General features: G+C 41.4%; 1 protein-coding gene across 1 annotated transcript; it reads right to left on the reverse strand.

Annotated features, from left to right (window-relative positions):
- Window positions 1-116,432: 116,432 nt before the first annotated feature.
- LOC142196607 (uncharacterized) lies at window positions 116,433-116,868 on the reverse strand. The gene has a single exon (XM_075266579.1). It carries the CDS (start codon window positions 116,793-116,795, stop codon window positions 116,451-116,453), a length of 345 nt encoding a protein of 114 aa, XP_075122680.1. The 5' UTR covers window positions 116,796-116,868; the 3' UTR covers window positions 116,433-116,450.
- Between the last annotated feature and the right edge of the window lie 27,311 nt (window positions 116,869-144,179).

The following is a 144,179-nucleotide window of genomic DNA, read 5'->3' on the forward strand; positions in this document are numbered from 1 at the left end:
TAATGCATATTGCACATTTTCTGTTAGTACAATAAACCTCATTTCAATCCTGAAATATTACTGTGTCCATCAGTTATCAGATATATCAAACTGAAATGGCTGTTGCAAATACCAAAATATTTAGAACTAAAAATGATTAAGATTAATAGGGGTGCCCAAACTTTTTCATAGGACTGTAATTGTGCAAATGCATGTGCATGACATTGCATTCTGTATAGACTTTTTTCAGTTATTTTTCAGTTGCAGTATTATTCTTCAGGTACGGTATTATTTTTCAATTTCAGTATAATTTTTCAATTGCATTATTATTTTTCATTTACGGTATTATTTTTCAGTTCGAGTATTATTTTTCAGTTACGGTATTACTTTTTCAGTTTCAGTATTATTTTTCAGTTATGGTATTAATTTTCAATTGCAGTATTATTTTTCGGTTACGGTATTATTTTTCAGTTGCATTATTATTTTTCATTTACGGTATTATTTTTCAGTTTCAGTATTTTTCAGCTGTGGTATTATTTTGTCAGTCGCAGTATTAGTTTTCATTTACGGTATTATTTTTCAGTTGCAGTATTTTTCAGCTATGGTATTATTTTTTCAATTGCAGTATTATTTTTCGGTTACGGTATTATTTTTCAGTTGCAGTATTATTATTCAGTTGCAGTATTATTTTTCAGTTATGGTATTATTTTTCAGGTGCAGTATTATTTTTCAGTTGCAATATTATTTTTCATTTACGGTATTATTTTTCAGTTGCAGTATTTTTTAGCTATGGTGTTATTTTACAGTTGCAGTATTATTTTTCAGTTATGGTATTATTTTTCAGCTGCAGTATTATTTTTCAGTTGCAATATTATTTTTCATTTACGGTATTATTTTTCAGTTGCAGTATTTTTTAGCTATGGTGTTATTTTACAGTTGCAGTATTATTTTTCAGGTGCAGTATTATTTTTTAGTTGCAGTATTATTTTGTTTATTTGCTTGTCAGTTTAGCTCATGAACAAGTTGCTACAACTCCAATATGTTATTACTTCATTGCAGTGTATCTTATCTTTCCAAGGTATGAGCACCTCTATAGCAGCACTTCTTATCTTTTTAATCTACTTCTTCTATAATACAATACATATACAGAGCTATGCCTATGTAATGGTAGACTCTATAATTACTCCCACTTATGCTAGATCATTTTGAAGACATTATAGCATTATATTCTTTATAAATCTATCCAGATTAGTAGGACTATTTTTTTCCTATATTAAATATCCTATTTGCATAGATTGACGCCGTCCATGTATGGGGGAAATTGTATCATTTCAACAGAAGCGTTATCTCCTTGCATTGATAAATTACTCCTACTGTGCTGGCTTGGGGCAATGTTGGTAAGTGAAGAAAACTCAATTTAAAAGAATGTGTGCACATTGACTGTCTATTAGATACAATGTAGTATTATAGGACCCTAAGAAAGCATATTAAAGATGACTTCTTCAATTACAAGGAAGGAAGCAGAAACATGATTCTTCAAGTGGGTGTTTTCCATGATACCATTTGCCGTTCTATTAGCTCTGGTTACATTTGATGCTGCAAAGCAGTTTTAGGAATTCCGCTGTTCTTGCATTTCTGAAGAATTTCCAAAAAGGGTTAATATAATTCTATAATTAGATTATATTTCTTTGCAGTGTATATGAAGAGCAACTATTTTCTTCTGTGATTGTCAACTTGAGCTCATTTGTCTTGCTTTTCCCTTATTGTTTTACCATCTCGATACATCTGTTTAACATGAGATGCAGAAAATGACAGGACTCAGACAGCTACTGCATCCAATGACAAAGATTACTGTCATCCGGCTTCATCACTTAATTCATCATTGCCAATGGTGCATTCCATTTTGTGGTATCTTAGCAACATCCAATAAAAGCAAAACATGGTTTCCATGTGACAGGATAGAATGCCACTTTCTCGAATACCTTTACATAAATATATAATAATCACTGTATTTTACATTTTTATTTTAATAAATGACTATACTTCTGATATAACATTTAAATTGGAAGCTGATTTCTTTGGATACATCTTTCAAGTCATAATGTGCAGTTAGAAGGAGCTTCTCTCGGATCAGCCTGAAATATTGATCCCGGGCTGCAATGCTCCCTTGATAAAATATATTTCCGGCAAAATTAATGCTAAGTATTACAGAAAGTAGAATTGATTCACCAGTTTTGAGAGTCTCAATGAATGATTCTTGTTTTAGAGAATCGATAGAGAAGAAAGTTTTTAATGATTTACAGAGTACCTGTAAAAAAAAAAAATCTGAATCACTAGTATGGCAGCAGTTGATATATATCAGCGGAAGTCCAAAGTTTGGTATTTCCCACTCTATGTATTGTATATTGTATTGTATATCTTTGGCTCTTTTTGGCTTACTGGGTAGGCTATTTTTGGTGTGGAGGTGTGCCATGTGTTCTGAATAGGGATGAGCAAACTGGTTTGTAACAAGCCAAGTTCATTATGATTTTTCCAAACATGGGGTCATCAACCATGAATCATTATTATACTCAGGGGTTCTTTAAGACCCCCAGGGTACAGTAAATGTAAATCCAGGGAACCCAGGAGAGGCGTGGAAAACAACAAAGCATAATGATGTTGACAAACTCCACGCGACCACTGACAATGCTCCATCCAGCAGTTTTCTGGGGCCATTAATATCCCCCAGAAGAATTGGAGGATGCCTGAATGAACACCAGAGGCAACAAGCTAGTTCAGGAGAGGTGAGGGAAGGGAGCATGATTGCTCATATTTATGCATCTCCTCTGGGCCACTGCTTATTAATGTGGTGTCTTCTGAATAGGGTTGAGCCGATCTTGACTTTTCAGGATCGATTTTAAAATCCGATTTCCGATCATTTTTCATTCGAACCCGATCTCGATCCCAATTCTGATCCCAATGCAAGTCAATGGGATGTTTTTTATTAATCGGAGATCGGATTTTAAAAGCAATCCTATTCACTATACAGCATGGAATCTAACAATTGTTAGAATCCACGCTGTGTAGTGAATCACTAAAGTAGCCAGAGGATTTTTTAAAAATCCTCTGGCCACTTAGTCCCCCCTGGTGTCCACTTACCTCCAGAGATGGCTGGTCCTGTGCCCCGTACCATCCTTCTTCTTGTCCTCGCTGCTTCTCTATGCTACAGTCTTCTTCCTTCGCTGCCCCCTCCCTGCCAGGTTAGGAGAGTGTGGGTGGGTTTGGAGAGTGTGGGCGGGTACTTGGAGGGGAGACGTCACATCTCCCCGCCCTGTACCCGCCCACACTCTCCTAAGCCACAAGCCCCGCCTACCTAGCACTTTAAAGACTAACCTGGGAGGCGGAGCAGCGAGGCGAGAAGAAGGAGGGCATCGGAGCAGCCATCTCTAGAGGTAAGTAGCTGCTAGAGATGTTTAGTTTAGCCTTCCATTCGAATGAATGGAGGCAGCCGGCACGCAGGGGGTTAAGGCTGTGTGTTGGCTGGTTCCATTCATTCCTATGGAACTGCAGCGTAGCCTTCACACTGAATATACAGCGTATACTCAGTGTGAAGTCTAAGCAAAGCATTGTGGGAAAAATCACTGATCTCGATCCCACATAAAAAGATCGTGTTCGGAATTCCAATGGCGATCGTGAAACTTTCTCAATCGCAGATCGGAATCCGATCTTTTCTGAACACGATCGCTCAACCCTACTTCTGAAGAGTCCCCAGAGTATAATAACAGCAGTTTAGGTTCAAATCAAACAAGTTGGACAGAATTGTTGAGCGAACCTTGTGAATATTTGCTAACCAAAGCTCATGAGGTTCGCTCGTCTCTACTTCTGACTAATTATCTGAGCCCTCTTATAGTAGTCTGACACTGATGCTGAGACAGAGTAACTGCAACATCAATCCCCTTCTCTCCTCTTCCTCTCCTCTTTTTGGTAAATGTGGATGTTCCAACCAATACAATGGATGTTGAACAATTTGAGTCAGCTTTTCCCACTAACAACACATCCCCAAAAATGTCTGATCACTGGGGGTTCATTTTCTGGAATAATAAGTGATCAAGTCAATGAGGGTCCCTGAGTTTCCCAAATGCATTGAAGAGTTGTCTGCATGCATGACCATTGTTCCATTCACATAAGTCAGATATAAGTGGATAATCATACTCATTAGGGAGCGTGTGCACCTACACAGGCGTACGGAGACTTACAAGCCATTTCTGCTCTGCTGGGGATTATGGGTAAAATATGCAAATCTATTCTCCAGGATGTAATTAGGAGAACAGTGCCTCTGTTTGCTGCCCTCTAGGGGCAGCCCCATTAACATCATGCATGACTCGTTTAATGAGCCTAATAACATTATGCGGGGATTATTGCCAAACTAGTATTTCTATTCCAAAAGGAACAGATTCCCAGCTATGGACAGTGCTATTTCAAGCTGTTGGATCTCCTCAGCATAGCATAGGGATACTAGTTTGGCAGAGTGAGAGACTATAGCCCAGGATCAGGGGATAATCCTACTCATTAGGGAGAGTGTGCACCTACACAGGCGTACGGAGACTTACAAGCCATTTTTGCTCCGCTGGGGATTATGGGTAAAACATACAAATCTATTCCCAGGATGTAATTAGGAGAACAGTGCCTCTTTTTGCTGTCCTCTAGGGGCAGCCCCCTAATGAGTATTATTATCGTCTGATCCTGGGCTATAGTCTCTCACTCTTCCAAATATAAGTGAAAGGATCAGGATCATATATATACGCTACCGTTTCCTTTAAAGAGAAAACTCCATGGCAATCATTCTCATGAATGTTTGGTGTCCCAGCAGTCAGACAATTATCCCCAATCCTGTGAATAGGGTATATGGTTTTTAAATGTGGCTTTTTAAGACGGTGATGTCTTTATTTTTCTGTTATGTTTAAGGTGGTGTCTTTATTTTCTGTTATTATACTGTCATGTTGACCAACATGCATTAATTTGGGTTAGTTTATTGCCATTAAAAGACATACAACAAAAAACACTAGTGTTTAAGAACCTAACAAGTTGGTAATATTTTGTATGTAGGGGTTAACACAGTGGCTCAGTGGTTAGCACTGCAGCCTTGTCACGCTGGAGTCCTGGGTTCAAATCTTGCCAAGGGCAACATCTCTAAAGAGTTTGTACATTCTTCCCGTATTTGCATGGAATTCCTCCCATATTCCAAATATATCCTGATAGGTAAAAATGTAGATTGTGAACCTATATATGGCTCACAATCTATATTAAAAAAGAAAATGTATGTACCATGAAGACATAAAATTCTAGACTCTAGAATTCTGGTACCTGAAATAAAGTAAATACACCCTCAGAAGAGCAACAATATAATTGTATTAATATTATTATGTAATAGTCTCAAAACAATTGGATTACTTTACAAGAAAATAACTATTATTTTTAAACTTTTCTATTTTAATTAGCAAAATAAAATAAAAAAATATAAATATTTTCTAAAATGATCTGATTAATAAGATACCGATTGAAATTCCTCACGCCCCTTCAAAACAACCCAATGTACAAAAAAAGATACAAACTCAACTGATAAACTCCTCATCCACTCCTGAATTGCAACTTTAAGTATTGAACTATATTAAAAATATCGCCAGCACTTTTTTGAGTATTGGCTTTTGGCAGAAGTGTTGTGTGATTTCCGCTCATTTCATGACATTGTAATGATGTTACCACACACAACTTTATCTTGCATGAAAAGGTGAAGTCATGAGTGATTTCTTCAATTTAAAAGCACTCAACCCTCACAGTGCTAGAAATGAATATTTTGCATATATTCATGCAAGAATGATTCAATTTAAGATTTCTATTTTCAAAGCTTGCTTGAAACCTTGGCTATGTTAGTAGTAAAATTGCTAAAATCTATAATAAGATTTATTGTAGATGAGTAGCATTTTATTTAGTATTTCATGTTAACATGCTTTTAGGGTAAGATGGCAATGCAGAAATTTATCTTCCTGTCCTTGTTCAAGCAAAAATCACTATTGTTTTCAGACATCTGCATTTTGTATAAATGATTATAATTAAATTAAAGTTTAACGGTGTCATGTGCTGCCCAGTTGTACAAAATCGTTTACGAGAATAATAGGGAGGCGGTTTGGTTTAACACATGATGTTTGACTCTTTTTTTAGTTATTGCATCATATATATATAGAAAAGGATATTTTCAATATCATTATAATCATCATTACGATCACCAATATTATCACGATTTTAATTCTTTATTATTTTCATGATTATTTTCTTGCAGTGGCAAGCTTAGAAAATAATGAAATAATTCTTGTAGCTGGGGTTGAGCCGATCTTGACTTTTCAGGATCGATTTTAAAATCCGATTTCCAATCATTTTTCATTCGAACCCGATCTCGATCCCAATTCCGATCCCAATGCAAGTCAATGGGATTTTTTTATTAATCGGAGATCGGATTTTAAAAGCAATCCTACCCCCTGGTGTCCACTTACCTCCAGAGATGGCTGGTCCTGTGCCCCGTGCCTTCATTCTTCGCCTCGCTGCTGCTCCACGCTACTTTTCTTCCTTTGCTGCCCCCTCCCTGCCAGGTTAGGAGAGTGTGGGTTAGGAGAGTGTGGGTTAGGAGAGTGTGGGTGGAGAGTGTGGGCGGATACTGGGAGGGGAGACGTCACATCTCCCCGCCCTGTACCCGCCCACACTTTAAGCCACAAGCCCCGCCTACTTAGCGCTTTAAACACTAACCTGGGAGGCGGGGCAGTGAGGCAAGAAAAAGGAGGGCACTGGAGCAGTCATCTCTAGAGGTAAGTAGCTGCTAGAGATTTAGTTTAGCCTTCCATTCGAATGAACCGAGGCAGCCGGCGCGCAGGGGGTTAAGGCTGTGTGTCGGCTGCTTCCATTCATTCCTATGCAACTACAGCGGAGCCTTCACACTGAATATACATCGTATACTCAGTGTGAAGGCTAAGCAATGCATTGTGGGAAAAATCACCAATCTCAATCCCACATAAAAAGATTGTGTTCGGAATTCCGATGGTGATCGTGAAATTTTCTCGATCGCCGATCGGAATCCGATCTTTTCCGAACACGATAGCTCAACCCTACTTGTAGCATTTTCTTACTTATTATATTTTGATGTTATTGGTAATGTTCAGGTCCTTTAACCACTTCAGTACCGGGCCAATTTGTGGTCCAGGACCAGACACATTTTAGGTTTATTATGTATGTGCGGTTTTGAGGTCTGTAAAATTTTTCTCATATGTCTTAGTCAACTAATTTTTGCGTCTTTTTTCGGGGACACATGGGGCTTTATTTTTATGTTATTTTTATTTTCAAATGTGTTTTAATTTTTTTATATCCAGGAAAATATAAACAAAATAGGAGGGAAATTGTGTCTGGTTTTCAATTTATATATATTTTTTTATTTAATAACACAAAGTGTCACTGAAAAACTTTATAATATAGTTTTTCCTCTCCGTTACGGTAATTTTTATTTTGTATGGTGTCGTCGGGGGTGGGGCTATAACCTTTAATAACGGTGTTTTATTAGTGTATTTATTTATTTTTTATTATTATTTTATTTACATTTTTTTATAACTTTTTTATTATATTTTTATTTTATTTTTTTCCCAGATTGCATCCCCATAAGGTGATAAGAGATCTTTGGGGACATCTGATCACTTTTTTTAATTGTACTTGAGGCTGATTTCTCTTATAACTGAGGCTGGTACATTTAACCTCAGTTACAGGAGAAATACAGATTCCTGCACACTGTATACACGATATGCAGAGCTGATCTGAGTCCTGTAGGACGCAGCAGCTCTGGCAGGACACTGCTCCCGGCAGATCACGTGTCTGCCGGGTCAGAGGGCAGCTGAGTTATGGCAACGTCCATAGCCGTGTATACAGCGCTCATTGAGCGCTGTATACACCGCGATCGAGATAGCAGAGCAGGTAATAAATCTGCCCTGCTATCTCTCTGGGAGCTCCGGCTGAAGTTACAGCCGGCTCCTAGTCAAAGCAGCTGCACGATCTTGTGCAGCTGCTGTGTTCTGACTTGGACGTACAGGTACGTCCTGGCAGAACTAGACAACCACTATCCGGACATATATAGTCTATGGGCGGTCCAGAAGTGATTAAAGCCAAAACGAAAAGTGTGAAAATTGTCGTTTTATTAAAGTTTTTAATGACACTCATGTATAAAACATAACAATATTTTTACTGTTACTTTTGATTGTTGTGTGTGTGAATATCTATCAAGAAGAAAACTTGAAATGACAATCCTGTGTAGTAACCTCCTTGCAGTTTGGCATTATTAGTTTCCTCTTAGTCCTACTTTATGGTGCAGAAAGGTCAATGATTATAGTTTTTTTTATTTACAATTCGTTTGTGTTCTAAAACCAAGTGCAAGTAAAACGTTTCTCAATCTAAATTTTTATATAAAAATTTCAGAAAATATAAATTTATACATGTAGTTTTTATTCTTACTTCACAATGGACAATAAATATTGGTGTAGATCATGGTGTGATACGATCCCTTAAATGGATTCTATCATTAGAAACCCTTTTTTAACTATGTACATGTTGGAATAGCTTTAAGAAAGGCTATTCTTCTCTTAGCTTTTTTTTTCTGATCCGCGCCACCGTTCCTGAGAAATTTCTTATTTCTTCCATATGTAAATGAGCTTTCAGACAGCACAAGGGGTTTTGCCCTTTGCTCAAACAGCAAAGGGGGCGTCCTCTGTGCTATCCAAAAACTCTGCAGCCACGCCTCTGTCTTCTTCTACCGACCACCTCTTCACTGTAGTTCTCTGGAGAACTGAGCCACTGAGCAGTAGCTCAGTTCTCCAGAGAACTACCTGAGCATACTGCACATGTGCAGTATGTTCGTGTAGTTGACTACACCATGATGGCACTCAGTCATGCACAGTACCACTATGAATGGAGAGGAACTGCGCATGCATGAGATTTGAACTGTAAAAGCATGATCTGGGTGGCAGAATATCTGGGGAGGAGAAGGGCAGATGGAGCACAAGCAGTGGAGTGGCAGAATGAAAGGTATGACATGGGGGGCTTGGAGGCCCTTGGGAACACCCAGGGTGCACTGTGGGGTTCATTTGCATAAGCTATTATAACTATTTATAAAGAAACAACGGGATCAATTGAAAATGTAAAGGCAGTAGTAGAATAACCTTTTTAAAGGCTATTAAGACATGTGTTTAGGTCAAATGGAGTTTTCCCAATGATAGATACCCTTTAACCACTTCAGTACTGGGCCAATTTCTGTCACCGGCAAATCACTTGACCGTCCGGTCAGTGGGCGGCCGCATCATGGCTGCATATTCAGTGCTCATTCCGCTCAGTATACACAGCAATCGAGAAGGCAGGGAAGGTAATAAACCTTCTCTGCCTTTTCTCTGGGAGCTCCAGCTGAACTTACAGCTGGCTCCCAGTTTCAGCAGCTGCACGATCCTATCTAAATAAATTCCTACATTTTGGCACAAGCTGTTTACATCAGAGACTATAGGTCATCCCTTTAAGGGGGGTAGGCCTTTGTGGACTTTAAGCAGGCAGTAAAATGTAGCCTCCACAGGGTTGAAAGGCATCAAAAATTCAAATTCCCTGTCTGAAATCAATTTGGAGGATTTCGCCTTCAGTAATAAAGAGTGCAAGATATTACTGAAGTCCACTGTAGGATTGCTGCAAAGAATAGCATAGTTATCCCTTTGGAGGAGAAGTGATTCACACATCTCAATATATTGTGAGATGTCCATAAGTACTACATCACCAGTTCTTTGTTGGTTTCTAGATTTCTTAAGGCTTCAATTTCCACCTTGTTCAAATTAAAGGGGGAATGTGTGAACTTGATCTTTTCAAGACCCGATGTCACTCTATTCCTGAAGACATCTATACAAGATAACTCACCCATAGGAGGAAGTTTAGTATTTTTCACATGGAGTTCAGTGAATGAACCACAACTGGTGATTTCACTCCCCTCTTCCTCTAAATTAACCAACGGTCTCACATCAGGGAGGGGATCAACCTGAATTCTCAGCTTCGAGCTCAACCTTTCATCTTGTTTATGAAAGTATTTTTTCCATTTTAGTTTTTGGGTGAAGAGGTGTAAATCCTTCACGCAATTAAAAAGGTTGAAGTGCGAGCTGGGAACAAAAGATAGACCTCTACTGGAGCTCTGTGGGGTTTGAGGTAGGTTTCGATTCCTTAGGAGGTAAGACTGTTCTAAAAAACCTGTTTAGGTTTTATCCCCTCTTTCCCATCCTCTACCTCTCCCTTTAGGTCTACCCCAACTTGTTTTGTTCCGGGTCTCTGAATCAGAATGTTCTGTATCTGTTGAAGAGACTTCGGTTTCACCACCTCTAAATACTGACCTATTGCTATATGCTATATGCCTTGTTTTCTCTAAAGTCTTGAAAGTCACAAGAAAACTGTTTGTGATTACATTCCTTAAGATGGCAAAGAAACTTCTCAAGTGTATTCTGAAGTTGTATTTCTTTAGATGCAAATTCAGGCTCTCCCTGAAATTTCTTAATGATGTCAAACTGTTCCTTCAATTGACCCTCTAGTACCTCTAAATGACTTTTCTCTGACTGGGACAAATATTTGAAGTTCTCAAAATTTCATCAAGTTAAAGTTGAAACCTGACTGATTTAGATTTCAATTCCGATACTCTAAGTTCAAAATTTTTTTTCTTTTCTGTCAGATTTCATATAAGTTTCATATAATAGTAGGGAAACAATTTAGAAAATCTACTGTGATCACCTTAACCCCTAAACGTCACCAATCTGGCTGTTTTCGTAGCTGTAGCTGATACTCCATATTGTAGTCACGGTAATGAAATTCACAGCGGTGATTTACACCTGCTACTGTAGGAGTGATAGGATCTGCTTCTCCATGCTGAAGTTAATGTCCAGAAGTTGCAGATTGATAAGGAAAGCCAAACTTTACCTGTTTATGTTGATCTCAGTGAAGTGAAAGAGCCTTCTGATTCACATTTTACTAACAGAGGCTGTACCTTCTGCCAGCTCCTCCCTTCACCTTCTTTCCCGAGGTCTCCTCTGTCAGCAGGGAGCCTAGCTAGTGATAAAGAAAATCGTTTACATTCCTGTACTACACAAATGTACTCGCTAATTTATAGATTAGGAGTCTATAAAATAAGCCATGCTGAATATAAAAGCAGATGATATCTAATTTTTTGTTAAAAAAAAAACCCTATATCAATGCGTAGCCCCTGTAATCAGAAGAACTAAAAAAACATATTTAATATGTTTATTTGCAATATGCATATATGTTTATTGTGGGGAAGGTAGCAGAAGCAGGGGTGCGGACCCAACCAGTCAGAGACAGGGACACAAATCTTACAGCAAAAAACGGCTTAATTAAAAAACTGTAAAATAAATAAACCTTTACGTCAGGCACAAGATAAGCAAAGTGAAATACAGCCTAAGGGCCTGTTCACACGGAGTAAACGCGCATGTGTTTTGGCAAAATACACATGTAAAGAATACATGTGTAAAAATAAGACTCCCATTGACTTCAATTACATTTTTTTACACGTGTAAAAAAATTTCAAAATACACATGAAAATACACGGCAAAATACACGTGTAAAATGTCATTGAATTTAATGGGAATCTTATTTTTACACGTGTATTTTTTACACATGTATTTTGCCAAAATACACGCGCATTTACTCCGTGTGAACGGTCCCTTAAAGGGGCTCTATCACTTAATTTCAACAATATGCGATAGACATATTGCTGAATAGCCTTTTTAAAGGCTATTCATTTAATAAAAGACCCCCCATTTTAAAGTTTAATCTAAAAAATGTATACTTACCATGCACAGTGGGCATTTCGTGTACTCCTCCACGTCATCCATCGTTGACGTCCTCCTCTGGTTTCTTCTCCGTGAGACGTACTCCTTCTTTTGTGATGTTCCTAATTTCAATACACAAAAATGGAGTTCTGCAGCCTTTTATAGCTCAGTAACTAGCCCGGGACCCACACCTGGGGCTGAGGCCTATTCAAGATCTGAGTCTAGAAAAACCTTTAATAATCACATGATTTTGCAGGTAAGCAACAGTTTTACAGGCAAAATCAGCTAATAACAATCAGTTTGTAAATCTTCCTAAGCTCTTTTCTAATATTGCATCATAGTTGTCACCGATGTTCAGAAATCAGTTTGGAGTGAGCCAAGCTCACAATGAATTTTTCAAAGATCTTCAACTTGACTAAATCCAAGTTTTTTTAATTGTTTGCAACCCATGAATCACTATTACTCTCTGGCACCTCTTTAGGCTGCAAAAACTGTACAAAAATGGATATATATTTTTTTTAATTTACATTGACTCTGTGTACCTTGACGGCTACCTGTTTGCACCTGCTGAACAGGTCTGCTACAAAGAAATCATAAAGAAGACACCCTTAACCCCTTCCCGCCGATGGCACTTTTTGACTTCCTGACCAAGCTCGATTTTTCAAAACTGACATGTGTCAATTTATGTGGCAATAACTTTGGAATGCTTTCGTAACACATTGTACTTCATGTTAGTGGTAAATTTTGGTTGATATGTTTTGTGTTTAGTTATGAAAAAATAGGAAATTTGGTGGAAATTTTGAAAAATATGCATTTTATAAAGTTTGAAATGATGTACATTACATACAGATAGTCAGACCGCCAAAATTATATCAGAAATCTCATGTCCCAGATCTCTGCTTTATGTCGGCATCGAACTTTAGGCGCCCTTTTATTTTTTACGGACATTGGAAGGTTTACAAGTGAAACAACAATATTCAAAATTTTCAAGAAATTTCCAAAACCCATTTTTTAAGGGACTAATCCAGTTATGAAGGGGTTTTGAAAGCCCCCTGTATTAGAAACCCCCATAAATCACCCTATTTTCAAAACTGCACCCCTTAAATAAGCCAAAACAACATATACCTAGTATTTCAACCCTATAAGTGCTTAACAGGAATTAATACAAAATGGAGGTGAAATTTTCAAATTTGATTTTATTTTACTAATATTTTTGTTTAGCCCTAGAATTTGCACATTCACAAGGGGTTAAAGGAGAAAACGCACCCCACAATTTGTTATGCAAACTCTCCTGACTACCATAGTACCCCACATGTGGGTGTAAACTAATATATGGACGCACAGCGAGACGCAGAAGGGAAGGCGCGCCAAGGAGCTTTTAAATGGCAGATCTGGCTGTGATCAGTTTCAGGCACCATGTCGCATTTACAAAGCCCTTGAGGTGTCAAAACAGTGGAAACCTCTAGAAAGTGACCCCATTTTGAAAACCGCACCCCTCAAAGAATTTATCAAGTGATTTAGTGAGCATTAGTAACCCAGAAGTGAATATGTAAGCTGTGCGGAGTAAATTGGGTATACCAAATCCCATTCTATTTTCCTACTAGCTCCTATGACACGGACGGGGAAGAGGGGCATTCTGGGGGATCAGCGCTGGTGTCTTCTCTCTCATAAGCTCTAAATATGGGGTGTCCCCTGAAAACGCTCGCACAGCTTATACATTTCCTTCTAGTCACAGCCACTTGCGTCCTAATGATTTGGCGACTTTTGGGGTTTTTGTCTTCACATTGTACAAGCTAGATTTTTATTTTTATTTTCTGGAAATGTGGCCATATGAGGGCTTGGTGTTTGCGGTATTAGATGTGCTTTTCAATGCCACCATTTTGGGGCCTGTAACTTATTGACTACATTTTATTAACTCTTTCTGGGTGGGATGTAAAAGGAAACATCAGTTCTGGCATTGCTTTTTTGCATTTATTTTTTTCCCGTGCAGCGTACAGCATAAATAACATGTTACCTTTATTCTGCGGGTCGGTACGGTTATGGTACAGGTTCTGTGTGAGCACCATGCAGCTGCCGTACTAGTACGGAGGTTTGCGGGAAGTCCTTCCCGGGAGCGCCGTACTATTACGTCGGATGTCGGGAAGGGGTTAATTTACATTGACTCTGTGTACCTTGACGGCTACCTGTTTGCACCTGCTGAACAGTTCTGCTACAAAGAAATCATAAAGAAGACACCCTTAAAACACAAACATTTAAAGACAAATAATCTACAGTGTATTACAAATATGATTATGGGCCCGGTTCATATCTGCGTTTGGGTTTCCATTTGGGGGGTCTGCTTGGAGATCCCCAACGGAAACTTAATCTGCATTAAAAAGTGATTACCTTAGGAAACCAGCGGACCCCATAGACTATAATGGATTCAGTGCGGTTTCCTCTCGGTTTCCGCACAAAAAATGCAGAGAGAAAAGTGATGCTTGCAGCGCTTTTCTCTCTGCAGTTTTCATGCAGAGAGGGGAGTGGAATCCCTGAACATAGATGTGAACCAAACCATATGCCATATCTCCATGCAGTTTATATGTTCAACCTGTGTTTGTGCTGGTTTCATCCCACATTTCAATAACACACTGGGATTTGCCGTATTGTAGACAATATATAGTGACATTCTAATATGTAATATGCTCTGTAATATGTCAAGCTCTGTTTGCATTTCCATTTTTGGGATCCATTTTTGATAAAATGAAAAGGGATAGATTTATTGAAATACCCCTTCACTGGTCACTTTAAAGTTATCAAGTTGCCCTAAAGTTTCATCATATATATACAGGATGCCCACACAAAATGAAAGGGTGGACTTTAGCCGGTATATGAAGTGTTTTTTTTATTAATGAACAAGTGACCCGAAATTCACCATTGTTGCACTGCAGGTAGACCGAATGGGAAATCAGTTTAATCACTGTTACTTATTACAAGAATTGCTCAAAGTGCTGGCCACCTGCCTCAATGCAAGCAGTGCAATGCCGGGAGATGGATTGACACACCCGTTCACAGACAGCACGCGTGCTGGTGCTTGGGTTCTCTCCAGACCTCTAGAGGACGTCCTCCTCAAACTCCGGGGTCTGCACACAGAGAGGACAGCCCATGCGATCAGGTGCTTGAAACGTTACCACGCTCGTGAAGCTGGCGGTCAGTGGTGATGAATGTATGTTGATTCGGCAGACAATGGTTAAGGAACCTCTCTGCATAAATCCTCCTTGCCGTGTTAACATTTCCAGATGCATGTCTGCTCGCTCCACCCAAGTGAATCGATGCATGATTTATGTTAACAAAATGCCTAAAAGAGAATATGCTTACATTCATTGTGCCGGTATACCTGCAGCGCTGCCATGGTGCATTTCCGGTCACATGTTCATAAATAAAAAACGCTTCATATACAGGCTAAAGTCCACCCTTTCATTTTATGTACTTAGTTTCCGGACACCATATATATATATATATATATATATATATATATATATATATATATATACAGAGAGAGAGAGAGAGAGAGAGAGAGAGAGAGAGAGAGAGAGAGAAGGCGATCCTGATTTTTTTAAAAAAAATTGATGCAGATTGTTTCCTTTTTATTTTGACGGATCAGTTTGTATCAATTTTAAGTCGTCCGATACATTTGCAAACAAATCTGCCAGAATGAATCTGCACTTGTTGCTTGATCCATTTGTATTTTGTGCAACTGATCAGTTTCAATAAAGTTTCAGTAAAAAGATCCATCAAATATGGAAGGCAAAATGGAAATGTGAACAGATCCTGAGCGTTATATAATCATGAGAAAATAATAATATGCCAAATAAACAATTTAAACCTCAATGTTTTACTATTCTACACCAGGTACCAAATGAAAATTCAGCCCTGCTCCTCCTGTACGCAACATCATGGTGAGTTACCGTACTTTTGCATGATCCCTCATGCATTCAATTACATTGTTATACAAGATGAATATTATAGGCAGACAAACGGTCCATGATTTCTGTTATCTAAAATAGGTTTCATTCACACAAAAGTTTCGGTTGTAGTCTTTTATGTGTCTGTTTTGGAATATTGTAGTTTTTAATGATAATAATACAGATTCCTCTAGATACTCACCAGGAGAAGGCCAAGTTTAATTAAAAAATCATAGCTATAATTACTTACAAAAATAAATCTGTAATTGGCTTTGCTTCTATTTGTACTACACTATTCAATTTAAAGAAGAAAGATGGGCCATTAAAATTACTTTTTATTCAGATTTGAGCCAGACTCTTTTATATATCAAATGTAACAATGCGGCCACATCTTACGTTTGCTGTTAATTTTTTAATTTTAAAGATGAATGCTTTGTAATTTATGTGATTTACTGTTAATGGAACTCGTTAGAGGTTGTACTTGGACACGTAATATTTCCAAAGGACCTTAATCATATATTCCTCATGTATTACTTCATAATACTGTGAACCATGCAGTCTTGCAATACATAAATTAGAAAACTTTCTGTTAAGTATTAAACACATTTGTACATTCATATACTTATAAACAAAAAAAACACTCACTTGATAGAAAATGTTACTGGTGTTCAGCGTTAGAGATGAGCGAACACTAAAATGTTCAGGGTTCGAAATCCGATTCGAACAGCCGCACACTGTTCGACTGTTCGAACGGGTTTCGAACCCCATTATAGTCTATGGGGGAAATGCTCGTTTCAGGGGTACGCAACATTCAATCAAATTCTACTTACCAAGTCCATGAGTGAGGGTGAGGCTGGATTCTTCTCCCTGCGCAGCATCCCCACGTCCTCTTCCGGCCTTGAATTCACTCTGCTAGGCATCAGGCCTGGGCAGAGCCAACTGCGCATGCCCGCACTACAAGCGGACATGCTCAGTCGGCTCTGCCCAGGCCCGATACCTGGCAGAGTGAATTCAGAACCAGAAGAGGACGCGGGAACGCTGCGCAGGGAGAAGACTTCTAAAGGTAGGAGAAGAACCATCGTTGATTGGTATTGTATAGCATTCTGCCAATCAACGCTGGTTCTGCATCGAATCTTAACTTCGAACAGCTAGTGGTACTCGATCGAGTATGAGTATTTCGAATACCGTAGTATTCGATCGAATACACTGGTCAACAAATTTTCAAAAGTTGTTTGTTTCTGAAATGAAATGAGTCATTCCCTAATGATTTTTATGTGCTGAATTCAAATATCACAAGGAAAACTGTCAATTGGCTCTAGTTTCTATGATATCGAAGAGTTCTCATTTTACTGTTTTGTGAATTGTATAGAATATGATACATATTTATTACTTCTGCAATAATAGAGGTGCAAGTTTACTGTTTTTAAAATTTTGGAAATATATTCTTAGGAAACTTAGTTCTATCTAAAATCAACTATAATTTATAGTCATATCTAAGAATTTTTTACAAATGAAGTATGTTTATTGAACTTTGGAACGTAGATCCTTATTGAATTGCTATTCGGCTCCTTTACACACGTCTCTTGTATTCAGACATGGGATTGTCTCTGATAATTGTCCAGCAGTAGTCTGCAAGCATTGATGGGTTCCATTTACCCTGATATCTCTTTTCCATAGTCGCAATTTCCTGATAAAATCGTTCACCATGTTCATCGCTCACTGCTCCATAGTTTGGTGCAAAGAAGTCTAGATGAGAGTGTAAGAAATTAATCTTTAAAGAGGACCTTTCACCACTTTTGGGCACATGCAGTGTTATATACTGCCAGAAAGCCGACAGTGCGCTGAGTTCAGCGCACTGTCGGCTTTCCCGATCTGTGCCTGGTGTAAAGAGCTTACGGTGCCGGTACCGTAGTGCTCTATGGTCAGCAGGGCGTTTCTGACCATTAGCCAGAGACGTCCTTCTGCCTCGCGGCGCCAATCGCGCTGTACTGTGTGAGCGGGGAGGAACGCCCCCACCCTCTGCTCACACAGCTCGTCCATAGACGAGCATTATCAGGAGCGGGAGGGGGGAGTTCCTCCCCGCTCCACAGCACAGCGCGATTGGCGCCGCGAGGAAACGCCCGTCTGACCATAGAGCACTACGGCACCGGCGCCGTAAGCTCTTTACACCGGGCACAGATGGGGAAAGCCGACAGTGCGCTGAACTCAGCGCACTTTACTTTTACTTTTGGTAGAGTTGTAAGGGACCTCAAGGGCCATCGGGTCCAACCCCCTGCGAGTGCAGGTTTTCCTAAATCATCCCAGCTATATGTTTATCCAGATTCCGCTTGAAGATTTCCATTGATGGAGCGCCCACCACCTCCCGTGGCAGCCTATTCCACTCTCTCACTACTCTCACTGTCAGAAAGTTTTTCCTAATGTCTAATCTGTATCTCTTTCCCTTTAGTTTCATCCCATTGCTTCTTGTACTTCCTTGTGCTAATGAGAATAGGGTAGATCCCTCTGCACTGTGACTACCTTTCAGATATTTGTAGACTGCTATTAAATCTCCCCTCAGCCTTCTCTTCTGCAAACTAAACAATCCCAGTTCTTTTAGCCGCTCCTCATAGGACATGGTTTGCAGACCTTCCACCATTTTGGTTGCTCTTCTCTGGACTTGCTCCAATATATCGATGTCTTTCTTGAATTGAGGCGCCCAGAACTGTACACAGTATTCCAGGTGTGGTCTGACCAGGGAAGAGTACAGCGGAATAATGACCTCTCTTGATCTAGATTCAATGCTTGTCTTAATACATCCCAGAATTTTATTAGCCTTTTTTGCAGCAGCACCGCACTGTTGGCTCATGTTGAATTTGTGATCTACTATTATGCCCAAGTCCTTTTCCCCTATGCTATCACTTAGTTCTATTCCTCCCATACTATATATGTTTTTTACATTTCTGTTACCCAGATGTAGAACTTTGCATTTGTCCCTGTTAAATACCATTTTGTTCGCCTTAGCCCATTGTTCCAGTGTGTCTAAGTCCTTTTGAATACACTCTCTCTCCTCTCTAGTGTTGGCTATTCCTCCTATCTTCGTATCATCTGCAAATTTTATGAGTTCCCCAATAATTCCATCATCCAGATCATTTATAAAGATATTAAAAAGTACTGGGCCCAGAACAGAGCCCTGCAGCACCCCGCTTTTGACTTTCTTCCAGTTCGATGTGTAGCCATTTAGTATTACTCGTTGTGCCCGATCATTAAGCCAGTTGTGAATCCACCTAACTGATTTTTTGTCAAAGCCATACTTAATCATTTTTTCAATAAGAAGGTTATGTGATACTTTATCAAATGCCTTACTGAAGTCAAGCAATGTCGGCTTTCGGGCAGTATATAACACTGCATGTGCCCAAAAGTGGTGAAAGGTCCTCTTTAAAGACATTTTACATCCCAGGTTTTTATATGCCTTCAGGAGATGTTCAACCAACTCTTCATAATTATTTGCTTTGGTGTTTCCCAAGAAATTAGTCACGACTAACTTGAATGCTTCCCATGCAGTCTTTTCTTTGCCACGCAGCAAATGGTAAAACTCGTCATCTTGAAGAAGCATACGAATCTGAGGACCAATAAAGACTCCTGCTTTTATCTTTGCTTCACTCAACCTTGGAAACTTACAGAGGAGATATTTGAATGCCTCTTCATTTCTATCCTTTGCCTTTACAAAATTCTTCATAAGACCAAGCTTGATATGTAAAGGAGGTAACAGAATCTTTACTGCTTGAACAAGTGCTGGATGCATAACATTTTTAGTCCCTGGCTGCAGTGACTTTCTGAGTGGCCAGTCTCTTTTCTTGTAGCGTTCTGATCTTGCACGACTGTCCCACTCACATAGGAAGCAGCAGTACTTGGTGTATCCTCCCTGTAGACCAAGCACTAGCGCTACCACCTTCAAGTCACCACAGAGCACCACAGATGTTGATCATAGTTTATGCATCTCAAGAGCTCTTTCATGTTGTTATAGGTTTCCTTCATGTGAACAGCATAACCAATTGGAACTGATGGTAGTGCATTGCCATTGTGAAGTAAGACAGCTTTAAGACTTAGCTTTGATGAATCGATAAATAGCCTCCACTCATCGGGGTTATAGCTGATTTTGAGAGCATCCATTAAACTACAAACGTTACTGCATACAACAAGATCACCCTTCATGAAGAAGAATTGGACAAGAGACTGTTGACGGTTCCTAAAGAAAGAAATTCGAACATCATCTGCCAACAGATTCCACTGTTGAAGTCTGGAACCTAAGAGCTCGGCCTTACTCTTGGGCAGGTCTAGATCTCTAACAAGATCGTTAAGTTCACTTTGCGATATAAGGTGCGGTTCAGTGGAGAGTGATGCAGGAAAGTCTGGATCTGAAGAGGTAGATGGTTCATGACAAACTCCTTCTTCTTCCTCGTCAGTGGAATCGAGCGAGAAGGTTTCTGGAGCATTTGGAACTGGCAATTCTTCAGAATGAGCTACTGGGCGTATCGCAGATGGAATATTCGGATACTGTAAAGTCCACTTCTTTCTTTTTGAAATTCCTTTCCCAATTGGAGGCACCTTGCAGAAGTAGCAATTGTCACTATGGTCAGATGGCTCTCTCCAGACCATTGGCACTGCAAACGGCATAGACTGTCTCTTTCGGTTCAACCACTGTCTGAGATTTGAAGAACATGTATTACAGCATATGTGTGGAGCCCAACTCGTTTCCTGGTTGCCTATTTTGCAGCCAAAATACAGGTGGTAGGCTTTCTTAACCAAATATAAATAGAAATATAAAATGCACGTCTATATCATGAAAAGTAAAGCCAATTTTAAAATTTTAGCATCAATTTCAATCTCAGCACCCCAAAATTAGTTAAGAACAACTGGTTTGATGCCCGAAACATTTTGGCTGTTGACCAGTGATTAGAGATGAGCGAACACTAAAATGTTCGAGGTTCGAAATTCGATTCGAACAGCCGCTCACTGTTCGAGTGTTCGAATGGGTTTCGAACCCCATTATAGTCTATGGGGAACATAAACTCGTTAAGGGGGAAACCCAAATTCGTGTCTGGAGGGTCACCAAGTCCACTATGACACCCCAGGAAATGATACCAACACCCTGGAATGACACTGGGACAGCAGGGGAAGCATGTCTGGGGGCATAAAAGTCACTTTATTTCATGGAAATCCCTGTCAGTTTGCGATTTTCGCAAGCTAACTTTTCCCCATAGAAATGCATTGGCCAGTGCTGATTGGCCAGAGTACGGAACTCGACCAATCAGCGCTGGCTCTGCTGGAGGAGGCGGAGTCTAAGATAGCTCCACACCAGTCTCCATTCAGGTCCGACCTTAGACTCCGCCTCCTCCGGCAGAGCCAGCGCTGATTGGCCGAAGGCTGGCCAATGCATTCCTATGCGAATGCAGACTTAGCAGTGCTGAGTCAGTTTTGCTCAACTACACATCTGATGCACACTCGGCACTGCTACATCAGATGTAGCAATCTGATGTAGCAGAGCCGAGGGTGCACTAGAACCCCTGTGCAAACTCAGTTCACGCTAATAGAATGCATTGGCCAGCGCTGATTGGCCAATGCATTCTATTAGCCCGATGAAGTAGAGCTGAATGTGTGTGCTAAGCACACACATTCAGCACTGCTTCATCAAGCCAATACAATGCATTAGCCAGTGCTGATTGGCCAGAGTACGGAATTCGGCCAATCAGCGCTGGCCAATGCATTCTATTAGCCCGATGAAGTAGAGCTGAATGTGTGTGCTAAGCACACACATTCAGCTCTACTTCATCGGGCTAATAGAATGCATTGGCCAGCGCTGATTGGCCAGAGTACGGAACTCGACCAATCAGCGCTGGCTCTGCTGGAGGAGGCGGAGTCTAAGGTCGGACCTGAATGGAGACTGGTGTGGAGCGATCTTAGACTCCGCCTCCTCCAGCAGAGCCAGCGCTGATTGGCCGAATTCCGTACTCTGGCCAATCAGCACTGGCTAATGCATTGTATTGGCGTGATGAAGCAGTGCTGAATGTGTGTGCTTAGCACACACATTCAGCTCTACTTCATCGGGCTAATAGAATGCATTGGCCAGCGCTGATTGGCCGAATTCCGTACTCTGGCCAATCAGTGCTGGCCAATGCATTCTATTAGCTTGATGAAGCAGAGTGTGCACAAGGGTTCAAGCGCACCCTCGGCTCTGATGTAGGAGAGCCGAGGGTGCACTTGAACCCTTGTGCACCCTCAGCTCTGCTACATCAGAGCCGAGGGTGCGCTTGAACCCTTGTGCACACTCTGCTTCATCAAGCTAATAGAATGCATTGGCCAGCGCTGATTGGCCAATGTATTCTATTAGCCTGATGAAGTAGAGCTGAATGTGTGTGCTAAGCACACACATTCAGCTCTACTTCATCGGGCTAATAGAATGCATTGGCCAGCGCTGATTGGCCAGAGTACGGAACTCGACCAATCAGCGCTGGCTCTGCTGGAGGAGGCGGAGTCTAAGATCGCTCCACACCAGTCTCCATTCAGGTCCGACCTTAGACTCCGCCTCCTCCAGCAGAGCCAGCGCTGATTGGCCGAATTCCGTACTCTGGCCAATCAGCACTGGCTAATGCATTGTATTGGCTTGATGAAGCAGTGCTGAATGTGTGTGCTTAGCACACACATTCAGCTCTACTTCATCGGGCTAATAGAATGCATTGGCCAATCAGCGCTGGCCAATGCATTCTATTAGCGTGAACTGAGTTTGCACAGGGGTTCTAGTGCACCCTCGGCTCTGCTACATCAGATTGCTACATCTGATGTAGCAGTGCCGAGTGTGCATCAGATGTGTAGTTGAGCAAAACTGACTCAGCACTGCTAAGTATGCATTCGCATAGGAATGCATTGGCCAGCCTTCGGCCAATCAGCGCTGGCTCTGCCGGAGGAGGCGGAGTCTAAGGTCGGACCTGAATGGAGACTGGTGTGGAGCGACCTTAGACTCCGCCTCCTCCAGCAGAGCCAGCGCTGATTGGCCGAATTCCGTACTCTGGCCAATCAGCACTGGCTAATGCATTGTATTGGCTTGATGAAGCAGTGCTGAATGTGTGTGCTTAGCACACACATTCAGCTCTACTTCATCGGGCTAATAGAATGCATTGGCCAATCAGCGCTGGCCAATGCATTCTATTAGCGTGAACTGAGTTTGCACAGGGGTTCTAGTGCACCCTCGGCTCTGCTACATCAGATTGCTACATCTGATGTAGCAGTGCCGAGTGTGCATCAGATGTGTAGTTGAGCAAAACTGACTCAGCACTGCTAAGTCTCTGCATTCGCATAGGAATGCATTGGCCAGCCTTCGGCCAATCAGCGCTGGCTCTGCCGGAGGAGGCGGAGTCTAAGGTCGGACCTGAATGGAGACTGGTGTGGAGCGATCTTAGACTCCGCCTCCTCCAGCAGAGCCAGCGCTGATTGGTCGAGTTCCGTACTCTGGCCAATCAGCGCTGGCCAATGCATTCTATTAGCCCGATGAAGTAGAGCTGAATGTGTGTGCTTAGCACACACATTCAGCTCTACTTCATCAGGCTAATAGAATACATTGGCCAATCAGCGCTGGCCAATGCATTCTATTAGCTTGATGAAGCAGAGTGTGCACAAGGGTTCAAGCGCACCCTCGGCTCTGATGTAGCAGAGCTGAGGGTGCACAAGGGTTCAAGTGCACCCTCGGCTCTCCTACATCAGAGCCGAGGGTGCGCTTGAACCCTTGTGCAGCCTCGGCTCTGCTACATCAGAGCCGAGGGTGCGCTTGAACCCTTGTGCACACTCTGCTTCATCAAGCTAATAGAATGCATTGGCCAGCACTGATTGGCCAGAGTACGGAATTCGGCCAATCAGCGCTGGCCAATGCATCCCTATGGGAAAAAGTTTATCTCACAAAAATCACAATTACACACCCGATAGAGCCCCAAAAAGTTATTTTTAATAACATTCCCCCCTAAATAAAGGTTATCCCTAGCTATCCCTGCCTGTACAGCTATCCCTGTCTCATAGTCACAAAGTTCACATTCTCATATGACCCGGATTTGAAATCCACTATTCGTCTAAAATGGAGGTCACCTGATTTCGGCAGCCAATGACTTTTTCCAATTTTTTTCAATGCCCCCAGTGTCGTAGTTCCTGTCCCACCTCCCCTGCGCTGTTATTGGTGCAAAAAAGGCGCCAGGGAAGGTGGGAGGGGAATCGAATTTTGGCGCACTTTACCACGTGGTGTTCGATTCGATTCGAACATGGCGAACACCCTGATATCCGATCGAACATGTGTTCGATAGAACACTGTTCGCTCATCTCTACCAGTGATATCTACTCGATCTCTATTCAGCGTATATTCTTCCCATTAATGGTTATCCCTTGGAAGTGGAACGTATCATCAAACAAGTAAGTAAAAATAAAATAAAAAATCCAGTGTTAGAGGAAATGATGTACTGTATATAAAATGTAACTTTTACTTCAAAAAATGGATACCATAAAATAATGTCACATACAAACAGATAAAAAGTTGCTTACACTTTTCGAGATTGTTGCTTCTTTCTCATGCATAGCATGAAATGAATATATGAATACAACAATGTATATATAATGTATCATCAAAGTAAAAATTAAAAAAATCCAGCACTAGAGGAAATGATATATATAAAATGTAACTTTTGCTTAAAAAATGTATACTATAAAATAATGTTGCATACAAACGCAAAAAGTCTCCGAGGGCATTTCCAGCCTGTCTCCTTTTACTCATGCATAGCGGAGAAGTAAACTGCATATAAATGTTGAGAGAAGTTTTGTGCTATTTGTGTAAAATTTGAGGACCTTTTCATTTCAGGTCTTGGAGTTTAGAACCTGTTGTGCCATGGGAATATATATGGCTAAGCATTGGCTGCTGGAAATACCATCACCAGGCTCAACCCCAAGTCCACAGTGGAGCTATCAAGTAATACTTTTACTTCCATTTTGAGTGAAAGCTGTTGGTTACCATCTACACTTTTCTACAGTGACACTGTTTCCCCTGCAACCCTGTGTCTCCTAAGTCATTACCTTCAACTACCCTCAAGTGTCCTTCCAAATAACACCTGGGTGAGAAAGTCTGAAGACCTTTACTAAAGGCTACAGTGGAACACTACAATCACCATCAGATACCCTGAAGGCCCCCTCAGGTCTGTACCAGCCCAGGAGATGGGCTGGGAAGTTGGTTGAATCTACTGGCCACCATTTAAAACTCTTATCACACCTATAACTCTGGATCTTTACAATGGGTTACTGCCTTCATAGATGCTTACATTTCATACAAGCATCTACATACAGTACCAAACACAAGTAAAAATAAGTTATGTAACATATTTCATTAAAATTTTATTGATTTGGACATTAAGGTAAACTGTAGATCTATCTACCTATCTACCCGAACACAAAAAATTATAAGAACACTCCCAAATTGTGAAAACGAGGTGCACACTTTGATAAAACTGTGAGAGCCCATTTGCCAGTAACAAGGCAACCTCTTTAGATGGCACCCTACACTACAAATACTCGCCTCTATCTAGACCTGGACCTAGGCCTCCAAATGAATTTAGTTCAGCCATATTTAACTCTAATTTAGAACAGCCTTGGGCAGATCAGTGGCATGCACATCCAAAAATGAATTTGCCATTGGTCAGCACTGCCAACGAGAATATGTGTAAGTCCATGCTGCATAGGGTGCAATACACACGAAAATACAAAAAACAACAGCACTCTGATGACGTGATAAGAATATTCCTTCTATGTCTACTACATATATACAGTTCTGAAATAAAGTTCTTAGCGCACATTTAGATTTCTTTCTAGCTAGCTGTATTTCTGTTTTTCTTTCATTCTTTTTTATTTATCCACATAATACTTGGCAAACCCAAACAATAACGTCTATAAAAAGTGATTTTTAAAAAAAATAATTTATAAACCAATCCATTGTGCCTACCCCAAATCTTTTCTAGGATGATGTGCTTGTATAAAAGTTTGACAGCTCTTATAATTTTAAATTGCTCTACACTGAGTATGCCCAGAAACTTGATCACTTTCAAATTCAAGGGCTTATAAAAATTTGAAGTACTTCTATAATTTTAAATTGCAAAGCGTACAGTGCAGACTGATTTAAAATTATATGACCGCTTCAAAATTTTTTAAAAAGGTCTTCAATTTAGAGGTAAATCAAGCGGCGTGATAATTCCAAGCAGCCTGCAGTGATAGCTCATGGCAAAGTAAACAAGTAGGTTCATCGTTATTGTGTGTATATAATATAGAACAGGAAAATAACAATGCGGTATATAGTAAAAGCATAAAACAAAAAGGGTAATGAAACCGCAGACAGTAACTGGTGCAATAGATGGTTCTAAGGAAAAGATTGTATGCAAAAAGCTGGTATATTGTACATATTAGCTTCAACCAGATTAGACCAAGATGATATCATAAAAGTCAAAGCACAGTACTTTATACTGCTCAGAATTATACATTTTAAACACGTTTACATTACTTGGGTTGAGGAAAACTTAGTGGATGTTTCTGTGTGCTGTGTAGAGATGAGCGAACAACACTGTTCGATTCCATACGTACACCGCGTTGAAAATGCACTTACAGTTCGATTCCCCTCCCACCTTCCCTGGTGCTTTTTCTGCACCAATAACAGAGCAGGGGAGGTGGGACAGGAACTATGACAACGGAGGCATTGAAAAAACTAGGAAAAAGCCATTGGCTGCCTAGGACATGTGACCTCAGATTCAAACGAACAGGCGGCATCAGCTCTGATTCATTCTTTGCTCGCACTTAGTCAGAGACAGACATCTGCTGAGGGCTAGTTAGGTTTTAGATTCTGCTAGGCAGGAATAGCAAAGAAGAAGAACCACAACAGCTCTTTTAAGAGCTACACTAAAGGGAGAAGCTGAAACAAGCTTGGCACAGTGTCTACCCACAAACGCTAAAGTGGGATTCACAGCAATTAAGCCAGGCTGTATCTGTGCAACCCAGCTTTCCGCGATGGGGATTAAGCTAAGTGGGATACACTGAAATTGTATGCCCATATACCCTATATACGCTTAATCCCGGGTTCAACAGTGTGTTCCCCCCTCTGAAACTAAGGGGTATACACTGAAATTCTTAGCCCATATACACTATATACGCTTCATCCAGGTTGTCACGATGTGTACCCCCAAAAAGCCATGGGATATTCATTCTAATTCTCAGGCTATATACACTTCATCCAGGTTGTCACGGTGTGCACCCACAAAAAATCAATGGGATATACATTCTAATTATCAGGCTATATACGCTTCATCCAGGTTGTCATAGTGTGTACCCACAAGAAAAAAATTGGGATATACATTCTAATTCTCAGGCTATATACGCTTCATCCAGGTTGTCATAGTGTGTACCCACAAAAAATCAGTGGGATATACATTCTAATTATCAGGCTATATACGCTTCATCCAGGTTGTCACGGTGTGTACCCACAAAACCATCAAAACCATCTAAAAATGCGCAAAGCTACTGGTAAGGGACATGGACAAGGCCGTGGGTGAGGCCGGAGGCATTGGAATGCTGCTGGGGAGCAAGGTCGCGGTGAAGCTACAGCGCATTCCGTGCCTAATCCTCAGGGGCAGCAAGCATTGCGCTTCTCCACAGTCCACGGCTTGCTGGCCACATTAAGTAGGGTGCAGGGCACAAACCTAAGTAGTCCCAAGCACCAGGAACATGTATTACAATGGCTGGCGGATAATGCTTCCACCACATTATCCACCAGCCAGTTAGCCTCTACCTCAACTCCTCCTCCTACACAACATTCTGGTCAGCCTTCCTCCCAAAATGCCCAATCTTCCCAGCAGAGTAATCCCAACTTTCCCTGCTCCCAGGAGCTGTTCTCTGGTCCTTTAGCTGTCCCTCTCCTTGTCCCTCCATTTCCCAATTCCACAGAGCTACCAGACGACTTTCTGTGTCCAGATGCCCAAGCACTGGAGTCTCCTCCATCTCCTGTTGATTTTGTGATGGTTGACCAGCAACCCACCCTCAGTGACGATGACGAGACACAGTTGCCATCAGGGCAGCCTTGGAGGTGCTGTCCTGTCCTGCCACCAGCGTGCTATCTGAAAGGGTTTTCAGTGCAGCCGGTGGTATCATCACGGATAAGTGCAGCCGGCTGTCAGCTGAGAGTGCCGACCAGCTGACTTTCATCAAAATGAACAGCCACTGGATAGACCCATCATTTTCGTGCCCACCAGTGTCAAGCACCCCAACATGAATTGTCATGTCTGTGCTCAACCTCTACAATTCCTCCTCATATTCCTCCACCATCTGCGTTGCACAATTCTGATCCTTCTAGACTCAATACACCCTTTATTTCCCCAAACTCTGCTGGTTAGAGGCTGAATCCACCCTGATTTCCCCAAACTCTGCTGGTTAGAGGCTGAATCCACCCTGATTTCACCAAACTCTGCTGGTTAGAGGCTCAACTAACCCCAATGGCCAAAAACACTGCTGCAAAATTTCTTGTTTTTGTGGTTTAGTGGACCCTTTACTGTCAAAGATCTATGTGGGGATTAGGGACACTATATGACACGCTATATCTGGACACTGTATGCCCTATTTATACTGTATGGTATAGTTACGTCACTGATTTACACTCTCTTTTTCTCACTCTAGTACGCCATTTATCTGGACACTGTATTGACTATTTATAGCATATGAAAGTTTTATCTAATATCTTGTGTGAGTATTGATTTTTTTATTAGGCTTATGTATACTATAAGGATGTGTCCACACTTTAAGGGGTTGTCCACTTTCAGACCAATATTGAGAAACAAATGAATAAAAAGTTATAAAATTTCCCAATATACATTCTGTGTCAATTTCTCACGGTTTTCTAGATATCTCCTTACTGTCATTCATTCTGTTTACCACTAGTGGATAAAATTCTGACTATGGTCATGTGATATACAGTCCGTGCTCATGTGTAGATGTACAGGTGCACAGCTCAGATCTGCACCAGGCAGATGTCTGATTACTGTGCTGAACCTATAATAAGTAGTGCACCTGTTTGATCATCACATGACCATAGATGGAAGTATATCACATGACCATGACAGTGGAAGTATATCACTTGACTATGCACGGTAAATCACATGACCATGGTCAGAATTTTATCCACTAGAGGTTAGCAGAATGAATGACAGCATGCAGAGATCTAGAAAACTTTTTTTTTTTTTTTAAATGTAGATTGTGAGCCCCATATGGGGATCACAATGTACTTTTTTTTTCTCCTTTAAGTATGTCCTTGTAGAATGGGAGGAAATCCACGCAAACACGGGTATAACATACAAACTCCTTGCAGATGTTGTTTCTGACGGCATTCGACCCCAGGACTCCAGCGCTGCAAGGCTGCAGTGCTAACCACTGAGCCACCATGTCGCCCCAGATCTATACAACTGTGAGGAATTGATACAAAAAGTATATTAGAAAATTTTACAATTTTTATTATACAAACAATAACATTTGTCTCTCAATATTCGTCTGAACGTGGACAACCCCTTTAATTAATCTCCAAATTGGTCATATAATATATATTTTTTAAACCATTGCAATACAATATCACACTTTGCTATTCTATCTATCTATCTATCTATCTGTCCATCAACCCATCCATCAATCCATCCATCCATCCATTTGTCCATCAACCCATCCTCCTATCTATCTATCTATCTATCTATCTATCTATGCAAAAAAACGCATACAAAAAAATTCAGACAGCACATCCCAATGTGAACAGGTGCAAGCTAGTGTGGTAAATGCCACAGAATACAAAAAAATGCAGCAGCCCTCTGATACGGCATAAAGGCATATAAAGAACATAGATAAAACCTGCATTACAGTTATTATTGGCACATATAAAAACTAATATGGTCTACAGACTAAATATATAAACTTGAGGTTCTTCGTTGCACATATTAGATCAAACATTAGGAAGCCCACCTGACCCTACAAGGTAATCTCATTAAGGTGGAACCATACACTAATACCTCTCTTGGACCCAAAAATTAGTCTACAGTGTGAACACAGGGCAAGTAGGATCCAGAGCATTCGCTACTAGAGATGAGCGAACACTGTTCGGATCAGCTGATCCGAACAGCACGCACCCATAGAAATGAATGGAAACACCTGTGACGCCGGCCGGCCGCCGGTAAAGTCAGCGTCACAGGTGCTTCCATTCATTTTCCCTCTGATCCTTTAATAGTTAATCTTAGCCTTGCCTGTGTGATTGACAACCTATCTGACAATCCAGTCAAAAGTGGATTCTGGATTTCCTATAAACAGGTCATCAGCCCACGCAGGTTTGCTGGCTATTGTGACTTTCTCCTTGCTAAGCTTTCTACTTACTCTCACTGTATTGTATTTACTGACTTCTGACCTTTGGCTTTTCTTGTGACTGCTCTTTTGGATTGCGATTTGGTACTGCTTTGTCTCTCTGGCTTTGACCCTTGGCTTGCTGGCTCCTCTTCTGTGTTGTCTTGTCTTGTCCGCATTCAGTGTTTCGACTTATTCAGAGAAGGGACTGTTGCCAAGTTGTCCCTGTCATTAGGACAGTTGTGGCAAGTAGGCAGGGACAGGACTGGGTCGAGTTTAGTACTCGAGTTATTCCCTTCCTCCCAGGTTTCAGCAGCAGTAGCCACTTGGAATTGCTCAACTATGGGTGCGTGCTGTTCGGATCGGCTGATCCGAACAGTGTTCGCTCATCTCTATTCGCTACTTAAAATAGCCTTGGGCAGATCTATCGATCTATCCATCAGCCCATCGGCCTATCTATCTATCTATCTATCTATCTATCTATCTATCTATCTATCTATTGATCTATCCATCAGCCTATCTATCTATCTATCTATCCATCAGCCCATCCTCCTACCTATCTATCTCTCTATCTATTGATCTATCCATCAGCCCATTGGCCTATCTATCTATCTATCTATCTATCTATCTATCTATCTATCTATCTATCTATCTATCTATCTATCTATCTATCTATTAATCTATCTATCTATCTATCTATCTATCTATCTATCTATCTATCCATCAGCCCATCCTCCTACCTATCTATCTCTTTATCTATTGATCTATCCATCAGCCCATCGGCCTATCTATCTATCTATCTATCTATCTATCTATCTATCTATCTATCTATCTATCTCTTCCTATATAGTTTAAAGATTCTGTAAATGAAGTGAATTACAGCACTTAAACATTTAACCATTCAGTCATAGAAGAAATGGATAGAAGAACGTATTTCTGTAATTCCTAATTCTGTCTTTGAATTTTTAGGTAGGTTAGATTTCTGAACCAGTCAAATAGGCTGTGACCTGTTGAAGTACAAGAATGAACAAGGGCATTTAATTGGTAATTTATGGTCATGAGTTACTTTGATCTTATCGAGATAGAGGTTGGGTTCTCCTGCAAAGAGAATGAAGGGGAGGTCAGCATAATGCATAAATCAGAAAGCAGGAATGACATATCTGTTAAAGCTGACTTCAGAAATTAAAGAAATTGTAAAATTGTATTGTTATATGGTAAAATATTAATAAAACCGAATAATTCATGAATAATAGAGCTGTGTGTCTTTTTAGTCAGTGTAGGCATGTGCTATAGTATGCCTTTTGTACTGAGATGATGATGGCGGAAATAAATAGGAGTAAATCAGTACACTTTGGTAACCGTAAGGAATATGTAGCCTGTTTGGAAAATTGGCTTAAGCCTGAGAGAGACTATAAATCAATCCGTGTTTGTAGGGACAGTTATATTAGACATTCAAATCAGTGGCGGTGAAGTATAGACATGCTTGAGTTATTTTGGCATTGTGTTAAATTATGTGTTAATGTTAAAGGTTAATCAAAGGCAAGCTAGACAATCCGAAGCAAGTGGTTGATTAGGGAAATACAAAGCAGCCTTAAACTGGAGAAAGAATGAACTTTCATTTGGCAGACCACTAACCAACTACAGAATATATCCTGCTGCTCATTACCAAGCTAGCGTTAATATGCACCCAAATGACTACTAGACTCTACGTAAAGCACAGCAAACAATTAGAATACAACACTCCATCAGCTAAGAAAAAAAGCCTACAAAATGCACATATACGTACATGAAGCATATGAGGAAACTAATCATGCGATCAGACAGATTGTATACATTCATATATTGTATATTCGTCTTTCTCAACATTTCTTGACTTCCAATTTCTAATGTAATTCTATACATATAAACTTCGACTGTAATGAAATGAAATATATAGACATGCAGGATAAAAATGTAGACTTGGATTCCAGTTATATAGTTGAGACTCTCTAAAGTGCTGAAGAGGAGAAAGCTCTACACATGTAAGCTGACTATGAGATACGATGAGGTCAGTATCATGGGTATAATGTCTCGGCATGCTGGAGTCATGTTCAGTTATAAACCCTTGCTTTTGGTTCTTGTCACTCTTTCTGAACACAGCCCTATGTCTCATCTCTGTAACTGATTTTTCACCAAACCCATCTCCTTCTCTTTAGTTTCCCTCTTATCCTTTAATAGTTAATCTTAGTCTTGCCTGTGTGATTGACAACCTATCTACCAATCAAGTCTAAAGCGGATTCTGGATTTCCTATAAACAGGTCATCAGCCCACACAGGTTTGCTGGCTATTGTGACTTTGTCCTTGCTAAGCTTTCTACTTACTCTCGCTGAATTGTATGTACTGACTTCTGACCTTTGGCTTTTCTTGTGACTACTCTTTTGGATTGCGATTTGGTACTGCTTTGTCTCTCTGGCTTTGACCCTTGGCTTGCTGACTCCTCTTCTGTGTTGTGTTGTCTTGTCCGCATTCAGTGTTTTGACTTATTCAGAGAAGGGACTGTTGCCAAGTTGTCCCTGTCATTAGGACAGTTGTGGCAAGTAGGCATGTACAGGACTGGGTCGAGTTTAGGACTCACTGAATTTCCCTTTCTGCCAGGTTTCAGCAGCAGTAGCCACTTCAAATTGCTCAACTAGCAATTCCCTTATAATGGGTTTATTTCTTGATGTATGGGTCTAATGAATAATCTAAGATCAACAATGTTACTGTGAAATATTTACATTGAGTAACATGGAATGTGTAAGATAGGGGAAAGTAGGAGAAAAGAATAGATGTTTGAAGAGCAATTCTGCAACCCCCTGTTCAAGAGTCAACAAAGTCTATCCAAGGGAGCAAAATGTGATAAGAAATAATAGACACATTACCTTTCTAGTAAATCTCACCTTTCTGGTGAGAATTAAGCAAAAATATAGGAAAAAGGAAAGGGATAATGTTTTTTTTTTTTTTTTTTTTCAAATGTATCTAGTTATTCTCATGCTACATTTGCAAGGAAAAGATTGTCATATAAATAGTGTTACAAATCAAATCTTTACAATAGATGTCAATGAAGAGGGGAAGGGGGAAACGACAACCAAGTTCCTCAAAGTGTAAAGATATCTGCACTGTAAAGGGACAGTTTTCCTTCACCTTACAGTTGGGTTGTCAGACATTTCTATTCAGTCCTCTCCTGACAGGAATGACTTATTTAATGCTGTAGGCAACCTCTTATCTCTGTTTATCTCCTTCTTATCCTTCCCCTGGAAACTGATCTGCTTTGTCTAAAAATAAAAATGAAATTATTTAGATCAAAAATAAAGTTAGGAGTTATACACAGGTACTTGTCTTCAGTGTGTTTTCTTTAAGTATATTGTGAGGTTTGTTTCCTTCTCATGCATTATTGATTTATCAAAAAATAAAAATTGTAAGGACCCCCCAAAAATCACTAAGGGGTTAATTTTATCTCTATTGTATAAAATTAAAAAGTAATTCTTTTCCAATTGTAGGGTGGATACATTTTTAGGGCTAAACTGCTGTAAACTGTTTTATGTCCCTTATGTAATAGGTGTTATGTTTCCTTGTCACAGCTATATCAGTTCTAATTATTTGTGTGTTCAGTGCATGTATAGTATAGTGTAGTATAGTATAGTATGTGTATGCATATATAGTATAATGTAGTATAGTATGTGTATGCATATATAGTGCAGTAATCACACCCATTAACTGTACTATGGCTCAGATAACCAGGATGGCTGTCCCCATTGTGCTGCTGATTTTCCTCACTTGATATAAATTACATTGTACAAACTATTGAACAAACATGACCACTATTAACCATCACAGGACTGTGCCTTTTTCCGGTTCATGACACATTTTTTTTTTTTTTTGGGGGGGGGGGTTTGTACAATTTTGAGAGCTATAACTTTTATTTTAATTTGGCTTAATAAAATAATTTTGTGTCCTTTGCGGTGATAATTATGACTTTATTTTTATTTTAAATTTTTTTTTTTTTAATTCTAATTTCTGAGAAAACGGAAACCATGTTTGTTTTCCCTTTTTTTTATTATTTTAAATAGTTTTCTATTTCTTTTGTGGTAATTTTTATGTTGTCTCACCGGGGTTGGGCTAGAACCTCTGATGTGGGAGATGCAGAGGCATTTTTTTATCCCCACTTTTTTTTTTTTTTTTTTTTAACACACTTTGCCCTCAATAATATCATAATAGACTTTTGGGTTGTGATATCTTAACTTTGCTTTTTTTTTTCTCAGCTGACCACAGGGCTGGAAGTGGAGCTGAATCATGGCAGCTCCCATAGCTGTGTACGCAGACCTCATTGAGCACTGCCTACACAGAAAGTGGGAAGGCATGCGGGGCAACACAGTGGCTCAGTGGTTAGCAAGGCAGCACTGGGGTCCTGGGTTCAAACCCCACAAGGAACAACATGTGCAAGGAGTTTGTATGTTCTCCACTTTTTTTTTTTTATGTAGATTGTGAGTCCCACATAGAGCTCACAATGCACATTTTTCCCTATCAGTATGTCTTTTTTGGAATATGGGATGGAAATCCATGCAAACACGGGGAGAACATACAAACTCCTTGCAGATGTTTTTTTACCCTTGGTGGGATTTGAACACCAGGACTCCAGCGCTGCAGGGCTGCAGTGCTAACCACTGAACCACCATGTGGCCCCTGTTCTCCACGTGTTTGTGTGGATTTCCTCCCATTCTACAAAGATATACTGATAGGAAAAAAAATGAACATTGTGATCCCTATATGGGACTCATAATCTACAAAAAAAAAAAAAAAAAAAAAAAAAAGAAAGAAAGAAAGAAAGAAAGAAAGAAAGAAAGAAAGAAAGAAAGTGGGAAGGCAAGGACGGTAATAGGAATAGCCAGCTCTCCGCTTCTGCAGCTGCCTAACACTGCAAGGAGGTATATATACTTCCTTGCTGTGTTAAGAGTGAACTTCCCTAGAGTATAATGTCAATGGGCAGTCCAAAAGCGGTTAACAAAATGTGCAATGTATACACTGAAGTGGTCACACGCTCTCAAGAGGGTCCTAGGTGTCAGACCCCAACTAATCGCTTATTGATGACCTATGCCGAGGTCATCAATAACAAAGAGCTGGATAATAGAGATGTGCGAGTAGTATTCGAAACGTCAGTTTCGGATAGCACGCCAATAGGAATGAATGGAGCCAGCTGCGTCCATTCATTCCTATGGGTGCATGCTATTTGAAACTGCCGTTTTGAATACTACTCGCTCATCTCTACTGGATAACACAATTTATTACGAAAATTACAAAAACAACTAACAACTATTATCGTATACAACTTTCCATCGAGCCTTTTCTTGCTCTCTCTCTCAGCTTCTCTGAAGGCCTTTGTGTTGCTCGCAACTGTGTTTTGTATAAAATCAGTAGGATAGCCAAAGTAAAACAGAAGAGTATATTCCGTCTCTATAGGTAAAAATAGAATCTCATTTTTTTTTCAGGAGAAATAATTACTGCAAATAAGACCATGAATGTGCTCCATTCTTGTCCCCTTCCCATTCCCTCTGATTTAATCACTGGTCTCAGCAGAGACTGGAGGAACTGTATTTCTTATCTTCTATGACAGTGATAAATTCTAAAATAGTGAGCAATTATTGCAGTGACCACAAGTATTATTATGTAATTAATCCATCATGGAATTACTTTACCATCGCTATTCTATTCTATGGTAATGCTTTGTTTTATAAATGTTATTCATTTTAATTTACTTACTGCCCTTTTCTTGGGTTAGCTAGATAACAATACTGAATCTGTTTGGTTATTAATTAAGGAGTCTTTGATGGGATTAACAAAATTATTTAATTTGCGCGGTATTAGTGCTGTTTGAAGTGCTGTTTGAAAGTGGTCTAATCACCAATTTGTCTTTATGAGCTGCTATTTTGAAAAATTCCACAGAAGTTTGATAGAAGTTAGCGGTGTTGATAAATGTTTTTTCACCTTGACGTCTGATCTTTATTCTAGAAATCTGTGTAATAAAGCCTATTTCAATGGATCTAAAGAACCCATGGGTAAGATGAATTTGCTCAGCATAAAGTTGTTCCTGGTATCATGGATTAAATTTAACTTGTAGCTATAAGGTTCTAAAGACAATAAACCAAAAAATATCCTGTTAGTATTTTTTTTATTTTTTATTTGTATTATTTATAATAGTAGTACATAGGTATGAATATGTACAATATATTCATATGTTATATAATACAACAATGCTATATAGAAGTTTCTTTTTTAAGTATTCCATTTTTATAAAAAAAAATTCTTCTATTTTACGTCCTTTGTTATGACTAGAACCTCAGAGAAACAGTCCAGAAAAAAAACAAACACTTTTTTCACATTGTACTAGGGTTGAGCCGATCTTGAGATTTCAGGATCGTTTCCATCATTTTCCAGCCGATACCAATAGTGATTGTGAAATTTGCTCAATCGCCAATCGGTATCTGATCTTTCCTGATCCCGATCACTCAACCTTAAAAGTGACTTTTCTCATAGAGAAGCTTTGACTAGGGTTGAGCCGATTTTGAGATTTCAGGATCATTTTTAAATTTTTAAATTTCCAATTTTCAATCATTTTCCAGCCGATCCCAATCCAATCATGAAATTTGCTTGAATGCTGATCGGGATCCGATCTTTCCCAATCCCAATTGCTCATCCCTACATTGTACTTCCCTTGATTGTGTTTTACACTCTGTATTTGCACTTCAGTCTCTATTTCACTTTCATCAGACACCATCTTGAATTTTAGATTAATCTTTGGCTTGGCTTTCAAACCCATAATACCTAAACATATTACCACATTAGCAGCTAATGACAGTACCATATCTACCTGCTAAAAAATCTAACAGACCAAACATATACAATCAGGGAGACTGAATTGTTATATTCTTCATTATCTGCCCACACATAACCTGCGATCCTCCAAAGACCTCCTACTCCACTCTGTTCTTATCTGCTGTTCACACAACTTTCTCCAAGATTTCTCCTGTGCATCCCCCATACTCTGGAACTCCTTAACAAGACACATAAGACTGACCCCCCACAATCAAAGGCTTCAAGAAGGCCCTGAAGACTCACCTATTCAGGAAGGCCTACAACCTCCAATAACACTACTGTCACCATATCACCATCTGAACAGTCTCTCCCCTCACCTTCTGTCTCTATCCCTCTTCCCTCATTGATTGTAAGCCCTGGCGGGCAGGGCCCTTTATCCCACTGTGCCAGTTGGTCACTGTTAGTATTAAATTTGTTTTGTATATTTTGTGTAAACCCTCAAATGTAGAGCAACATGGAATTAATGCTGCTATGTGAATATACAATAATAACAATAACAGTACATGCAATTTCATCACACACATAAAAAATAGCAAAAAAGCTCTGGAAATTTTCAGAATGTTAAACCGTTAAAAGGGCTTTTTCAGGCCTGGTTACCAAGCCAATAACTGATCTGGTTAATTTGTAGTTGACGTTAAAGCAAAGTACAACATTACGCATATCTACTGTATATATTTCTGTATATACATGCAATGTAAGTATCATTTTTAATTGTTGCCTGAAGTCTGGAACCCATGGACATCACCAAAGACTGGTTACCTCCTTTGTGATACTTTGCCATGCACTTGTCTTAAGCAGGTGCAAGGCATACTAAATCAGGTTTAGATCTGGTGATTGGCAGAATATTCCACTTCTTTGTCTTCTTTAGTTTGCTTTTGAAGGTTCTTTTGAATCATTGTCTATCTGTACTGTGAAGTGCCGTCCAATCAACCTTGTTTCTGTCTTCCACTACTGAACCAGTGCAAGCTGGAAGCCATGCATGACCATGCCTTTACACTGCCTTCACCATTTTTTACAGAGGATATGGTGTACTTTGGGTCATAAGGCGTTCCAAGCCTTATTTATACTCTTTTCTTCCATCATTCTGGTTTAGGTTGAACTTACTTTCATCTGTCCAAAGAATGCTATTCCACTATACTTGGGTAGATGTTGTGAAGGGATTTTTCTTCAAAATGAAATGTAAAGGATTCTGTGATCATCTACATTTTTTTTTTTTTTTTACGAGGACTTCCAGGCCTTTTTAAGATCATGAGATTACCAGTGTCTAACCAAAAGGTACCAAACTGTTGATATGGTACTCCTAAGGGAGCGTTCACACTACCATCGGTGTCCGACAGCTAGTGTCCGCTGCTAACGTCCGTTCAAAATCTTGTGCGGACATTAGCAGCGGACACTAGCTGTGTCTGTGACATTTTGTATTGATTTAAATGGACATCGGGTGTGTTCTTTTACTGTCCGTGGGTGTCCTTAAGTGTTCATTCCCAAAGATGTCCGACTTTTCAAGCGGACAGAAAAAACCTACATGTCGGGTTTTGCTGTCCGCTTGAAAAGTCGGACATCTTTGGGAACGGACACTTAAGGACACCCACGGGCAGTAAAAGAACGCACCCGATGTCCATTTAAATCAATACAAAATGTCACGGACACAGCTAGTGTCCGCTGCTAATGTCCGCACAAGATTTTGAACGGACGTTAGCAGCGGACACTAGCTGTCAGATACCGACGGTAGTGTGAACGCTCCCTAATATTTCTGCTATCTCAATGATGGATTTTTTTTTTTTTTTTTTCAGCCTTATGATGATGTCTGACTTCCATTTAGAGCTCCTTTAACCACATGTTGTGGGTTCACAGAAACAGCTTCCAAATGCAACTGCCTGGAATAAAAGTCCAGATCTTTTACCTACTTAATTGATGATTGATTAATGAGGGAATAGATCATGCAGTTTTTGAGATAAATGAGATAAAATTACTTTAATTTTGATCTCTTGAAAAAGAAATCGTTAATTCCTAAACCCTTCCTCCAAATAGGATGTGAGTGCCCTCAAATTAAAATGAGTCTGCGCCTTAAGCCAATATTAATTATATAACTGTATTTTGAATATGTTTTGGTAAACAACTAAAATGCCAAAATTTCTATCAATGTAAAAATATTTCTGGACTTAACAGTATACATACATAACACATACACACATACACATACACATACACACACATACACACATACACACACACACACATACACACACACACATACACACACACACACATACACACACACACACACATACACACACATACACATACATACACATACACAGACACACACACACTTCTTAGAATTCTTAAATTATTATAACATTTCAAAGAAGCTACAAATGTTTCATGCAAGTCAAATATTGTAGGCACATTCCTAGCCATAGTTTTATGATATTCCGTCATCCAAAGGCATTTTCATTTTTATTGGGATTTATACAATATAAATTGACAAACAGAATTTACAATGTGTTGTACCCACTAGAGGAGGATTCATGCACTCTCTTACATATTTATTCAGCTCTGAACAACAATAGACATTCAGTGCTATTTATTGCTTTACCAAGAACCTGAAAACTATGATTTTCAACGGAATTTTTCACATAATGGAAACATAACACTGGACACTACTTTTTACTTTCTTACAATACTTTTTGTGTGGGGAATATGTGACTTTTCATTAACTCTTTATTAGTTAACAATTTGTAAAATCGTAGTCTCTGTAAATTATTTACAAAATGTGTTTGAAGACTAAAAAAAGCTATTTCATTTTAAAAGGAATGTTTTGCCACTTTTTAAGATTTATTAAATCCACCACTTTTTTAAATTTATTTTTATTTTTTCATTAGAATTTTTTTATTCTATTTTTGTACATGACTATAAATGCTGCCATCTTGTCTGAGCTTTTCCTCTGCTCTGTTAACAACATTTAATGAAAGGCTTTACAGCAATCTCATGCCATAGGCAACAATACACTGATGGTCTCATTGAGGTCTATGGGAGAGCTATCTTGATCTTCTCTGGGTAAGGACAGGCAGTAGTTAAGCTTTGACATCATCTATTGTTAGTAGTGTTTGCAATGATAGATCACTGGTGTAATCCTTTTTGAAAGCTAAATGAGTTGATCGCTGCAAATAAAACCCCTATAGAATTAACAAGTGTCAGGCTCAGTAGTATTAGTAGACTCAGTTTATTAATTAAACGTGGATTAAATACATCTTATTGTAACCTCTATAGAATAAGGATCGCACAGTGCGCAACTGCGCATGCACGAGTCTCGTTTCATTGAAAGTTGCATCTTGTGCAACTGGGCTTATGCAAATTTTTATTTGATACTATGGGTACTAGTGGAAAGACGCACTGTGCTACTGCGCATGCGGAAGCTTAATATGAGATGTACTCATTTTCCCAGCTTTTAATACACTTCTTTTAGCTTTTTGTAACCAGGCATGTGCAATTTATAACACATGGACGCCCTACACGGTATGCTTATTGAAATTTTCCTTTTATTCTCATACAACCACGCATTTTTTTTTTTTTTGGGATGTTTTTAAACTGTATTGGTGTCATTTTAATTTACCCATTGAACCTGAACAAATTCTGGTTTTACTACACATTTGCTTGTTGTTGCTTGTATGTTTAGAACACTTCCACTGGGAGTGTCTATTTGTATCTTTGCTATTTAAACTTGGCATTTCTAGCCATGGTTTGTATGCACTAATTTATGCACTTGAAAAAGAAGCAATTTATCGCTCTGAAATGCATTGTGAAATCCTGGTAATAATAAAGAATTCTTCTGCCGACATCCTGGTATACATGGATTTTTTTCAACATTCCGCTTCTTCATGGATTTGGTAAATTTATTGTATTGGTCCTCAATATCCATTTAAATAATAGGTAATTCCATGTAACCCTTGCCTGCTCTGTACTGTAATTTTACAACACACTAAGGGTTGTGCATGGTCAGTACAATAACTGGTAGTACAGCACTGCCATGCTACAGGTACAAGAGCTGTGCCTGTGGCATGGCTTCCTGGTCTCAGATGTATTACATAGCCAAGACCAGCTGCCACAGTTGGAAAATGCTCTAATTCCTTTGGCTTAATCTCCAAGATGCCATGATTTTTAGCAATGATGGCATCTACATGTTAGGGAGAAAACCAAGGGGTTGTCACTTGCATGAGGAGTCTGAATGGTTGCCAATTCCCAATTGCACATATGGAGCCTGTGGGCAATGTACTGCAATCCAGAAGTGGAACCCAGGTTCCAATCTGTTGTAAGACAGGTAAACATATATTAAATTAAATTTAAAATGTTTAAAAGAATGAGTAAAAAAAAAAAATAAAAAGTAGAAAAAAACTCCTTATTAGAGATGAGCGAACAGTGTTCTATCGAACACATGTTCGATCGGATATCAGGGTGTTCGCCATGTTCGAATCGAATCGAACACCACGTGGTAAAGTGCGCCAAAATTCGATTCCCCTCCCACCTTCCCTGGCGCCTTTTTTGCACCAATAACAGCGCAGGGGAGGTGGGACAGGAACTACGACACTGGGGGCATTGAAAAAAATTGGAAAAAGTCATTGGCTGCCGAAATCAGGTGACCTCCATTTTAGACGAATAGTGGATTTCAAATCCGGGTCATATGAGAATGTGAACTTTGTGACTATGAGACAGGGATAGCTGTACAGGCAGGGATAGCTAGGGATAACCTTTATTTAGGGGGGAATGTTATTAAAAATAACTTTTTGGGGCTCTATCGGGTGTGTAATTGTGATTTTTGTGAGATAAACTTTTTCCCATAGGGATGCATTGGCCAGCGCTGATTGGCCGAATTCCGTACTCTGGCCAATCAGTGCTGGCCAATGCATTCTATTAGCTTGATGAAGCAGAGTGTGCACAAGGGTTCAAGCGCACCCTCGGCTCTGATGTAGCAGAGCCGAGGCTGCACAAGGGTTCAAGCGCACCCTCGGCTCTGATGTAGGAGAGCCGAGGGTGCACTTGAACCCTTGTGCACCCTCAGCTCTGCTACATCAGAGCCGAGGGTGCGCTTGAACCCTTGTGCACACTCTGCTTCATCAAGCTAATAGAATGCATTGGCCAGCGCTGATTGGCCAATGTATTCTATTAGCCTGATGAAGTAGAGCTGAATGTGTGTGCTAAGCACACACATTCAGCTCTACTTCATCGGGCTAATAGAATGCATTGGCCAGCGCTGATTGGCCAGAGTACGGAACTCGACCAATCAGCGCTGGCTCTGCTGGAGGAGGCGGAGTCTAAGATCGCTCCACACCAGTCTCCATTCAGGTCCGACCTTAGACTCCGCCTCCTCCGGCAGAGCCAGCGCTGATTGGCCGAAGGCTGGCCAATGCATTCCTATGCGAATGCAGAGACTTAGCAGTGCTGAGTCAGTTTTGCTCAACTACACATCTGATGCACACTCGGCACTGCTACATCAGATGTAGCAATCTGATGTAGCAGAGCCGAGGGTGCACTAGAACCCCTGTGCAAACTCAGTTCACGCTAATAGAATGCATTGGCCAGCGCTGATTGGCCAATGCATTCTATTAGCCCGATGAAGTAGAGCTGAATGTGTGTGCTAAGCACACACATTCAGCACTGCTTCATCACGCCAATACAATGCATTAGCCAGTGCTGATTGGCCAGAGTACGGAATTCGGCCAATCAGCGCTGGCTCTGCTGGAGGAGGCGGAGTCTAAGATCGCTCCACACCAGTCTCCATTCAGGTCCGACCTTAGACTCCGCCTCCTCCAGCAGAGCCAGCACTGATTGGCCGAATTCCGTACTCTGGCCAATCAGCACTGGCTAATGCATTGTATTGGCTTGATGAAGCAGTGCTGAATGTGTGTGCTTAGCACACACATTCAGCTCTACTTCATCGGGCTAATAGAATGCATTGGCCAGCGCTGATTGGCCGAATTCCGTACTCTGGCCAATCAGCACTGGCTAATGCATTGTATTGGCTTGATGAAGCAGTGCTGAATGTGTGTGCTTAGCACACACATTCAGCTCTACTTCATCGGGCTAATAGAATGCATTGGCCAATCAGCGCTGGCCAATGCATTCTATTAGCGTGAACTGAGTTTGCACAGGGGTTCTAGTGCACCCTCGGCTCTGCTACATCAGATTGCTACATCTGATGTAGCAGTGCCGAGTGTGCATCAGATGTGTAGTTGAGCAAAACTGACTCAGCACTGCTAAGTCTGCATTCGCATAGGAATGCATTGGCCAGCCTTCGGCCAATCAGCGCTGGCTCTGCCGGAGGAGGCGGAGTCTAAGGTCGGACCTGAATGGAGACTGGTGTGGAGCGATCTTAGACTCCGCCTCCTCCAGCAGAGCCAGCGCTGATTGGCCGAATTCCGTACTCTGGCCAATCAGCACTGGCTAATGCATTGTATTGGCTTGATGAAGCAGTGCTGAATGTGTGTGCTTAGCACACACATTCAGCTCTACTTCATCGGGCTAATAGAATGCATTGGCCAATCAGCGCTGGCCAATGCATTCTATTAGCGTGAACTGAGTTTGCACAGGGGTTCTAGTGCACCCTCGGCTCTGCTACATCAGATTGCTACATCTGATGTAGCAGTGCCGAGTGTGCATCAGATGTGTAGTTGAGCAAAACTGACTCAGCACTGCTAAGTCTGCATTCGCATAGGAATGCATTGGCCAGCCTTCGGCCAATCAGCGCTGGCTCTGCCGGAGGAGGCGGAGTCTAAGGTCGGACCTGAATGGAGACTGGTGTGGAGCTATCTTAGACTCCGCCTCCTCCAGCAGAGCCAGCGCTGATTGGTCGAGTTCCGTACTCTGGCCAATCAGCACTGGCCAATGCATTTCTATGGGGAAAAGTTAGCTTGCGAAAATCGCAAACTGACAGGGATTTCCATGAAATAAAGTGACTTTTATGCCCCCAGACATGCTTCCCCTGCTGTCCCAGTGTCATTCCAGGGTGTTGGTATCATTTCCTGGGGTGTCATAGTGGACTTGGTGACCCTCCAGACACGAATTTGGGTTTCCCCCTTAACGAGTTTATGTTCCCCATAGACTATAATGGGGTTCGAAACCCATTCGAACACTCGAACAGTGAGCGGCTGTTCGAATCGAATTTCGAACCTCGAACATTTTAGTGTTCGCTCATCTCTACTCCTTATAATTTAAAAAATACATAATGTAAACAAATAAAGTAAAAAACATACGAAGGATCCATATGTTATATAAGACCGCACTATCCAGACATTACATAATTTATCCTGTATGGTGCAAATCATACAAACACCCCCCCCCACCCCCCAATGCACAAATGTGTTTTGGTCATCTTTTTTTCTCCAAAAATTGCAATAAAAAGTGATTACAAATTTATACCAATAAAAACTACAACCTGCCCTACAAAAAGATGCAACTTGCTCCTCAATGTCCAATGTCAACAAAACAGTAAAAAACTATAGACTTCAGAATATGGTTAACCCTAGTCAAATTGTTTTTTTTTTTTTTTTAAATGTTTTCTTTACCCCTTTCAGTACCGGGACTTTTCAAAGGCTTTTGATTCTGTACCACATAAAAGGTTGGTACAAAATAAGAATGATGAGACTGAGGGAAATCACCTGCATTTGGTTAGCAACTGGCTCACTGATAGGAAACAGAGGGTACTTGTTAATGGTAAATATTCAGACTGGGTCACAGTCACCAGTGGGGTGCCACAGAGGTCAGTATTAGGTCCTCTCTTGTTTAATATCTTTATTAATGACCTGGTAGAGGGTTTACAAAGCAGGGTGTCCATATTTGCAGATGATACTAATCTTTGTAAGGTAATCAATAATGAGGATGATAGTAAAATATTACAAGGGGATCTAAGGAAGCTGGAACTGGGTAAGACTGCCAATGAAAATGACTTGGGGATTTTGGTGGACAGCAAGCTTACCTTTAGTGACCAGTGCCAGGCTGCTGCTGCTAAGGCAAATAAAATTATGGGACACATTAAAAGAGGTCTAGATTCTCATGACAAGGACATAGTTATGCTGCTATACAAATCACTGGTACGGCCACACTTAGAATATTGTGCGCAATTTTGGGCCCCAATATACAAGAAAGACATAATAGAATTTGAAAAAGGGCAACCAAAATTATTCGGGCAATGGGTGGATTGGAGTACAATGAAGAGTAACAGCATTGGGGTTATTCTGTTTAGAGAAAAGATGTCTACAGAGAGATTTAATAACAATGTACAAATACATGAAGGGACAATACAAGGAATTTTCTGATGATCTTTTTACTCCCAGGCCAGTGACAGTGACAAGGGGACATCATCTACGTCTGGAGGAGAGAAGGTTTCACCAGAAACATAGAAGGGGATTCTTCACAGTAAGAACAGCGAGGCTATGGAACTCTCTGCCCCGGGAAGTGGTGATGGTGGATTCATTAAACAAGTTCAAAGAGGGCCTGGATGCCTTTCTTGAAGAGAACAATATTACGGGTTATCGATTCTAGATTTTAAGGAAACATTGATCCTGGGTTTTATACTGACTGCCAGATTAGCGTTGGGAAGGAATTTTTTTTCCCTATAATGGGGCAATTGGCATGAGCCTCATAGGGTTTTTTGCCTTCTCCTGGATCAACACTGTAAGGGACTGTAGGCTTATAGATTGGACTTGATGGACTGATGTCTTCATCCAACCTCATCTACTATGTAACTATATGTAACTATGTAAAGCAGTACAACTATTAAAACCAATGTAAATATGGTATGACTAAATGTAATGGCTCAAAACAAATTTTTTTTAACACAAACACCCCCAAAACAGAAAAGAAGAAGCTCCCATATGTCAACAAAAAATGTAAAAATTATGAATTTTGAAAAGCGAAGATGGAAAATGTGAAAAAGTCATCAAGTAGTTTTTTTTGGCACAAATTAAGACAGAATTTACTGTAGAAAATCTCTTTCAATGAGGAAGATTTGTAAAACTGTCTAATCCATACATTGCATTAAAGCTGTATTATTTGTTGCAAATTTTATTGCTGATTTTTGGAGCTGAAGACAAAACTGTAAAATATAGGTAGTATTTCTCCTTTCTACTGAATACATTTGACTTTGGCTCGAAAAAATGCAGCAAAATCTGCAATGCATTGGTAAACGAAAATCTTTTTTTCCCTATTAACCAATGACTACATAATCAAGGATCAATAAGGGAATAACTGTATATAAGCCCATGTCATTTGTAGATAAAACATCAAAAGGATTCGTCATGGTATGATTCTCAGGGACTGTAAAGATATAAAAGATTTTTCTATTTTATTTTAATTGTTTTCCTTTTTTTACAGTTAAGCATTAGTCACTGACTCAAAGTGCAAAAAATTGGAGGCAGATTTGAGACGTTTCATTCTCACGATTCTTTCCTTCAAGGAAAATAAACCATACTCTTAGAGGGAGACAGTATTTCAAAGCCATACAGTAACATATGGAATTTCGTTTATAAATGTTCCAAAGTTTCCGTAACAACAATGAACGTTCAGCTTCTAAGCATTTGTCTTTTACAATTTTTCACCATTTTTATGCTACAACAAACACTTAGATAAATATGGGGTTACATTAAATAAATCAATATAAAATCTGAAAATGAGCAACATTTGGGCTTTATAGAGTCCTTAAAGGGGTTTTCCCATCTGAAGGATTCTATCTATACTGCTAGCTTATGTAGATTTAAGATTTTTCACAAATAAATTGCTTCAGCAAAACTGCTTTGTTTGGCTGCTATCTGAGATTATTCACTTCATTGTTTACACCCCATTTCCATAACTACGGACCTGAGGATGATCTGATCACTTCATACAGGACAAGTGATGTAGCTCCCTGCTCTCAGGAGGGAGGGGAGCAGAGCACTTGGAGGGAGCTTGTATTTCTGAGCTCTTTATCTCAGAAATACAGGGAGAGAACACCATATAGGTGTGTGGAGACTTGTTAAGCCTTTAGCACTCCACTTTGCAAGGAACTATGGGAAGAATATGCAAATCTGCCTTCCATGATGTAATTAGGAAGACAGTTGCTGCCTCAGTATTGCAAACCAATAGAGGGCACTCACTGGAATGTGCAAGCCTGTCTTAAGACAGGATTCCAGTGAAATAACCCAATAATGGCTTCTCCCTTTAGCCTCATGCCCGACCTTTCAAGAGGCCTTTGTTTTGCAATGACACTGGGATTATTACCAGGTATAGTCTCTCAATCGAGGACAGCTGTTTCGATCTTGTTGGATCTCTTCAGCCCGATGTAGAGAGGACTATAACCTGGTAGAGGTGAGAGGGTTAGACAGGGTATTAGGGAGAGACCACCTATACTTCAATACTGAGGCAGCAACTGTCTTCCTGGCTTTGTCTGGGAGACAGCAAGTGAAACCCCACCCACCAATTTACTGAGAAAACCAGGAAGTGAACAGAGCATACAGCCTGCAAGTTGGTGAACATGTGAGTTGGGAAAACCCCTTTAAGAAACTAGGGGCAATGGTGAAGGATGAGGTGAAATATCAGTCCTGCAAAAGATAGTTGGAATTGACAGAAGGATTGTCATGAACAAGGGTTATTTTTCTTTTAACCCCCAGACCCTCAGATGTGTATATAGTACCTACTTTTCCAGTAAAGCCCAACTCCAATCCCAAACTGACATAAACACTCCTCACTTTCAGGACACAACAGTCTGAATGGACCTCCGGACTTAAGACACTGAAACTTCTCTTTAGATGGAGACATTCCCACACCAGTGTGACTGAGAAGTGAAGACTGTGCCTATAGTGATGTGAAAAGACACAGTTCGCTGCACAGCCAATGGGCACAAGAGGCTCAGTCTTTTTAGGATAATCATTCTGCATATATCCAGTATCATGCGATCATGTTGTACTACACTCCTAGTGTGCACATGACTTTATCTTCCATTTGAAAAGTAAACAAAGACAGAAGAAAACTTCTATCTTGTTTTTTATATTACATTGAATGATGACAAATGGAATGTGCTCCATCTGCAGCCATTATTACATTATAATTTCTGTTTTTTTGGTTTTTTTTGACAATGGATTGAAAAGAATGAGACATGAATTTAGCCTAATACGACAAATGTGTCCTTTTGGTTGGACATGTCCAAATGTGTGTGTCACAACTTAAGCAGCTTTCTAAGTTCTGACCATCACTGTGGGTTTACTAATGCTCAGCTGTAACATACTATTACATCAATAATCTGCAAGTGGTTGGGTTGGACAGCTGATATTGTGGTTCTTATTCAGATGGTTTTATACCGTAGTGTGTGGTGAGGAGGGCCTGGGCTCAACTGTGACCATTTCAATCCCTACAGATACACCACAGATGGCACATCAACATAAGAGCATAGGGGTCAGCAACCTTTGGCATTTCAGCTGCTGTGAAACTACAACTCCCAAAAAATCCTCCATTCAGTTCCACGAACAGCAGAGCAAGTATGCATGCTTGGTGTTGTAGTTTTACAACAGCTGGAGTGGTGAAGGTTGCCTACCCCTGCACTAGAACTTATAGACAATCCCCAGTCACTTACAAATGGTAACCCCTTGGCTCTGCTGATCAGCATTCCACTCTGATGGCTTACAGTATGCTATGGACATGACATCACAATATTTTCCTGGAAATTGTGAAAGTTGAGAAGGAATGATGCACAATGCATTGCTATATACAGATGATGACTAGCCTTTAGTGGGGTTGTCCATGATTAGTAAGCATGTTTTCTTCTGAAAGCAGCACCTCACCCATCTTGTCAGTTACAGTTATAGAATCACATTTCATAATGAAGAAGAAACGGATTGGCAGATGTTCCAGCAAGGGTCTGGATTCTGACACACCCATCAGATGTTGCCCATGTTGCTCAGCAATGGCAGCTACATCTTTATATCCCTAGCAATAAAATGGCAATTAGGCATGAACAAACTGGGTTGTAACAGCTGAGTTCTTAATGAATTTTTGGGGTTTGCCATTCATGAACCACTATTATATTCTGGTTTTTCTTCACACCCCCAGAACATAATACCATGACCGTTGAGGCCCAATGTCACTCTGCAGGAGGCCTCTGACATCACACAGGAGGCCAGAAGAGGCAGAAATGCCCTAGAATACTGAAATCCACAAGAGTGACTATGAGTATTTAATATTTTTCTGTACCCCACTCCTTCTGAATATTGTTATACTCTGAAGAGACCCTAGAACAGGGGTGCTCACACTCTGTCAGCATGTGAGCTACTTCTTTACATGAACAAGCCCAAAGATCGACTGCCCACTTCTTGTGGGCATGGCCGGGGTGGGCCTGTGGGGCATGGCCTAGGTGGGCCTGTGGGTGGGTAGGGCATGTCTGTGGGTGTGGCTGGGCATGTGGGCGTGGTCAGGCGGATCGTGAGAGGTGGCCGCCCAGGCCTGATCTACCGGTCGGTCGCAATGGACGTATGGGTCGATCACGGGATGCAGCCAGGCATCCCCGCTGTCTGCTTCTTCACAGCGCAGGCTGAGAGTTATCTCTGGAAACTGGCAGGCTGGGGCTGCGGCAGCCCCGCCTGCCAGTGTCCGTAGATGACTCTCAGCGTGCGCTGTGAAGAAGCAGCACCACAGCCCCCTCCATCCCTAAGAGCGGCCTGCAAGTGTTTGTTCACAGCGCAGGCTGAGAGTCATCTACGGACACTGGCAGACAGGGCCGAAGCAGTCCCAGCCTGCCAGTGTCCAGAGATAACTCTCAGCCTGCGCTGTGAAGAAGCAGACAGCGGGGATGCCTGGCTGCATCCCGTGATCGACCCATACGTCCATTGCGACCGACCGGTAAATCGCAATCGACGTATTGGGCACCCCTGCCCTAGAATATAAAAATTGCGTTTTTGTCTCAGAGTGAAACAAAACTTGCAGGCAAACCTGAGAAATTTATGAGACAAATCTTATGAGGTCTGCCTATCAGTAATGATACTAATTCAGACCAAATGTACAAGGTCACTTCATCTGCGACAAATTACTTCACAAAGGATCAATGATCATCTCCGTGAGTCTTACTGTAGAGGATATGATAGCAGGGTATCTAAGGTCAACTCGGTAACTAGATGAACCTGGTAACACCAATGGACTAACTAAATAGCTGATAATCTGAGATGAGGCAGTGTCTTATAGAAATGAAGCCACAGCCCTATACTAGAAGCTTCTCAATCTAGAGAAAAAAATTACCAGTTCACTCAAAGGGGGAATCATAAGGTGGAGCAGGTTAAATGATATATTCCTAAAGGATGTATCATTGTCCCTTATGTAGAAAGAAAATTAGTACATGTTCCAGCATCCTTGAATGTCAGGAGGTTGGAAGGTTTTTGAACTAGGTGTTAAATAGAAGGTTTTTCCCACCTATAGATAAAGGGGTGCACAGCCCACTACTAGGCACAGTGCAAGTAACTGGGCCTTAGCTCTAAAGTAGCTGGGTCTCCCAATCAATTGATCCTGGTTGGCCCTTCTATTGGCTACAAGCGATGTCTTTCCTCAAGCCCCACTTTGGAGCGCCAAGTTAACTGTTGGGGGAAACACCCCTGGGAGCACATGCTGTTGGTTCCAAATTAAAACAAAATGGTTGCCCGTATGGGGAGAACACAAAGCCACACATACTCAGATGTATATCTAAATGTTCTGAAATTTATTACATGTTACTTAGCTTTTATAGAGGAATAATGGCTGTATGCTAATTTAGGCATGACAAAATACATCACATAAAAATATGAATTATCATTGGTCAGAGTACAGAATGAGCGTATACAAATGATAAATACGTGCATAAGCAATACATGAGTTAACACATGTTTGTCCGTGTCATCCATTTTAGTTCTAATCATGCTAACACAGTGCTCTAAGATGGACGGTCTGTCCTTGATCCTTAGAACTAGTTTAGACTATTCTCATATCTAATGGACATTCTGTGTCTTGTTATGGAACATGAGAAACTAAGTAATAGTTATGAGAAACTCGGAAACATTCCAACCTTTTTTCTAAATATGATAAGAAAGTACAATTGCAAGTCTCTCACAGTAGCAGCGTGACAGAGACAAGCCGTTAGTAAAAGTAATATGGAATATACGCAGACAAGATGGCGGAATGCTAATATCTCTCTTTGCACAGATATTTTTCAAAAACAAAGGAAAGAGGGGTATAATGTGATAATCTCTCCCAAGTTCTTTCAAACTTTCTATGTCAACAAAAAATGGAAACAACAAAATGTGCTTGTTTATTTTATTAAAGGTACGTAACCTATGTGATTTAAAAGGATTAAAATATTACGCTAAGACAGCGCTTGCTATTATCAAAAATACTATGGGGTACAGGCTTAGTGGCCAATGTTATTGGGTTTATTGTAATGCTCTGGAGTATTTTTACAGCTTAGGTGTATCCAGACAGCACATCACCATTTAAACCCACATTGCTTGTTTTTACCACTCAGCTGCCCCAAGGAATTAGTATCGTCTCTGGGTGGACCCATTCAGTGTCTATTCACACCCAACTAATCCTCCTATACTGCGCTCATATAATGGGATAACCCTGCTACAATGTATATGCAAGGGTTAGCTGGTACACCCTATGTTTTTTGACTGGACCAGCATAAATGACCTGGAGATTAATGCCCCCTATATACTTAGATGAGGAAACAAGATATCACCACTCCATCCAAGTTGAGGCTATATCATTACTCCACTGTCATTGTATAGTAGGTCATGCAGTCAGCGTCTAGATAGATTCACCCACTGACTGATCCTATGTTTCCCACTGATGCACAAAGTCCTGCCATTCTCTGTATATTATCTATCCCTATAGTACCCCATGTATGCCTACGTGTTTTGCCACTAATTGTGGCTCCTCAGGGGCTCAAGGTCAAGGATTTGTTAGGGAAAAGAAAAGCAGACAGCAGACGGACACCATCTAGTGACATCTGTCCACTGCCTGTATCGGTGCCAGAATGACCGCAGCTGTGCCATAATGACCCCATGTAGCCCTACGCATTTCGCCACTAATTGTGGCTCCTCAGGGGCTCAAGGTCAAGGATTTGTTAGGAAGCGCACGGCCAGCTCTGCTTCATCTCCGGCGTAGCAGTGGTGGCCCAGAGATGTAGCTGGGTTCAGCACACAGTCAGCTCTTCTGGATCTGAGGGTGTAGCAGAGCTCAGCCTGCGCTCAATGTTGCTACATCTCAGGTGTAGCAGAGCTGTGCGCTCAACACTGTTACATCTGAGATTGGATTAGAATGGAGACTGCTGTGAACCGATAATAGACTCCGCCTCCTCACAGATGAGCCTCCAGAAGAACCAGCGTTGATTGGCCGAATGCTGTACTTTGTATGGCATTTGGCCAATGAACACGGGTTAATGGGAAAAAGTCAGCTTGCGCATATCACAAGCTGACAGGGATCCCGACGTAATACAGTGACTTGGGCATGTTAGATGCATACTTCCCCTGCTGTCCCAGTTGCATTCCAGGGTGTTGGCATCATTTCCTGGGGTGCAATAGTGGACTTGGTGACTCTCCTGAGTCGAAGAGTAGGATCCTCTGAAACGAGCATTTTTTCCCCATAGACTATAATGGGGTTTGATATTTGTTCGAATAGTCGAATATTGAGGGAATATTCAAAATGAATATCGAATATCAAATATTTTACTGTTCGCTCATCTCTAATAATAATTCATTTGAACTAATAATATAATTATCTTGTAAATTATTTGGTTTATACGATATATTGGATGAAGTGTTATTTATTGAATAAATAAATATATATATATATATACACACACACACACACACACACACACACACACACACACACACACACACACACACACACACACACACACACACACACACACACACACACACACACATATATATATATATATATATATATATATATATGTATATATATACACAAATAGAGATCTGCAGTAGACTACTGCATTGTAAATAAAATACCAGAATAAGCTGCTATCTAAATTTCATCTTCTTTGCATTTCATACAGCATGGTTATGTCAAACAAAATACCTTTTTTATTTTCATCATGCAAATGTATGCTCTATTATCTCTACTACATAAAAATGGACAAAAAAATGATGTGAGCCTGTCTGAGCAGATCGTAGACAGAAAGGAATTGGTGCTTAGGGACTCCGGTGACATTAGTGCCACATGCTTTTCCTCTCTCCAGCTTGCAGTTTCTCAGTGGCCGGCTATTCCTCTCATTCTCTCTGTAATGGCCTGCACCTACAGTAATTTACATAATACTCCTCCGACACCTTTACTTTAGTCATCAATCACTGTACTTTCTCTCAGTCTATCTTTTGTCTGAGCATGTCTCTTCTTTATCAGGCCATGCACAAAAGATTAATTTCACAGTTTTTCTTCTTCCTTTCTTTCTCAGCAAGATACAAAGCTCAAGAAATGACAGAAGCAAGATAATGAAAACAACAATGCAAGCATTTTTTTTTTGCTCTTGCGGGTTGGATCGGTAGATACTTTTTGACCTCATTCTGTGCTGTACTTCTTAAGAATAAGCTTTTCTGCATTATTCTAAGTTAAAATAATTTACGGATTTAACTGAAGCGAATAATGTATGAGACTAAGAACCGTATTTGTTGTGATACGAAAACACTGAATTTAAAGGAAAGTCATAAAGATGCCAATGTATTAGGATATAATTCTTACAAGTAGAGAAATTAATCCAAAATAAAGACACACAATATACAGAAAGTGCGCACAATAGTTTGTGTTTGGAGGAGTAAATAAGGATAATATAATATTTATATTACAATAATTATTAGGAATGTTTAGAATATATTTCATGCTGTTTGCACTTTATGGGGAATCAAAGAAAAATTACCTTTATCCAGATTTTGATTATTTTAATGAAAGGATTGTTCGTTCCGTATGCACAGAAATGTTTATTTGTATAAGAGCATTTTATTAGATAATTAACCAAATATAAATAACTAAATCTACCTACCTATTTGCAATACACAATTGAAGGTACACTATGTAAATACTAGAGATGAGCAAACAGTGAAATGTTCGAAGTTCTAAATTCGAATCGAGTAGCCGCTCAATGCTCGACTGTTCGATCGAATATCGAACTCCATTATAGTCTATGCGGAATAAATACTTCTTAAGGGGGAAACCACTATTCGACTCAGGAGGGTCGCCAAGTCCACTATGACACCCCAGGAAATGATGCCAACACCCTGGAATGCAACTGGGACAGCAGGGGAATCATGTCTGGGGGCACCTAACATGCCCAAGTCATTGTATGACGTCAGGATCCCTGGGAAGAATATGCAAATCTGTCTCCCAAGATGTAAACAGGGAGACAGTGCCTCTGTTATGCTGCCCTCTATAGCAAGCACCCTGAACATCATGCCCGACTTCCCAGAAGCCTTTGCTGCATCATGTGAGGTTATAACCAAATCAATTTCTCAGCTACGGACGGCACCGTTTCTGTCTCTTTGGAATTCATCAGCGCAGAAATCAGGATCCCTGTCAGCTTGCGATATGCGGGAGCTGACTTTTTCCAATAGGAATGCATTGACCAGCGTTCATTGGCCGAATGCCATACAGAGTACAGCATTTGGCCAATCAACGCTGGTTCTTCCGGAGGCTTGTCTGTGAGGAGGCAGAGTCTAAGATTGGTTCACAACAGTCTCCATTCTGGTCCGATCTCAGATGTAACAGTGTTGAGCGCACAGCTCTGCTACACCTGAGATGTAGCAGCGTTGAGCGCACGCTGTGCTCTGCTACACCCTCAGATGCAGTAAAGCTGAGTGTGTGCTGAACCCTGCTACATATGAGATGTAGCAGCGTTGAGCGCACGCTGTGCTCTGCTACACTCTCAGATGCAGCAGAGCTGACTGTGTTCTGATGTACAGCAGAATAGTGGCTGCAGCTCTGGATGTGACTGGAGTATATGACATGATGTAACAGTGGAATAGTGACTGCAGCTCTAGATGTAACTGGAGTATAAGATCTGATGTAACAGCAGAATAGTGAGTGCAGCTCTGGAGGTGACAGGAGTATAAGACATGATGTACAACAGAATAGTGACTGCAGCTCTGGAGGTGACAGGAGTATAAGACATCATGTACAGCAGAATAGTGACTGCAGCTCTGGATGTGACTGGAGTATATGACATTATGTAACAGTGGAATAGTGACTGCAGCTCTAGATGTAACTGGAGTATAAGACCTGATGTAACAGTGGAATAGTGACTGCAGCTCTAGATGTAACTGGAGTATAAGACCTTGGGTTTTATCAGGTAATGACTGTGTGGCAATCTAGAAAACCACACTAATAGTAAACGAGAAGCACTCAATAAACAATTGGTTGGAAACTCATTTTAACGGAATACCAAGACAGCTGGCATGGCCACCCAATCTTCATGTGTACTATGGCCACATTATGGTTGTGTCTCAGCCATGGCGTACTAGAGCTGTGTGGTCATACCCTCAGGTTGAGGTCACACAGGAAATCTCTGCCACCGATTTTCTATCAGAAAAAAATAAACAGCTGGTTTCTTTAAATGCTCTCTTAAGAACAGGGTTAACACGATGGCTCAGTGGCTAGCACTGCCGTCTTGCAGCGCTCGAGTCTTGGGTTTGAATCTTGCCAAGGACAACATCTGCAAGGGTATGTTCTCCCTGTGTTTGCGTTAATTTCCTACCATTTTCCACAAACTGATAGGGAAAAATGTACATTGTGAGCCCTATATGGGGCTCACAACTTACAGTAAAAAAAAAAAAAATGCACTCTTGAAAACCACCCAAAATGTAGGAAGTCCTATAAAAATAAGATAGGAACGCTCTATGGTTTGGCACTTGTCCAGGTTATCTTCTCATGAATGAAGTTCTCTGCCTGATAACTTGTCCACAATAAGGAATTCATGGCTCGGTTTCTGCCAAGTACCAGACCTGTATTAATGGTTGTACCCATGGGCAACCTATCCAGATAAAAGACTGTCATTTTATTTATTTATTAATATTTATTATTATTTATTTATATAGCACCATTAATTCCATGGTGCTTTACATTTGGGGGTTTACATACAATACACAGAATATACAGGTAGATATAATACTAACAGTGACCAACTGGCACAGTGGGGTAGAGGGCCCTGCCCGCGAGGGCTTACAATCTATGAGGGAAGGGGGTAGAGACAGAAGGAGAGGGGGAGACTGTACAGATGGTGGTGTGGTGATAGTGTTATTGGATAAAATAGTTAGAGTTAGAGAGAAGCTGTAAAAAATATTTAACTTCTAATTATTTCCAAATGTAAATATGGTTATTTTCATGGAAACCCCCTTTAAGCATCACTGTGGGTTCTGTAAACCTTTGTATTTCAGAGGTTGAAAACTGCACTAAAACCTGTAGTCTTAATCACCAATCTGGAAATCTCACAGTGCGGGGACGTTTTTTGTAGCAGGTTTTTCTCTGTTCACTATGCTGATAATGTACCTTGCAGTGACTTAAGCTTGCCATATACATGAAATACTCAACTACAGGTCTTTGACAATTTCAGCTTATTTTAGTAGCATGTGTATGACTAACACAGACATGATTCTAAGCAGATTTCACCAACTTTTTCTTGGAACTATGGGAAGAATATGCAAATTTGCCTTCCATGATATAATTAGGAAGACAGTTGCTGCCTCAGTATTGCAAATCAATAGAGGGCGCTCACTGGAATGTGCAAGCCTGTCTTATGACAGGACTCCAGTGAAATAACCCAATAATGGCTGCTCCCTTTAGCATCATGCTCGACCTTCCAAGAGGCCTTTGTTTTGCAATGACGCTGGGATAATTACCAGGTATAGTCTCTCAATCGAGGACAGCTGTTTCGATCTACTTGGATCTCTTCAGCTCAATGTAGAGAGGACTATAACCTGGTAGAGGTGAGAGGCTTAGACAGGGTTAAGGGGGTATTGTCACTCCTTAGGGAGAGACCACCATATAGGTGTGTGGAGACTTGTTAAGCCTTTAGCACTCCACTTTGCAAGGAACTATGGGAAGAATATGCAAATCTTCCTTCCATGATGTAATTAGGAAGACAGTTGCTGCCTCAGTATTGCAAACCAATAGAGGGCGCTCACTGGAATGTGCAAGCCTGTCTTATGACAGGATTCCAGTGAAATAACCCAATAATGGCTGCTCCCTTTAGCATCATGTCCGACCTTCCAAGAGGCCTTTGTTTTGCAATGACGCTGGGATTATTACCAGGTATAGTCTCTCAATTGAGGACAGCTGTTTCGATCTACTTGGATCTCTTCAGCTCGATGTAGAGAGGACTATAACCTGGTAGAGGTGAGAGGCTTAGACAGGCTTAACTTTTTCTTGGTCAACTTAACCTGAACCTCTACAGCATGGGGATGAGATCTGGAGACATCTCACCCACTATACTGTTAATAAGCATCACAAAAAATCTTCGGTCCTAGATATGACTTTGACATTGTACTGTAAGAGCATTCCATAATGGCAGCATCTTTATTCAGCAGTATAATATGCCATGCTACACTGACAGGACAGCTTTAGGCACATGATAAAGAATCCAAAGTGTTGGCTTGGCTTCCATATTGCCTATTCTATTATGTGTACAGTATATGTGGTTTGTACTGGAAAATAAGTCTGGTCCATGAAAGCCCAACCTACAATTAACAAGCCTTACAGTATACTAAAACTTTTGGATGACTTCTTAGGATAACTTGTGTGTGCGTGTAAGTGAGAACAATTTCTAGATGGTATTCTGTGTTTTGTTTTTTTAAGATTTTTTATCCTGTATAGACTCTGTCTCTTACTTGTCAGCTGTACTCAAGGCTAGGTGGCTACTAGCTGCTATGATGTATCCCCTAGACAGCACATGAAGGAAAGATTTTGCTTCCTAACTCTCTCTCTTTACCCAGGGTTGAGGGGATATCATCACTCCATAGGGAGAGAACCACCAGTTAGGTGTGCGGAGTCTTATTAAGCCATGAGCGCTCCACTATGCAAAGGAACATGGGAAGAATATGCAAATCTGACTTTCATGATGTAATTAGGAAGCCAGTGCCTCAGTCATGCACACCAATAGAGGGAGCTCACTCAGAATGTGCAAGTCTAACTTCCATGATGTAATTAGGAAGATAGAGTCTCAGTCCAGCAAACCAATAGAGGGCGCTCCCTTTAACATCATTCCAACCTTCTCAGAGGCCTTTGTTTGCAATGATGTTGGGATTTTACCAGGTACAGTCTCTCAGCCAAGGACAGCTGTTTCAATGTTCTTGCATCTCATAAGCTTGGCGCAGAGAGGACTGACCTGGCAGAGGTGAGAGGCAGAAGGAGCATATAGGACATTATAGATAGGTAGAGACAGATTTAGCAAACACAAATTTCAGATTGGATAAACATATATAGATTGTATGATAAGCTATACTCCAGAATTGATTTCCTGTTATTTCCTGTCACTATTTATTTATGAAAAGTTAGTGACCATGTGAAGGATCTGCTCCTAATATACTATGGTCAGATATCACTAGTTGCTCTTTTAAGTCTTGTTTCTGTGCTTCATCATATCAGAATTGTCTTTATGTTGCAAGCCATCCGGCATAAGAGCTCCTACTATATAAGGTAAGTGGTTTAAATGTTATATATGTATCCAATGTAATCATTAATTTTGCATATGCACTGCATCATGGCCACCATATTTCAGAAGGATTAAGCTTTAGAAGAAAACAAGAATCATATCGAGGAATAGAATACAGGTGACATGTTATTTTTAGAGATGAGTGAGTAGTACTCGATCGAGTAGGTATTCGATTGAATACTACGGTATTCGAAATACTCGTACTTGATCGAGTTCCACTCGCTATTCGAATGTAAAAGTTCGATGCAGAACCAGCATTGATTGGCCGAATGCTATACAGTCGGCCAATCAACGCTGGTTCTTCTCCTACCTTTAGAAGTCTTCTCCGTGCAGCTTCCCCGCGGTGTCTTCCGGCTCTGAATTCACTCTGCCAGGCATCGGGCCTGGGCAGAGCCAACTGCGCATGTCCGCTTGTAGTGCGTTCATGCGCAGTCGGCTCTGCCCAGGCCCGATGCCTGGCAGAGTGAATTCAGAGCCGGAAGATGCCGCAGGGACGCTGCAAGGAGAAGACTTCTCGGAGGATCCAGCCCGACCCTCACTCATGGACTTGGTAAGTATAAATTGATTGAATGTTGCCTACCCCTGAAACGAGCATTTTCCCCTCATAGACTATAATAGGGTTCGATATTCGATTTGAGTAGTCGAATGTTGAGTGGCTACTCGAAACGAATATCGAACCTCGAACATTTTACTGTTCGCTCATCTCTAGTTATTTTTTCTGCATAGTGAATAGCATAAAAACAAAGCCCATAAGAAAGTCGCACAAACACAGTTTATCTGAATTTTCATCTCATTATGAGTTTTTTTTTTTTTTTTTTCAGATTTCCTGTACACTGTACAGAAAATTTAATAGTACCATTATGAAGTACTATTTGTTCCATAAACATATCCACTCATATGGCTCTGGGAATGGAAAAATGAAAAAGTTATGACCAATGAGACTCACAGGCTTCAATCTTCTCTGAGAACACCGGAAAATGCCCAGGAACCTATACCAGGTGAGGGAAGGTGCATATGACAGGTTTTTTTTTTTATTTCTCTGCATCACCCCTGGACCTATGATCATTATACTCTGGTATCAGAGTATAATAAGGATTCCTCTGTGATAAATCCCAAAAATGGAGACTCACACCTACAAGAGTACTTCAATGTCTCTGCAATAATAGGCCTCATCACAGACGGAGATGATAGGGAATACAGAGACTTAAACCAAGATTTTGTGGAATGATGTCAGTGGAACCACCTCAGGATTAATGCTGGGAAGACCAAGGAGATGATGGTGGACTTTAGTAAGTGGAGAAGTGCTCCGAATGTGGTGGACATCTAGGGGACAGGCCTTGAGATAGTCAAGACGTATAATTACCTTGGTGTGCTTCTCAATAATAAACTGGCCTGGGCTGATCACCTGGGTGTGCTGCACAGAAAGGGTCACAGCAGGCTCTACCTGCTCAAGAGGCTGAGGGTCTTTGGTGTCCAGGGGGCACTTCTTAGGGTCTTTTCAACTCCATGGTACCATCGGCCATATTCTTTGGAGTGGCACTCTGGAGGAGTAGCATATCAGCCAGGGATAGAAATAGACTTGACAGGCTGGTTAGAAGGGCCATCTCTGTCCTGGGGAGCCCCCTGGACCTGGTACAGCTGGTGGGTAGCAGAAGGATACTGTCCGTGGTGAACTCCATGCTGGAGAAAAACTCCCATCCCATGTTATTGGCAGTATTGTCAGTGACCGACTGCTTCACCCCAAGTGTGAGAGAGCGCTATTGGAGATCCCTCTTCCCACCATCAGTTAGGCTGTATTCATTGTCATCCCTATCATAATACATTTGGGAAACAAACAGGTGTCTATGGTATTCCTGGTAATATCTGTGTTATTATCATTGACATTAACACACATAATACCATAGGACAATATAGACACAATATTTATGTAACACTTATTGTGATTTGCTGATTCCTCTTATTTGCTATTCACATCTATATGCTAAGATTTTCATCTTTGTAGCGTTATTGGCTTTTTTTCTTCATATTCATGAAGTACTGGTCAATTTTCTTCAAAAGGTGCGCTTCTCCAACTTGCCACAAAGACAGACAGTAATAAATTCTACTAGGGCAGTGTGGAGAAATCGTAGCTGCAAGCAACAATAAAAAGCAATGAGCTGGGTGTCAACTAAGTAACTCCAGTTTACACTTCATTTTCTTCTTTTATTGGAGATTCAGAATATGAATTTATTATTAATATACAAGCGTTTTCTGTCAGAGGAACAAGGCAATGTATTTGACATTCAGGCTGTGTTTGCTTACTATACTGTTTTATCATTTTATGGGCAGGCATTGCTTGTTAGATGGGGCCCCCCGTTTAGAAAGAAAAATAAAAAAACGCCTCACATAGCAACACCTTGACATAGATGTACAGCTGCTCTCACTGTGGCTGCGTCACCTTTAGCCCTGTCTGTCTACTGCTGGCTTTCATTTTCTGCATTCATACATCAATAAGCTTTGCATGCTGACACCTAATTTTGCAGGCTACTTTGGTTTTAGAGCCCATGTTTTGCATATGACTACCCACCCCCTCCTGACATCTATTGACTTAAAGGAGGAAAGGGAGAACAGGGACAAAAAGAGGATGCTTCTATCCTTCTGCTGCTGCTGCAAATGTAATTCTGTTTGTTGAGAGATATGCAGACATTCAAAGACGTACAAATGCAGTATGTACAATAGAATATCTATCGATCATCTATCTGTTTACAGATAATGTTATTGTGTTAATGGCATGACAGATAGAGACAGATGTATGCATGATAGATGATTGATTGATTGATAGATAGATAGATAGATAGATAGATAGATAGATAGATGATACTGTAGAAGGATAGATAGATAGATAGATAGATAGATAGATAGATAGATAGATAGATGATAGATAGATAGATAGATAGATATGAATAGAATCAATAGAATATCTATAATCTATCTATCTATCTATCTATCTATCTATCTATCTATCTATCGCCTTCTATCATCTATCTAGCCTTCTATTATCTATCTATCTATCTATCTATCTATCTATCTATCTATCTATCTATCTATCTATCTATCTATCTATCTATCTATCTATCCTTCTACAGTATCATCTATCTATCTATCTATCTATCTATCTATCTATCTATCTATCTATCTATCTATCTTTACCAAGATGGGTGCAAATCCCAGAGATCTGGCATGCGATCCCATTAACACCAAACATGTACAAAATAGGCAACACTGCAAAATAGTGAAAAAGGATGCAGTTATTCCAAAAGCAAGCTTTCGATCCTTAGAAATTGAGGAGCCTTCAGAAGCCTTGGAATAAACCCACATCTTTATACGTTTTCACTATTTTGCAGTGCTGGCTATTTTTTATCTATCTATCTATCTATCATCTATTCAGTTCTTCCTTTCTTCATTCATTCATTCATTCATTCATTCATCAATCCATCCATCTGTGTGCAGTATATATCTTTTTATCTATCTGAATATCTATTTATCCATCTAGATAGCGTGTTATTTTTTTAACTACTCCCAACTCTCTCCAAAAGTAGCAGTAAGGCCTGTGCCATATTGAAAACTGGAGTAATGCACAGAGAGTAAATGATGCAGACTGCATGTAGTATTTGCTACTAATCTCATTGCAGTAACAACTCAATATTGGATTAATCTGTGCACAAATAAAACACATCGTGGTCAGATGTCTGAAGCTCAAAGAATAGTAAATGAAGAAGTGAATTTAGCAGAGAAAAAAAAAATTATTTCAACATTTTGTGGAGAGAGAGAGAGAGAGAGAGAGAGAGAGAGAGAGAGAGAGAGAGAGAGAGAGAGAGAGAGAGAGAGAGAGAGAGAGAGAGAGAGAGATGGGACTATGATGCTGATTGTTGTGGCTTCCTCCCTACTTACCAAGCACAGTGTCATACATTGCATAGTGGCTGTGTGTCTTATTATAGCTCAGTACCATTAATTTCAATGGGACTGATCTGCAGCATGGTCAGGTGACTAACATGTGAGATGTCACTTCCTGAGAAGAAGAAATGGAGCTCATTACCATAGCCTGGCACTGAAGTGAGCTGGAGGTACAAAAGACGAGCTCTAGTGCTTACTGCTCCTATTATTCCTATCTCAGTCCCCCTATCACTGTTACCCCATGGACCCCTTCCTGAAGCAATTGGCCATCTTTACAGTGGCCATTACACCCACTGGTGCCTACATTCCAGCTACTGCTCCACATACCGCAACCACTATCTAGGAGGCCCTGGACTGGTACAGTTTCCACTTCAGCAACGGTCCCAACCAGCTTCCTGAGCTGCTGGCCACAGTGATACTTCCTCTGTACCACTCTCCACCTGTTCTCGACCATGGCCTTCTTCCTGTGCCTTCTCCTGCTCCTACATTGCCGGCCCCACGACATACACTCAACAGAGCCTGAAAGTCCATTGACACCCACTTTTTACCACCTCTGTGCGGCAACGTCACAATCTTTACTGAACTCCAGTGGACTTAGGATTAGGGTCCTCCTGTTACTCCTCCTGGCACAAGAACCGCCTGGCAAGTGCTCTTTCTGATTTTCACTGCATACTGTCCAGAACTTCTGACTTCTGCCAATATTTTCTAGCTGCTGCCTGAATTGTTATTGTTGAGGTAGGAGGTACTTCACCCTGGTGCCTTGACTCCGCCCTTCTGCTGTATTGCCGCCCCATACCTGCCCTATATTTGCTAATTTGTAAAAGACTTGTATCTGCTCTCTTACCTACTACTGGAGGCCATCTTGGATTTATTACTTTTATATTTTCTGCACCTCCCTTGACCTAGAACCTACTGAACTGAGCACCCTGTACTTTACTGCCATCCTGGTAGACTAATGTCTCCTATAGTGCATGGCCCTGCTATCTGATGTGCGCCTTCCGCACATACTATGTTCAGTCCATGATTCAGCTCTCCTTCATAACTCCCCCGCTTGCACTTATTGATATCACTCCCTATACCACTCCACCATCTATTTTGGTAACATGTCTACACATATTTCTCCCCTTCATATCACCACTATACTAGGATTGATGGTATCTATCTTTCTACCTCTTTACTCTCGAACCTCACTTAGGCCTGTCATGTCACATGTGCCTGGTTGGATCATGATTTGTTCATGATAGACATCGCCTTTAGACCACCTCTACCCCATGCTCTAGCTGGCGTTTGCATGAGTCCCTCTTTACCGATCCTGGTATTCAGAGGCAGATGGCAGATGCCTTTTCCAGCTTCTTTACTCATAACCTTTTTCATCTTCTTTACTCACAACTCCATCTCAGACGCTGAACAACTGAGCAGACAATAAAGCCATGGTTAGGGGCACCCTTATAGTGGAAGCCTCTTGATTAAAATGGAAAAGGACTAAGGTCCAATCATATTTAGAACATAAGCTTCTGAAGCTTGAAATGGCCAATCAGTTTCAGCCGTCTCGATACTTAAAGGGGCTCTATCAGCAAAATCATGCTGATAGAGCCCCACATATGCGTGCATGGCCTTTAAAAAGGCTATTCAGGCACCGTAAATGTTAAATTAAACTACCCCCCCGTTTTAAAATAATAACTTAAAAAAGAATGTTCTCTACTTATGGAACCTGCACCCTGGGCGGGCATTCAGGGTGTGTCTTCATCTTCATCCACGCCTCTTCTTCATCTGACGTCCTCCGGTCCCGTCTTCCTCCGGCGCTTGCTCACGGACACTGATAAAAAAAAACAGCCCGGGCGCATGCGCAGTAGCCATAGTAGAAGCCGCGTGCTACTGCGCATGCGCCCGGGCTGTTTTTTTTTTATCACAATTAGAGATGAGCGAGTACTGTTCGGATCAGCCGATCCGAATAGCACACTCTATAGAAATGAATGGATGCACCTGGTACTTCCACTTTGACGGCAGCCGGCCGCTTAACCCCTCGCGTGCCGGCTACGTCCATTCATTTCTATGCGAGCGTGCTGTTCGGATCGGCTGATCCGAACAGTACTTGCTCATCTCTAATCACAATGCATTTTGATGGCTGCCTGGATTCACATTGCCTTCTACTGGAGAAAATCGTATCTCACAGTGACGGATGTTATACGAGGTGTTGACACCATCATGCTACATGAAAAGATTAATGCCACTATCTCTAATACTCAACTGATCTTTGATTAAGTTTGGGCACCTTGAGTCCCCCAGTCTAACATCCCATGTCTCCAATATTCTCTTCAGCTCTTATTGTATAGCTGGATTGAGTTCCTCCCCCTAACACCCCCTCTTAGGTGATATCCTGATTTTTCCTTTTCACTACCCGTATGCTCTATAGCGCAACATATCCACAATTTTTCCATATCCTGGTTGGTTTAAGGTTTTTAATATCCTTTTTTTTTTTTTTTTTTTTTTTTTTTTTTTTTTTTATGTAGATTGTGAGCCCCACATAGAGCTCACAATGTACATTTTTCCCTATCAGTATGTCTTTGGAATATGGGATGGAAATCCATGCAAACACGGGGAGAACATACAAACTCCTTGCAGATGGTTTTCTGCCCTTGGTGGGATTTGAACACCAGGGCTACAACCCTCCTCCATTGTAAGCTTCTGTCGATTTTGGAAGTATAGCAGTATCTCTGGTTGTATTCCTTTCTATGCATGTACCTATATTATGTTTACCTTGCTTTTTACTATGTTTTATGTTACTGCAATATTTCAATAAATATCTTTGAAGCTATACTGTAGCGGCAAATAAATGATAGCGGATATGGCAGGCAAATTGCATCATTATAATGCAGTCGTTGAAATGCTAAAATCTGGATGATATCATTATCTTACCCCCTGTTTTGATCAATAGAGTTATTCTTTTTTATGGGTGATGGCGCTATATCAGACAGGGCCTTGTGACATTTATAAGAAGTGTATTTTTTAAGCTAAAGATATCCTAAAAAATTACTATACATATAATTGAATAGATTCATATAAAATGCTAACCAGGGAAATAAATTGCTGTATTGCTAAGTTTTGCTTTTTCTGTAAATCACAGGTACAGTTTTGAGTTTCTAATTGTTTTTAAAAGAAGAAAAAAATAATTTCTGTTAATTAATTTGTAAAATATATTTGGCCCTATAGGTTTATAGCTGCAGTATATATAGCTATATATGGCCCTAAAGGTCAATAGCTACTGTTGTCACCTACATGGATAATGACAGTTATACAGATGTATCCTCTATTACCTTACAGGGAAATTAGATAAGCTCTCCAATTTTTCATTAAACCAATTCAATACAATAGGGTGGCATTCTAACAAAAATTTGACAAACTGCAAATCACAATTCAACCACTGCGTGGCCACACATTAGCACATATATTATAGACATCTCATGACAGTATATAACAAATTATGTTGATTTGAGAGGAGGTGATCTTGTGGCACACATAGCTGGACATGGCCAGCTAAGATGAAAGATATGGATATGGATATGATTTTTTTTAAACAAAACAAATGGACATTTGTCTTAGATGACGTGAGACGACCATGGCATTCTACTGTGTATTCTCTTCAGACTCCAGAGTATAATAGGTGGAGGCCCGGCGGAGGTGAAAAAAAAAAACAAAAAAAAACATTCATAGTCATCTTCAATTACCTCTTTTGAGCTGCCTTGTGGCATCTGGCATTCTTCCGATGACAATGGCAATCTTCTGTGACATGATCAGTCTGGGCTCAGGACTGTATATGCCAAGCATCATGATGTCAGAGAAAAATGCCTAACATTACTAAAAAAGCTAAAGGGAGCTCCCTCTATAGGTTGTGCTTAACTGAGACTTTGTGGTGTGCATACTTGAGGCACTGGCATCCTAATTACATCATGGAAGTCAGATTTGCATATTCTTCCCATGTTCCTTTGCAGTGGAGCGCTCATGGCTTAATAAGACTCCACACACCTATATGGTGGTCTCTCCCTATGGAGTGACGATATCCCCTCAACCCTGTCTAAGCCTCTCACCTCTGCCAGATCAGTCCAGTTTGCGCCAAGCTGATGAGATGCAACTACATCGAAACAGCTGTTCTTGGCTGAGAAGACTGTATCTGGTTAAATCCCAACATCATCGCAAACAAAGGCCTCTGAGAAGGTCGGCATGATGTTAAAGGGAGCGCCCTCTATAGGTTGTGCTTGACTGAGACTTTGTCTTCCTAATTACATCATGGAAGCCATGCATATTCTTCCCATAAAAAGCTAAGGAACTAAAGAAACCAAAAGAGGTAAAGGAAGATTTTTTTTTTTTACCTCCCCTGAGCTTCCACCTTTGGGGTATCTTCAGAGTTTAATAGGTTAACACAAAAGGATATGCTAGCTATTCTATGTGTGTCTACGTGTGAGCAGTAGAGGGGTCAGTCAAGTGTGCTTTTCAAAGTTTGTTAGCACGTAATAATATTGCAATAAATTAGTTTCATGAGAAATTACATTAGTGAACTAATCTGGAGAACAGTTAAGTCTGGTCACATATGTATGCAGATTATGGTGACTGGACTATCACTACTCCAACTGAGAGTTGATTCTCTCATTTAATCTAATAAACTGGAATTGTCCTTTAAAAATGCTTGCATGTAATTCATTATTCATTCATGGGATACTAATATTTGGCTCCTTTATTAATTCAGGAAATATAAACACCAGAATAGTTTTAGTTGGGTTCACACTACAGCTGTTAATGTCCGTTGCTGTCTTCCGTCATAGGATGATAGCAACAGACATTAAGCTGTTACAGAGAATGGACACAGACTGATTTTGTGTTCGTTCCCATTGACACTAATGTGACCAACATGTAATGGAGGATAAAGTCCGGCATTAAAAACTTTATCTTCTGTTACAAATGTAAACAAACATGACGGAAGCTAGCGTCTGTCATGTTTTTTACATTAGTGTCAATAGGAACGAACACAGAATCAGTCTATGTCCATTCTCTGCAACAATTTAATGTCTGTTGCTGTCATCCTAGGACAAAAGACAGCAATGGACATTAACAATGGTAGTGTGAACCTAGACTTATAAAAATGCACCCAGTAAAATACATAGAAACAAGAATTGAAGGGAGAAAGGCATTTCCTGTATATGATCATTTCTATTCTAATCACTGATCTCTTGATGATAACATTTAATATTACATTAACTGCACAGATGGTCATCCCGTACTGTTCTCCTGTTCTGTATGCTTCGGATTGTAAGAACTGGGTCATCATGCCATGTGCATTTACCAATTATATTGTGAATGTCAGGCTAATGGTGACTACACTTAGAATAAGTGGGCACAGGATATTTAGTACTCATCATCAATCTAAGATGAACACAATTAAAAATGCTTAAACAAATGTTCAATTTACATTGGATATATTGTTGCCATGTCATTGGCTGACCCTTTTACTGATGCTTAAATGATACAGAACGTGCATAGATCTTTTACTATTCTGGGTCTACTGCAGAGTCAGCAATTCTAGTGTCCTATGGTTAAATTACCTGTACAGATTTATTTTTATGTAGTACATAAATCATTCTATCAGATGTATGGTAGGAAACCACATACACAGAAAATGAACATGTTGAATAAAAATACAAGCTAATAAGTCAGTATAGACAAATATGAGCCGTGAACAGTGATTGATCTATGTGATGATTTACGTGGTGCACACATTCTTCCTCGCAAGCTTGACCTCCAGACAGGTGAATTAAATTGGGAATTCCATCATCCACAGAATTGACCCACATGGAACCAGCCTAGAAATAAAAAGATTGGTTTATTATTCTATAGTTTTATACAGTATCTCCATTAAGCAGGATGTTATGCGACCAACATTTTACTATATAAATACTAAAACTGCTGAAGAATCTTGCTATGGTGTTTTTGAGATAAACCAAGAAATATTTATGAAAATTGATACAAAAATAAATTAATTTCATTAATATCCAAGTAGTATAAGTAGTAGTATAACAATCTCTACACCTATGAACCCACCAAAGCAGAATTTGGGGTACTCTCCAGGGGACTCTCATTTTGTCCTTCTAAAACCATGGATAAAATTGAACTGTGCAGTGACATGGAGGTTTTTTTCAGGAGGCTGCACCTGAGAGAATATTTTCATGACACAGATGACACAGAGGAGACCCAACCTACCCCTTCAGAGGTTCAAATCTTAACTAAAAATGAGAAATCTGATTGCACACCTCCAACTGGACGGAATTTTGTTCTGGATAACTATATAGACTGTTTCAGACACATGGTCAAATCTATATACACTATACTGGATACAAATAAAACACTGTCGTCTAACCCAGGAAAGAAGGGCCATACAATCCCTGAGAAATAACAAAGACATCATCATTAAACCAGCGGACAAGGGTGGTGCTATAGTCATGATGAACACATCAGACTACATACAGGCAGCACACAGACAACTGACACACACTACTACTCCAAGTTGGATTCAGACCCCACAGTGGAGTACTCTAAAAAATTGAAAAAAGTTATCTCTGGCCTATCTGATGGAGCCAAAGGCCTAAGCAGCCTCATACCAGCAAGTCCAAGAATGGGAACCTTTTATATGCTTCCAAAGCTGCACAAACCTGGGAACCCAGGGAGACCGATCATTTCATGTGTTGGGACTCTCACTGAACAGATCTCTGGATGGGTGGAGGATACTCTTAAACCCTTAGTGAAGGATACAGCCAGCTACCTTCAGGACACCACAGACCTATTAAATAAACTATCCACTATAGGTCCCCTTCCAGATGGAACCATCCTGGCCACCATGGATGTAGAATCTTTATACTCTAACATCCCACACCAGGACGGTGTAAACGCCTGCCAGTTTTTCATGGAAAAGCGAGGTATGAACGCTGAATCAGTGGTGAAACTCACGAAATTCATCCTCACTCACAACTACTTTTCTTTTGGTGACTGCATCTATTTACAGCAAACTGGCACTGCAATGGGGAGCAAAATGGTGCCACAGTACGCTAATCTCTTCATGGCCAAGCTTGAGAGTGACTTCCTATCCACCTGCACCACTAGGCCTCTGGCCTACTACCGTTTCATTGACGATATCCTAATCATTTGGACTGGGTCTGAACAACAGCTGATAACCTTCCATGAACAATTCAACCAGTTCCATCCCACCATCAACCTGACGCTCAATCACTTCTTCTTGGAAATAAACTTCCTGGACGCAGTCATCAATATACAGGACAACAAAATTGAGACATCACTGTATCGGAAGCCGATTGACCGACCAACCTACCTAAGATGGGATAGCTTTCATCCCAAACACATAAAGAACTCCATTGTATACAGCCAGGCCATCAGATACCATCGCATATGTTCAAACCCTGCAGATAGAGACGAACACCTTAGAGGCCTCAAAAACACATTCTTGAGGCAGGGTTACCATCCAAGAACAATTGATAACCAAATCACCAGGGCCACGAGAATACCAAGATCGGATTTATTACAATACAATACCAAAAAGGAAAACAATCGGGTGCCCCTGGTTGTCACATATAACCCACACCTGGAGATGCTAAGAGGTATCACACGCAAACTACATCCACTACTACAAAAAGACAACTGTCTAAAATCCATATTTCCAGATCCCCCTCTCCTGTGCTACAGACAGCCACCAAACCTCAGGAATATGGTTGTCAGCAGCTCACTGTCACCTCCAACCAACACAGGAACATTTCCATGCGGACAGAAACGTTGCAAAACCTGTCTCCACATACTGACGACGGACAGGATAGAGATACCAAACTCTAACAGAGAATATAAAGTCCCAGGAACGATCACCTGCAGCACACCCAATGTAGTGTATTTAATAATATGCATCAAATGTTCCACCGATAATCTGTATGTTGGAGAGACCGGACAGCAACTTAGAATGCGGATGAACTCACATCGCCATACAATTAAAGAACAAAGAATGGACCTCCCCGTATCAAAACATTTCTGCAATGAGGATCATAATATCACCGATCACATGAAAGTTTTGGTTTTAGGAGGGAATTTCAGATCAAAGAGAGAACGACGCATTCATGAGTGTAAATTTATGACCCTGCTTCAAACACTGGAGAGGGGGTTAAATTTGTCACATGGTTTTATGTCACTTTACAGGAACCTGTGAACTGATAAGGACCTGTAAGTGTTTACATTGTCTCTACCAATTACTAACAACCCACACACACACACACCTCCTCCTGGAATTCTTTCCCTATGTGCCCTCTTTGTATATAAATATGCATACTTCAGAAATGTTTTAAATTTACTTGAGAAAGGAGCTGAAGCGTTCCGAAATGTCGTAATTTGTCATCATTATGAGTTAGCCATTAAAAAAAGGTATCAACTACTGAAGACTATCAGGTTCTTTTGTTTTTTATTAATATCCAAAGCATTAACACAATGGACCCAATATACCAAAACACTATCATAACAATCTGCTCATTCACTAGGCATTGACCTGGCTGTGCCACAAAAATAACAGGCAAATTTTCAGCACGCCAAATCTTTAAATTCTGTGTTACCATAAGATAAAGGACAACTGTATTAGAGATTAGAGATGAGCGAACAGTGTTCTATCGAACTCATGTTCAATCGGATATTAGGCTGTTCGGCATGTTCGAATCGAATCGAACACCGCGTGGTAAAGTGCGTCATTACTCGATTCCCCTCCCACCTTCCCTGGCGCCTTTTTTGCTCCAATAACAGCGCAGGGTAGGTGGGACAGGAACTACGACACCGGTGACGTTGAAAAAAGTAGGCAAAACCCATTGGCTGCCGAAAACATGTGACCTCTAATTTAAAAGAACAGCGACGCCCAGCTTCGCGTCATTCTGAGCTTGCAATTCACCGGGGACGGAGGTTTCCGTCCAGTTAGCTAGGGCTTAGATTCTGGGTAGGCAGGGACAGGTTAGGATAGGAAGGAGAAGACAACCAACAGCTCTTATAAGAGCTAAATTCCAGGGAGAAGCTTGTCAGTGTAACGTGGCACTGACGGGCTCAATCGCCGCAACCCAGCTTTCCCAGGATCCTGAATGGAATACACTGTCAGTGTATTCCCGTATACCCGATATATACCCCCGATACCCTTTCCACCGGTGTGCCCCCCCACCTTCACCCCAGAAATACCCTGCAAGTCCCCTAGCAATAGAATTGGGGCTATATACACCCACTATTTTTGCTACTGCCATATAGTGCCATTGTCTGACTGGGAATTCAAAGAATATATTGGGCTTACATATAACTTCAATTCCAGGGAGAAGCTTGTCAGTGTAACGTGGCACTGACGGGCTCAATCGCCGCAACCCAGCTTTCCCAGGATCCTGAATGGAATACACTGACAGTGTATTCCCGTATACCCCATATATACACCCCAAATCCCCGTTCCAACGGTGTGCCCCCCCACCTTCACCTCAGAAATACCCTGCAAGTCCCCTAGCAATAGAATTGGGGCTATATACACCCACAATTTTTGCTACTGGTATATAGTGCCATTGTCTGACTGGGAATTCAAAGAATATATTGGGGTTACGTGCACCCACAATTTTTGCTACTGCTATACAGTGCCATTGTCTCACTGGGAATTCAAAGAATATATTGGGGTTATGTGCACCCACAATTTTTACTACTGGTATACAGTGCCATTGTCTGACTGGGAATTCAAAGAATATATGGGGGTTACGTGCACCCACAATTTTTGCTACTGCTATACAGTGCCATTGTCTCACTGGGAATTCAAAGAATATATTGGGGTTATGTGCACCCACAATTTTTACTACTGGTATATAGTGCCATTGTCTGACTGGGAATTCAAAGAATATATGGGGGTTACGTGCACCCACAATTTTTACTTCTGGTATACAGTGCCATTGTCTGACTGGGAATTCAAAGAATATATGGGGGTTACGTGCACCCACAATTTTTACTTCTGGTATACAGTGCCATTGTCTGACTGGGAATTCAAAGAATATATGGGGGTTACGTACACCCACAATTTTTGCTACTGCTATACAGTGCTATTGTCTCACTGGGAATTCAAAGATTATATTGGGGTTATGTGCACCCACAATTTTTGCTACTGCTATATAGTGCCAGTTTCTGACTGGTAATTCAAAGAATATATTGGGGTTACGTGCACCCACAATTTTTGCTACTGCTATACAGTGCCATTGTCTCACTGGGAATTCAAAGAATATATTGGGGTTATGTGCACCCACAATTTTTACTACTGGTATACAGTGCCATTGTCTGACTGGGAATTCAAAGAATATATGGGGGTTACGTGCACCCACAATTTTTGCTACTGCTATACAGTGCCATTGTCTCACTGGGAATTCAAAGAATATATTGGGGTTATGTGCACCCACAATTTTTACTACTGGTATACAGTGCCATTGTCTGACTGGGAATTCAAAGAATATATGGGGGTTACGTGCACCCACAATTTTTGCTACTGCTATACAGTGCCATTGTCTCACTGGGAATTCAAAGAATATATTGGGGTTATGTGCACCCACAATTTTTACTACTGGTATACAGTGCCATTGTCTGACTGGGAATTCAAAGAATATATGGGGGTTACGTGCACCCACAATTTTTGCTACTGCTATACAGTGCCATTGTCTGACTGGGAATTCAAAGAATATATTGGGGTTATGTGCACCCACAATTTTTACTACTGGTATACAGTGCCATTGTCTGACTGGGAATTCAAAGAATATATGGGGGTTACGTGCACCCACAATTTTTGCTACTGCTATACAGTGCCATTGTCTCACTGGGAATTCAAAGATTATATTGGGGTTATGTGCACCCACAATTTTTGCTACTGCTATATAGTGCCAGTTTCTGACTGGTAATTCAAAGAATATATTGGGGTTACAAATACCCTCATTTCTTGCTACTGCCATATAGTGCCAGTTTCTGACTGGTAATTCAAAGAATATATTGGGGTTATAAATACCCTCATTTCTTGCTACTGGTATATAGTGCCATTGTCTGACTGGGAATTCAAAGAATATATTGGGGTTACAAATACCCTCATTTCTTGCTACTGCCATATAGTGCCAGTTTCTGACTGGTAGTTCAAAGAATATATTGGGGTTACGTGCACCCACAATTTTTGCTACTGGTATATAGTGCCATTGTCTGACTGGGAATTCAAAGAATATATTGGGGTTACAAATACCCTCATTTCTTGCTACTGGTATATAGTGCCATTGTCTGACTGGGAATTCAAAGAATATATTGGTGTTATAAATACCCTCATTTCTTGCTACTGGTATATAGTGCCATTGTCTGACTGGGAATTCAAAGAATATATTGGGGTTACAAATACCCTCATTTCTTGCTACTGCCATATAGTGCTAGTTTCTGACTGGTAATTCAAAGAATATATTGGGGTTACGTGCACCCACAATTTTTGCTACTGGTATATAGTGCCATTGTCTGACTGGGAATTCAAAGAATATATTGGGGTTACAAATACCCTCATTTCTTGCTACTGGTATATAGTGCCATTGTCTGACTGGGAATTCAAAGAATATATTGGGGTTACAAATACCCTCATTTCTTGCTACTGGTATATAGTGCCATTGTCTGACTGGGAATTCAAAGAATATATTGGGGTTACAAATACCCTCATTTCTTGCTACTGCCATATAGTGCCAGTTTCTGACTGGTAATTCAAAGAATATATTGGGGTTACGTGCACCCACAATTTTTGCTACTGGTATATAGTGCCATTGTCTGACTGGGAATTCAAAGAATATATTGGGGTTATAAATACCCTCATTTCTTGCTACTGCCATATAGTGCCAGTTTCTGACTGGTAATTCAAAGAATATATTGGGGTTATAAATACCCTCATTTCTTGCTACTGGTATATAGTGCCATTGTCTGACTGGGAATTCAAAGAATATATTGGGGTTACAAATACCCTCATTTCTTGCTACTGCCATATAGTGCCAGTTTCTGACTGGTAATTCAAAGAATATATTGGGGTTACGTGCACCCACAATTTTTGCTACTGGTATATAGTGCCAATTTCTAACTGGGAATTCAAAATGCGCAAGGCTCCCGGAAAGGGACGTGGACGAGGCCGTGGGCGAGGTCGGGGGAATGGTTCTGGGGAGCAAGGTAGCAGTGAAGCCACAGGGCGTCCCGTGCCTACTCCTGTGGGGCAGCAAGCATTGCGCCACTCCACAGTGCCAGGGTTGCTTGCCACATTAACTAAACTGCAGGGTACAAACCTTAGTAGGCCCGAGAACCAGGAACAGGTCTTGCAATGGCTGTCAGAGAACGCTTACAGCACATTGTCCAGCAGCCAGTCAGACTCTGCCTCCTCTCCTCCTATTACCCAACAGTCTTGTCCTCCTTCCTCCCAAAATTCCCAAGCTTCACAGAACAATAACCCCAACTGTCCCTGCTCCCCAGAGCTGTTCTCCGCTCCTTTCATTGTCCCTCAACCTGCCTCTCCACGTCACGATTCCACGAACCTAACAGAGGAGCATCTGTGTCCAGATGCTCAAACACTAGAGTCTCCTCCATCTCCGTTCGATTTGGTGGTGGATGACCAGCAACCCACCCTCATCGACGATGATGTGACGCAGTTGCCGTCAGGGCATCCAGTTGACCGGCGCATTGTGCGGGAGGAGGAGATGAGACAGGAGTTGGAAGAGGAAGTGGTGGATGATGAGGACACTGACCCGACCTGGACAGGGGGGATGTCAAGCGGGGAAAGTAGTGTGGATGTTGAGGCAGGTGCAGCACCAAAAAGGGTAGCTAGAGGCAGAGGCAGAGGTCAGCAGCTTAGGCGAAGCCAGGCCACGCCCGGAATCTCCCAAGATGTTCCACTTCGTACCCAGCCCTGAAAAACTCCCACCTCGAGGGCACGTTTCTCGAAGGTGTGGAGTTTTTTCAAGGAATGCGCCGAGGACAGATATAGTGTTGTCTGCACAATTTGCCTCTCGAAATTGATTAGGGGCTCTGAGAAGAGCAACCTGTCCACCACTTCAATGCGCCGTCATTTGGAATCCAAGCACTGGAATCAGTGGCAGGCAGCAACGGCAGGACAAAGGCCGCCTGCCGTTCACGCCACTGCCACTGCCTCTGCCACTGCCTCTGCCTCTGCCACTGCCACTGCTGACTGTGCTGGCGATGCACTCCAGAGGACGAGCCAGGACACCACTTCATCTGCCTCCGCCACTTTGTTGACTTCTCCCTCATCCTCCCCTGTTCCTGTCTTATCTCCTTCTCCTGCACCATCAAAGGCACCATCAGGCGCTTCTTTACAACAACCCACCATCTCTCAGACATTGGAGCGGCGGCAGAAATACACTGCTAACCACCCACACGCGCAAGCCTTGAACGCCAACATCGCTAAACTGCTGGCCCAGGAGATGTTGGCGTTCCGGCTTGTTGAAACTCCCGCCTTCCTGGACCTGATGGCAACTGCGGCACCTCGCTATGCCATCCCTAGCCGTCACTACTTCTCCCGGTGTGCCGTCCCCGCCTTGCACCAGCACGTGTCACTCAACATCAGGCGGGCCCTTAGTTCCGCGCTTTGCACAAAGGTCCACTTGACCACCGACGCGTGGACAAGTGCATGCGGACAGGGACGCTACATTTCACTGACGGCACACTGGGTGAATTTAGTTGAGGCTGGGACTGCTTCCCAAACTGGCCCGGTGTACCTCGTCTCCCCGCCTAACATTCCTGGCAGGGACACGAGAAGAACACCCCCCTCCTCCTCCTCCTCTACCGCCTCCTCCTCCGCCACCGCCTCCTCCTCCGCCACCGCCTCCTCCTCCGCTGTTAGATTGACCCCAGCTACGAGTTGGAAACGTTGCAGCACTGGCGTTGGTAGACGTCAGCAGGCTGTGCTGAAGCTGATCAGCTTGGGGGACAGACAGCACACTGCCTCCAAGGTGAGGGATGCCCTCCTCGATGAGACGGCAATATGGTTTGAGCCGCTGCACCTGGGCCCAGGCATGGTCGTTTGTGATAATGGCCGGAACCTGGTAGCAGCTCTGGAGCTTGCCGGACTCCAACATGTTCCATGCCTGGCCCACGTCTTCAACCTAGTGGTGCAACGTTTCCTAAAGAGCTACCCCAATGTTCCAGAGCTACTGGTGAAAGTGCGGCGCATGTGCGCCCACTTTCGCAAGTCGACAGTAGCCGCTGCTAGCTTAAAATCTCTCCAGCAACGCCTGCATGTGCCACAACACCGGCTTTTGTGCGACGTCCCCACACGCTGGAACTCAACGTTTCAGATGTTGAATAGAGTGGTTGAGCAGCAGAGACCTTTGATGGAATACCAGCTACAAAACCCTAGGGTGCCACAAAGTCAGCTGCCTCAGTTTCACATCCATGAGTGGCCATGGATGAGAGACCTTTGTGACATCCTACGGGTCTTTGAGGAGTCCACAAGGAGGGTGAGCTCTGAGGATGCGATGGTGAGCCTTACAATCCCGCTCTTGTGTGTTCTGAGAGAATCCCTGATTGACATCAGGGATAACTCAGATCACACAGAGGAGTTAGGGATAGCATCCGATCCGTCACAGCTGGAGAGTAGGTCCACACATCTGTCCGCTTCACTGCGTTTAATGGAGGAGGAGGAGGAGGAGGAGGAAGAAGAGTTGTCCGATGATGTGATGGTGATACAGGAGGCTTCCGGGCAACTTCGAATCGTCCCATTGTTGCAGCGCGGATGGGTAGACATGGAGGATGAGGAGGAAATGGAGATTGAACTTTCCGGTGGGGCCAGAGGAGTCATGCCAACTAACACTGTGGCAGACATGGCTGAGTTCATGTTGGGGTGCTTTACAACCGACAAGCGTATTGTCAAAATCATGGAGGACAACCAGTACTGGATCTTTGCTATCCTTGACCCCCGGTATAAAAACAACATCTCGTCTTTTATTCCGGTAGAGGGGAGGGCCAATCGCATCAATGCTTGCCACAGGCAATTGGTGCAGAATATGATGGAGATGTTTCCAGCATGTGACGTTGGCGGCAGGAAGGGCAGTTCCTCCAGTAGGCAACCAAGTTCTCACCGGTCCACACAAACGAGGGGCACACTGTCTAAGGTCTGGGACACCTTGATGGCACCCCCTCACCAAAGTGCCGCCACGGAGGGTCCTAGTGTCACCAGGCGTGAGAAGTATAGGCGCATGTTGCGGGAATACCTTTCCGACCACAGCCCTGTCCTCTCCGACCCCTCTGCGCCCTACACGTATTGGGTGTCAAAGTTGGACCTGTGGCTTGAACTTGCCCTATATGCCTTGGAGGTGCTGTCCTGTCCTGCCGCCAGCGTCCTATCTGAGAGGGTGATCAGTGCAGCCGGTGGCATCATCACTGACAAGCGCACCCGTCTGTCAGCTGAGAGTGCCGACCGGCTCACTTTGATAAAAATGAACCACCACTGGATAGAGCCTTCATTTTTGTGCCCACCTGTGTAAAGCACCCCAACATGAAACTCCATGTCTGTACTCAACCTCTCCAATTCCTCCGCATCCTCATACTCATCCACCATAAGCGTTGCACAATTCTGCTAATACTAGGCTCCCTCCACCCTGATTTCCCCCAACTCTGCTGGTTAGAGGCTCCCTCCACCCTGATTTCCACCAACTCTGCTGGTTAGAGGCTCCCTCCACCCTGCTTTCCCACAACTCTGCTGGTTAGAGGCTCCCTCCACCCTGCTTTCCCACAACTCTGCTGGTTAGAGGCTCCCTCCACCCTGCTTTCCCACAACTCTGCTGGTTAGAGGCTCCCTCCACCCTGATTTCCACCAACTCTGCTGGTTAGAGGCTCCCTCCACCATGAATTGGTCCAAACTGGGCTGTTTAGCGGCTCCCTCCACCATGAATTGGTCCAAACTGGGGTTTTTAGAGGCTCCCTCCACCATGAATTGGTCCAAACTGGGCTGTTTAGAGGCTCCCTCCACCATGAATTGGTCCAAACTGGGGTTTTTAGAGGCTCCCTCCACCATGAATTGGTCCAAACTGGGGTTTTTAGAGGCTCCCTCCACCTTGAATTTGCCCAAACTGGGCTGTTTAGAGGCTCCCTCCACCATGAATTTGCCCAAACTGAGCTGTTTAGAGGCTCCCTCCACCATGAATTGGTCCAAACTGGGGTTTTTAGAGGCTCCCTCCACCATGAATTGGTCCAAACTGGGGGTTTTTAGAGGCTCCCTCCACCATGAATTTGCCCAAACTGGGCTGTTTAGAGGCTCCCTCCACCATGAATTTGCCCAAACTGGGCTGTTTAGAGGCTCCCTCCACCATGAATTGGTCCAAACTGGGGTTTTTAGAGGCTCCCTCCACCATGAATTGGTCCAAACTGGGGTTTTTAGAGGCTCCCTCCACCATTAATTGGTCCAAACTGGGGTTTTTAGAGGCTCCCTCCACCATGAATTTGCCCAAACTGGGCTGGTTAGAGGCTCCCTCCACCATGAATTGGTCCAAACTGGGGTTTTTAGAGGCTCCCTCCACCTTGAATTTGCCCAAACTGGGCTGTTTAGAGGCTCCCTCCACCATGAATTTGCCCAAACTGAGCTGTTTAGAGGCTCCCTCCACCATGAATTCGTCCAAACTGGGGTTTTTAGAGGCTCCCTCCACCATGAATTGGTCCAAACTGGGGGTTTTTAGAGGCTCCCTCCACCATGAATTTGCCCAAACTGGGCTGTTTAGAGGCTCCCTCCACCATGAATTGGTCCAAACTGGGGTTTTTAGAGGCTCCCTCCACCATGAATTGGTCCAAACTGGGGTTTTTAGAGGCTCCCTCCACCATGAATTGGTCCAAACTGGGCTGTTTAGAGGCTCCCTCCACCATGAATTTGCCCAAACTGGGCTGTTTAGAGGCTCCCTCCACCATGAATTGGTCCAAACTGGGGTTTTTAGAGGCTCCCTCCACCATGAATTGGTCCAAACTGGGGGTTTTTAGAGGCTCCCTCCACCATGAATTGGTCCAAACTGGGGTTTTTAGAGGCTCCCTCCACCATGAATTGGTCCAAACTGGGGTTTTTAGAGGCTCCCTCCACCATGAATTTGCCCAAACTCTGCTGGTTAGAGGCTCAATCCACCCTGATTTTCAAAACAAATGTTGGTGCCAACCTCAACTTACTACAAGGGCCAAATTCACTGCTGGTGACAAGCTCTCCTCACTGCAAGTGCCAAATACACATGTTTCAAGGTGTTTTCCTACTGTCAGAGAGGTGGTATTGAGTGTGTAAAGTGTGTAGTTGTTAGGCTGTGATGTTGGGGTAATAGAGGGTCTTTGGTGTGTTAGATGCCCCCAGACATGCTTCCCCTGCTGTCCCAGTGTCATTCCAGAGGTGTTGGCATCATTTCCTGGGGTGTCATAGTGGACTTGGTGACCCTCCAGACACGGATTTGGGTTTCCCCCTTAACGAGTATCTGTTCCCCATAGACTATAATGGGGTTCGAAACCCGTTCGAACACACGAACATTGAGCGGCTGTTCGAATCGAATTTCGAACCTCGAACATTTTAGTGTTCGCTCATCTCTATTAGAGATGAGCGAGTAGTGTTCGATCGAGTAGGTGTTCGATCAAATACTACAGTATTCGAAATACTCGTACTCGATCGAACACTACTAGCTGTTCGAAGTTTAAGGTTCGATGCAGAACCAGCGTTGATTGGCAGAATGCTATACATTCTGCCAATCAACGCTGGTTCTTCTCTTACCTTTCCGAAGTCTTCTCCGCGCTGCGTCCCCGCATCTTCTTCCGGGTGGAATTCACTCTGCCTAGGCATCTGGCCTAGGCAGAGCCGACTGCGCATGTGCGGGCATGCACGCGCATACACGCGCATGCGCAGTCGGCTCTGCCCAGACCCGACGCCTGAGCATGCGCAGTCGGCTCTGCCTAGGCCGGATTCCTAGGCAGAGTGAATTCCACCCGGAAGAAGACGCGGGGACCCTGCGCCGGGAGAAGACTTCAAGCAGAATCCAGCCCGACCGTCACTCATAGACTTGGTAAGTATGATTTTATCGAATTTTGCGTACCCCTGAAACGAGCATTTCCCCCCATAGACTATAATGGGGTTCGAAATCCGTTCGAACAGTCGAACTGTGTGCGGCTGTTCAAATCGGATTTCGAACCTCGGACATTTTAGTGTTCGCTCATCTCTAAACTGTATGATTGTTAGAAGTTTGACTCCTAAAATCCCTACTGATCACTAGAAGAAGGTCCTGTGTTAGGCCCGGTTCACATCTGCGTTCGGGTCATGAAATATGCGGCGAGAAAAATCCGACAAGCAGCACTTTTCTCTCCACATTTTTTTTTTTTCAGAAACTACACAGACCCCATTATAGTCTGTGGGGTCCGCGGGGTTCCTTAGGTAACCGCTTTTTTATGCGGATAGGTTTCCATTCCACAAATGGACTCCCCAAACATAAACCCGATTTCAGATGCAAATCAGGCCTTAGAGACATCTGAATAGCGTAGTGGAAACACATATGCCCTGTTACGTCATGCATAGTCTATGAGACTGATCGTCAAATACATCACTCAGATAAATGATAAAGGTTTGTTATGGCACAACTCCTTTTAACTCATTTTCCTTCATAGTAATATCCTGTAAATGAGTAAACAATATAAAAGCAAACTTGAATTGCACTTGAGATGTGCCCTCTCTTACCTTTACTCACACTCGGTTAAGAACTGCAATTTCTTATAAAAAACAAATGATATACACTAAGACAATAAAAGCAAAAAACACCTTTGACATGTAGCAACACAACTGCGTGACCTAGACCAGTGTCTCCTCTAACCTGAGCGCTTTAGAAAGGACAGAGTTAAATTAACATAATATTGAGGTCAATGAGCTGCAAAACAGCTATGTCTGTCCTCAAGGTGTGCTATGAGTCTATCAATTCCAGCGTTTCCACAGCTTAGAGGTAGCAGTGACATAGACATATATAGTATATCATCTTGTGACCAAGAATTCTAGAAAAGCACAGTAAATGCACTGTTCATCTGATGGTGATAAAGAAGCCAGTCCAATGCAGAAATATGTAATGTATATGTAAGTTTTATTCCTCTTTCAGTTGTGTCCATAGGTCATGAACAAAGCTGTGTTTCCCTGGAATTGTATGAACTAGCAGTGCTGGACTTCAGCTGATAATGAACAAAGCTCCAGATGCATATGCCAACACATCTTTTAGATTTGCAGGATTACCCATTGTCCCAAGTAGTTATTAAGGTGATGTTTTATTACCAGTATACACGGCTGCAATCCGGTGGCCAGATGAAATAAGCCAGGAGCAGATAGGTACCGAAGAGTAGTAGTCCGGGGTGCAACTTAAAGTGTAGATTGCAAGGGTGATACAGCAATGGAGTAGAAACCATTTGGAACAGACAGTTCTGGGAGCAGGAGACTGGAGAAAGTCACAATACTCGAGCAAAGGCTTGTACTGCCTCATGGGTATAAATGGGACCAAACAGAAAACAAGATGGCTGCACAGTGATACAGAGTGGTTCTCTTTGTTAAGGCAATTCCTAAGAATAACGCAGTAGCCTCCAGTGGTGAGGAGTGGAAGTGCAACAATAAGTCAAAGTAAGAGGAATAGCAGTAACTAGTGGTAAACTAGTGAAATACAGGTGGTGACACATGACTGTATCCAGTCACTGGGTTGTTGGAGCATTCACTTGTCTGTAAGTGAAACATTACTTAATACCAGCATTATATCATTACTAGTGTGATAACAGCAATACTCAATGTCGCTCATATTGTTTCTCAAATCTTGGGACATATTGAGCCAAGAGGAAAGTCAAGAAAGGATATGTCTATAAATATAAAAAATATACCATGAATATCAAAAAGATATAGGTAACATTTAGTGCAGAGGATTTCACTATTTTACAGCACCATCTACATAGGAATTTTTTTCTATCACTTAATAGTTAAATGTTAGCCCTGTTATCCCAGCTCTCCACTTGCTATTTAACAGCCAAAAAAATCGAGTTCCCATTAATATCAGTACTGTTATGCAAAGGTAAGATTCCACATATATAAGAGCTGAACCGTATTTCTATTTTAGATAAGCTCCGACGTGTGTTCTAAAAGTACATTTGGCATTCTACAGGTTACTGCGGTAGTCCTTGGACAAAACTTAATTTGAAATGGCTCAACTCTTAGGAGGTAAAAGAAAAACTTGAAAGGGAACCTTTGACAGCCTTTCCATGCAGTTAGCATTTTGTGTCTGCTCAAATGCCTCACTAGAAGTGATAAATGAGTATTTTTTGATATGTACTTTTTTCCTGACAGCTACAGTTCTGGCCAGAGGGCCATAACAGACTTTAAGCTTTTGCACAAAATGAGTTAAACACACTGCATCTGATATTTTTAAAGAAAAGAAGCCTAGGAAATAAGTGTAGAAATGAGTTATCAAGGTATGCTCCTGGGTACACAACTTGGAGAGCAGATGTCAGTCTAGTAAAGTCTGATATTGAACATGCCTACTTTAAATCCAAGCGGATGAAATCTGAAGCTCTTTCCTTGGTATTTAATACCGCTTTATGAGGTGCCATCTTATAAAGACAATACTCGCATTATGCGGAATGCATATGACATATTTTCCAAAACGACAGTAATATTTGTAATTATGGTTTTATAAACCTTTACTTTGTCTGTTTCGTGTCTCTGACGTTCTTATAGAAAACTTTTGTACAGACGGTAAAATACAGATTGATAGTTTTGCAAGGCAGCGATGTTATGCTTGTGCTTTATTTTTCTAGAATGTCTTATACAGTTTACCGAAGTATCAATTTGACTTAATATGAAAACCATATAGGCTTTGTATGTCTCCTTTCTGAATAGCTATTAGGTCATGAATGACTCTACCCTCCTTCAGATCTATACATATACGTTTTATATGAATAGTCTACACTAGACTTCAACTGCAGTTATAACTTCATAAAACTTTAGACATGTCATAGTTATTCTACTCCTTTGATCAATGGAGTTCTGGTTGTTGAGATCACGACCAATTACGGAAACTAAAGGGCAGAACCACTAAGCTGAACCACTTTGATCAGTTTTTATTTTGTCTCCCTGTCTGCCCTATAGGATTCGTAGTCTATGCATGATTCTATGTATTATTCTGCTTTGCTCTACTAGAACAGGTTGTGAACCATCGTAATAATTGTATGACATGCAATATAATAAGAGGTGATAAAACTTGTTCCATAGCGTTATCTTGACTTGTGAAGTCCAGGCCTAGATTACCATCTACTGTGGATGACCCACATCGTGACCCACATTTAAGACAATTTTCTTGGGACTCAACTACATCAAGACTTAAAGGTCTCAGTTAGAATATTAAATGTTCAAGTTCATGACAGTACAATTAGAGTATGACTGAATGGGTATGACTTGTTTGGATGGGTTTGCCAAGAGAAGGCTCCATATTTCTAAACGTGCATGGCACATTTTTCTGTTATCAGGTCATGGTAGGCTTTGAGCAGGGCAGGCTCAGCACTAGTGATCAGAGATGCTTGCAAGATTTGTGTCTTCCGTATACATAAGGTTTACTAGGATTGTTTTGTACCAAACTTTGTCCTTCTAAAACTTAGGTATATGGTAAAACTTATTATACTCTGGGGTCTCTTCAGCCATCAGAGCATAAAAACTGGAGTCCGGAGAAGTTTTGTAAAGTTATATATAAAATGTATAGAGAGATATTTTCATGTACATAGATACATACATGCAAATATCTCTATCTATCTATCTATCTATCTATCTATCTATCTATCTATCTATCTATCTATCTATCTATCTGAACTTTTCTGTGCTCAGTGGTGGCATCCTCCAGGGTTCTAGTCTTCTTCCTGAGCTATCTGCCATGTTCTTTGACTCCCAGATTGCCATTGAGGCCTGTAATTGGGCTTTAGCAGTCATGCAGAAGGCATCAGCATCCTTACACTTTCACTATGTGATGGCGGAGGTCCAAGATCAAGCCACAGCAGTGACCTGAGGCCAAAGAAAATGGTGAATAACCCAGAAAGAATACTGGAGGATGTCACTACAAAGCCCTGGAAAGTTGAGTACATTTAATTATATTTTTAAACATGTTCCATACATTCTAAGATGAACTGGCTACTACTTTATTGGATTCATGCAAGGTGAAAACAAAAAATGTTAGATTTGGTAGAACCCAACATTTTTGGAAAATTCCTTAGGAATCCAGCTTGTTCTCCAAACACTTATCAGCACTCAGGAACGTCATGGAGGAGGACTTACTGCGACGCTCTCCTTTGAGATGGCAGGTTGACAGCTTAGGGGATATTTACTTTATTAATCCCATTCTTAGACGAGATCACTCCCCGGAGTCTAATCATTGCTAACAATGTTGGAATGTGTCATGCGTATTATGGCTGCATCAGGCATTGTGTGGTTTTAATTAACAAATCTCATAATGGAACCCAATGTATAGTTTTCCAAATTCATTCACTGTAGGCAGAACCACAGTGGGTCAGAGAGTTCAGAGAGTTTTCCACGCATTCTCTGTGACCTGTGCAGAGGTCACTGTGCATAGAAGGGTAGATATAAACTGTGAACTTCACTATTGCAACTCGTGGATTATCATACACTGTCTACCAATAAGTATTAGGACACCTGTGGTAGAATAGAAAAACAACATTTATTCATATTGAATAGTTGGTAGAACCCAGCAGATGCTTCCTTACGGATGGTATTGATCGACACAATACTCCCGGGTGCCTGGTGAAACTCCTAGTGTATGTCAGCTATCGGTTGGGTCCGGTTTCTCTGGCCAGCACTCATCGGTCGCTATCTCCCAGTTTCGGGGTCTGCCGACTCTGGGCACATTCCAACAATCACCATTCACCTTCCACTTCGTAATCACATATTCCACTGTCAGTTTTGGGTAATTCAGTTTGTTTGCTATGTCCCTTAAGGATCGACCATTTCTATGGTACCCCACAATTACCCCTTTCTCAAAATTGGACAGCTCTGCACTTTGTGGCATCTTGCATGCGACTAATGCCAATGCACTAATGCCAATGCTGTTTCGTATTTAGCGACGGAAGGCGTGACATACATCACAACCGCAGATATCTTCATTTACATGGGTGTCCAAATACTTATTAGTAGACAGTGTATACCTGATAGCTGTGACCATCAATATGATGATAAGTAAAGTGGCTGCCAAAAAACAAAATCACCTACAGCATATGAAGGATGATGAATAATTTGGCTCGTATGTGAGTCCTGCAGGATTTTTTTTAGAATTTTTAAAAATGTAAATAGTAACATTACATTTTTTAAAAAAAATGTAACAAAAATGTTTAAAAATATGTTAAATCTAAAATATTGGTTTAATCAATAAGACAATTTCAGGTGACTCATTTACATTATATAAGGAAAAATATATCTTTGTACAGTATTAGCCAGTGGATATGAAATATACAAATTGAGAGTCTTCAGTAGTTGATACCTTTTTTTAATGGGGGGTTTGAGTCTGTCACATAGGTTTATGTCCTTCTACAGAAATAAGTCATCACATCACTAATAGAGATGAGCGAACACTAAAATGTTCGAGGTTCGAAATTCGATTCGAACAGCCGCTCACTGTTCGAGTGTTCGAATGGGTTTCGAACCCCATTATAGTCTATGGGGAACATAAACTCGTTAAGGGGGAAACCCAAATTCGTGTCTGGAGGGTCACCAAGTCCACTATGACACCCCAGGAAATGATACCAACACCCTGGAATGACACTGGGACAGCAGGGGAAGCATGTCTGGGGGCATAAAAGTCACTTTATTTCATGGAAATCCCTGTCAGTTTGCGATTTTCGCAAGCTAACTTTTCCCCATAGAAATGCATTGGCCAGTGCTGATTGGCCAGAGTACGGAACTCGACCAATCAGCGCTGGCTCTGCTGGAGGAGGCGGAGTCTAAGATAGCTCCACACCAGTCTCCATTCAGGTCCGACCTTAGACTCCGCCTCCTCCGGCAGAGCCAGCGCTGATTGGCCGAAGGCTGGCCAATGCATTCCTATGCGAATGCAGACTTAGCAGTGCTGAGTCAGTTTTGCTCAACTACACATCTGATGCACACTCGGCACTGCTACATCAGATGTAGCAATCTGATGTAGCAGAGCCGAGGGTGCACTAGAACCCCTGTGCAAACTCAGTTCACGCTAATAGAATGCATTGGCCAGCGCTGATTGGCCAATGCATTCTATTAGCCCGATGAAGTAGAGCTGAATGTGTGTGCTAAGCACACACATTCAGCACTGCTTCATCAAGCCAATACAATGCATTAGCCAGTGCTGATTGGCCAGAGTACGGAATTCGGCCAATCAGCGCTGGCTCTGCTGGAGGAGGCGGAGTCTAAGATCGCTCCACACCAGTCTCCATTCAGGTCCGACCTTAGACTCCGCCTCCTCCGGCAGAGCCAGCGCTGATTGGCCGAAGGCTGGCCAATGCATTCCTATGCGAATGCAGACTTAGCAGTGCTGAGTCAGTTTTGCTCAACTACACATCTGATGCACACTCGGCACTGCTACATCAGATGTAGCAATCTGATGTAGCAGAGCCGAGGGTGCACTAGAACCCCTGTGCAAACTCAGTTCACGCTAATAGAATGCATTGACCAGCGCTGATTGGCCAATGCATTCTATTAGCCCGATGAAGTAGAGCTGAATGTGTGTGCTAAGCACACACATTCAGCACTGCTTCATCAAGCCAATACAATGCATTAGCCAGTGCTGATTGGCCAGAGTACGGAATTCGGCCAATCAGCGCTGGCCAATGCATTCTATTAGCCCGATGAAGTAGAGCTGAATGTGTGTGCTAAGCACACACATTCAGCACTGCTTCATCAAGCCAATACAATGCATTAGCCAGTGCTGATTGGCCAGAGTACGGAACTCGGCCAATCAGCGCTGGCTCTGCTGGAGGAGGCGGAGTCTAAGATCGCTCCACACCAGTCTCCATTCAGGTCCGACCTTAGACTCCGCCTCCTCCGGCAGAGCCAGCGCTGATTGGCCGAAGGCTGGCCAATGCATTCCTATGCGAATGCAGACTTAGCAGTGCTGAGTCAGTTTTGCTCAACTACACATCTGATGCACACTCGGCACTGCTACATCAGATGTAGCAATCTGATGTAGCAGAGCCGAGGGTGCACTAGAACCCCTGTGCAAACTCAGTTCACGCTAATAGAATGCATTGGCCAGCGCTGATTGGCCAATGCATTCTATTAGCCCGATGAAGTAGAGCTGAATGTGTGTGCTAAGCACACACATTCAGCACTGCTTCATCAAGCCAATACAATGCATTAGCCAGTGCTGATTGGCCAGAGTACGGAATTCGGCCAATCAGCGCTGGCCAATGCATTCTATTAGCCCGATGAAGTAGAGCTGAATGTGTGTGCTAAGCACACACATTCAGCACTGCTTCATCAAGCCAATACAATGCATTAGCCAGTGCTGATTGGCCAGAGTACGGAACTCGGCCAATCAGCGCTGGCTCTGCTGGAGGAGGCGGAGTCTAAGATCGCTCCACACCAGTCTCCATTCAGGTCCGACCTTAGACTCCGCCTCCTCCGGCAGAGCCAGCGCTGATTGGCCGAAGGCTGGCCAATGCATTCCTATGCGAATGCAGACTTAGCAGTGCTGAGTCAGTTTTGCTCAACTACACATCTGATGCACACTCGGCACTGCTACATCAGATGTAGCAATCTGATGTAGCAGAGCCGAGGGTGCACTAGAACCCCTGTGCAAACTCAGTTCACGCTAATAGAATGCATTGGCCAGCGCTGATTGGCCAATGCATTCTATTAGCCCGATGAAGTAGAGCTGAATGTGTGTGCTAAGCACACACATTCAGCACTGCTTCATCAAGCCAATACAATGCATTAGCCAGTGCTGATTGGCCAGAGTACGGAATTCGGCCAATCAGCGCTGGCCAATGCATTCTATTAGCCCGATGAAGTAGAGCTGAATGTGTGTGCTAAGCACACACATTCAGCACTGCTTCATCAAGCCAATACAATGCATTAGCCAGTGCTGATTGGCCAGAGTACGGAATTCGGCCAATCAGCGCTGGCTCTGCTGGAGGAGGCGGAGTCTAAGGTCGGACCTGAATGGAGACTGGTGTGGAGCGATCTTAGACTCCGCCTCCTCCAGCAGAGCCAGCGCTGATTGGCCGAATTCCGTACTCTGGCCAATCAGCACTGGCTAATGCATTGTATTGGCGTGATGAAGCAGTGCTGAATGTGTGTGCTTAGCACACACATTCAGCTCTACTTCATCGGGCTAATAGAATGCATTGGCCAATCAGCGCTGGCCAATGCATTCTATTAGCGTGAACTGAGTTTGCACAGGGGTTCTAGTGCACCCTCGGCTCTGCTACATCAGATTGCTACATCTGATGTAGCAGTGCCGAGTGTGCATCAGATGTGTAGTTGAGCAAAACTGACTCAGCACTGCTAAGTCTCTGCATTCGCATAGGAATGCATTGGCCAGCCTTCGGCCAATCAGCGCTGGCTCTGCCGGAGGAGGCGGAGTCTAAGGTCGGACCTGAATGGAGACTGGTGTGGAGCGATCTTAGACTCCGCCTCCTCCAGCAGAGCCAGCGCTGATTGGTCGAGTTCCGTACTCTGGCCAATCAGCGCTGGCCAATGCATTCTATTAGCCCGATGAAGTAGAGCTGAATGTGTGTGCTTAGCACACACATTCAGCTCTACTTCATCAGGCTAATAGAATACATTGGCCAATCAGCGCTGGCCAATGCATTCTATTAGCTTGATGAAGCAGAGTGTGCACAAGGGTTCAAGCGCACCCTCGGCTCTGATGTAGCAGAGCTGAGGGTGCACAAGGGTTCAAGTGCACCCTCGGCTCTCCTACATCAGAGCCGAGGGTGCGCTTGAACCCTTGTGCAGCCTCGGCTCTGCTACATCAGAGCCGAGGGTGCGCTTGAACCCTTGTGCACACTCTGCTTCATCAAGCTAATAGAATGCATTGGCCAGCACTGATTGGCCAGAGTACGGAATTCGGCCAATCAGCGCTGGCCAATGCATCCCTATGGGAAAAAGTTTATCTCACAAAAATCACAATTACACACCCGATAGAGCCCCAAAAAGTTATTTTTAATAACATTCCCCCCTAAATAAAGGTTATCCCTAGCTATCCCTGCCTGTACAGCTATCCCTGTCTCATAGTCACAAAGTTCACATTCTCATATGACCCGGATTTGAAATCCACTATTCGTCTAAAATGGAGGTCACCTGATTTCGGCAGCCAATGACTTTTTCCAATTTTTTTCAATGCCCCCAGTGTTGTAGTTCCTGTCCCACCTCCCCTGCGCTGTTATTGGTGCAAAAAAGGCGCCAGGGAAGGTGGGAGGGGAATCGAATTTTGGCGCACTTTACCACGTGGTGTTCGATTCGATTCGAACATGGCGAACACCCTGATATCCGATCGAACATGTGTTCGATAGAACACTGTTCGCTCATCTCTAATCACTAATCAAAGCAACCATAAAGGCCACTCTTTGAACTGATGAGGGTCTTGTGAACTGATGTTTTTTTTTACTTGTGTGTACTAATTACCATCTACTCTCCCACCAAGCATTCTATTCCTGTGTGTCTCTTTTTGCATAAATATACAGTCCTATGAAAAAGTTTGGGCATCCCTATTAATCTTAATAATTTTTAGTTCTAAATATTTTGGTGTTTATAACAGCCATTTCAGTTTGATATATCTAATAACTGATGGACACAGTAATATTTCAGGATTGAAATGAGGTTTATTGTACTAACAGAAAATGTGCAATATGCATTAAACCAAAATTTGACCGGTGCAAAAGTATGGGCACCTCAACAGAAAAGTGACATTAATATTTAGTAGATCCTCCTTTTGCAAAGATAACAGCCTCTAGTCGCTTCCTGTAGCTTTTAATCAGTTCCTGGATCCTGGATAAAGGTATTTTGGACAAACAATTCAAGTTCAGTTAAGTTAGATGGTCGCCGAGCATGGACAGCCCGCTTCAAATCATCCCACAGATGTTCAATGATATTCAGGTCTGGGGACTGGGATGGCCATTCCAGAACATTGTAATTGTTCCTCTGCATGAATGCCTGAGGATTTGGAGCGGTGTTTTGGATCATTGTCTTGCTGAAATATCCATCCCCGGCGTAACTTCAACTTCGTCACTGATTCTTGAACATTATTCTCAAGAATCTGCTGATACTGAGTGGAATCCATGCGACCCTCAACTTTACCAAGATTCCCGATGCCGGCATTGGCCACACAGCCCCAAAGCATGATGGAACCTCCACCAAATTTTACAGTGGGTAGCATGTGTTTTTCTTGGAATGCTGTTTCTTTTTGGACGCCATGCATAATGCCTTTTTTTTTATAACCAAACAACTCAATTTTTGTTTCCAAAATGAAGCTGCCTTGTCCAAATGTGCTTTTTCATACCTCAGGCAACTCTATTTGTGGCGTACGTGCAGAAACGGCTTCTTTCTCATCACTCTCCCATACAGCTTCTATTTGTGCAAAGTGCGCTGTATAGTTGACCGATGCACAGTGACACCATCTGCAGCAAGATGATGCTGCAGCTCTTTGGAGGTGGTCTGTGGATTGTCCTTGACTGTTCTCACCATTCTTCTTCTCTGCCTTTCTGATATTTTTCTTGGCCTGCCACTTCTGGGCTTAACAAGAACTGTCCCTGTGGTCTTCCATTTCCTTACTATGTTCCTCACAGTGGAAACTGACAGGTTAAATCTCTGAGACAACTTTTTGTATCCTTCCCCTGAACAACTATGTTGAACAATCTTTGTTTTCAGATCATTTGAGAGTTGTTTTGAGTAGCCCATGATGCCACTCTTCAGAGGAGATTCAAATAGGAGATCAACTTGCAATTGGCCACCTTAAATACCTTTTCTTATGATTGGATACATCTGGCTATGAAGTTCAAAGCTCACTGAGGTTACAAAACCAATTTTGTGCTTCAGTAAGTCAGTAAAAAGTAGTTAGGGGAATTCAAATCAATAAAATGATAAGAGTTCCCATACTTTTGCACCGGTCAAATTTTGGTTTAATGCATATTGCACATTTTCTGTTAGTACAATAAACCTCATTTCAATCCTGAAATATTACTGTGTCCATCAGTTATTAGATATATCAAACTGAAATGGCTGTTGCAAACACCAAAATATTTAGAACAAAAAATGATTAAGATTAATAGGGGTGCCCAAACTTTTTCATAGGACTGTACATCCTTCAGAAATTGTGTTTAAACCATGCCTGACGAAGGGGCCTAAGCAGCCTCAAAAGCTTGCAATTTGTCATCATTTTGGTTAGCCATTAAAAAAAGGTACCAACTACTGAAGACTCTCTATTTTTATATTGTATTTACTTTAGCCCCTTCCCGCCAATTACATTTTTTATTTTCATTTTTCATTTTTGACTCCCCTCCTTCTAAACCCCATCACTTTTTTATTTCTCCGCTCCCAGAGCCATATGAGGTCTTAATCTTTGCGGGACAAATTTTTCTTCATGATACCATGATTAATTATTCTGTATAATGTACTGGGAAGCTGGAAAAAAATTCAGAATGGGGTGGATTTGAAGGAAAAATGCATTTCTGCGACTTTCTTATGAGCTTCGGTTTTATGGCATTCACTGTGCAGCCAAAATGACATGTCCCCTGTATTCTGCGTTTTGGTACGATTCCGTGGATACCAAATTTATATGGTTTTATTTACATTTTAACCCCTTAAAAAAAATCCAAAACTGTGTTAAAAATTTTTTTTTCTAAAAGTCGCCATTCTGACAGCCGTAACTTTTTTATACTTCCGTGTACGGGGATGCATAGGGCTTTTTTTTTGCGGGGCTGGGTGTACTTTTTAGTTCTAACATTTTCAGGAAATGCTATTGCTTTGATCACTTTTTATTCTAATTTTTATCAGAATCTATCAACAAAATCATGCTGATAGAGCCCCACATATGCGTGAATAGCCTTTAAAAAGGCTATTCAGGCACCGTAAATGTTATATTAAACTAACCCCCCCCCCCCCCGTTTTAAAATAAAATCCTAAAAAAGAATGTGATCTACTTACGCATCGTGCATGCTGGGCGGGCATTCAGGGTGTGTCTTCTTCTTCATCCACGCCTCCTCTTCCTCCGATGTCCTCGGGTCCTGTCCTCCTCCGGCGCTCGCGAACTGACCTGGATATAAAAAAATGGCCTGGGCGCATGCGCAGTAGCATGCGGCTTCTACTACAGCTACTGCGCATGCGCCCAGGCCGGGTTTTTTTATATCAATGTCAGTTCGCGAGCGCCGGAGGAGGACGGGACCTGAAGACATCGGAGGAAGAAGAGGCGTGGATGAAGAAGACGGCATACCCTGAATGCCCTCTCAGCGTGCATGATCTGTAAGTAGATCACATTCTTTTTTAGGGTTTTATTTTAAAACTGGGGGGTAGTTTAACCCCTTCCCGACATGCGCCGTAATAGTACGGCGCATGTTGGGTCTGTAACTATGGCGAACGCCCGAGAGCCGGGCGGCCGCCATAGCCACCGGGTGTCTACTGCTTTAAGCAGTAGACAACCGGCTCTAATGCCTCCGATCGGTCCCCGGACCAATTGGAGGCATTAACCCCTCTGGCGCCGCGGTCAAAGGCGCCGGAGGCGCCATTTTCCCGGCGGCGCATGGGCGCCACCATTTTGCCAGTGATCGCCGGCTCCTGGAGCATGCTCCAGGGCCAACGTCACGTTGCCATGACAGCCGGAAGGCTGGTCTATGCAGCCTGCAAAAGAGAGGATGATTTTTTGCAATGCATTGCAATGCATTAGCATTATAAAGCATTGCATTAGTGACCAGACCCCCTGAGGTTCAACACCCCTAGGGGGTCTAATAAATGCAAAAAAATTAATTAAAAAAAGTAAAAAAAAATATAAAAAAATATAAAAAGTATTAAAATTTCAAATGACCCCCCTTTCCCTAGAACACATATAAAAGTAGTTAAAAACTGTGAAACATATACATGTTAGGTATCCCCGCGTCCGAAATCGCCCACTCTACAAATCTATAAAAATATTTTTCCTGTTCGGTAAACGCCGGGAAAAATAGTCAAAAGTGCCAAACCGCTGTTTTTTCACTGTTTTGATTCTGATAAAAATTAGAATAAAAAGTGATCAAAGCAAGAACATTTCCTGAAAATGGTAGAACTAAAAAGTACACCCAGCCCCGCAATAAAAGATGCCCTATGCATCCCCGTACACTTACGTATAAAAAAGTTACGGCCATCGGAATATGGCAACTTTTAGAAAAAATTTTTTTTAACACAGTTTTGGATTTTTTTTAAGGGGTCAAAATGTAAATAAAACCATATAAATTTGGTATCCCTGGAACCGTACCGAAACACAGAATATAGGGGACATGTCATTTTGGCCGCACAGTGAACGCCGTAAAACCGAAGCCCGTAAGAAAGTCGCAGAAATGCATTTTTTCTTCAAATCCACCCCATTCTGAATTTTTTCCAGCTTCCCAGTACATTATATAGAATAATTAATGGTGGCATCATGAAGAAAAATTGGTCCCGCAAAAATTAAGACCTCATATGGCTCTGGGAGCGGAGAAATAAAAAAGTTATGGGGTTTAGAAGGAGGGGAGTCAAAAACGAAAAACGAAAATCAAAAAATGCCATCGGCGGGAAGGGGTTAATATAACTTTAGCTGTGCCTGAATAGCTTTTTAAAGGCTACTCACGCATATGTGGGGCTCTATCAGATTTTGCTGATAGAGTCCCTTTAAGAAGAACTCTGAAAACACCTTTAGACTAAGACTCCATGACTAAGACTCCATGGCGGAAATGCGTCAATTTTTTTTCTGCAGAGTTCTTCTCTCCGGACTTTCTGCCCCTATTATACCTATATGGAAAATGCCAGTGTTACTGAAGTTACAATTGACATGCTGCAATTTTTAAAAACAAGCTGTTTTGAAAATGCCATCTTTTCCACTGCAGATTTTTTTCTGCAATTTATAAATGGGATTAGCCAGAATCACTGCCACTTTGCAGGTAGCGAGCCGCATCTGAGACCCCATGTTGCAGAAATGCAGCTTTTTTTATTACATTTTATTGGGCCATAATTAGGATTGACTTGCAAAGGAATGGAAAATATCAAGGAAACACTTAAGCATTTCCCTTATGTTTAATCCACTCCTGACTTTGGCTGAAAAAACTGCAGCACAATCTGCAACAAAAATGTTGTTTCCACAGTGCTGGGCATCAGCCATGTGGCCAAAAAGTAGCTTTTTTTGTTGCAGATATTTTTCCTTCGTTTTTTTGAGTAGCTGAAAAATAGATGCAAAAATAAAGGAGACATTTATATTTCTCGCTTCCGCTCAATCCACTCCTGGTTTTGGCTTAAAAATCCACATCAAACTCTATGATAAAAAAAAAATGCAGCCATTCTGCAAGTTGGGGCCAAAGCCTTATGGGGCATATCTTTTAGTTTTTGCATTTTACCTACCATGTAACACAAGCCTACAGCTGTTACATTACGTCCACTTCAGTGGATGATATCTTTTAGTAAATCCTTTGTATGAAAAAAATGCGCGACATATTGTAAACATAAACATAAAAACACACATGCACAGAAGCTGCCAGGCCCGATTTCTTAAATAATTCAATAACCATTTCTAAACTTAAGTATAAAAGTGCCCTTGACAATTTTTCACAGCATTGCATTTTGTTAAAATATTTAGCGATCTCATTAAGGAAATGTCTTTATTTTATATATTAGTTGCAGTTGGGTATGTTACAATAAAGGAATCTACTAGTGCAAAGAAATCTTTTGCATCCAAGCTCGTAACAATTTACATATATTGTCAACCACTATTCACATTTTAGCTCTGGATCATCAACATCTATGTATAGTGTGGATAGATAACATTTTAACAAATTTGTTTCTTAATGGGCAATATTAATATTTCCTGCTCCAGTGTCATTTCCTAATGTTATTCACAAGACAGGTTCATTCAAAACTACTTGTATAGTTACATCTTTTAAAGGACTTAATGGACCTTACGGTTTTGTAATACTGGGTATAGGACTGTAAATTGTATAGTCATTTTCGTTTTAACTCTACATTGTTGGTTTAAAATAATGTAGAGGTTACAAAGTATATGAATTTACCAAATATGAGCCAATTGTGCAGCTTTATACTTAAGAAACTTGCTTTTTCTTTTCTGCTAGGGCTACTTATAAAAACTTTCTGTGCCCCTTTAATACCCCAATCCTCCACCTCAGCTTCTTATTAAAAAAAAAAAGAAGTTTTGACTTTTTTAAAGTTGTCGTGGACAGAGAGGGTGGGGAGGGGGTCTGCTGTCATTTTGAGGCTCTTTTGCCCTGTTAGCATCATACAGGTTACTGATTTCTTGCTTATGAACCCCACTAAAGTGTCATTCATATGGTAAGTGTATGTGAGTGAAGTTTATATAGTTATTGTATGTGAGTGTATATATATTTATATGTGTATGTATTTCTATGTGTTACGACATTGGCATTCAGAGATGGCCTTTGGGCATGTGATGTCAAGAGGCTACCCTATTTATATATGCGTTGATGCTTTTCACCAGGGTGCTGCTACAAAATTTGTATTAGTTAGCATATACCTGTTGGCATGAATATATATATATATATATATATATATATATATATATATATATATATATATTCATGCCAACAGGTATATGCTAACTAATACAAATTTTATATATATATATGTGTTACAGGCAATGTATGAAAAACATGCATGGGTAGAGATGAACGAGCAGTACTTGATCGAGTAGGTATTCGATCGAATACTACGGTATTCAAAATACTCATACTCGATCGAGTACCACTCACTGTTCGAATGGAAAAGTTCGATGCAGAACCAGCATTGATTGGCCGAATGCTATACAGTCGGCCAATCAATGCTGGTTCTTCTCCTACCTTTAGAAGTCTTCTCCCTGCAGCTTCCCCTCGCCGTCGCCGGGCATGCGCAGTCAGCTCTGCCCAGGCCCAATGCCTGGCAGAGTGAATGAACAGCCAGAAGACGCTGCAGGGACGCTGCAAGGAGAAGACTTCTCGGAGGATCCAGCCCGACCCTCACTCGTGGACTTGGTAAGTATAATTTGATCGAATGTTGCCTACGCCTGAAACGAGCATTTTCCCTCCATAGACTATAATAGGGTTCGATATTCGATTCGAGTAGTCGAATACTGAGGGGCTGCTCGAAACGAATATCGAACCTCGAACATTTTATTGTTCGCTCATCTCTATGCATGGGCATTGTATAGAATGCCCGGCGTTTTTAGGCAATGTATGAAATGGGAGAATCGTTACGTACTTTCCTAGGCATTCTATAAAATGCCAAATGCTATTTATGCAAAGTATGAAAAACCCCAAACAAGCTCCGTGAAGTGCGTGAAATGAAATAACTCAGAGTCCGTGACGTAATACTGGATAGTACTGATGCCTTCTTTAACAGGATAAATGAGTTTACTTTTGTTTTCTACAATCATCACATCATAGCGATTCAGCAACCAATAGTCCCTGGGTTCCTTCTTAGTAGTCATTTTGGCTTTTTGGACATCATTGATTAACTTCGGGTAAGTAGTTTGGCTTAAGAAAATACTATTTTTGGCAGCGTTCTCTCGAATTTTGGACAATTCATCATCGAATCGTTGTTTCATGTTCTTCTCCAATACTCCAGCTTACTCCTCCTCCCCTTCCCACATTTTCATGGACATTCATTCACGAACAAAACCAAACTAAATCGAATTTCAAATGCCTGAGGCAACGGCAGAGAAGACTGTCAGGTTCATGCTAGAAGCACGCATGATCATCGGAGATGCTGCTGAACTAAGTGTAAGCCTGAGGCAACGGCAGAAAGAGACCATCGTATCGCGAGTGCGCGGTGGTGACTTCATGCTAGAACTGAAGCGCATGATCATTGGAGATGAGGATGATGGCGATGATGCTGCTGCTGATGATGATGTAGTGTCTTGCCAAGGAGTGAAGAAGCAAAGCGAGAATGAAGGTCACCTATTAGTTCATGCTAGAAGCGAAGCGCACGTGATCATTGGAGATGCTGCTGCTGCTAGTGCTAGTGCCTTGCCGAGGAACCCGAAGAAGCGAAGTGAGAACGAAGGTCACCTATTATTTCATACTTTGCCGCTTTCTCATTCGGCATTGCATAGAATGCCTAGGCAATGTGAGAAATGACGAATAGTTTCATACATTGCTGGCTAGTAGGGTTGAGTGATCGGGATCGGAAATGTTCGGATTCCGATCGGCGATCGAGTAAATTTCACGATCGCAATCGGAATTCCGATCCTGATCTTTTCAGGCGGGATCGAGATTGGAGGTTATTTCCCACAATGCTTGACTACTGGTCAATCATTGTGGGAAAAGCATAGCACCCATAGGAATGAATGGAAGCAGCTGGACGATTAACCCCCTGCGTGCCGGCTGCGTCCATTCATTACCATGGATTTACCGCAGCTTGCCACTCTTCTACTTCGTCCCTGTTTTACCATATACTCAGCTGAATATATGGTAAAACAGGGACGAAGCAGAAGAGTGGCAGGCTTCGGTAAATCACTGTGTGCTGCGCTGCTGTGAGGACAACAAGGCAAGTTTGATAGATACAGTAGATAGATACTACTGTACATTGACTTGTCTATCTACTAGACAAGTCAATGTACAGTAGTATCTATCTACTCGTGAACTTTGCTCAACTTACCTGCACAGAAGTGCTGCAGCTGCCCTCTTCTGGTCTACTCCTCTCTCCTTCACATGCCTTCAGAGTGCCCTGCGCCCAGCTGCCTCCCTAGACTAGTATTATAGAGATGCTTGGAGAAGGCTGGGCTTGTGGCTTAGGAGTATGGGGGCAGATACTGGGAGAGGAGACGTGAGTGATGCACTCACGTCTCCCCACTCACACTCTCCTAAGCCACAACAAGCCCCACTTACTCCCATCATCTCTAACACTAGCCTAAGGAGGTGGTGGCGCTCTGAAGGCCTGTGAAGGAGAGACCAAGACCGGACCGGACCAAGAAGAACTGGGAGAGGCAGCGGCAGCGGGTCTGTGCAGGTAAGCAGATGCCAGGGGGGATTTTCTTTTAATCACTACACAGCGTGGAGTCCAAAAATGTAAACAATTTTTGGACTACATGCTGTGTAACGAATAGGATCGTTTTTTAAAATCCGATCTTCGATTATTAAAAAAATCCCATTGACTTGCATTGGGATCAGTATTGGAATCGGGATCGGGTTCGAATGGAAAATGATTGGAAATCGGATTTTAAAAATGATCCTGAAATTTCAAGATTGGCTCAACCCTACTGGCTAGTTTTAGGCATTCTATACAATGCCTAGGCATTGTATAGAATGCCGGATTTCATACATTGCTGGTAACATATATACAAATTCATCCAGACCTGTATATACTAATACTACTAATAGTATTTATGTAGATGTGTAAGCATGTATTTATAAGTGTTAGTATATATGTAGGTATTTGAGTATATTTATATGTGCAAGTATATATTTATATGTGTGGGAATGTATTTTTGATTGGAAAATATTTGCCCAGAAATTGGATTGAAAAATTAATGGAAATATAATCAATAACAGCTTGTTTTAAAAAAAAAAAAATTGTGTGAATTTTACTTACTTTTGAAGTATTAAGAAAAAATACAGCAGCAATTTATAGCAATATTCAGCAAATTCTTCACACAAGTTAAATATGTTTATTTATCAGAATAGCTGAAGTGTCTGTAGGCACGGCAGTTCATATTAGATCTAATTATCTAGTCTATTTTTTATCAGCATAAGACAATATGAACTATTAAGAGACATCTAATATACTTAACATCTTGTGTCTTTGGAAACAATAATTATTGATGCACCTTGAATACATGAAAGATCAGCATTGCTTACACTTAAACAGCTTAAGGGCCCATTTTGGCACTAAACTAACTGTGCTTATTTATGGTTGCTCCATCTGTGTCTCTAAAATGAGACTGCTAATTGGCATTCTAATTTTAATTCCCAGACACATTGAGGTGTGAAACCAAGGAATTTTTAAAGTTATTATGTAAGGCATCGTAAAAATAAAGCCTTTAGTCACATGAAATAACAGCTCTAGAAAGGTGATAAGAATTAGCTTACAAGTCTCAAACTGCTTGAAAAAGTGTCCATTAGTACTTGAATATAACTGTCCTAATGTGTGTGTATGTACATACTATATATATATATATATATATATATATATATATATATATATATATATATATATATATATTTATTCCATGTAGGAGAATGTTTGGTGTAGCTGACCTCTAAAATGCCCATTAAAGACACAGTAAAGCCTCTTGCGCATGTACAGTGTACAGGTCAGTAAAAATGTTATGGATGACACATGCTCCTTGTTCTCTGTCATCCATATTTTTCCCTCACCCATACATTAGTTTGAATGGACCAAGCTGCAAATATGGATAAGGGCTCGTTCACTTCTTCGCCCGGTCTCCGTTCTACAGGTTTCCGTTTCCTGCATAAAACAGAGGCAGGATACGGAAACCTGCAGGACTCTTTCTCACCCAATGGGTGAGAAAGATGTCCGGCCATGAGCGGCAGTGAGCATTTTATGCTCTCCGCCGCGAAACCGGGTACTCTGTGTCCAGATTTTAAAAAACGGTTTTGCGGCGGAGAGCATAAAACGCTCACCACCACTCACGGCCGGACACAGTCTGTGGTTTCCATCTTCTTGCATGCAGAAGACAGAAACCACAGAACGGAGACCAGAATGCAGGTGTGAACCTAGCGTAAGTATGGGACCTGATCCATATTGTGAAGCTCTTTACTATGGCCATGAAAACTACAGATGTATGTATGGGTCCATAGAAATTCATGTCTATGTACTTTGATCCACAAATGTGGATCCGCAATTGTGGATCGAAACGGTCATGTGAAGGAGGTGTAAGTAAGTTTTGGCCTTTAAGAAATGGTGATTTTCTTTTCTGTGTAATTTTGTGGATAGGTCATTAGTGTGAAAAATCAATTTGGGACCAGACAACACCTTTACTTTTGTGGAACAAGTTGTAGTAGTGAGATGATCAGAGACCATCAGTCATGTATTTATCTTCTGTGTAACATAACATGCTCATATTAACTCTTGTTCATAGGAATGTGGTATTTCTGATTTAATCAAACCCTTTGTTTCCCAGAGAGGCATATACACAGGCCTTTGCTTACAAAACAAGTGCTAACGTAATTATTCCAGCATGGAGGTATTCTAGAGATGTATGCTGAAGAAGCTCTCAATATGCATCAGCCAGACAGGTTGCCCCTGGGTCAGACTTCAAAGAAAGTATGGTTTTCTCATAATATTTGTCTAGGAGGACATGTCAGAGTTGCACTGGTAAATTTCTCTGGTGTGCCAGGCCAACCCAAACACTGAAAGTCAACTTGCTAGTGTTGAGAACAGGGAAAGGGTCCAGGCACTGAACTCATTACCCAAAGGGGATGAGGGTATCATCCTTGGTGTCAACACAATATGGACCTCACTACAAACCCCATCATACCACTGGCCTTACCTTATGATCATTTGGCAAGGAATTATGACTGTTCTTATTTATTTGGTTTCAAAGATGGAGGGCTGGGCTGATATCACTAGTGACATCGCTATGGTAGGAGACTGGGATAGTTATCTGGCCTTACCTGGGGGGAGGGTTTATTTGTCATGCCACATGCTCTTGGACTGCTCTTCTCTGGAGGAGGGGACCAAAGGAGTTCTACTTCTGCAAGCTATGTGAGGAGCAGGTTGAAGCTATGTTCTGAAGCATGTGCCCTGAAGCCTAGGATATAGGCTTCAGAGATTTGTTTGGCATTTCTTTCTATATTTTATTCCCTTTTATTTTATGTATTGTACTGTATTGTGCTGTAACTGTATTTGCTCATCCACTGATATATATATTTCTGCATATGTTAAATGGCTAGTACCGATCCATTCAGGGTTAATAAATATATAAAATTTGGAAAGTTTGTTTCATATGATCCTATAAGATCCAGACACACTCACAGGGTGTGAGTGGAAAGTAAGGAAGACGGGTAATCAGCAGGTGTGTCAAAGTGCCTTTGGTAAGGCGGTATCCTTCACAAGTAGTTAGCACTGCAGCCTTGCAGTACTGTAGTCACAGGATCGAATACTGCCAAGGACAACATCTGCAAGGAGTTTGCATGTTCTTCCCATGTTTGCATGGGTTTTCCTCTGGGTACTTTGACTTTCTCACACAATCCAAAGACATACTGATAGGGAATGTAGATTGTGAGCCCTATATGGGACAGTGACTGACAATATCTGTAAACATGATGGAATATTTACTTGCCAGATTGCGCCAATGCACTGAAGAGTGGTGTGGCTAATGCTCAGAAAGTAAGTAATAGGAACCCCTTAGATGATAGAGTCACTATTGACCATGGCAAGAGTCGTAGGGGGAATTCACACGGAGGAAACTGGCGCGCAATCTGGCAAGTATACGGCATGTCAGAGTTTGCGCGCCCAAAAAGATCCCATTGATTTCAATATTGGGAAGGACCATAGATTAAAGAGGATCACCGCGCTCAGCCAAATGTCAAATGAATAGACTTTATTTCAGTTGAAGGAACACTACGTGTTTCGGGCACAATGCCCTTTTTCAAGTCTATAGACTTACTTCCGTCGAACTGGATGCGTGATTTTGCGCCCGTAATTTTGCAGGTGCAAAATTATGCGGCGTATACGCTCGTAACTCCCATTGAAATCAATGGGATCTTTTTGAGCGCGCAAACTCTGACACGCTGTATACTTGCCAGATTGCACGCCAGTTTCCTCCGTGTGAATTCCCCTTACGACTCTTGCCATGGTCAATAGTGACTCTATCATCTAAGGGGTTCCTATTACTTACTTTCTGAGCATTAGTCACACCACTTTTCAGTGCATTGGACGCGCGCCAGATTACTCCGTGTGAATTCCCCTTAAGAGGTAAACACCTGTGAATGGAAATATTTCCAATTGTGGGTATTGCAGCTGGTCATCAGCTGTGTTACAGTATCCCCTTCCTATGGCACCAACTCAACATAAATGTACATTATGGTATGTGAAGGTGTTAGGATGTAAGATTATATCCCTGCTACCACGCTGTCTGTTTCCTGGTTGCCCACTAATATTTGTTTGTACAATATTCCAATATACTAACAAAATACTTGTCAGGCAGTAATCACTAAGACAACCAATAGGGGGCAGAAATAGTCATAAATAGGACAAACATTTATGACAAAATCTCACAAAATCATGTTATTTTGAAAAGCTACAAAGAAACATACAAATTGGAACTACATGTGCATACACAGGACAGGGAGAATTGTAAATGGCAGATTGAGACAAAACTAGGTGTGGCCTTTTCAAGGAAAGTGTTCTTTACGAAAGGGCGTAGCTAAACACGTTCTGACCCTATGTCACTAACTGATTACTGGTTTAAGACTGCGTCAGATTGCTAAAGGGTTAAAATGTATATAAGGCACCTGAATTACGTACCAGCAATATTTATTCAAAATCTTGAATTCAAAAACTGACATTTTAGGGAGGTTTTTTTTTGTTATTTTTATGTGAATAGTAGAGGGTTAAGATGCACAACCTATTAGTGGTCTCTAACATGATACAATGTCCTATTGGTGCCTCCACACAGTATAATAGGGTAGTGGGGACATTAAGTAGCATTATGCTGCATGGATGGCACCAAGGAGCATTATACTGTGTGGGAGCTCTAATGTGGCATTATATTATGTGGGAGGCTCTAAGGAGGGATACTAAAGTGACATTACAGTGTTATAATATGCAGGGAGCTCTAAGGAGCACTATAGTGTGTGGGGAGCACTAAGGTGAAATTATACTTTGTTGATAGAGGGAGGAAGTGCAGAGGGTGTGGACGCATCAGGGCCCAGAAATCTGATGGGGCCTATGAGGTGTCTCTTCTCACTACAATGAGATCACTACTAGAAACACTGCATTATAGTTGGGGGCCTTGGTACAGAATTTGCATTGGGACCAAGAAATGTCCTGTTACACCTCTGTGTGGGTGCGCATTATGTTCTGTATGGGGCACTAATGGAGCATTACGTTGTGTCAGGGCACTAAGAAACATTGTACTATGTTGAAAAATGGACTAGTAGTGTAAGTAAAATAAAGGTAAGGCAGACATCTGCAGTAGTGCTCACTGGTGGAGAGAGGAAGAGAGTCATTTCTAGGGTTGAGCCGATCTTGAGATTTCAAGATCGATTTTAAAATCCGATTTCCTATCATTTTCCAGCCGATCTCGATCCCGATCTCGATCGTGAAATTTGCTCGATCGCCGATCGGAATCCGATCTTTTCCTATCCTGATCTTCAACCCTAGTCAATGCTTTTCTGTGGGAAAAGTCACTTTTAGGGTTGAGCCGATCTTGAGATAACCTCCAATCTCGATCCCACTGGAAAAGATCGGGTCGGAATTCCGATCGCGATCGTGAAATTTACTCGATCGCCGATCGGAATCCGATCTTTTCCGATCCTGATCGCTCAACCCTAGTCATTTCCCTTACAAATAATTATAATTATAGTTATAATTGTTGCCTTCTCATAGCATACTACTCCATAGTGCTCCCTATATTATAATTCCCATGTTCAATAAAATCCTCAAGTGTTCACCACACATTATAATACCACATTGGTGCTCCTCACAAAGTATAATGGACCTTATAGCCCCCCACATAGTATAACAGTTTAATGCTACATTATAAGCCCCCCCATACAGTATAATGCTCTAAGAAAAAGTGATGAGTTGATATAATTTATTCATATTGAGAAAGGTTGGTCCTCTCATGGCATGTATACATATCTAGACATGTCCAGCCAATGAGAAAGGTAAGGAAGGACACATCTGTACCACCATAAGTTAATAGGGAGTTAAGAATAAAACAACTTGGTGGCAAAACCCAACACAGCTATTGGAAGGTAGTCTATTTTGTTGGTTGAATGAGGTTGAAGGTTAGACAGCAATGGTAAATTCAAAGGGAAAAACACATTATAGGTAACCACCGAGCGCCATATAAGGAGACTATTCTGTAGCTTGATACAAAGGAAAGCGTGAAATATCCACTTAACATTGATTAATTGATATTACGCTAACGGGCATTACAAAATTTACCACGGGATTGGACATAATGAGCCACACAGAAAAAAACTGTTCTAAGAAAAAACATCAATTCTGTCCTTGAAAGCCATATTCCAGATTGTACCAAAGTGTCTACTCTACTATGTAAATGTAGCTGTAGATAAATGGTATAAAACAATGAAGCTATACAAAGAAGAAATGTTACAATTAAGTGAATGTCTTATAGTACTGTATATAATATCTTGAACAAAGGGGTACGGAAGAGATTTTATAGTGCTGAATTACAATGACTCAGTATCCAATGTTCATTGTTTTAGTTACTCAATACAGCAGAATATTTCCTTGTACTATGTAGTGCATTGCAACAAACAATAAGAAAATGTAGATGTGTTCCAGGACAAGGAGCTATTAACAAATTGGTCTCTGTGTATTTATCTCTGTGGGATACCATAGGGACCAAAAAAAGAAAAACAATTAATCTGAAACTATTAATGGCTGGAGACCTTAAACAAAATAGTCCAAATTGTGAGCAAAGAACAACTGAATCCTCTTTGTTCTAGGTTATTATAATTAGGTAGGGACAGGAGTTGGGTTGAGTTTAGGGCTCACTATCTGTCTTTCTCTTCTTCCATTGTTCCAGCAACACTAGGGAATTGCACAACAAGCAATTTATTTACAACAGTGCTCCCATTTACTTCAATGGTAGCACCAGAGATAGCCTAAAGCTTTACTTTGGTTACCTCTCAAACTCCCATTCACTAAAATGGAAACCCTGTCCAAAATTGGACATGTCCACATTCAGCATGTCTGCATAATGAGCAGTATGAGATAGGTCCTCCCATTCTCTTCTCATGGGATGACCCTTTAAGTATTGTGTCTTCTATTCTAATTCAACTGTACTGTTATATATCTACCTTTTCATTGGGCTTACCTTGAGTATGGTCTTGTGTTAAAACCACATACAGAACTCACTCTCTTACATGTCCGTGGTGCAGAAAAATTCCTTGCAAGAACGTATGGCATATGACCATGACCTTAAAGGAGGACCTTAAAGCATACCTCTAGTTATAAACAACTTTTCAGAAAAGTACAGGTTAATGTATGACAATTTTAATATATCTTATTAAGGAAATATGTTTTTTTCTCCACTTAGCAAGCAGAGTTACTGTAAGGATTGGAGTCAGGGTCAGGCAGTGCAAAGTGACACAGCTGGGAAAGCAACACTGTGCAACTAATGACAAAAGGGGTCACAGGCCCTGCAGCTATAACTATGCTGTAATATCTGAGATGAGGCAGACCAATGCACTTCCTAATTGAAGTGCGCCTACCACGGCTCCTAACTTTCTATCCGGCGGCTAGTATAAGGGGAGAGGAGGCCCTGAAAGTCCTAGGGACTGGAGTCACAGGGTCACACCTAAACAGAAAGCACAGTGTAAATGCAATGCAAAACAAAAGACTAAACAGCATGGGACCAGGGAGGACCACAAGTCCCAGCAAGACACAGAAGAGAAGGCGAGGTCAGACGAGCAAGAGGTCAAGCCAGGAGATATAATAAAAGGTACCAAATCGAAAGACAAGGGATAGTCAAAAATACAAGCCGGGTCTAAAAACCAAGAAACATATGGAATACAAACAGACAGGGAATCAGACTGAGCAGGGGGACCAGGAAACACAAAGTGAATGGCTGGCAAGGATCCATGCTTGGGTGGAGTTTAAATAGCAGCAGAGAAACACACCTGATGGCTAACGGCATGGAGACTGAAGGCAAGGAAAAGATTAACCCTTAATGACCTAAGCACACCCAATAGAACTCCTAACACGTCTCCCAGGGAGACGCCGCGCAGCAAGGAGACCGCGGTGACTCCGTATCCTGACAGTTACATTTTATATATCACACTGCATTCCAAGTTATTATGAAAATCAGATTTAAGTGTCAGGGTGGGTTGACATCTGCGTCCGTGCACACAATCCTGCTGGGTTTCCTTCTTCTGCCTCGAGAAACTGGACAGTGGACGGAAACCCGGCAATCAGTTTTCAAACCCATTCAAGTGGATGGGTTTGAAAAGTGAGCACCCGTGAACGTTTTGTACCTGTCCACGGCGAAAACATTTTTTTTTTTAACCAGACCAAAGTCGGACATGCAGGACTTTAAAAAAAAAAAAAAAACGGTTTTGTCACAGACAGGTACAAAACTCTCAAAGGCACTAACTTTTCAGACCCATTTGCTTGAATGGGTTTGAAAACTGACTGCCGAGTTTCTGACCCCTGTCCAGTTTCTCGGGGCAGAAGACAGAAACCCAGCAGGATTGGCTAAACCATGCACGGGCGCAGATTGCTTGTTTATAAATGCTGTACACTGGCCAATCAACACTGGTTCTGCAGCAGGCTCGTCCTTACCAGGAGCAGGCAGCTTGCTGTTACGAGGGAGCTGACTTTTTCTCATAGGAATGAATTGACCACCGTTGATTGACCAGTGTACAGCATTCAGCCAATCAAAACTGGTTCTACCGGAGGCTCGTCTGTAAGGAGGCGGAGTCTAAGACAGCAGTCTCACTTGTGGCACGATTTTAGACTCCGCCTCCTCACAGACAAGCCTCCGGCAGAATCAGCATTGATTGGACAAATGCTGTACACTGGCCAATCAACGATGGTCAATGTATTCCTATGACAAAAAAGTCAGCTGCCTCATAACAGCAAGTTGCCAGCTCTCCTGACTAGCAAGGACCAGCCTGCTGCAGAACCAGCGTTGATTTGCCGCAGGTTCGTCTTTGCTTGTCGGGAGAACTGGCAGGTTGCAGTTACGAGGGAGCTTACTTTTTATCAGCGCAACTGCAAGTGCTGTGCAGTTAAAGCACACGGACCCCATAGAATATAATGGAGTCCGTGCGCTTTAACTGCACAGCACTCCTCCTAAACACTCTCCTCCTGCTACTCGTGGACTTAGTGACTCTCCTTTAGTCGAATAGTGGTTTCCCTTGAAACTAGCATTTTTTCCCATAGACTATAATGGGATTCGATATTCGATCGAGTAGTCGAATATTGAGATTCTATTCGAAATGAATATCGAATCTCGAATATTTCACTGTTCGCTCATCTCTAATAATTACTGATTTTACACACTACTATTATGAACTCTTTAAACATTGATAGATTGTAGGTAATAGGCTACTAGTGCACAGAATGAGGAAATACTGAATTAAACAGCTGACAGAAGAACTCTTCTCCACCCCTCCCTTCTCCATAGAGCTCTTTTCAGTTCTTTGTTTCAACTAGTTTTATTCTATGACTTATAACTTTATTAAAACATGTTTCATTTGATTGTTTCTATGGTTTAAAAACTCAGCATCAAATACGTAACAAGTTACAGTTTGATATAAGTTTGATGTCATATTTTTTTATTTTAATATTGTTATATTTCTTTGAGGAAAAAATCCTGTTTTAATAGGTGTATTACATGTAGAGTACACAAAAGTGAGAAGTACCAAAGTGCACTTGACAATATAAAATACAACAGGAAAACATTCAAACAGAACTAAAGCTAATTTGCAACTTAATGGATATAATTTGCATATACATTGTTTATATTCTAACTCTGACCTTGTATAAAGTATTTGTTTACATAACTTATTAACATGGAGCTTTGGAAAAGCCTTTAAACTTATTCCCTATTTTCAAGCACGTGCCTTTAAAGAAAACACTGCAGCCTTAAAAACCCCATGCATAAAGGGTAATAAGGGCCTCCATACATAACATTTCCTTTTCTTTTTGGCCCCTAAATAACATACTGCTCCTTTTTTTGCCCCCACACTGTGATGTGTTAGCCTTAGATTCAGCCCAAATTTTCAAAAGTTTCAGGTTCAGCCCAAGCATGAAACTTTTGGGATTTGTCAACTATGAAGTACTATTATACCCTGAGGTCTCCAGCGGAGGTCCATGGGAGGTGATGAAAAATTGCAAACATTTACCTTGCTTCACCTCTCCTAGGCATCTTCAGATTGTAAGCCCTCACGGGCAGGGTCCTCTACCCCACTGTGCCAGTCGGTCACTGTTAGTATTATATCTACCTATATATTTTGTGTATTGTATGTAAACCCCCAAATGTAAAGCACCATGGAATTAATGGTGCTATATAAATAAACAATAATAATAATAATAATTAATAATAATTAATAATAATCTTCACCACACCCAAGCAGTACCTGATGTCCTCTTCAGGCCTTCCTATGATGTCACGTGCAGTGGACTGAGGCCTAGGATTAGGTCTCTGCCTTCACAGACCTCTGCAGTGACTTATTAATTTGCTCTCCTCCTCCTTCTCTTTCATCTGATTGCTTGTTTATAAATATTTGCTATATAATATATTTGCCATGTCTAGTGACCACAGGGTGCATGGCATCAGACACAGGCTGAAAGAGGCCAGAAGAGGATAGCTAGGAGAGGTGAGTATATCCATTTGTTGTTTTTACTCACCTCCGCTGCTGTACATGTTCTACAGCTATTTATTTGTTTATTCTAACAGGTAGTGGCTGATGTTTTATTCGCCAATCTCTGCCCGTGTTGCTTCTGGACTGCCCTTCTGATTCCAAGGTGCAGACGCTGAAGAAGGCTGCACTGACCTTGACATAGCAGAGACTAAAGATTACTAGGCTAATAAAATTCTGGGATGTATTAAGACAAGCATTGACTCTAGATCAAGAGAGGTCATTATTCCGCTGTACTCTTCCCTGGTCAGACCACACCTGGAATACTGTGTACAGTTCTGGGCGCCTCAATTCAAGAAAGACATCGATATATTGGAGCAAGTCCAGAGAAGAGCAACCAAAATGGTGGAAGGTCTGCAAACCATGTCCTATGAGGAGCGGCTAAAAGAACTGGGATTGTTTAGTTTGCAGAAGAGAAGGCTGAGGGGAGATTTAATAGCAGTCTACAAATATCTGAAAGGTAGTCACAGTGCAGAGGGATCTACCCTATTCTCATTAGCACAAGGAAGTACAAGAAGCAATGGGATGAAACTAAAGGGAAAGAGATACAGATTAGACATTAGGAAAAACTTTCTGACAGTGAGGGTAGTGAGAGAGTGGAATAGGCTGCCACGGGAGGTGGTGGGCGCTCCATCAATGGAAATCTTCAAGCGGAATCTGGATAAACATATAGCTGGGATGATTTAGGAAAACCTGCACTTGCAGGGGGTTGGACCCGATGGCCCTTGAGGTCCCTTCCAACTCTACCATAAGAAAAGAAAAGAAGAAAAAAAAACTTAGAGAGTAGAGATGAGCGAACAGTAAAATATTGGATATTCGTTATTCGTTTCAAATAGCCACTCAATATTTGACTATTCGATCGAATATCGAACCCCATTATAGTCTATGGGGAAAAATGCTTTGTTTCAGGGAAACCCACCATTTGACTCAGGAGGGTCACCAAGTCCACTATGACACCTCAGCAAATGATGACAACACCTCTGGAATGCAACTGGGACAGCAGGGGAAGCATGACTGGGGGCATCTAACAAGCCCAAGTCACAGTTTTACCCCACTATCACAGTCTAACAACTACACACTTTCCACATTAAAAAAAAAAACCTCTATCAAAGTGGGAAAATACCTGGAAACCTTCCTTCTTCCCCAAATGGATGGCCAGAAACCCAAATTTAAGCTTAAGAAACATTAACAAGCATCCCTTTAAATCATGTTGCCCATGACAACCACAGATGGAATAGACAATGGGAAATCCAAAAGCCCCCACCCTTAACTGTCATTGTGTATGTGTGTGTGAGTGATGTGGTAAGACCTTCAAAAATTCACTTTTCTGGCCCTTAACGTGAGCCCTTCCAAATTAAGTTAGAGGCCCTTAAGCTGAGCTACCACCAGAGATTGAAGCCCTTGAAGTGACTTCAGCCTTTTACCAGCAGAGTTAAAGGCTCTTTAACTTAGTTCAGCCTTGTACCAGCAGAGTTTTTTGCCCTTTGGATGAGTTGAGCCTTGCACCAGCAGAGTGTTAGCCCCTTTAAAATTCTTAGCCCCTAAAACGGTGGTTCCAGAACCATCACTCTCATTGTGTGGGATTGATGCAGTGGATTGGACTGAGAACCCAGACATTGACCTTAATTTTAATTGTGAAATTGATAACATTTTGGCATCAAGTCCTGGGGGTAACTTTTATTTAGAGGACCGCAAAGGTGTAGAATTGGCTGCAACTACTACTACCGGTAATGGTCCTCTAATATCGGACTCTACATTACCTCTACAGGGTTCTGATCAGGTGTTAATAGTCCAAACAACATGCTCCAGTACTTTAGATGTAGATCTGAAACCACTTTCCCTTCCGACACCAGATTTAACCAAGCTTCACCATCATCAGCATGTTGAGATGGAGCCACTAAAGGAAACCTTGCCTTCAAAGGCATGTTCTGGAGCTGCGACTGAGCTAAATCTAAACACAGAGTCCTTTGGAATGGAACAAAATTCACCAGCAGTGTTTTTGGCCCTTAGGGTGAGTTGAGCCTTGTACCAGCACGTGTCCTGTAACATCAGGCGGGCCTTAAGTTCTGCGCTAAGTTGCACAAAGTTCCACTTGACCACCGACGTGTGGACAAGTGCATGTGGCCAGGGACGCTGCATCTCAATCGCAGCACACTGGCTGAATGTAGTTGAGGCTGGGACCGGGTCGCAAACTGTGGCGGCCTGCCTTATCTCCCAGCCCAATATTCCTGGCAGGAGTGCTAAAACACCACCCTCCTCCTCCTCCGTTAAATCAACCCCAGCTACGAGCTGGAAACGCTGTACCACTTGCATGGGGAGATGTCAGCAGGCCACGCTGAAGCTCATCAGCTTGGGGGATAGACAGCACACTGCCTCCGAGGTGAAGGATGCCATCCAGGATGATATGGCAATATGGTTTTCCCTGCTGCACCTGGGCCCAGGTATGTTTGCGTATTTGATAATGGCCAGAACCTGATAGCAGATCTGGAGCTTGCCAGACTCAAACATGGTCCACACATGGCCCACATTTTCAACTTGTTGGTGCAAAGGTTCTTTGAAACCTACACCATTGTGCCTGATATACTGGTCAAAGTGCGGCCATTTTTGTAATTGAGAAGTAGGCTCTGCTAGGCTGAAAACATTCAGAGCACACTCCTGTCATCTTCTCACTGTTGACTGGCAGAGGAAGACGAGGGGGATGAAATGGCATTTCATGTCACTGTCCCACACGAGGCTTGAGGGTGAAGTTTATAGCATGGTGTGAAGGGGAATGGAAAATGGAGGAAATGGAGAATGACCCTTACAATTGAGGGCAGCAAACTCATGCCAAGTAACATACTGGCACACATGGCTGACTTCATGTTAGGTTGCTTTTCAAGAGACAAAGGCATAGTTCACATCATGGAGAGCAAACAAAACTGGATTGAACAAAAAATTGGATTGAGCTGGTATAGCGTGACTGAATTGCTGTGTATCACACTTATCTTTTGGGGGGGTAGACCCTTAAAAATTGGATTAAGCTTATATAGTGTGACTGAATTGCTGTGTCTCCCACTTAGCTTTGCGGGGTACAGCATTAAGGGGTAGACCCTTAAAAATTGGATTCTGAGTACATAGCCTGATTGAATTTCTGTGTCTCCCAGGTAGGTTTTGGGGTTACACACCGTGAAAAACTGGATTGAGCGTACATAGCCTGACTGAATTTCTGTCTCTCCCACCTAGGTTTTGGGGGTACACACCATGAAAAAAATGTATTGAGTGTAAATAGCCTGACTGAATTTCAGTGTCTCCCACCTAGGTTTTGGGGGTACACACCCTGGATATCTGGATTGAGCATACATAGCCAGACCTAATTGCTCTGTATCCCTGTTTTGGGGTTACACACTGCCTGAAAAGCTGGTTTGCACGTATATATAGCAAGAACTAACTGCTCTGTATTCCTGCTATTTTGTGGCGGGGACACCCCTAAGAAATGCTGGTTTACATGTATAAGGCAAGAAGTAACTGCTGTGGATTCCTACTATTTTTTTGGGGTGAGAAACACCCCTGAGAAAAGCTGGTTTGCCCGTATATAACAAGAAGTAACTGCTGTGGATTCCTGCTATTTTGTGGGGGGACACCCCTAACAAAAGCTGGTTTTCATGTATATAACAAGAAGTAACTGCTGTGGATTCCTGCTATTTTTTTGGGGTGGGAAACACCCCTGAGAAAAGCTGTTTTGCACGTATATAGCAAGAAGTAACTGCTGTGGATTCCTACTATTTTGTGGGGGACACCCCTAACAAAAGCTGGTTTGCATGTATATAGCAGGAAGTAACTGCTGTGGATTCTTGCTATTTTTTGGAGGGGACACCCCTGAGAAAAGCTGGTTGGAACGTATATAGCAAGAGGTAACTGCTGTGGATTCCTGCTATTTTTTGGGGGGGAAACACCCCTGAGAAAAACTGGTTTGCACATATATAGCAAGAAGTAACTACTGTGGATTCCTGCTATTTTTCTGGGGGGACACCCCTGAGAAAAGCTGGTTTGCATGTATATAGCAAGAAGTAACTGCTGTGGATTCCTGCTAGTTTTTTTGGGGGGAAACACCCCTGAGAAAAGCTGGTTTGCACATATATAACAAGAAGCAACTACTGTGGATATTTTCCATTTTTCGGGGGGGGGGGGACCCCTGAGAAAAGCTGGTTTGCACATATATAGCAAGAAGTAACTGCTGTGGATTCCTGCTATTTTTTTTTTTTTTGGGGGGGGCACCCCTGAGAAAAGCAGGTTGGAACGTATATAGCAAGAAGAAATTGATGTGGATTCCTGATATTTTGTGTGGGTACACCCCTAACAAAAGCTGGTTTGCACGTATATAGCAACAAGTAACTGTTCTGTATCCCTGTTTTGCACCGTCCGGGGAAAGCTGGACTACTGTCCCTGCAGTGTATCGCTCTGAGAAGAGCTGTTGTTGTTCTTTGGTTTTTCCCTGCCTATCTGAAGCTAATGCCTATCTAGCCCTCAGCAGATATGTTTCTCTCCCTATCTCTGACCGCAAATCTGGCGAATATGGCGGCGGCCGTTCTTATAAATGGGAGGTCACATGTTTTCGGCAGCCAGTGGGTTTTTTCAATTTTTTTTCAATCCCTCAGTTGTCTTAGTTCCTGTCCCACCTCCCCTGCACAGTTATTGGTGCAAAAAGATACGAAATTTTACCGCGTATGCCATGTGGTATTCGATTGGGAACGAATACCTCGAATGGCCTGATATTCGATTGAATACCTATTCGATTGAACGGTGTTCATTCATCTCTATTAGAGAGGCTACTACTGTACATACAAGTACATGTACTGTATATCACCTATTCTAATGTGTTAAAATATAAACCAATGTCAATTGTTTCAAAGACTGACCAAGGCAGAAAAAGATAGAAAACTTCCAGGTCTTTTTTTATACTGTGGTAAAAAGGGACATTTTCCAGGAAGCCCCAAATATGTGAAACCTAAGCTTAAGAGATAAAATAGAGGCTCCTCTAGTTCTATTAAATTTCTATCCCAAGAATATTTTGTTAGAGTTTTGCAATTAAAAGTGAATGCTTTGGAAAAGTTCTGTGTCCAAGACAGTTCAAAAGAAGTCAAATGTCTTTCAAAACATGGCATCTTTACTATAGATTTTTAAAGGGGTTGACCATAATAAACTATGAATTAACCCCTAAACTAAACCCTCTCCCCCGCCTAAATTCTAATTTATTTCTATAAAAAAATATATATATATATATATATATTTACCCATAATCATCGAACTGCCCCAGGGACACTTCTGATAATCCATTGTTGTTCTGTTTCACCACTTCCGAAACAGAATGTCACCAGTACTCTTCCCCCGTCCACCAACATCATCAATACTTACCAGCCTTACTGTCTGGGAATGACTCCTCCTCTCTTCAAGCCCTTGCTGGAGGCTGGAGATGCTGTGTCTGGGAGACATGCACAGTAGAGATAGCACTCCACTGCGCAGGCCTGACAGGTACTTCTGGTCCAACTGGCGCACAGTGAAGAAGAAAGGAAAAGCTGTCTCCCAGATCAGAGGCTAGGTAAGTATGAAGTGATGGGGGTGGGCTTAGTTAGTTACTTATGAAGGGCTAGGAGTGGTCGGGTTAGCATAGCTAAGAAGACAGTGAGGGGGGCTACTAGTGGGTGGAATAGCCTAGTTAGGGAGGGTTGTATAACAGAATGAGAGAGAAGAGAGGAGAAGTGACAGGGACATAGTATAGAAGATACAACAAGAAACTACATAGCAGGAAGCTAACACCTAGTAAACAAATGCAGAAGATGCCAGGAGCTTCCACAGAAACCCAAAAATCGCTCAAAACACTAGAAGATATGGATGTACTTCTAACCATTAATGGCAATAACAGACCTTTAAAAAAAAAAAAAAGACTGGTAACCCCCTTTAAGGATATACTTAAGAATATATTTTCAATTTGAACTACTGTAGATCCTTTAGTTAGGTCACAAGTATAGATGCATTACATCTCTATAATCTAAACTGAACACTGGTGGGAGTTTTAAACCTTAGATTTAGTTTGGGCCTCCATTTATTATACTCTGGGGTTTAAAGAGTATTCAAAGTATAATATTGTTACTTTGCATTTTGCATTTGCCTTAGACAGCTAGAAATTGGATAGATAGGTTCCTAGAAGGCATAAGATTGTTCTATACTATGTTTTAAGCCAATTTAAAGTGCGGTTCATTCCCAACTTGTTTGTCCCAAAACGAACCAGGCACCTGAGCTGCCAAACTCAAACACAAAATCAAGCTTAAGAGGATCACCCATGACTGGTTGTGACCAGTTCTTTAACTAGATAACCAGCAGCCAATGGAGAAGACGACTCTGGACACTTTTCAGACAGGCACTATTTCCTACGTTTAAGCGATTTTGATTTGCTTGGTTGTTCCCATATTTAAATATAAAGAACTTTAGAAGATACAATTGAGTAAAAATGCACATTCTTCTAGATGCTCAGTAGTGTGGTTTTAAGCCAGGTGATACATACGATTAGTACAAAAGTGCATAATGTCAGGGATCCCTAAGGAAATATCCCATCAAAGTGATAAAGAATGCAGCCACTGGCTATGAAACAAACAAACAAACAAACAAAAAATAGTATGATTTAGGGACATAATCCGCAGTTGTCTTCATGAGACAGAAATACTAATCTTTAGGGGCTGAGGCCTTAGTATGGCATGAGTTACAGTAGAGTATTGGAGTACAAAAACCACGGCAAATATAGTTCATCTCTAAGTAGCAATGTAGTCTGGAGTAAGTGCCCTGGATCTATAAGAACTACTATTTCCGGCCAAGAATAATGTTCATGGAGTATTTTATTTTTATCTGCCGCAAGTTCTAATCAAAGAGCCCGAATCCCAAGTCTTCATCGGATTCCTCAGACTCTTCCTTCTTTTCTTCCTTCTTCTCTTCAACTGGTGCAGCAGCAGATCCTCCAGCAGGGGCAGCTGATCCGGCAGAGGACGCAGCGACAGCGCCACCAGCGGGCATGCTTGCCAACTTTGTGTTACCCTGAGCGATCACATCATCGATCTTCTTGCCCTTGAGTTCACTGATGACCTTCTCTGCTAGTGACTTGTCTGTTTCAATGCCCACGCTGTCCAGGATCTTCTTGATGTCACCAACGCTGGGGTTGTCATTGCCACCGAGCACGGCCAAAAGATATGAGGCTACGTAACGCATTTTCACAAGTTACTTTCGAGCACTTAGGCCGGAGCGACAGATCCACGCGTGTTCCTTGTGCGGAGGCCGGGGGGAAAAGTATCTATATCTTTTTTTTCTTCTTTCCATGGATATGTACTAGGATAGCCTCATATGCTATATATTGTCATCTGGAAAAATTATAGTGTCAGACTCTCTTTATTTAACAGTAACATTATACAGCTGGATAGCCTTTCTGATCTTGAACTTTCTGGGACCTGGTTGCCCTTGTTGTCACCACAACGGAACCAATCTGCCTTGCTGCCTACTACTAGGGACAACTCTGCTCATCTGCACCCATCTGTCTCCCAGGTAGCTGTTCTTCTTTTCATCACCCTGACACACTTTTTTGGCAGGGTGTCAGGTACTTCCACTTGACACCTGACACACAGCTTTTGTCTACAGTAAACTAAACACATAGGCAGACCTCCTGACATCAATGAGTGAAGGGATTGTGAGAAAGATGTCCATCATATTGGGAGATATGGGCTGGGTATATAAAATTGCACAAGCTAATGTTGTGCAATAATATCTTGATCACAAAGCATTATACAGTATACATATAGAAGCCAGTCAAATAAGTGAAAAGTAATACAAGTCAGTCTAAAAATGCATCAGATTTATCAACCAGCCACTTGATAAATCGGGAGCAGTTTAAGACTAGTTAAGTCTAACTTTGCATTGTCTACCTGGGCAGAACGCCTGGTATGTATGTTGGAAAATGCTCCTAAAATATGTTCTCTAAATGGAAAACCTGACATACTGTATAAGCCTATATTGTAAAATGTAGTTAAGAAAACAAACTTGATTTACAAATGTGAGTTTATGGAAGTCATAAGTAGAGATGAGCGAACAGTAAAATGTTCGAGGTTCGATTTTCGATTTTCGATATTCGTTTCGAGTAGCCCCTCAATATTCGACTACTCGAATCGAATATCGAACCCTATTATAGTCTATGGGTGGGAAAATGCTCTTTTCAGGGGTAGGCAACGTTCGATCAAATTATACTTACCAAGTCCACGAGTGAGGGTCGGGCTGAATCCTCCGAGCAGTCTTCTCCTTGCAGCGTCCCCGCGGCGTCTTCCGGCTCTTCATTCACTCTGCTAGGCATCGGGCCTGGGCAGAGCCGACTGCGCATGCCCGCACTGCACGCCGCAGGGAAGCTGCACGGAGAAGACTTCTAAGGGTAGGAGAAGAACCAGCGTTGATTGGCCGACTGTATAGCATTCGGCCAATCAATGCTGGTTCTGCATCGAACTTTTACATTCGAACAGCGAGTGGTACTCGATCGAGTACGAGTATTTCGATTACTGTAGTATTCGATCGAATACCTACTCGATCGAGTACTACTCGCTCATCTCTAGTCATAAGCATAGACATACATACAGGTGTAGAAATTAAACACTATGAGGAATTTTTAAAGTCAATTTTGATGGAGTTTGCTTTGGTGTAATTTGTGCCAAATGGTTGATAATTTAGATATACCCTGTTTCCCCAAAAATAAGACAATGTCTTATATTAAATTCTCATCCGAAATATATGGCCTGTCTTATTTTTGAGGGATGTCTTATGCAGCGGCTGGAGCTGGAGCTTCCTTAGCAGAGCTCCGTAGGTGGTCCAGGAGGTGAAGGGGGGATGTCTTATTTTTGGGAAACAGGGTATCTATAAGTCTGAAATGTCTGCCCTGTGATGTCACTCCACATTTAATAGACCACTGAATATAGTAATTTTTATGACAATTTTTATTTATTTATTTTTTTTTTAAAAAGTCCCAGTTGATAAATCTGGAGTAGAGACAGCTAGATAGGCTAACCACATCTACTTGTCCACCCACTTTCGAAAAAGTGCAGCAGGAATCAATCTAAGGCTGCCTTCACATGGAGTAACACCGGGCTTGTAAAAATCCTCATTCACAGCCGTACACGAGAGCGCTGCGGAAGGCTCCCGAACACTTCCCATTCACTTCAATGGGAGCACTCGTAATGCCGGCTTTACGAGCGCTCCCATTGAAGTGAATGGGAAGTGTTCGGGAGCCTTCTGCAGCGCTCGCGTGTACAGCTGTGAATTTTTTACTAAAGTATACTGCATTTTTTCCAAAAACTAAGAATTGTAGTCTGCTACTTGTCTCTTCAGCTATAACAGCCCATACTAAAGCAGAAGTTTAGCATTTATAGGTTACCTTTCAGATGTAAAAGTACAAAGTTGACCCTATTGTTTCTGTGGCAGATAAGTTGTGTGGGGGAGGTAGCTCAGAAAAAGCAGTGGTGCGGACCTAAACAGTCAAGACAAGGACACAAAATGTGCAGCAAACTGGTTTATTTAGAAAAAGAACAGAAAAATAAATAAACCTTGGCTTAAGGGACAAAATGAGCAAAACAAAATACAGCCGTAACATCAGGCAAAAACAAAATAAAAACCTGCTCGTCCGAGCCACTAACTGAACAGTAATGTTAACCTAACTATATGTGTGGCTTACCACCAGCCACACGAACAAAACAAGCGCAATATTGTGTCACCGGACTCAGGGTCACAGGACAGACCCACACACCTCCTTTCACTCCATGGATCTGCAGCCTTTTTCTGGCTCAGTAATGAGCCAAGGACTTACACCTGGAGCTGAGGCCTACTGCGAAGACTCGCACTGGACCACAAATAAGTTAAAAAGCTGAGGGAAATATAGCGAGATTCCAGCACCCTGCCTGTCACCTTCTCACAGTTGTCACTCTATTCCTATCTAGAAATATGGCAATGTGGAGTGAAGAGAGAAAGCAGTCACTATATTGCATGTTTATGGTCAGCTTGAGACCAGCAATGTATTAAGGCTGTGTAGGCCCCTTACTATGTTTATATCTAGAAAATGAATATCAGTACACATATTTATATATAATTTCTTACAATGTAACTTATAAGGCTTTTACTTGACATTTGCATTGTTAAAGCTAAAATATATTGAGAATGCTATCTGCAACACAGCTAAACCTAAAAAAGTCACAAAACTATAAGAATATAGCTTCTCATTACATTAATATATCAAACAATATAATCTTAGCTTAATTATCCCCTTTGAGAATAGAGAAAACTGAATGCAACCTTCAATTTACAGCTGTTTGGCGGGGAGATCCTGAAATATTATGTATGAAAAAATATTATTTATTGTGACCAGCACTCAGTATATATTCATGATGGAAAATCTGTATATTCACAAATGAGGGCTATTCATCTGCCGAATGCTGCATTCTTCAGCTGTCCAGAACTGCATCAGTCGCACTCCTTCAGCTTTTGTGTTCATCTCGAAGCCTCTTCATCCAAATTGTTCATCATCTTGATAGCGGAGTTTTATCTTGCTCTAGTGCAGCTGTATTCAGCCTATCAAAAGTGCAGGAAGATACAAGAGAGCAAGGCACAAATAAAAGAGGGAAGTAATGGCCAGTACACACACGAGGATAATTTGTACTTTCTCAATAATAATAAAAAAGAGGACAGGCTAATTACTGGCTTAACTAGGGCAGGCCGCGGATCTTCATGTCAAAAGGATTGGAGTAATTATTTGCCATCAAAGAACATTCAGATTGTGGCACAATAGCCGAGCCCTTGCAAATGGATCCTACTAATAAACAAGCTCAGGAGCAGCAGGAAATATCTGCAGAATTCATGAGCAGCAGCATAGTGGTATGGAACATAACTTTGCACTAACGTTGTATGTCACCCTCCCTCTAACCTTGTTGTAACACTTTTAATAAAAAATTTGAATATTTTGCATTGTAGATACTAAAGTAATAAATCTATATCTAATATATATACACTATTACATTAATATTAAATATAATTAAATATTATATTAAATACTAGCAGGAGGACCCGGCTTCTCACGGGTATATTTAATTTTTTGTTTGTGTAGTGGCCCCATAAGAATTGTCCGATTTTGCACTGGTGTATTTGTATATCGTTTGTGTGTGTCCATAAACGCCATGTGATCATGTATATCTCATTTCGAATATCAGTGAAAAACCTGCAATCGGTTGTTATGGAGACAAATCAAATCAAATCAAATCAAAAAATGCTTTATTGGCACGTCCGAATAGGTATTTAGCATTGCCAAAGCTAGTAAAGTGGGGGGGGGGAGTTGGGTTGGGTGGGTGGTGGGTATGGGGGGTGGTTTGGTGGGTATGGGGGGTGGTTTGGGTTATAACAGTCCATGGAGTCTCATCTTCCTCTTCGTTGGCGACTGCTATATGGGGGGGTTGGAGGTGGGGGTGGGGTGTGGTGGGGCGGGTGTATTGGGATAAATATAATAGTCCGTGGAGTCTCATCTTCCTCTTGTTTGGTGACAGCTGGACACGTATTGGGCAGCGATCTCCACAGTGGCCTCTTCTTCTCCCAGTAGGATGTAGAGTTTCCTCTTCTCGTCTGCAGATATGAAGTCTGGGATGTGGGCAGAGAGTCTTTGGTAGTAGACGGCCCTCACAGCTGAGTATTTGGTGCAGTGTAGCAGGAAGTGGGTCTCGTCTTCTAGGGCCCCCTGGTCACAGTGCTGGCACAGTCTGTTCTCCCGTGGCTTGTACGTCTGCCTGTATCGCCCGTCTCTATCTCTAGGTTGTGGGCGCTCAGTCTGTACCGGCTCAGGGTCTGTCTGTGCTTGGGGTGGCGTATTCTCTCCAGGTAGGTGGCCATGGTGTAGTCCCTTTGTAGGGATTGGTACACGGTGAGTTTCTTGGAGTTATTTATTTCGTTTCTCCATTCTTCAATGTACCGCTCTCTGTTTGCCTCTGTGGTCGCCTTTATTTCAGCCTTGGTTATCATCTGTTGGTGTTTTTGGTTTGGTGGTTGGCTGTTGTTTGGTTGGTGAATGTCTGGTTTGCTCGGGTGGCTTAGCCAGGTTTGGTAGTGGTAGGAGTCGGGCTTGCTCCAAGGATGTGTGCCTGGAAAGCTAGCGCCCTCTACTGTATGGTGAGCCATAGGGGGAGTCTGCCTAGCTCTGCCCTGCAGGCTATGTTGGTGGTGTTGCGATGGACATAGAGCAGGTATTTGCAGAACTCCAGGTGGAAGTTCTCTGTTGGGCTGGAATCCCACCTTGACTGGTCTGGGTAGGTGGCTGGGCCCCAAACCTCGCTGCCATAGAGAAGGATCGGGGAGATGACAGCGTCAAATATCTTCATCCAGACCCTCACCGGTGGTTTGAGGTGGTGCAGTTGTCTTCTGATGGCGTAGAAGGTTCTGCAGGCTTTTGCTTTCAGGGTTTCTATTGCTGTTTTGAAGCTTCCTGATTGGCTGAGCTCCAGCCCCAGGTAGGTGTAGCTGTTGGTTTTCTCCAGTGTGGAGCCGTTCAGTGTGAATTGTGGGGTGGTGGAGGCTTTATTGTGGCCCGTTTTCTAAAATACCATGACTTTGGTCTTCTTCTGGTTGATGGGTAGGGCCCATGTGGTGCTGAATTTTTCCAGCACGGACAGGCTTTCTTGGAGGTCTTTCTCAGTGGGGGCCAGGAGAAGGAGGTCATCGGCATACAGCAGGAACTTCACTTCCCGGTCGTTCAGGGTGAGGCCTGGGGCTGGTGAGGCCTCCAGGGCTGTAGCCAGTTCATTGATGTAGATGTTGAAGAGCGTTGGGCTCAGGCTACAGCCTTGTCTGACCCCTCGGGCCTGTTGGAAGTATGCTGTCCTTTTCCCATTCACCTTCACACTGCACTGGTTTCCGGTGTAGGAGCTCTTGATGACGTTGTACGTTCTTCCTCCTATTCCACTCTCTAGGAGTTTTAGGAGTAGGCCTGGGTGCCATACTGAGTCGAACGCCTTCTTAAAGTCCACGAAGCAGGCGAATATCTTGCCTCTTCTGGTGTTGTGGACGTGCGTCTTGATGAGGCTGTGCAGGGTGTAGATATGGTCTGTGGTGCGGTGGTTTGGCATGAACCCTGCTTGGCTCTTGCTGAGGACCCAGTGTTGTGTGAGGAAGGTGAGGATTCTGTTATTGATGATGCTGTTGAACAGTTTCCCCAGCGTGCTGCTGACGCAGATCCCTCTATAGTTGTTGGGGTCATATTGGTCCCCATTCTTGTAGATGGGGGGTTATGAGCCCTTTGTTCCAGTCTTCGGGGAAGTGTCCAGCATTGAGCACGAGGGTGAATAGCTTTGCCAGTGCTGCGTGTATTGCTGGAGGGCTGTATTTGATCATCTCTGGTAGGATGCCATCAGGGCCACTGGCCTTTTTTGCCTTTCAGCAGGGCAATTCTTTCCTGTATATCTTTTATGGTGATTGGTGAGTCCAGGGGGTTCTGGAAGTCTTTGATGACTTTCTCCATGTCCCTCAGTTTGGTGATTATCTGTTGCTGTTCTGGAGTTAGTTCTTCTTCTGGGATGTTTTTGTAGAGACCTCTGAAGTAGTTGAGCCAGATATTGCCATTTTGGATGTGGAGAGAGTTTTTCTTGGGCTTTGTGCCCATGTGGTGCCAGGTCTCCCAGAATGAGCTGTCCTGGAGGGAGTCCTCTAGTTGCTGTATTTTGTGGGAGAGGTACCTTTGTTTCTTCTCTCTGAGGGTGCCCTTGTATTGCTTGCATAGATTGCTGTAGGCTTCCCTCACCTCCTTGTTGTTGGGGTCCCTGTGTTTTTGGTTGGAGGCTCTTCTTAGGGTATGGCGTAGTGCTCTGCAGTCGCTGTTGAACCATTTGTGGGACTGTTTGTTGGCTTGTCTTATTGGTTTGGAGTAAAGCTGTGTGTATGTGACCTTGTGTAACAGTGTTATTCACAGTGCCCTGCCCCTTTAAGGCTGACATAAAGTAGTGAAGAAAATGGCTGAGTTGCTATGGAAACTTGGAGTAAAACTCTAATATGTGGTACTCTGTTAAGAGCCATGTATCTAATCCTCCGGTGTGTGGTACTGTGTGCTGATGCACGTATCTATTCCACTGGCATGTGGTACTGTGTGGAGTGGTGCGTATCTAATCATCTAGCGTGTGGTACTGTGTGCAGACGCATTTACCTAATCCTCTGGTATTGTGTAAAGACTTGCATATCTATTCCTCCGGCATGTGCAACTATGCGCAGACATGCATATCTAATGCTGCGGCATGTGTAATTGTGTATAGACCCACGTATCTAATCCTCGGGCGTGTGGAACTGTTTGCAGATGTGCGTATCTAATCCTCTGGCATGTGGTATTGTGTGCTGACTTGTGTATCTAATCCTCCAGCGTGTGGTACTGTGTGCAGATGCGTGTATCTAATCCTCTGGCGTGTGGTACTGTGTGCTGACATGCGTATCCAATCCTCTGGTGTGTGGTACTGTGTGCAGACATGCGTATATAACCCTCAATGTGTGGTATTGTGTGCAGTGGCGCGTATCTAATCCTGCAGTGTGTGGAACTGTGGGCAGACTTGCGTATCTAGTCCTCTGGCGTGTGGTATTGTGTTAAGACGTGCGTATCTAATCCTCTGGCGTGTGGTACTGTGTGAAGACGCGCGTATCTAATCCTGTGGCGTGTGATACTGTGTGCTGACCTGTGTATCCAATCCTCTGGCATGTGGTACTTTGTGCAGACGCAGGTATCTAATCCTCTGGCATGTGGAACTGTGTGCAGACGCACGTATCTAATCCTTTGGTATGTGGAACTATGTGCAGACTCGTGTATCTAATCCTATGGCGTGTGCTGACCTGTGTATCTAATCCTCCAGCGTGTGTTACTTTGTGCAGACGCGCATATCTAATCCCGTGGCATGTGGAACTGTGTGTAGATACGCATATCTAATCCTGCGGCATGTGTAACTGTGTGCATTGGCATGTATCCAATCCTCCGGCGTGTGGTATTGTTTGCAGTGGCGTGTATCTAATCCTGCGGCATGTGGAACTGTGTGCAGACATGCGTATCTAATCCTCTGGCGTGTGATATTGTGTGCTGATTTGTGTATCTAATCCTCCAGCGTATGGTACTTTGTGTAGACGTGCGTATCTAATCTTCTAACATGTGGAACTGTGTGCAGGCACGCGTATCTAATCCTTTGTCATTTAGAACTGTGTGCAGATGCGTGTATCTAATCCTCTGGCATGTGATACTGTGTGCTGACCTATGTATCTAATCCTCCAGTGTGTGGTACTTTGTGCAGATGCGCATATTTAATCCCGTTGCATGTGGAACTGTGTGTAGATGTGCGTATCTAATCCTGCGGCGTGTGTAACTGTGTGCATTGGCATGTATCCAATCCTCCGGCATATGGTATTGTGTGTAGTGGCGTGTATCTAATCCTGCGGCATGTGGAACTGTGTGCAGACGTGCGTATCTAATCCTCTGGCGTGTGGTATTGTGTTAACACGTGCATATTTAATCCTCCGGCTTGTGGTACTGTGTGCAGACGTGCGTATCTAATCCTCCGTCCAACATTTAATCATATACAATAGTTGGTAGAACCCAGCAGATGCTTCCTTACGGATGGTATTGATTGACACAATACTCCCAGATGTCTGTTGAAACTCCTGGTGTATATGAGCCATCGGTTGGGTGCGGTTTCTCTGGCCTGCACTCGTTGGTCTCTATCTCCCAGTTTCGGGGGTCTGCTGACTCGGGGCACATTCCAACAATCACCGTTCACCTTCCACTTCGTAATCACATAGGCCACTGTCAATTTTGGGTAATTCAGTTCGCTTGCTATGTCCCTTAAGGATTGACCATTTCTGTGGTACCCCACAATCACCCCTTTCTTGAAATTGGATAACTCTGCACTTCGTGTCATCTTGCATGCGACTAATGCCAATGCACTAATGCCAATGCTGTTTCATATTTAATGACGGAATGCGTGACGTACATCACAACCACAGATATCTTCATTTGCATGAGTGTCCAAATACTTATTGGTAGACAGTGTATGATTTTTAATTCATCTACATATAAAAATTAGGTAAAAGTAAATTAATTGTGTATTTAGTTGCATTGCATCTATAAATATTGTTACTCAAATATGGATATACCCATCGCAATTATCAATGGTAATTGTGCATTTGACTGGAATGCTTTTTTAGTAAGTTTTTGATTCAGTTTTAGGCCTGGTCCCCACGGGACGTAAACACCGTGATTTTCCCGCAGCGAAGACGCTGCAGGAAAAATTGTGGCGTTTTACAGTGCAAGCAAAGGGGATAGGATTCATGCGAATCCCATGCCCACTTTGCGGAAAAAAATGCAGTGCGGACATGCTGCGATTTGCAAAGCCGTTGCGGCTTTGCAAATCGCAGCATGTCAATTATATCTACAGAAACGCCGGTGGCTTTCCCATTGTAACAGAAAGTCAGTGGAGGAAAACTCTGCAAACTTTTTGTTGAAAGCGCTGTGGAAAGAACTGATTGAGGATCGGGATTGGAAAAGATTAGATTCCGATCGGCGATCGAGCAAATTTCATGATTGCAATCGTGATCGAGATCAGCTGGAAAATGATCGGAAATCGGATTTTAAAATCAACCCTAATTAAAATGCTTCAATTTGTACTAAGATTTTAATAAAACATTTAATTTTAATTTAATATTCTGGCCCAAAGTGAGCAATAGAATAGCATTCCTTTAGTGCACCAGATTTATTTTCAGACTGCCTATCTAAGAGGGCATTCACACTAGCGCTGCTGTCTGCCCCGGAGTTTCTGTCCTAAACCTGGACAGGGAACAGCTTGTACAACTTTGTGTCCATGCAAAAAGAAAAAATGGATTCCAGGCGGAGAGGCTGCATACAGACACCAGCGGTCACATGAATGGGTTTTAAAGCTGACCGCCTGCAAGCCGTCTCCTGTCCAGTTTCCCCAGAGTTTAGGACGGAAAACCCTGGGCGGACAGCGGCGGTAGTGTGAATGCAACTTAAGTCAATGGTATGTATTGGTAAATGTGGGCCACTGTGTGATTCCAACCTCTCATAGGTTTACCAATTTAGTCTAACCTTTAATTCTCTGGTTATATTATAGAAGAAATAGACTGCTAAAATTCTGGGTTGAGTAATAATGACAGTTGACCAAAGAGTTAAATATGCTCATATAATGTTTATTTACATGTGAAAAACCATTATATTTCAGTCGTCATGCAGCCTGAAAAGTAAGATAGCATATTTCCTACTCAGTTTTCAGATTAGTTAAGTATAATAAACCATAGGTTTTACTAAATAACTAGATTATCAGTATTCAAGGGTGTCTTGGAACAAGACCTCGAGGAAGGCTCCAACTCTCTATTGGAAAGCGGTGTCAACTGTAGAAGGGTGAAGTAAAAGTAGGCATTAATTACAATGAAAATCAGTTTAAGGCAGGTCACATCTAAATTGGTAGTCAATCCTCTAGGTAAAACAAACACAACCAACACAGCCTTAGATTTGATTACATAGCATGCAAGAAAAATGTGCTGCATTGTGTCTTTTATTAAAACTGCTTTTGGGCAGTGTGTATGCCACAGGGATTTTAATAAAACATTAGTAATAGCCTATTGGACTCTGATACTTGGGCACTCTGGCTCATTCTTTGTTAAGCTGTTTCTTTCGATACATTTATTTTACAGCATCAATAAAACACTGAATCTGGAAAATACCCAAAAAGAAAGGATAGCAAGAGTAAACCTACAAAAGAGAATGTAAAAGCTTCCATATAGAAGACTGACCTAAATTTGGAAGGGCGAATCACATCCTGTACGGATATTATATTTTATTATTCTGCAATACAGAATGAGGCATAAAACTAGTTTCTAATTCTTAGTTGATCAGAAACAAAGGCAAACTGAAATGAAATAGCCCTAAAAATGGGCCCCACAGGATGAGCAACAAATGGGTCATTTTTGTTTTTTTAAATGTAGATTGTGAGTCCCATATAGGGATCACAATGAATATATATATACATATATATATATATATATGCATCCTTTCAGTATGTCTTTGTAGAATGGGTGGAAATCCATGCAAACACAGGAAGAACATACAGACCCCTTGCAGATGTTGGTCCTGGTGGGATTCAAACCCAGGACTCCAGTGCCACAAGGCTGCAGTGCTAACCACTGAGCTACCGTGTTGGCCCTCAAGTGGGTCATTTTTGTGTTATATGCTGTTAATATAATGTCCATTACAAATATTTGTCGTTGTTATAATTATCATTGTCATTTGTCATTGTTATAATTATCAAAACTAGCATCCCAGCCAAGTCCCATAAATATATTTGGCAACTGGCAGAGGTTTAACTTGAAACTCATAGACCCAATACAAAATCTGTAGAAAGGCCCCCATTTACTATGTGCTATCTAAAATATCGGTGTCTTCTTATGTTGTGCAAAGTTCTTTAGGCTCCATGGCCTGGTAGTGACTGGTGCTTCTGCATCTTCTATAGCTAAACCCTAGTGACCAGCTAGGCCAGGGGTAGGGAACGTACAGCTCTCTAGCTGTTGCAAAACTACAATTCCCAGCATGCATACTTGCTCTGCTGTTCTTGGAGTTCCCATGGAAGTGAATGGAGCATGCTGGGAGTTGTAGTTTCACAGCAGCTGGAGAGCCAAAGGTTCACTACCCCTGAGCTAGGCCAAGGAAGTGTTGCAATCTAACAGGCAATTCCTGATCCTGGTCTCTCAGCCCAATGATGCACCCTCTCAATATTTGCTAACTGGGCAAACTATCTTTGCATGTGTAATAGAGCCATGTCTAGCAGTCTCATCAAACGTTTCTCTACCCAAAAGTAGTTTCTAAAGAGCCTTTTATGCCTATTTCTAGGCTAAGGACCAGCTAGGCCAAGGTAGTGTTGCAATCTGGCAGGTAAACTTGGTTCTCTCAGCCCAATGATACACTCTCTCAATGTTTTCCAACCGGGCAAAATGTCTTTGAGTGTGGAATAGAGCCATGTCTAGCAGTCTCATCAAAAGATATGCTACCCAAAAGTAGTTAGAGCAAATAGAGGAATGTATCAAATTACAATGCTGGAAGAATAAATATTGCCAAAGAAAATCTACTCAGTGGTGCAACATAATAAAAGAAAATTCCCAGTATTTATACACATTAATAAGCAAAAAAAAAAAAAAAAAAAAAAAAAAAAATGAAGTATCATATTAGTTAACAGTTGCTAATATATGCAATGTGCAAAACAAGAGCAATACACTATATTCTACAAATGGCATATTAGCATATACATTAGTATAGGAGCATATACAGGAAATTTAGCAATACCTGTAGATCACTTCTTTACTTTTTTCCACAATATGATTTTTCCACCCAAGCCATATGTCTATTACAATGAATATTGAATATCCTAGATAAGAAATGACAATCTATTGACACCCCTCTGCTAGTTGGCACCTGGAACAAATACCTGCCAGACATCATTATTCTCATATAACCTGTCTTCTTCTTCTTCTTCTTCTTCTTCTTCTTCTTCTTCTTCTTCTTCTTCTTCTTCTTCTTCTTCTTCTTCTTCTTCTTCTTCTTCTTCTTCTTCTTCTTCTTCTTCTTCTTCTTCTTCTTCTTCTTCTTCTTCTTCTTCTTCTTCTTCTTCTTCTTCTTCTTCTTCTTCTTCTTCTTCTTCTTCTTCTTCTTCTTCTTCTTCTTCTCATCAATTCAGCCATTTTTCTCATGAGTGAACCCACAAATGGGATATATACTGTACCTACTGTCTGCTCTATATCACCCAGATATAGTATACGTGTGAACTTTTTGTCTTTCCCATAGTGTGAGTTTTTGACTTTCTTACTATGATCATTGCTTATGCATAAATTTACACCATGTAATAGTATCATCTCTCTTGCAATGACAGTAAGATATCCTTAACACGTGCCACGTCTTTTAGGAACATGAAAAGCCTATTTCCACTGACTTTAAACAAGTGACATAACGTTCCCTGACAAACAGATGTACTTGCGGTTATTAGCATTTCATAAATTCACTGGAAGGTGGACTGCATTCACATACATACGGTGTCATTTGTTGAGCAGTTAGCTAAATTTGGACGTGCAGAATAGTCATTATTTTTACTGAAGAAATAAAGGCACTAATTACTTACAGACAAGATACTTAGCACAAACAGATAAGCTTCAAAATGAAAAATTCTCAGTTTTATGCTAATTATGTTCTCTGCCTTGTTTTCATAGTCTGATAATTTGAGGCTTTAAAATCACCAGGAAGCCATTAATTGGAATTCTTCAATAAAAAAATAAATTGCATGGAAGTGGAAGATGAGTTGTAAAGGCAAACTCTCATTCCATTGTACAGTAAATATTCTAATGTTGCTATTTATGAATTAGATGGAGTTATTCAAAAGAATAATGTAATGTTTTTTAGATAGTCTCATCAACGGGATCTAATAATATAGCTTTTGAACTCCAGCTCTTTTTGTTCCCAAGAGTACACTTGGTATAGCCTTATGGCTGTCATGCTTTATGAAGCACTAGCCATTTGTATGGCAGTCATCATTCGTCCTGTATTATGGTCAGCACTTATTGTCTTCAGGTATTTGTTTATACATAGTGAGTAGAGAGGCCAAAAGGGACAGGCCAGAGTATTACATAGTTACACAGTTACATGGTAGATGAGGTTGGATGAAGACATCAGTCCATCAAGTCCAACCTATAACCCTACAGTCCCCAGTGTTAATCCAGGCGAAGGCAAAAAAAAACCATGAGGCTCATGCCAATTACCCCAATTACCCCTTTTCAGGGGAAAAATTCCTTCCCTATTGCAATCTGGCAGTCATTATAAAAACCCTGGATCAACGTGTCCATAAAATCTAGAATTGATAGCCTGTAATATTGTTCTTTTCAAGAAAGACATCCAGGCCCTCTTTGAACTTGTTTAATGAATCCACCATCACCACTTCCCGGGGCAGAGAGCTCCAGAGCCTCGCTGTTCTTACTGTGAAGAATCCCCTTCTATGTTTCTGGTGAAACCTTCTCTCCTCCAGACGTAGAGGATGTCCTCTTGTCACTGTCACTGGCCTAGGAGTAAAAAGATCTTTAGAAAGTTCTTTGTATTGTCCCTTCATGTATCTGTACATTGTTTTTAGATCTCCCTGTAGACGTCTTTTCTCTAAACTGAATACCCCCAAGTTTGCTAATCTATCGTTGTACTTCAATCCACCCATTCCCCTAATGATTTTGGTTGCCCGTCTTTGCACTTTTTCAAGTTCACTTCTGTCTTTCTTGTATAAGTGTTCTCATACCGGGAATTTGTATAGAGGCATAACTATGTTCTTGTCATGAGAATTTATACCTCTTTTGATGCATCCCATAATTTTATTTGTCTTGGCAGCAGCTGCCTGACACTGGTCAGTAAACGTAAGCTTGCTGTCCACCAAAATCCCTAAGTCTTTTTCATTGGCAGTCTTACTCAGTAACACCAAGTGGCCTCCAAAATGTGGAACCCTGGTGATAAACTTTACTTCCCTCCTCCCAAATGTCTTCACCATTGAGGTATTTTAGTCTGGATTTTTTAACTCCATTATTTTGCAGTATCAGTCCATCATTATTACGCTGAGAAATCAATGTTTTATTTAGAAGTGATATTTCTACATAACAAATAGTTTACTAGTAAGTGTAATAGAATAGTAGAAAAGAAAAGAACAAACAATTATTATGCATGCAGCTCATTCTGATTAATTGAATTATTCATTGAAAAGAGCTTGTTCCAAATAATAGCAGTGCGAAATTGCATATTCAAAGTCAGATAAAACACTCCAAAAAAAAAATCTATGCGCACAGTCAGTAAAGCTGCTTGCTGCCTGTGAACAATTAGTAACTGTTTGCCGACAGGCTGTGAAACGAATCACCCCCTCCCCTCTCCATTCAATATGTAAAGAGAGAAAAGGATGGCCCTACACTCACTGAGATAAGCAGGATGGAATGGAAAGTATCTAGGGACAGAATTCTTTAGCAACAAGGGAGTGAATTAGCTAGAAGGGAGATACCTAGTGGTAAGGGACTTTAGAGAGTTTTTTCAGGCAGAAAGCAGAGAACGACTGAGTTGTCTGAAAAGTTACTGACCATTTAAGGTAAGGAAATTGGTCATTCCAGACACTATTCTGTTAAAAAATACTGTGACTAGTGAGTTGATATGAGAGGTAAAAACATGTAGAGAAGTGCAGAATTACAGGATGCTACGCTAAAATGATCTCAAATACTTTGAAGTAACAACCAAAACCTAAAAAAAATATGCTGAAAGAAGCAGAGAACTACTGTTCAACTGGATCGAAGAATAGCCAAAATGGCAAAAGTGCAACCAATGATCATATCCAGAAAGATCACAGAAGATCTGAAGTTGATTGGGGGCAACACAGTGGCTCAATGGTTAGCACTGCAGCCTTACAGCACTGGAGTCCTGAGTTTGAATCCTCCCAGGAACAACATCTGCAAGGAGTTTGTATGTTCACCCCATGCTTGCGTGGATTTCCTCCCATACTCCAACAATATACTGATAGGGAAACATTGGTTAAAATTTGTAAAGGAACACATTGACTAACCCAAAGTGAAATGGTGCAATGTTTTGTGGACTGATGAAAACAAAATTGTTCTTTCTGGGTCTGGCAGTATGTCAGAAAACCCCCGAGTACTGAACTGAAGTCACAGTACAACATGAAGACAGTAAAGTAAAGTGTGGAATGGACCAGTCACAGGAACTGGCCCAGTTTCGGCCTCCAATGTGATGTCGGAGAGAGTTTTCACTTTGCCAAGTATAGTTGTTAAACTGAAGCATACAAAGTTGTCCACTGAACGTGTGAAAAAAAAACAATGGTGAATCAGACATGGAACCTGTAGGATTTTCACACCCTTTCAGCAGATGCCACTGATTAGATCTGCCATTGGTGCTGACAGTAGAGCAGACTGGCCATTTATAACCAATAGCAATGATGTCGCTGCTGCTGTCTGCCTGTCCATCAAGTTTCATCATCTTTAAGATATATTCACACTGAGTTTTTTTGCAGACTGAAAAAAATCAAGAATTCAAAAACATTTGTTGTGTTTTTTACATGATGCGTTTTTGCCACTGTTTTTATGTGGGTTTTGTTTCAGATTTTTTTCTTTTTACATGTTTTTTACTCCAGCACATTGTGTGGATCTGGACACATCACTTAAAAGAAAAAAAAAAAATGCTAACAGTTTTGATGCTGCTTTTGGAAAAAACACAGCCAAAAACGGAATCCGCCTACAAAAAAAAATTGTGTAAACAAACTCTAAGCTTGTTGTTTGCTAAGTTGCTTCTAGTATTCTAGTTCTAATAAAGGTATAATAGAAAGGAAGGCATTAGATAAAACCCTCAGTATCATACATAACTTTTAAAGTCAATTTGCATTTCTGGTTCAGAATAAACTGGTGTGGACCTGAATTATATGTTCTATCCAAACCATCCAAATAAAACAAATCTTGAAAGGCATTTTCTGGAAATCTCCAACCATTAAAATTGGTGGGCTCAGCCAATATTATTGTGATTATACATTATATGCGAAAAAATATTTTTATAAGTTTGCAGACTGGGTGTTTTAAGACACAGCAATACCAAATGTACATGTGTTTCACAGTATTTTTGGACTTTTATATGTAGTCTATAGAAAGGGGGATGATTGGAATATTTATTTCTTTTTGTAATTTTTTAAATATATTTTTTAATTTTTTTTTTTAATTGCTCTTATTAGACCTCCTAGGGGGTTTTGAACCCCAGTGGGTCTGATCACTAATTCAATCCATTACAATGCTAAGGTGTTGCAATGCATTTCAAAATATCGGCATTTGTATGACAGGCTGCATAAAACAACCTGCCAAACAAATTAATGGGAGACAAAACTGGGGACCTCCAATAGGCTCCCGGTTGTCATGACAACATGACACCGGCCCCCGGATCATGCTTTGGGTGCCAGTGATCCTGAGCAAAATGGAAGCTGCCAGAAAAATGGCGCGTCGGTCAGCTTTGAGGTTAATGTCCTGACAACAACTCGCCGTATTTAAAAACCCAACATCCCATTGGACGATGTTAAGAAGGGGTTAATTAAGCTTTTGCATGACTTATGGAATGGAAAAATAACCTCTACATGTTACAGAAAATCAGAGTTACTTGGAGGAACAAAAGGTTTCTTATAACCTTCTGTAGGTGCTCTACCCTAACTCAAATAATTGGTTTGCTGATATATAATAATCAAATAAAAAGTTATTTTTTGTAACATTGGCATGTTAGGAGGTTTTAAAAGATGAAATGAGGACACAATGAAGAAACTTTTCATAACCTTAGTGGCTGATTTGATTTATTGTAAAATTTGGGGTAACTATTCAAGTGAAGATTTATCAGGAAACAAAGAAAAACAATTGTGAATTGTTTTATTTATTTATAAATCTGGCCCAGTTAAGTAAAGTAGACATCTTGATAAATAGCCTCTATTATTCCTTCTTCTATTTGCTGCATTAACACTTGTACTGACATTGCACAGTCATCTAAACTATTCTATCGCATCTCACGTAGCTCACTGTCTAATATGAGTACAACATTATTTTAATAATAGTAAATATTATATGACTATCAGAAATTATAGCTACATTGTCACTGCCTATTAAACACATGCAGTATATCAATGCTAATGTTAGTATAATTTGTGCAAAGAAAATGTATGTTACATTATGACATGGTTTATATTATAAACTAAGGAGAATGCCTTACAATAATTTATAGACCATACATACCCTGCTAAGGATGAAAAAAAAACAACCACAAAAAAAACTTGATCTAGTTCTACCTTTTGGAAGGTAGCTCCCTATAGATCAATGCCTGGTTTTACAGAAACCTATTTGCATGACCTAAGATTAACCCTTTTCCTACTAAGGATGTAAGTCCAACATCCTGATAAGGAGGCACTTGCTATTAATGAAGATTTCTTGGAATCCGTAAGGTCTATGAAGAAGATCTTACATTCTTTTTAAAGATGAGAATCTCTTCTTTAAAATGATACCAAGGAAGTTCATCATGATGGCCCTTACAGTGTCAAAGCAGTAGATCTCAATTCACTGTGTTTTTGACAGCTAGTCTCTCCATATCTGTAAGGGCCACCATCTTTAAAATGAAGAAGAGGGAAGAGAAGAGTGGGTGATCTGTAAAATACACAGACAATGAAAAAACATCATTGTCTGTGCATAGACTGTGATTCCAGGGGGAGGGGTAGCAGGAGCTTCTGTCCATGTTATCCCCTCTCCTATCAATCAGAGAGCATACTTTACTTTTGCACTATGATTGTCACATAGAGAAGTAATATAATACTCATCTTATTTTATTTTTTCAGGAGGACTTGATATTTTCATAATAACATTTTGGGAATAAAATACCGTTTTAATTGTTTTTTCTATTTTTTGGGGTGAGCGACAGACAAAAAGGATTATGGCCCATTATGTTTGCAACAATACTGTGCAAATTTTTTTTTTTTTATTAATTACCAAAATTTGTGGGATGAGAGATAAATATTTTATTATGATTTATCTTGATTTCTTATATAAACTTATTTATTTTTTTTATACGGAATCTTTTAGGTTTGTTAGGGATATATTATAGGTGGACCTGGTGAGTTGAGTGAGTCATATTGTGATGCAATTGATGTTGAAAGTCAGTTAAAAAAGAATTATGCCCATTAGAAAGTCTCTACATCAATCACTAATAGATTATACAGTAGATCATTATGGGGAAGCCATGTTTCGCAAGTTGTTGATAGAAGATACGAGTTACAGCAGCGACATGGACAAGAGAGACCTCTTACCTGTGACCACCCACCGTGGATCCTGTGTTATCTATATAGACATGTATCTTTATGAAAAAGATTAGACTGATACTGAAAAGTGATCTTGACACAACAGGGAGTGTCATCCTAGTATAAGCTTAATCTGAAAGATTTTAGGATTCTTTTAATTCTAGCTAGTGACATAAATTGGTTAAAAATAATCCCATAAAGTACTAAAAAAACTTCATTTAATGTCAGGAAAGTTTTTTTTTTTTCAAATACTAGAATTGAATAAAACAAAAATGAAATACATACTATTAATAAATAACCAGAACGGCTCGCTTATATTCTAAATATAAAGAGTCAGGAAGGAATACCTAAATTAAAATATTTTTCATAGATATACACATTTATATTGACATTCGTTCCTTTTCTTAACATTTAATAGTCATATTGTGTGCTCCCTTGAGCCATGAATATACTCATGTACAGGAGGCTCTCATATCTGGGTCACAAGTTTGCTGGAGGTCATTAAAAGGCTACAAAATAGAGCATGGCTAATTCTGAAGTTGTGGAAATTTTCTCACATGCATTAAACACATTTTAGATATGAATGCCTGGATTAGCTAAAACTCTAGTAATTATTCATGGATTTCCTGGCAAGCGGGCACTAATGAATAGGCTCGTACTGAAATCATTAAATGCTAAGTCAGCTGATTTATCCCGACCTATCAAAATGTAATTTCTACAAATCTCATGTTTGTTTTATAAAATGTATGGTAAGAGTATACAGCTCCATTGTTAAAAAACATTGTGTTGCTTTCCAAACAACAGTAACCTTTTGAAAGCTTTGTCACCTCTTATAAGGCAATGGAGCCTATTAGGCACTAGTGTATACTAATAAGTATTAGGACACCTGTGGTAGAATCGAAAAACAACATTTATTCCTATTCAATAGTTGGTAGAACCCAGCAGATGCTTCCTTACGGATGATATTGATTGACACAATACTCCCGGATGCCTGGTGAAACGCCTGGTGTATGTCAGCCATCGGTTGGGTGCGGTTTCTCTGGCCAGCACTCGTCGGTCTCTATTTCCCAGTTTCGGGGGTCTGCCGATTCGGGGCACATTCTGATAATCACCGTTCAACTTCCACTTCGTAATCACATAGGCCACTGTCGATTTGGGGTAATTTAGTTCGCTTGCTATGTCCCTTAAGAATTAACCATTTCTGTGGTACCCCAAAATTACCCATCTCTCAAAATCGGACAACTCTGCACTTCATGGCATCTTGCATGCGACTAATGCTAGAGCACTAATGCCAATGCTGTTTTCTATTTAACGGCGGAAGATGTGACATACATCCCGACCGCAGATATCTTCATTTGCATGGGTGTCCGAATACTTATTGGTAGACAGTGTATTAGGGGCCAGCCAACGGCTGCACTCTAGCTGCTGTGAAATTACACAGTCGAGTCAAATTAATATGACCAGCTGTCAAAATCCAGGATAACCACCTTTGGCAGAGCGAACCGCTGCGAGATGTGCAGGAAGAGAGGGATGTTGTGATGATGTTCACTGGGATGTTGAGCCATGCCGACTCCAGTGCCGTGGCCAGCTGCGCTAGGTTATGCGGTTGAGCACAACCTGATCGAGGTGTTCCCACAAATTCTCGATTGGGTTCAAGTCTGGGGAATTTGCTGGCCAAGGGAGTACGGTAAACTCATCCTGGTACTCCTCAAACCACGCACGTATACTTCAATCTTTATGACACGTCACATTGTCCTGCTAGTAGATGCCATAATCCTGAGGAAAAACAATTTGCATGTAGGGGTGAACATGGTCCGCAAGGATAGTTACATACCTGGACTGTGTATAACTCAACAACAAGCATGCATACTAGAACTCCCATAGAAGTAAATGCTGGAAGCTGTAGTTTTACAACAGTTGGAGTGCAGTAGGTCGCTGACCCTTTCACTGAATGATGGATCTGGCACACACATATCTTCTGTTATGATCTAATAATTGAAATATTGAGATATGAGATCTGACATCTATCAGGAATAATAGGGGGGATTTAATCAATTTTAGACAAATAGGCAAAAAAAATCATAGGAGTGAGGGGAGCTATGCACTCTGCTGTGTGAATATAGTACTCATTGTGTTACACATACCCTGGCCAGATTACCAGTAATCTCATTTTATTAAGTTTTTTTCTGCAATTGAGTAATACAGTGTTAGAAGTGTCATTTCTGTTAGTGTAGCTTGCTTCACAGTTATCTGTGACTATCCACAGTCAGAGTGTCTTACAAAATCTCACTTTATTGAGAGTGTTTTGCCCGTGGTGTTTTTATTTTTTTAACCAATACAGAAAAACTGCTATTATGATGGCAAAAATCCAAGCAGAGTGTTCTAGGTTGTAGTGGAAATTCTCATTTTGTTAAAGGGATTCTATTATTTAAACACATTTTTTTTTCTGGTTGACACGTATGAATAGCTTTAAGAAAGGCTACTTATCTCCTACCTTTAGATGTCTTCTCCGCGCTGCTGTTCGCTTGAAATCCTGGTTTTTGTTGGTATGCAAATGAGTTCTCTTGCAGCACTGGGGGCAGGCCCCAGCACTCAAACAGCACTGGGGGCATCCCCACTGCTACGAGTGAACTCCTCCATCTTCTTCACCAACGTCCTCTTCGCGAGTCTTCTTCCAGTGCAGGCTTCAGAATTCTAGGCCTCGGACCTAGGGCAAAGCCAACTGTGCATGCCTGCCGGCCACAAGAAAATGGCCGCTTATAATACTGTGTGTATTGGTGCTGCCCATAGCTCATCGAGCGCTGTATACACTGCGATTGAGAAGGCAGGGAAGGTAATAAACCTTCCCTGCCTTCTCTCTGGGAGCTTGGACTGAAGTTACAGCCGGCTCCCTGTTTCAGCAGCTGCACAATTTCATGCAGCTGCTGATTTTATGCTTGGATGTACCGGTATGTCCTTGTAGAACAAGGCAGCCACCTTCTGGATATAAAAACCCAATGCGTTAACAAACACTGTGCACGTCTACACAAACATACAAAAAAAAGAAACTAAATACATTACTCCCACATATAAATATATATATATATATATATATATATATATATATATATATATATATATATATATTAGGGAAATAAACAAGTCTATCACAATTTTTCCTGCGTGGGTTGGTACACGGTGTTATGCTATTGTTCAATTGGAAAATTGATCATATATATATATATATATATATATATATATATATATATATATATATATATATATATTCTATGAATATACATAGTTACATAGTTTATACTGACTATATTAATAGGGATACATGATAAGGACAGATAGATAAATAGATAGATATTGTTTGAAAACAAGTATGTTTAATAATATAATAATAATAATATATGCTATAGCAACATACTCTGATAATTATATTAACATATACCCAATTCTTGAAAGTAGCCGGTAGATTCCGATAGAGACGGCAGATTTACCTGACTGCTGTGGTATAAGGTAGATTGGTGACATTTATGTGAGAGACACTCTATAGAATTCTACTCTCTTGATGCATCACCTATTTGTCAGTGAGACGCACTTCCTAGCACAGTAATGCCAGCCATATCCATAATTGTAACCTTTTATTGATACCAGAACAACACTGTAAATATTGCAGGGCTTAAGGTTAGACTATTAGTGTAAGAGTTATGTCTATACGGCATAAACAGCATGACTGAAATTTAGAACCTTTCTGCATCTAAATCACCGCGTAGATGTCTAAAAATGTACATTTTTTCTTCTTTATTACCATTGGAAATGCTGAATACAGCTTATTATTGAAAGAAATAATACAAGGAATAGGTGGCTTTCTTAAAAGGCATTAGTGTCATGTGTGAAGCACCCATTTGTGACAACTGCATAGACCTTTGAATAGGAAATTGAGGTTTTCTACCTTTTAAGTATAAAAATGCTAATTTGGGATTCACAGTCTCTGAACTGGAGGACTGCATTTCGCATGGAGGATTTTTTTTTTTTTTTTAATTTCCAGTTGAAAGAAGGCATTTGGCACACAAGAGCCTACAGCCAACTGTCAACAAAAATCAACTGTAATAGCAGACTACTGTCACTGATTTATGTGCTGATGTGATAATCTCCTCCATTTAGTTAGCTATATCTTCTTCATACAAAACAGCTAAAAGTCTTGCCAGGCATTTCTGAATATCTAGAGGTATCATTAGGATGATAATGGACCATATTAAAGAAATGCTCACAATCTAAAACTGTCAGGAGAGAAAGAAGAAACATGGATTAAGCAGAACAAACTACACAAACAGTATTTTTCACTTTTTTTTATATATTTGTTCTCTTAGAGGTTTGACGACAAAGTGCAAGTAACTTTCGATGGTATCCAGAACTAATAATTTACCAAAAGCAAACTTTTAGTAAAAAGCTTTCAATTGTTTATTTGGAAAACTGCAATTCACACCTTACAAAGTGCAAGAACAAAGACTTCAAAATAGACCGGAAAGAAGACGAAAAAGTCAAAATACCAGTCATTGCTTTCTACAGAATATATACACACGTAGATATATGTAAGGATTAGGAATAAGGTGGTAGTCTAAAATTGTTAAAAAAAAGTAAAGGTGGGAAGGTGGATTTATTCCATATATATTAGGTTTTGGTCTGCTAACGAAAATAGGACATTCCTCAACGGTGAAAAACATCCTTTTATGTTGGTGGACCGAGACATGGGGTATATGGGATAAATTCAGCTTTTGCTGTTTTTTCACCTATTTTGGTGTCCTGTCTTATTATTGAATTTGTTGATAGAGGGTTATGCAGTAATACTGGGGCTGGAACCTGGAACCCTTTTCTACTTAAAAGGTTTGTCCTGTCAAAACTAGACATTAAATTTACCATTTAAATAGGCTGGGGGCAGTGAAAAAAAAAAAAAATATATATATATACTCACATATCCCCGGTGCTCGGCTGCCTCCCAGTGCGGTTCAGTCTGCTCTGTCCAGTGTGGCAGAAGTCCCAGAAACAGGTGACCACCAAGGACAATCAGTGACTTCAGCAGAGGGGAGCAGTTTCAATTTGAGAAGACGCCATATCAGCAGGACCGGACCATGCTGGGAGGACACCAGAGCACCAGGGACAGGCAAGTATGATTTTTCTTATTTTTTTACCTCCCCAGGCATATATAAAAATTTACATTTTGCCTGGACAACCTTTTTAAGGATGATTTTACTCTGTGTTTCTGTGGATTTTCTATAGATAGAAAGATAGATAGATAGATAGATAGATAGATAGATAGATAGATAGATAGATAGATAGGAGATAGATGATAAATAAATAGATAGATAGATAGATAGATAGATAGATAGATAGATACAGAGATAGATAGATAGATATAGATAGAGATAGATAGAGATAGATAGATAGAGATAGATAGATAGATAGATAGATATAGACAGAGATAGATAGATAGATAGATAGATAGATAGATAGGAGATAGATAGATAGATAGATAGATAGATAGATAGATAGATAGATAGATAGATAGATAGATAGATAGATTTAATTCAGGTTCCAAAGACTTAGCCATGCAGTCAACTATACAAACATTAGTGGGTGTGGTACAATGATACATTGACTCCGTTGCAACAAGTTATTTTGTGAAATTACTGTTCTCTTTGATATTCCATGATGTAGTAAGTGTAGTATTAGTGAAAAGTGGAGCTATTTAATAACCACAGCAACTCAGCCATGAAGTGGCAAACCATGTAAAGTTACAGCATGTAGGGGTGCACGGTGCATAAAAGTCATCTATGCTCTGCTGATTCCATAACTGTAGAGTTTTCCAAACCTCCTCTAGCGTTAACATTGCCACATGAACAAACTGTAAGATGGGAGATTGGTGGCTTGGGCTTCCATAGCCATGCCGCTTCATCTAACCCTTAAGTCACCAAACACAATTTAAAGAAAAGATAAGATAATCCTTTACTAGTCCCACAGTGGGGAAATTTCAGATAAATTTCTGATAAAGCATCAGATGGAGCGATGTAATGCGCGCCAACACTGGATTGTAGAGCAATGTGTTGTGTAGAGCGATAACTTGGGCTCCTATAGCTGATACCCTGATGGACGAGTCTGGGATTGGCCATTGACAGTAGAATTTTACCTGTTTTACTGCCTAGGCCTCTTGGTTCAAGTGAAGGAAAATGTTAATCTTTCAGATGCAGAGACACACAGGACAATTGTATGTTTCCAACTTTGTAGAAATAGTTTGGGAAAGGCCATTTTTTGTTTCATCATGACAGACGTCATCTGGAGTGTGTGAATTGTGTTGGGGGCTGATTTATGCAAAATTTGTAACCTCAATGGACAGTAAGCACAAGGTTGAAGGAGTGGCGTAAATTAACCCCTTGCATTCTACGGTTAAATTTTTACTTCTATATTCTAAATATTTACTTCTAATGTACTTTTAGTAAAGCAATAGAAGCAGAAGTAGGATAGTAAGACGGATGGAAGGAAGTATTACTGCAGGATCAGACTACATAGGTTTGTTTGCCATCTGTAACCATACAGAGAAATAGGAGTAGGATTACATGCAGTTCTATGGAACTATCCCAAATAAAATATTTGTCATTGGAGTATGGCATGCACAAAAAAGTATGAACAACATTTGATGTATATCTAAAATTGGGAAAGTGTTTAGTTTATACTTTGAGGGACTGTACTCTTGTACTTCTAAAATGAACCATGTCACTGTTTTAGATTGCGCAACAGCCAATTGGAAGCAATAATTTATACAGCCGCTGGTTATCAACAGCTTAAGATCTGTATTGGCAGTCTGAGTTAATGAAGATGGTATGTATCGATCCAGACCACACTCTCTAAAGATTATAGTCTTCAATGATGCTAGCAAACAACTAACACTCTGTAACATAAAATATATGCAGCACGTACAGAAAATATGTATATCTTCTACTAGGAAGCTGCCTTATATTCATTCCCCTAATATCTTCTCTGTATCAGAATTTAGTGATATATATATATATATATATATATATATATATATATATATATATACATTTTACTGTTGAAAAATATAGTTGCAGGGATTTGTATAACAGTATTTATCTAGAAATATAAAAATTAAGTCAGAAAATGACTTATTCACTTCTTTGGGAAAGTGTTGTGGGCATACTCTGTGGTGTGCAGTACTCACACAACTGAAAGAGGGAGGAGATGTCCTCAGAGAGTAGGAGGAGCTGTCCTCAAAGAGTAGAAGGAGCTGTCCTCAGAGAGGAAGGAGGAGCTGTACTCAGAGAGTAAGAGGAGCTGTCCTCAGAGAGTAGGAGGAGCTGTCCTCAGAGAGTAGGAGGAGCTGTCCTCAGAGAGGAAGGAAGAGCTATCCTCAAAGAGAAAGGAGGAGCTGTCCTCAGAGAGTAAGAGGAGCTGTCCTCAGAGAGTAGGATAAGCTGTCCTCAGAGAGTAGGAGGAAGAGCTGTCCTCAGAGAGTAGAAGGAGCTGTCCTCAGAGAGGAAGGAGGAGCTGTACTCAGAGAGTAAGAGGAGCTGTCCTCAGAGAGTAGGAGGAGCTGTCCTCAGAGAGTAGGAGGAGCTGTCCTCAGAGAGGAAGGAAGAGCTATCCTCAAAGAGAAAGGAGGAGCTGTCCTCAGAGAGTAAGAGGAGCTGTCCTCAGAGAGTAGGATAAGCTGTCCTCAGAGAGTAGGAGGAAGAGCTGTCCTCAGAGAGTAGAAGGAGCTGTCCTCAGAGAGGAAGGAAGAGCTGTCCTCAAATAGAAAGGAGGAGCTGTCCTCAGAGAGTAGAAGGAGCTGTCCTAAGAGGGGAAGGATGATCCATCATTGTGATCTATTGTTAATGGCTTGATCTTGTTCCATCTATTTCCAAGTTATGAATAGTCTTGTCACTATCCTACTCGCTTATCACATGTAGATGACTGCCATGCCCATTCCCAATGTACACAGCACAAACTGAAAAGTGATTCCTATGACAAAGTGTCAACTCATTATGAGTGTTTAAAGTCAGCATGTAGTAGATAAATAGTATCAATAATTAATGAAATAGCAAAAAAATATGAAAACTTGCCTCAAAGATTCCATGAAACAGACCCCCCAACAGAAACCTGAACGCAGATGGGAACTGGGCCTAACACAAGTAGTGTGCTTCACATCAAAGCTGAGGTGCTTTCTCCTACTGTACCATCACACAATGCTGTCACCAACATGACATAATGCCTTGTAAAGAATATGAGTCAAGCACATGTGATTTAAAAGCTATTTCTCCAAGATACTGGTCCCAGTGCCAGTTAAGGCTCGATATCAAGCTCTTGTATGGTTGAGCGTCTTCTTTATGTGTACACTCTTTGTCAACAATGGTGTAACTAAAGTCTTGTGGGCCCCGGTGCAATCTTTTGTCCGGGGCCCCCTACCTCATATCTACAGTGAATTCTTGATAGGGCTGGTTATGGGTGCTAAGGAGTTTGATCAACCTTAGTGTGGTTAGGGGAATCTGTGAGTCTCCTTGGCTTATGGGTCGGATGGAAGTTGCTCAATACTGAAGCCAGTGCTCATGGGCCGCTCAAGGCTTCTGGGCCTGGTGCGACTGCACCCTCCGCACCTCCTACGCCCCTGTTTGTCAGTGTATTTTTTAGGTTGCTTACAATT

The sequence above is a fragment of the Leptodactylus fuscus genome, chromosome 3, assembly GCF_031893055.1.
Source record: "Leptodactylus fuscus isolate aLepFus1 chromosome 3, aLepFus1.hap2, whole genome shotgun sequence".
NCBI classification, from domain to species: Eukaryota; Metazoa; Chordata; class Amphibia; order Anura; family Leptodactylidae; genus Leptodactylus; species Leptodactylus fuscus.

Excerpts from the sequence above, each read along its gene's own strand:
- LOC142196607 (XM_075266579.1), bottom strand. The coding sequence starts at position 116,795 with ATGCGTTACGTAGCCTCATATCTTTTGGCCGTGCTCGGTGGCAATGAC.